Source organism: Cyrtonyx montezumae, unplaced genomic scaffold (assembly GCF_038088225.1).
Source record: "Cyrtonyx montezumae isolate F1298 unplaced genomic scaffold, pur_monq_1.0 scaffold_1, whole genome shotgun sequence".
Lineage (NCBI taxonomy): Eukaryota > Metazoa > Chordata > Aves > Galliformes > Odontophoridae > Cyrtonyx > Cyrtonyx montezumae.
Window position 1 is genome coordinate 25,956,439 of NW_027071825.1, and position 118,795 is coordinate 26,075,233.

Below are 118,795 nucleotides of genomic sequence, written 5' to 3' on the forward strand. Positions count from 1 at the left end.
ATTAACCAGAAGAAAAAACATATGCAAGATTTCTTGCCCACTTCAGACAGACTATTGCAGCTTCTTTCTCAGACCATCCTGAGGATAAGAATAATCCTATTGGTACTGAGAGCCAAACTGGATCCCACACTGTTTTAGTTCCCACACGAAGGCAGCAAACCATACTGTACAGAGCCATCAAAACATAGGTACCACAACCCACACAGAAAAGTAATTTCAGATGTGGAAGCAGATTTTTCTACCTATCCAACATATACCGAAGGAAAACAGATGTCCTAGTTTGGTATATGCTTTGAGAAACTTTTTTCTCAGGATGAATATGTTAGGACTTAGCTTTACAATAAACATTTCTGCATAGTGAGTATAGGTCAGGTTCATTCAGAGGACCTGAAACCACTGGGTTAGTGTAGCAACTGTGGTTTTAACAAAGCTTTAGAAGTGCCTTTCTTCCCATACCTGTGTCACAGCCTGAGTTGCAACTGATGATCTAGGTGTCAGTAATGAATTGCCATTTGCCATAGAAGGGCCGTATTCTGTCCTGTTTCACTGCTGAAGGACACCTCTTCAATTATCTGATGTGATTCCTCTGAAGTTGTGATTGTTTTCTGCCTTAAGAGCAGAGAACAAAGATGACTTCTTGTCCCAGCATCTTCAGCAGCGATGGTTGGCACTGAAGAGACCTCAAAGTGGATTTTTTCCTACCCTGAACCTTCTCAACAACGCTGAAGCTGATGGGCTGGAGCAGGTAGGACTGATCTGGCAGATATGATCTTTATAATGGAGGGTGTCCGAGAAGCAGTAAGTTAATTTGACTTTTCAGGCTAGCAGCTAGCAACAGCATCAAAGCTTTCACATTTAGCTGAGCGTGTTTAGCTCCATAAATGGCAGACAGGCCAGGGAATGGAGGAAGCCATACTTGTTAACCAAAGTAGGACAGCGCTTGCACAGAGAAACAGTGTTTAGCTTCACTTCTGCAGCAGTTTTTGTTCCATTAGTATTTTGTGGATTAGGGCTTTTGCAGGGAAAAAAAGATGGAGAGTTGGGCAAGCTGTTCATTGGTCTCCTGTTTCAGCATAAATACATGCTCACATTCAGCTGCTTTTGGCAAACCAAGGGAAGGGACTTCACTTGGCAAACCTAGTTGTATTTAGCCTCTAGTTAGAAATGTTTATAACTTGTTACTGAAAACAGCCCTGAGTATGCCATAGCACTGGAAGGAGTTCAGCTGTGTCAGCTGAATGTGGGAGGTGGGCAATTCTCTTGTAAGGAGTGTGTGGATCCAGGTACGTTTTGTGTCAGAACACTCATGCTGGTGCAGTCTAGTCCACGCAAAAGGCTGAGCTGCTCTGCAATTTATTTTTACAACTGCTTGGGGTCATATCATCTCTGCGAAGGAAGATCTGATGACAAGTACTGACAGAGACCCAGCCTGCTCCTCCAGCTATTTGACTGTGTAATTCTAACTGGCGTCTCCTCAGCAGACAAACTCACCAGTCAAGCCAATTAAACACAATCAATATTTCTATTAGATTTGCATTACAACCTCTTGGGATTTCAAAAGCATTGAAGGATTCGGTCTGATGAGCAAGCATTGCTCCATAATGGCATCCCTTAAAGCCACTGATGCAACCAAGTCAGCAACCAGAGTTCTTCAGCCACTGTGACAGGTGAGGAGTGCAAAGGTGGATAAAACACAGGCAGTCTGTTCACCTGGAGAAGGATTCTGGCAGAAAAGCAACCAGAAAGCCTGCTCCAAAGATCTGATCATGCTTCACGGCCAGTCTGTCTGAACTAAGACACAGTTTGAGGGCTCCTGAGCTCAAGTTGTGGCTCAGCATTTTGCAGGCATCACAGAAGAGTGAGGGGGAGAAAAAAAAAAAACTGTTAATGCAGCAAATCTGTGAACTTCTTCAGCTAATAACAAAGAAACAGATATGACTCTAGGCTCTGAGCCTCCACAGTCCCTGTCCCTCTTCTACTGGGAGGTAGATGCTCTACCAGGTTCTTATGGGAAAGAGGGCTGGGGTGGCAGCTGACAGTGGCAGCTTTCCATTTACAATAGTTAATATCAATTGATGAGATCAATCTCTGTAGCCATTTCTTCTTTGCTGTTACTGCAGATAAGTGGGACATTTAAAATGCTAGACTGCAGCTTTTCTGCAATGGCAAAACAAGTCTCCAGAACATCATTCTGAAGAGGCTGAGTGGTTGGGTGTCAAGGGCTTTTGCTGACATGCAGAATTCATATTCCTAGCCAGGATTAGGTTTATATTAGGTAGAGAAATTGCAGATCCGTTTTAAAATCTGAAGGATTTGTAGGCCTGGAAATGTCTTCTGTCTCTACCAACCTTTATGAAAGACACTGCCTCTACCCAGAGCCCTTGCTTTGCGTTGTCTAGCCAAGTAGATAATCCTGAAAAGCTATCCAGACCATGTCTGCTTTTACTGCTCACGACAGCAGATTTATGGCCCAAATGAAACACACGGGGTGACAGACCTGTATATTTCCATTTTCTTTCACACTGCTGTCATATTGTGGAATCATTTCTTCTCACCTGTTTGTTCACATACAGGCAGAATATGGCATAGGTTTAGGTCCTGAGAGCAATTACCAGCGTGCAGGATTTTTGCTCTGTGAAAATAGGAGTCCTGTGCAGACAGTTTTAATTTCTATCACCTGTCGTACACTGGAACGTTAATTAAGCACTTTTCATTTTCCATTTAAAATGGTATACTGGACATTAAAAGAGAGATTTCCAAATCAGAACATGTGAGTAGCTTCAAACTTTCCTTTGGCTGAGAGCCATCTGCAAGGTTCAGCAGAAGTTCACCATTTCCCATTGTGTAAGGCTATTTGTTTAACATTTCTTTTGTCTGAAGCGGCCTTGTCAAATGAAATCTCTGCATAACTCTCATTTGGCCCTTTGCTCACATCTGAGCTGTCATTGCCACAGAGGCAGTTCAACTTTAGGCTCAACAAGAATGTAAGCATAAGAAGTTTTTAAAAATTCGCAGAACCTTTCTGCTAAATCATGAAGTCAGCTTTCAATTAAAGAGGGAAAAAACCCACCCAGACTGGGCAGCCTCAGAATCTGATGGCATAAACACCCAAAGGCACTTCCAAGGACCGAGGCTCAACAGCTTGGCTCACTTCACGTTTGCATACAGGCTAGCCAAGGTGTCACAGCCAATCTCCACTCTCAGTAATTGCATTCTGACCAGATTGTTGTTTGGAGTGAGGAACATATCCTTCTTAGCATCCTGTCCTGTGCTGCGTGGCGAAGCCGAGCTTGGTTCAGTGTCTGCATCTTGTGGGTATGCATTGTCTGGGATGCCCTGGGGTCCCTCTGGCACAGGAAACCCTTTAAAGTTTATTTGAGCTGGTAACATCACTAAACACTGTACAGGATTACTTCTACTAGTACCGATACACATAGGAAAAACACAAAACCAAAGCATTACTGCTGGCATAGAATGAGGCAGCTGGGAAGGGAGCCCTGGAGGTCCTCTGCTCCAGCCTCTCAAGGCTGCTCTGGTTACAGCCCGTTGCTTGGGATCACATCCAGTCAAATTCTGGATATCTCCAAAGAAAGAGGTATTACAGCTTCTTTGGGAAACCTACGACAGAATTTCTCAATTTCTCCAATGGAAGAAAACTGTTTTCTTCTATTGGGTTGGAATTTTTATCTTACATAACCAAAAGGAAAAAAGTTTGGTCCTAGCTGGATCAAGAAGGTACACACATTTCTGACAGCTTTCTCAGCTCTCAAAATCTCTCCTTCTTCCTTAGCATTTTTGATCTGCAAACAAAGTTATATCCTTTTCTAAAGTACTCATTTATCTATGTATTCCATCTGTGTGTGAGGCTGTCTTAGTTTAATTCCCCGATGGCCTTTGCCCAAAGGCCTGCTGTCACTGTATGATAGCCTAGTGTATTTTAAAGTAGTAAGTTACAGGATTCTTCCAGACAGCTTCTTTGGGTTCAGTACTGAGGAGTTAAACGTCTGCAGCAGGAGCAGGGCTGTCCCTCCAAGGGTGAGCAAGAACAGTGCTGCAGAGCACTGCCCTCCCAGGGATGCATAGCTCCCTGGCCCCAACAACTCATGGCTATTTCCCTCTTGCTGATCTCCTGTGGAAAGAAGGAGGAAATGAGTTCAGCTAACACCCCTGCTACCTAGGAACAACAGTGCACACTCCTCGTGTCATGGTGTATTTCATAACCCACCTATCTTTAGTGTGGAGACTTGTACTCCTCCTGGTGCAACTGCAGAGCCACATGCAAGGGGAGCTACAGCTCAGGCTGATGCTCCTGGCATGCAGCCTTCTTCCTCTCCCAAGTCTTTGATTTTTTCAGCTGTAGTTAACCAGACAGCTCTCTGGCCCTTGCTGCTAACAAGTGGCACTGCAGCAACAGCTTTCTGACGCTCCATCTACTCCACTGCACCTTGCCATCACTGCCTGAGATAACAAGGATGCTAATATGCTGCACATTAAATGTCAGCTGAGAGATGGGCTGTCCCCAGAAGGAGAGCCATCTGAATTGATAGCAGATAAAAAGCTTGATGCGATCACAAGAATTAACAACACTAAATATGTGAGGCTTTTGACAAGCTCCTGACTGTCATATGCATCTGACTAGCTGCTCCTTGCCACGACACTGTCTTCTCTGATATCCTTGGTTGACACTACGTAAAAGCAATGCAAGTTACTTGTAAGTTTCCCTTCCAGAGGGGATGCTTCAGCTTTCCCGTGCTCTCATTGCTGAGTGATACATATCCAGCCATAGCTGGATGTATAAAATCCATATATGGATTTTATGAGACTAAAAAACATATGCTTTTGAAATTACTTGTGACATTGAGAGAGGGTTTTGACTGATCCGTCCCCCACACCAAATCCCAGTAACCACTTCCCAAATGCCGTGGTGGGATGGTAACAGGGAGGAATCCAATTTCAGAAAAGCATTGAAAATAATGGAGTTTAGTCTCCAGTTTTTGAACTGGATAAAAGAATAGACAAAAATTGGGAGAGATGCAAAACCATCTTTCTAACATAGCATGTATTTCATTTAACAAAGAAAATGAATGATTTGCAGCCCATGGAGAGGGAGTGCAACTACTTGCACCGTGCTCTCACTTGGTCTGCTCTGTGTTAACATGCACTACAAGCTGGAACTGTCTTAAAGCTTTTTAGCTACTGCCTTCTTACATGGCATTGAAAACACCCGGCTTGCATTGAAACAGATCTGTACTGTAATGAGGCACTTGTCTAGAATATTCATTCCTTTACACGCTATCAGATAGGAAGTCTGAAAAGGAAACAGTGGAATCCAGAGAAGGCAGACCGAATTGTTCCCCAAGATGAAGGTCCTGTGTTTCTTGTACAACTGTCTGCTTAGGTCCAAACTGCTAAATTCTTCCTTCTTTTTCCAGTGTTGTTATTCTCCTTTGCTTTTTGGAAGGGTTGAGCATCAAATCTGAACCTTTTGCGGGTGTTGCATCTCTGTGACTATGCCTGTTAAAGAGTTGTTAATGAATATGATTGTGCTGGCATATTCCTAACATGAGTACCATTAAGATGTTGCAAACTTATCCCTCCTAAGGCAGCTCATGCTGGTATCAGGAGAAGACTTATAAAGCCTCACACAAACTGTCCCTGTTGCGTTTTTGCTGCAAATCCTCAAAGCAGATTGTGACCCCCATTTGTACATTACCTAAACTCACCATCTCAGAGGTGCATTAGAGGTGCTCTCAATGCTATCCCGTTTGATGTCTAATGTGCTGCTTTGCTCTTCTAAATTTCTGCTTTCCATGCCACCACTCCATTATATACAGTAGAAGGTCCAGCTACCAGCTGGACTTTCTTTTATACCTTCAGATGGTCCTTTTAAGTATAATTACACAAAAAGGGCATTTTGGTTCAACCACTTCTTCCTGCAAAGCGCTGCAGGATCGGACTGAAAAGCTGCAGCTGACAGGTATGTTTGCAAGTCACCTTGCCACGTTCATAAGGACTATTCCAGGTTGTTGCGGCCCTGAGGCTTATCAAGGCTGGAGGGCTGGAGCATCTCTCCTATGAAAGAAGACTGAAAGAGTTGGGCTTGTTCAGCCTGGAGAGGGGAAGGATCTGAGAGACCTCATTATAGCCTATGGGGGACCCACAGGAAAGGTGGAGTGGGCCTCTTGCCAAGGAGTGTAGTGATGGGACAAAGAGTAACAGCTTTAAACCAAAAGAGGGGGGATTTAGATTAGCTAGGAGCAAGGAATTCTATGTTCAGAGGATGGTGAGGCCCTGGCACAAAGAAGTGTGGGTACCCCCTCCCTGGAGGTGCCCAAGGCCAGGCTGGATGGGGCTTTGGGCGACCTGGTCTGGCTGGAGGTGTCTCACTCCTTGGGACTGTCCCAAGTCTGCATTCATCTGAAGATCAGACACCTTGTCCTGCGTCCCTGCAGGTGAGGCTGGTGTCTTAGCTTTGTTCTAGATGCAAGGTACCTATCTCCCTACGGGACGTTATTCACACTGCCTGGTTTCTTGCATCCAACTTTGGTGCCTCAGGAGACATTAAAACAGGAGAAGGCAAAAGTCTTCACCAGAGAGCACGATACTGATGGGCTGAACCAGGCACGGGTTAGTCTCCACTGATTTTAAGTAGAGCCAAGGCAACTTTCTAGAGTAGCTGCTGAAATTAGGCAGTCAGATAACAAAGAGGGGTGTTCAGCTATGTGAATGCTGAGCTAGCTTGGGTATTTGCCAGCTTCAAAGGTATCATATCCACCATACGTCAGGCTGCTTGGAAGGATGCCTTTCATTTAAAATATTCCATCTTTAACACTACATTTCAGTTACATTTTATTGGACGAGCTACACGAGGAGTCTTTATTTCCAGAAGTTTATTTCACCTCCCACTGGCATCCAGAGGAAATTTGGTGGCAGAGCTGAGGGAAATTAAAACTGACTCAGAAAGGGGAGGGTTATTTTTGTTAATAAAATTAGTAAACGCCTCTGTCAGAAAGCTGTGAATACCAAGATGGGCAGCTGCTCTGCATCAAGCAGAAACAGTGCATTACACGTAGCTTTTTGGAGAGCACATTTCAGCCCCCATGCTGGGCACTGGCTGTGAGATGTGCCAGGGCACAAACTGGGCAGTAACTGGGAGTGCTCTGGAGGCAGGCTGGCTGGCACAGAACAGGCACAGCATTGTGAAGATGAGGGAGGCAAGCATTCCTTCTTTTCCCTTTTAGCAGAAGACAAAAAGCAGCAGCAAAGCGCAGCACCAGCACCTGCACTCGGAACTGAAAACACAAAAACAGGTTCCAGAAACACACGCAGCTTCTTTATGTGTAAAAATAACCTGGTTTAGATCCAATGCAGGGTTGAAACAGAGCTTCCCTGAGTCAATCAAGCGACCTTCCCTGCAAAACGCTCCCTGAAAATGAGTAAGAGACTTTTTCCAAATCCAAAATTGCTGAGTTCCCTTTTCCCAATGATTGTCATACTTCCTTAAGCCTTTGCTCTGGGATTCAGGCAAAGAGCAGAAAAAATGCTGTGTAACTATCTCTTCTCTCAATCTGTAGGTAGAAACAGGAGCTATCTGAAATATCCCAAGGGAAAACATACTGGTTCCAGTTTCACTTGGTTTTCCTCTAACCTATAGTGTCAGTGTACCTTTGGGTACTTGTCTGCACCGATGTGCTTTAGCTCAACTGCCAGCTAAGAGATGTGGGTAGCTTCCTTGGTGGACGTGGGAAATTTCCTTGGATACTGGAAGATAAACACCTGAACCTTTACCAAGTGTCTCTTTGCCAAGTGTACCATGAAAACCTGTCCCCAGTGAGATGACAACTGCTCAGAGAAGTCACTGCTGATGGGGAATTTTCTTCCTTTCACACTTTGTTCTTGGTTTTACACATAGATTTTCTGTGGGTGACACCAATGTGCGTATCACCTAAAGAATTGACTGTAAACATCAGGCGATGCAGAGACAGATGTGTGTTTGGGTGGCTGAATACAAGGTGTAAGAGATTAAATCATCACCTTGAGACTTATTTGATACTCTTGATGTGTGAAAATCTATCTTCAGTGAATTACAGACTTGATCCAGTGTAGATTAACTTCACTAAATTCATGTCTAACTCCTTCTGTAGCTTTGCACACCTAACTGTCTGCCATCGCATCACTTATGCAAAGAGCTGAGCAATGGGAACTCTTGGGATTATTCTGTCAGGACTAACTGTTTTGCCAGCACTTTCGAAGATAAAAAAGATTAAATCATGAACAGTAACACAAGCAGCAGTGGTAGTTTAAGCAGAGTAGTATATAGAAGGAGGAAAACAGCAGAGGTTACTGGACAGAAATGGAAACCTTTTGGTAGCAAAGTAACCACCTATCTCCAGTGCCCCAGCCCTGCAACCTCTGCTGCAAACAGAACTATCGATCCAGGAGAGGATGTTTTGCTCCAAGGTTTGAATTCAGATTCTCTGTAAGCAGGCAGCTCTCCTCTAAGCATGCTGCCCAGCAGAGCTCTCAAGCCAAGAAGAAATGACCTTGGAATTCACAGCATCCTTATTTTCTCACAGCTATGCCCGAGCCCAGCCCAGCCACTGGTTTTCCTTTGGCTGCGTATGTGCAGATAATGTCTTGTGAGTCATTTCAGAAAACACAGTTTCACACTCTTTCTCACATCCATCCGGAGTTCTGGGCAGTCTTCCCTTGACTTCCAATCTTTTATCTTCTGCAGCTGAGTCATCTTCCATGTTTTCTGCAGTCTGGATTAATTCCTTCTTCGGCATGTGGGATTTTCTCTCCCACTCTTCCTCCGCAGACTCCTAGAGCAAGTCATCTTGCATCCCTGCCTTAGCTTTTCCATCTCTAACAGGGCAATCCGTGCACTTCCCTTCCTCGAAGCTCTTTTAAGAAAAAAATCCACTTCTGTCGGCAAGATACTGTGATGACTGCCACAGAAAACTATGTAAGCAGCATAATTCATAGCATGCTTTTGCAGGAGGATCAGCAAATGAATAAATGCTCTTTCCAGCTAACCACATCTCTGGAATGGAAAATTATAGTCACGGCAAGCAGATGCTGCCAAACAAATATGAGCTGTTCTACAGACAGCACTGGTGTGGCAGGTAAGGGGCAAGAAATGGGGTTTCCCACAGGGAGCTGAGGATTTGAAGGTGGAGCAGAAGGAGGAAGAGAAGATGGTTAATGGGCCAAGGACAGACAAGCTGTTTCGGGAATGGTGGCAACCATGATTAAGAGTAAAGGCTGGAGGCAATTCCAGCACGTAATTCAGGGATCAGCCCGAGATTATAGCAGGCAGCCCTGCTGACTGCTGCTCCTCTGCAGCCCTGCTCACAGCACAGTGGCAGAAAGCACAGCCTCCCAAGAAAAGCTGCAGCACTATATACAGTGCTGAGGTTAATAAAAACACCATCCAACTTTCCACTCAGCGCTGGGACTGTGCCAATATTGACCATACCACTGATGTTATTAAATAGACTCCTTTTCATTTGAAATGCAAACAAGTAAATATTAGTGCTACCTCTAATGAGACTTTCAGAATGCACATACCTAAAAAAATACTCATGACCCTTACATATAGCTTACAGCATATCAAGTGTTGGGGCATGATGATGTGCTATATCTCAGCCAGATTAGACTCAATTATAATCAAGCTAAAAGCAGAACTCGGAACCAGTCTGTGCTGGGCACTGGTTTGTACACTGAAAATGGTGTCTAAATATTCTGTGTGCACACTTCATCCGTATCTTTTGAGCATTTTAAGGTCTAACAGACTCTCCATACATCACACTGCAGGCGCTCAGGACAGCCTTGTCTGCTACATCCCACAGGACCAAAAGACACCTGAGCTCTCAGCTTCCAGGGATGCTTTAATTTATTTTCAAAGTCGCACGAAACCAATGAGGATCTGACCTGCACAGTTCATGCTCACTCTCTGCAACAAGTATGGACTTGTTCCTCGGATAATAAATAAAACAGTTGCAGTCTATAAATCTTGGAAAATGGCTGTCTCTTGCAGCAGCAGATCTACTTTCCTGGCCTGCTGCAGGGCAGATTGGGTAACAGTCTACGACTCATCTCAGCCCACAAGGTTTATGTATTTATAGAGCATCTTGGAAAAGATTTGGCAATTTACATATGATTTGCTGCTGGAGAGGATACCGAGTGCCTCTCCTACAATAGAAAGAATATTCTTCATATATTGTTACGAGCCCCCTTTGTAATACTGCTTTGTAGTACACAGACTTCTTTTTATTGGCTTCACTTACATCTGGTATCTTTTATGGGCTCTGAACCACTCACATTTCTGAATCATTTACACTATTCTTAATACCATTGTGACTGAGTTGAGAGCTTGGCTTTAATACTGCAGTTTACTAGCAGGACATGCATGTTGAAACAAATCGTAATGCTAGGGCTTTGTATCTTCAAAGTGCTGCTCAAATATAGCACAATAAAACTTTGCACTGCTCAGGAGAGGAACCGAGGAGTATTTATCCCTGATTCATTGGGGACTGAGCAGCTGAGGCACAAAAGATGATGCCGTGCACAAAAATGACCAGCCCAGGCTGGGCACCAGCTCAGCCCACAGCTGATTCTCATCTAACAGTCTTGGTCATGCCAAGAGAGGAGAAGGCTCCTTCTACTTGCGAAGAGTCACAGACAAAGAAGCACTAATCCTCTTCTGAAACACAACCTTATGTGCGTGGCAAGGAAAAGATGTTCTACTCAGTCTTGGAAGTTGGCTGGATTGCTTCTCACCCAACTCCACTGAGTTTGGCTGAGGGCAAACCTCCTCCAGTACTTCTTTATTTGTGCATATAAACATATGGCAAGCTTATGTATGCGATCCAGTCTCCCTTCAGTCATGGTACAGAAAGAATAGATAACACCTAGACAATACTTAATACAATCACGTGGGATAACATTAATGGACGTAGCTGTTTTCTAAAAGGAGTACAAGTGGAGGCTATGAAACCGACGTGAGTCACTGTGACACATGCTGGGACATTTTGGGGCCTGAGTTGGCCCTCACTGAGCCACAGAATAGAAAAACATTCATTTTATATCAAGATCCATGCCCAGAGAGGTGGTGGGTGCCCCTTTCCTGGAGACAGCCAAGGTCAGGCTGAACAGGGCTCTGAGCACCTGATGGAGCTGTGGGTGTCCCTGTTCAGTGCAGAGAAGTTGGGACAGATGGCCTTTAAAAATCCCTTCCAACTCAAACAATTCTATGATTCTACAATCCTCCCCTTGATAACTAGGATCTGATCAGCTTAGTCACTGGGTTTTTTTTGTTCACTCAACCGTTCCACCACCAGACAGGGGAGGTGCTAAAGAGAGGTCAGGCTTATTCCCTCCACCATCATCACACTGAATGAGACAATAAAACATCTAGCCTATTCTCATCCAGATATCTCAAAGTCTTCTGCGGAGCAGAAGGAAGAAGGAATTGAGATTACATCCATCCAGGTCGCACAACAACACAGATGAAGATACCAAGGCCTCAGTCTTAACCAGATTTTTCAGACCTCTCAAACACATCTAAGAAAGGAGACAGATGAGCAGAGACATGGTGAAAAGTATTAAGAAAACTGATAACACCATTTCTGAAAGGTTTTCCTAAGCTTACAAGGAGCCACTGCTCTTAGAGCCAGAAGCTCCTTTAAAACTTCAGACCACTCACTTTCAAGCTTTAAGCAGCAGCCAGTTAAGAGGAAACTCCATCTACAGCTAATCCACTTGTGTTCAGCAGGGTAAAACCTTCTGTCTGATCTCATCCTGAGAACTACAGTCCACTTTCTGGTCACTGGTAAAAGTCACCCAAGCAGAGGTTTGGGTTTGCTCCATACCTTTCAGCTGCTGATAGCAACTCAAGGGAGGGAGAAGATCGCAGTCCCACTGCAGCTGAGGGAGGAAATAACACTTTCTCTTTCTTTGTGGTAGCTGTGCAAAGCTGAAGAAACCATACATGACCACTGATTGCAAAGACAATGAAGAGCAAGGTTTCTAAACTCTGGATTAAGACCTCTACTCCTGAATGCTAAAAGAAGCTTAAGTATCTTTAAAGAGTTATCTTTAAGTGTGTCTAAATCTAACTTTCCTTTAGGACTGCACCTGGACCTCTGAGTCACAGCAAGCTTCGGAGACTTCCAGGTCTTTCTTTCCACCTCTCCTCACCCTTCTCAGAAGGGCACATATACACACACAGACACGTACACAAAACAAAAGGCAAATCAAGTAACAGATGTTTGCAGCATGCTATAAAAAAAAATGGCACAGCTGCAACGCTTGGAGGTGGGTTAATATTTAGTTTGGCTTATAGTTTCTTCAGACTCACAGGGCAGCACCCATCCTAGGGCAGATTCCTCCTCCTTTTTGGAAGCCTGGAGCACCCCATCCCACAAGCAGCAGGCTCCAGATGATGTTGGAGCTGATGCAGTCAGGCAGCTTTCCTTTCACTGTATCATTGTCAGTAAGACTTTCATCCCTCAGCTCCTGCTCAGAAAAGGCAGTGTTATCTCTATATTTAACTGGATCACCTGTGTGGGTATTAATATCACGCGCTTCACACAGCCACGTGCCTGACTCCTGCATCTTTTGTGGCTTTACAATCTAAGGAAGCTGTTAGTGACTCTCAGCTGATTTTGCAAAGCCATAATAACCTCCACTCAGTCACAGGCTCAGCTGCTGGAAGAGATGTGTCTTTTTTCCCATTTGCTCAGATAGGTTAGGCTGCCTTCCAGCCCCACAGCCGTGGCCATAGGTGACAGACATCCTTGTGGCCTCTCACTGGCATGTGCAAATCTTTGAGCTGAACGCTGAATCTGGTTTCCTAGATCCAGAACAGTCCCTATTGTTTGGACATGAGCTCAAAATGATGGAGCCTAGCTTTTCGTTCTGGTTAAACACAAGTAAATAACAGCCAAACTATGTGTCATATCACAATGCAGCTCATTGGAAACACTAATTCTGATTTGGCCTCAAACCAAAGTAAACTTATTGAGAGTGAACGCCTAACCAACATTCAATCTTTAACCATCCACCACGATTTTCTGTTAAAACTTTGTTACAGATTCTTATAAAATGTAGTCCCTCTGTCTTTTAACCCCTTCATTTACTCTCCCAGTTAATTTAGGGAAGAGCCAGGTACAGAGTGTGCTGATTAAGGAGACCCCAAGAGTAAGGCAAACCTTTTATGTAACTGCTTATGACACTGCAAAACTGAAATACAACACACACAATGTATTATTTCTATGAAACTACATCATTAATTGGCTCTACACCTAATACTTCTAATACATCTCTGCCCCACAGACACTGAGTAAAGTCATATTGGGCCATTACCTCTGTTCATCTCCTTGCCTCAAAACTACAGAGATCATTAAGAAAAGACTGCTGGCAATTCCTCCCTGGCTTTCTTTGGAAAATACATCCTTCTTTCTATGAACTGTTTTCCTTCTTCCTCAAAGAGAGGAACTTTTGAATAGCCTAGGGAGCAAACAAATTTGTTTTGCTAAAGAACTGAAAGCAGTTCGTGGAGTAATTACTGAAGTGGCTGTATTTCCACACATCTCCGAGTTGAACGGCGACAGTTCTGGAGGAGGAAGAACAAATAAACTCTAACAAAGCAGACAAGCAAGAAATGCAGAACGGTTTACATGATTATGGAGGGAAAGCTGCCTAAAATGACAACGGAGTGATTGCCTTAATAAAGATTACAGAATTGCCCCCTGAGGATGGGGTTCACCTCACGTAGCTGAGACATCAGAAGGTAGATGCTGTGTTTGTGCTCGCTGTCTGAACAGAAGCCTCCAGGAGCTCATTGGTTTCGTCTTCAGATGTTCATCTACGAAATCAGCCTCTGGAGGTCCTTATTTCCATCCCTGTTTCTCTCCACTGACTGCAGCGGGAGCACGGATGACTAGCTGTGTCTTATTTTCTGGAAAGGTGCATTGTAATGATCATTCCAAAAGAGCTCGGCGCTTTGGATCAAGTTACAATTTCTAAGGGATCGTAACTTCGACTTGATTTGAATGCAATTAAATTTTCTGCCATAATAGCAGCTTAATGGCATTGAATAGTTTTTCTTTATTTGCTCAGCTTGGAAATCAAAAAGAAATAACAGGCAGTGTTGCACAATAAAATAGACCTTCTCTCCCATATGGACAGCACTAGCCCGAAGTCAGTGCATTTTCCTTTTGGTCTGAAAAGCAAACAGACAAATCCATTCCTTCGTAATACCTCCTTTCCAGTGCATGAAAAGAAGGAAGTTGTGCCAGCAGTTAAAATGCAGCCTATGAGCCATGGTGGGTAGCTTTGCTTCTCAGACTCCGTGCCTCTTACTTAGCTTGCCCCTGCCCTCCTGTCTGTAAAAGGGATGTCAGGACCTGAGATCTCAGTCTAGCAGAAGTTGTGCTCATGTGTAAGCAAGCTTTGCTGAAACGCTGGCAATTGCCTTGGGTAAAACACAAATGTTGATGACTTCCCCCACACCAGCTATTACTGTTTGGAGCAATCCTTCAATTAGTTAAGAGCTTGGAATGTTTTTTTTTTTCCTGGTGCATTAAATATATGAAAAAATGCCCTAATTCTTCATTATTATTGTAACCACCCCTTCTTGCTTTATGCTCTTGCAAAAAGTACTCTTAAGGCCCCGAAGGACTGATTTACTTACAACTTAACAGTGCATATCTCCTAACGTAGTGGTCTCCATATTCAAAATCAACAGTTCAGATCTTATCATGACATGTAAACTGCTATTATTGTATTACAACGGTCCTGCCAAGGAATCATTACACAGTGACTCTTATCTCCTGTCACACCCACCCACCCATTTCCCAAACACGCAGACAGCAAAATTCAAACTAACGTTCCCTGTGTGACGGATGGCTTCCAAGGAACCCTTCTAATTTAAGCCTAGGTCCTGGCAGTCTCCTTTGTGTTGTTTGCCACAGCAGTGTGTAGCTGAATGTAGCCAGGTATAAACAGAAGAACTGAATCTGAAGAGTAAAGAAGCAAACACCACATGTAGAACTGGGACCAGTGAAGCTTTTCTAAAAACAATCCCAGGAGCATCTATAGGTTCCTAGTGCAGCTGGGCTTGCGTTCAGTCCCAGGTTTTTAATGTAGGCCCTATTCTGTGATGATGATGATAATGTGGAAAAGATCTTTACGCCATGCAGATCCATCTTTGACTCTTTTTAAACACTTCAGTCTCCTTCCTGCCCTGTGACCAGGTGTGCTGCTCAGAGAGCTGAAGGAAAGCAATCTAAGTTTCCAAGGGCATTTCTTACTCGCAGATGAATCGGCTGAAATGCATTCTCTAACGCGCTGAGAATTTGCAAATCCATTTTTTTTTTCTTTATTGCAGACTAACACCATTTCCATTTTAATAATGACGGCGAACGAAACGCACAGGGCCAGATTGTGCAAAACAAACATCCACTAATTTGTGATCATTTAAATATGTAAAGCTTGACTTTGATGTTAATGCGCCATAAAAGAGAAGCTTGGGAAGTTCACACGCTGGTTCCTGTACTGCCTGTCAAGCACAGAACAGCTCAAAGAGCAGCTCACTGATTTCCAGCATCAAACCCACCTCAGCTAGTTTGCCATCTTGTAAAACGTTTGTACGTGACATCTTTTAATTTTACAGGGCATGGAAAATCCATAGAAGGAAACTGAATCTACACAGCTTGCACATTTGCCCTGTCCTCATTATCAAGCAGCACCAGCTATCTTGTCCAAGCAAGCCTGGCTCTGACTCTTTTCCAGTCTTTGGGGAGGGAAGAACGGCTTAATCATCCCGGCTGTCAGAATCACAGAACTGTGGGGGCTGGAATGGACCTCCAGAGATCATCGAGTCCAACTCCCTGCCAAAGCAGCTCCCCAGCCCAGGTTGCACAGGTAGGTGCCCAGGCAAGTCTTGAATATCTCCAGAGAAGGAAACTCCACCACCTCTCTGGGCACTGCCAGTGCTCTGTCACCTTGCACTGGGAAGACATTCCCACACACAGTTGTCCTTTCACAGCGACTGTATTATGTTTACAAAGATTTCTGAGTATCAGAAATAGTTCTGGAATCGGCATTCTTAAAGAGAAAAGGGATTTGCTGTTGTTGAGGATTACATCCTGAGCAGGGTCTGGATGCCACCACTTGGTTAGAGCCTTTAAGCTGTTCCCAACAACAACTTGTGTAACGTTTTTCTTTGCTTCTAAACTTCTGCTAATTGGGAAAGACGTGCAGCAATTTCACCTAGTTATCTGTAAGCTGAGCCATGACTTTGCTAATTTAACTTATTTCTGAAATGTAGAGTTGCACTAAAATACTGAGAAATACCGACATCTGAATGCAAAAGTCTTTTTTTTTTGCTTTTTAAAATTTTTTATACATAAATGGGCCAAACTGATGTCTGTAAACCACCTCTTTAAATGCCTTCTTGCCTTTTCCAGCACTCCCTTCTACATCCTGTATCTTCAAGGCTTGTTCTGCACAAATACCAGCTGTAACACTTCTATCTTTCCCCACATAGTGATAAGGCACTGAAAATGCTCTTTTGTCAATGCAAGAATGTATGAGTGGTAGAATCTTGCCATGACTGGTTCCACGCTGGAGATAAAAATATCAGCTTGAGTAAAACTATGCCATAACCAAGCAGATTAATCAGGATAGAAATAACACATCAGTTAAGCCAACCAGTAGCCTACCAGTGAACTTCCAGCTTCTGAGACACCAAGCCACCAACTGGCAACTGTAAAGACTCTGCCAGAAATGGAACTGCACATGTCCCTCTCGCAGCTCCATCCAGTGCATTGCTGTGTCAGAGCCATGGACACGAAGCTCACCCTGATGTCAGACTTAGCTCACCTGGGGAGGGCTTCCTGTTGACAAACCTAGTGGCACACAAGCTAATACCGTAGAGAAGAAAAGGTCCTAAATCCCAACCTTGGAGAATATAGCCCAGAGATGGAACATCTTGAAGAAGAAGTCAACCAATTGCAGTCTGGAGTCTGTTGATATTGAATTCAAACCCCATTCTTTCCTTTTCCAAGATTTCTGAGGGGTGGTTTTCTTCTTTCAGAAACAACCTTGGCTCTTGGTTTCGATATTAAAATCATTATTTGTTCTCAGGGTAATTAACTAATACCTGCCTTCAGACACCTCAAGGGAAGGATGGGGCACCAGGCTCAGCTGGTTATGAGTATGTTCTGGTCATCGAACGCTGTTTCACCCTCATCATTTTTCAGCTTCTAAAGATAACTGCGCAGTATGGAGTGTCAGAAATGTGAAAAACAAGCAGGAGAAAAGAGGTAAATAACTATTTTCTGCCTTAAGATGTAACTTTGACTATGCTTCAGTAGCAGACAAAGACTTGATCAACAAAAAATTTATGCACAAGAAAGTGGGTTTTATGTAAACAATTACATCATAAATGTTAACCGAATGCATACATCACAGGGAAAACAGAGAGGTTTGTTCATGAAGGCTAAACAAAATATGCTTCCTTTATGCTGCTCTTATATGGTCATTTTTATTGGAAGCAGTCACAGCAACATAGCTATCATATTTTTCACTGTGAACGCTCACTGTGTCACTGGAAACAGCATCAGGCATTCTATAGGGTGAAAAACAAAGAAGCAGGCCGACTTCAAAATCGTCAGCCTAGAGCTGAAAATACCATGTCCTCTGGAATCTCTTGATGTTGTTTACAGCCACCGTTCTGGTAGTCATTCCCAATGCAGGGAAAGCTAATTAGATTGCTGGAAAGAGGAAGGTAGCAATGACTGCAGATGGGATCTTGCCAATAATTTGGCAAACAGACAGTGATCTATTTCAACATTTTCGTAACGGTGAAGGAAAAATGCCCTCAGATGTAAACATCTCTGCCTGGATTATTGGAAGATACTGAGACTGTAAGTGATAAAACAGAGCCTTTCCAGCTCATGTGGCAGCACTGCTTGGCAGAAACAACCTGAGAAAGCTTTATAAGCCTCACCTCAGCCTCCATCTCTTTCAGATGACAGTCGTTTTCATGAGAAACTACACCTCCGTGCCTGCAGACTGCTTCTGTGAATACAGAAAGAGCTTCACGTGCGAAAATCCAGGCACAATGCTAGCAATGGTGGGGACGGGAGCAGCACACGGCCCCGCCGGGGTCCTCGCCCACCGCGGGCGGCGTAAGGAGCGGGCGGGAACACAGCGCGGCCCCTCCCGCCTTCCTCCGCCCCCCGCTCCGCCCCGGCCCCGCCTCGGCCCGCGGAGAGGCCGCGGAGCTGAGGGCTGCTCGCACGCCGGGTCTGAGCCGCCCGCTCCCCCGCGCCTCCTCCCCGTGCTCCGCAGCCCGCGCCCGCCGACGGCTCTCGGCGGTGGGGGAGCGCTGCGGGGCGGCCGCGCTGAGGTGAGCGCGCCCCGGGGGCGGCCGGGGGGGAGGGGGGGTAGGGCGGGGCGGGGGGGCTGCGCGTCCCCGCGGAGGCCGGGCCGGGTTGGTGGGGTTGGGTAGAGGGGGGTGCCGTTATTCCCCTCCGCCGTCTGCGATCCCGCTCCGCCGGCGATGTTTTTTTCTTTATTCGCGGCCCGGCTTTGTGCGGGCGGGGCCGGAGCGCTCGCAGCCCTCCGCCGGGAGCCCGAGGGGACGGCGGGCTGAGCGCCGCAGGGCCGCGGGTGGAGAAAATAAAGGCGCATCTCACGCTCCCGGGGACCGGCACTCAGCGCTCACCTGTAGGTGTCAGCCCGGGCTCAGCCCTACCGAGGTGCCCCGGTCCCCCCCCTCCCCGTTCCCCCGCTGCTGGCTGGAGCAGATGGTGAGCTGTCCGTCCCTCGCAGCTGAAGCCCGAAGGTACTGAGACGCTTCTGGGCCGGAGCTGCGTGCTGATGCCTGGCTGCTCTGCGTTTGCGTGCTGCAGAAGGCTGGCCGCGATCAATGGGCGGTTTTGTGTTGGCCCCGGTGCTGTCTTTTGATTTCTCAGGAGCTCATCGCGGACTGGTGGGAAGTGAGAGATGCTGAAGCACATTTCTGGCCCTCTGCTTTCCTGCTCGCCTGCCCTTCACCTTCCCCGTGCCCTGTGTGCTAAGATTTCAGTGGAAACACTGCTCAAAGCTCTGCGTGGATCTGGGTTTGGGTTTCCCAACCACCAGGCTCCGTGCTTCCGAGCTGCCCGGGTGCGGGGGCTGGACGCCTGTGCCCTTTACTGCTTAACCATATATTATCCCAAGCGTTGTATAATGAGGCAGCTTGATTTGTGCAAGACTCTGCGGTGCTGTAATACAGCGTAGCTATAAATCATTGCGTCCACCGAATCTCCCAACTGCCGCTCTGTTTCAGGAGGTGCTTTGTGTGTGTTTACTTCCCAAGCGGCGCGGGCAGGAGGAGCGGTGTGTGACGCTGCTCATCGGAGGGCTGCTGCTTTAAGCTGTAATGTATGGGTGTGACATCACGCGGCCGATAAGCCGTGATCGGATCTGCCATGTCAGTGATGCCCTTTGTTTATGTGCGTGCAGTTACTTGTTTTGAAAATCCATGCTTATCGCTTCCTTCCCCGCCTGCGCGGTGGCTGTGAATAAGGCAGAACAGCATGAATGTTAATTGCACAAAGTTGGTTTCGTGGCTTTAGCTCGTGCTAGCAGCTCGGGCTGGGTGTGAAGTTACGAGGTGGCATTTCACACTGCAGCCAGGCAGTGCAGCAGCGGCCAGGTGCTCGTGTCTTCTCCTTCCACTCCAGTTTTACCTTTCCTGAAGAAGCAGGGTGCTGAAGTGAGCGATTTCGGCTAATCCATCCTGGAGACAGCAGCGTGGTTATTTAAGGCTGCCATAGTTTGTTATGCAATCAGATTAACAAAGGTTGAAATGATCATTCAACTTTGGGTAAACAAGCGATATTTATAACGCGGTGGATTAGAGTGACTGCTTACATCAGAGGGATGTGCTGCAGCGAGCACACGGAGATGCTTGACAAAACGCAAGGAACGGACGTGGTGACGAAGTAAACAGATTCTGGTAAACTTGGCAGTATTATAACACCCTTCCCATTGATGGTCTGTATTCCAGGAGCTCCTGCAATGTGCTAGATGAAGCCTGTGTGCATGGGCAAAGCCCTTGCAGCTTCCCTTAGCTGGTGAGCAGAGGCCACCGTGGTGCCTGGGGTGCTCAGTGCTTGTCTGGAAGCTTTCTGAGTAAGAAAAACACCATTGCAAATGCATTTGCAGAAGCTGGTGGCCCCCTTGTTGGCTGTCCTTTCCTGTTGTCTGTGGTAGAGGCATTGCTGCAGGAGGGATCTGCGTGCTTTTCTCCCTGGTTGTGCTCGGAGAGAAGGCAGTACAGTGGCTGGGGTGGGATGGGCTGTGTGATGCAGGCAAGGCCGGTGCAGTAGAGCTGAGATGGGAACTGGTGGAGAAAGGGGAAGGTGGGAGGTTGTGCTGCGAGGAAGTGACTGTGACACGGGGAGCGGAGGGAGGTGTGCAGCCTGCTTTAGAGTCTGTGCGTGTGAAGCCTCGCTGGGCATCAGCTCCGTGGTGGAGTTCATAGTGCAGCCGTCTCGTGCGGGCTCTGGAGCTGTGGAAGCAGACCTTGCTCTAAAAATACCCTGGTGTGCCGTATGCTTGCTGTTGTTACAGTATGTGATGGCATCAAGCCACGGGGCGAGCAGGGACTGAGTGGCTCGGATGACTGACTCTTGTCAGCCAATGTTCTGGAGGCCTTTGTGGAGGTGTGGAGCTTGAGCTCTTCCAACCTGCCCCTGGCTCAGGGAACGGTAAGACACCCTCCTGGATGCTGCTTTTCCGTCCTTCGGCAGATGGTCGAGCAGCACTGTGTTTTGAGTATACATCCAAAATATTCTGGAAAGGATTTTTTTGTTTGTTTGTTTTAATTATTGATGCTTATTTCCTTGCTGCCTGTGCTTAAGCAGGCATTTAATTGCAATGGGATTCCACAGATGCTTGCAAATGTGTGTTACTATGCTACTGCCTTATCTTTGTGCTGTATAACATATTTGCAGCTAAATGTGCACAAGCACGCTTTGGGTGTGCTGCAGTCTGGAAGGTGCTTTGGGGAATAGGTAATGCTGTTCAGGCCACGTTACTCTAGGATGCTCAGAGAGGAGGCAGTGTGTAACGTGATACGAAGTTACTGATTGCATTTCTCTGCTGGTGCTAGTCTGCTTCCACTCCAATTCATGAACAGGATGGTGTCTTCTTCAGTGCTGGGCTTTAAATGACAGCAGTTGCTCCTAGCCTGGAGCTCAGGCTCAGTATCTCTTCTCTGATGGGACACCTACAGGGGCAGGGGCAAACGGCCACTACGGAGATGTAGCGGTTCCACTACCCCGCTTACAGTCAGCTTTCATGGTTGCAATTGCATGCCAAGAAAAGAAGCTCAGAACCAAGAGATAATGAGATTTCTTCAGCCATACATCCTTTGCATAACGTTTCGGTAAGTCTCAATTCAGAACCTCGTAGACTACGAAGAGTTGCTGCGTGCCAAGGGCTGCCTTTGGTGGTGGTGTTGAAGTTGCTGCCAAAATAAATCGTTGGAGGTATCTGGTTTTGGGGGACGTGGAAGGATGTGGGGAGAAGAACTGAAAAATCATGCTAAGTGGCTTGAAGTTGAGGAAGACAGGTTCTGATAAGTGCAGCGCTGTGTATAGGAAAAGCAATGATGCCTGAGTGGGACTTGTGCTTAGCTTTCAGCACGCCATCCCAGAGCACCCTGTGAATCAGTGGGTGTTAACAAATTGCCTTCTAGATTCCGTATTTACTGCATGTATCAGGAAAACAGGGGCTTTTGACCGTGAATTAATCTGTAGTAATTGCATCTGTGCTGTGGTCCAGGCATCTGTGTGGGTCATAGTGGTAATGGCTGTTACATTCGCAGGATTAAAAGAAGCCCTCCAATGGTTTGCTTGTTCATTCTTTATTGTTCTGGCAGTTTCTGACATCCTGTAGGTCAGAATGAGTGCAGCTTTCACTTTTTAAAGAAAATGGAAAGCGTTTGTCTCATCTATAGCTACCGCACCTTGAAGCCAGTAAATTTTTGGTTGGATCTGGGGGGTTGGACTTCAGCTTGCTGGTTTGAGTGGGATAATAGTAGAGTGACCAGACAGATGCTCTCTGTTTGTTTTAAAAATAGAGGCACTTACATAATGATGCTATAGAAAACAGCCAGGCATGCATATGGATAAGATCTTTGCAACAGAGTATTAATCCAACAGCATCTCTTGCCTGTGTGTCTGCTGTGCTTCAAACCAGGGGAGCCATCCTTTCTGCCTGGTGCTTGGAGCTGCTGCAGGGACGTTGCTCTGGGCGTGTGGTTTGTGCTCCGGGCAGCGGTGCTTTCAAGACTGGAGCTGAGGGACTATTGCTAATGAAAACTCAGGCCTGGTGAACGTGTCTGAAGAGCATCAGGATCACATCAGGGTCTTTCCTCTTGTGGTAAAGTGGCCTCTGTTTTTGTTTTTTTTTGTGTGTGTGTTTTTTCTAATAGAAAGCAACAGATGCTTTCTACCCATCGACCTTGGAAAAGGATTACCAGTTCACTTGACATGCATATTTAATAGGAAGAATATTGTAGGATCTATATATATGCAGGTGGGCATTTTCCCAGAAGGGTGTGTTGGGCATTGAGGGCTGTAGCTATGTTGTTTCTAACCAAAATTCTAGCCCTGAACTATAAATACCATCGCCTCACCCTCTGACTCCATGAAATGAGACGTAGCTGGAGCCCGGTCATACGTCAGGACATGAAAGGACCTTGGTGAACTTGTGCTTTCATAATAAACAAGGAGAAGTTTATCCAGGTTGCCCACTATATGAGTTTGCCCGCATAAAGACAGCTTTTCATTCAGCAGAGGGGAGGGATTTACCTGTCAGATCTTTCTCCTTCCTGCTTTTATCTCATCTCTTTCCAAGTTTCTCTTAATAAAAGCAGGACAACTTTAATGCAATTGTGGATATGACAAACAGTGACTCTGTGTTCTAGACCCCATAGCTAATTAGATTAGTGGAGCCTGTGCAGTTTGGGATGCTGGGAGGGCGGATTGCTTTTGCAGGAAGGCGCAGAGGGAGGAACAAATTATTCTTGTCTTTCTGATGGCAGCAGCAGCACTTGGTCATGAGCTGTGCAGGTTCCTGGGTGGCACGCTGGTGTAGGTGCTCTGGAGCAGGGGAAAAGGGCGTAAAGGCACTTTGCCTGCCTGTTTTGAGAGTTCCTTCTGACCTGCTGTGAACGCTCCAGTGAAGCTTTAAATATCAGGTGTTTGCACGTCTTTCCTAGGAAGCAGTTGGAGCAAAGAGCTGCTCGGTAAAGCTGTCTTCTCAAGGCTGGTAATGGGGTATAAGCCTGTTTCAGCCTTCACTTCAGGGGATGAGCAAGGACATTCCTCTCTTCTGGCCATACCCAGCTTGCACCCTACTGCTGAATTTTGCCTTCAGGTCCTCTCATCTGAGCCGTGTCTTCACATGAAGGCAGGTGATGCTCGCTGATGAAATGTGCAGGAGCTGGGTCTCTGTTGCAGAAGGATTTGTGCATCCCTGCCTCCCTGGAAGCAGCAGGATGCTCCGAGGCAGGAGTGGATGGCGTTTGAAGCTGTGGCTGGGCTTCTGCTCGTGGGCAGGCACGTGCTGCTGAAGGACAGGGTCTGCTCTCTTCTCCCAGCGCTGTTACGCTTGTTAGGTATGCGCGCAGGAGCTGTGCTCTGGTGGATGCCTGGAGGCTCAGCTTTCTCTTCTGAGCCTTTATTTTTGCAGGAATCTGAAAGAGCAGAACTGCAGCTGCTGAATAAGCCAGACCCAATCCAGGGGAGCGGATCTGGCCGCTTTTCCCTTCACCTACCTCAGAAATGCACAGAGGAAGATCTCGGATGAGTATTCTGGGGATTTGTTATGTTTGTGGGTGAAAGAAAAGGCAGCCGAGGTTTTCTAGTATTGTCCCAGTTGTTTTCTCCACTCGGAGTTCTTAAGCAGTTAGTTTTTCCTTGTGATGTATGTTTCTTAATTGCTGCCTGGTTGTCAGACGTGGAACTCAACCACATAAAGGTGGCTGGCCCGTGCTACTGAAATGAAAATCCCAACCTCCCGATGAACAAACCCGTGAGATAATTTCAGTTGCTTTTCCTCTCTTAAAAAGAAAAAGAAACCGTATCCTTTCGTGTTAGATAAGGTATGTCTTCGAGATTGAAAAGCTCTGATGCCAGTGGGAGGAGGGAGGGCTTTTCTTTTGTCTGAAACGTTGCAGCAGAGGCTACTAATTAAAAACAAGCAAATTGTGTTTGGGGGGAGCCTTCCTTTGCCCTCACAGTGAAAATGGTTTGTTTGGAGGGGCTGTGAGAACCACGCCGGCGGGCGTTTGAACAGAGAGAAATCAGCCCCTGGCTGCCCCAAATCTTCCTGCTCCAGACTGCAGAAATCTGCCAGGGAAGCTTTTGAAATGGCAAGAGCCAGTTGGCATGTTCTGGAGCAGATTGTGTACCGGGGACCACAGCCCTGAGCGAAAACGTCAGCGGCGCGGAGCGACTGTCATCCCCAACGCGAGCAGACAGGCTCCATTGGCCTGACAGGGCGGCGGGTGACGCAGCACCGATGGGCAGGTCGTGGTGATTGTCAGCTGAGGGCATAGGGTCTGCTTATGGTTCTCCCCCAGTGACAGGAGCTGACTGCGAGGCGGATTTTCCTATCAGCGGCATCCTGCGTCTTCGGCGTTTTGGCAAGAGTGTTTCCTTAACAAAAAAAAAATGGGATAAGAGGCCTCAGGCTTAGTAGCAGCACTGATGAGAATAATAAATGCTCGGCCTTGTCAAGCTATGTTTAGTTGTGCATTTATTTGGGGATTTTCACAAGCGTAATGGAAAACAATGCTCTTGATGCTTCACTGGGTTGCAATGGGATTTGGAGGACCTAATTTCCCTGAGACTTGGAAAATCACAGGCTTCCTGTGGTCGTTTTTGTTTGCCTTGATGTTTATGTGCTGGTCCTGGAGCCTTTTCTCTTCCACAGGAGATGCCCGGGTGTTAGCAGGGAAACAAACAGCTGGAAGGCCAGTGCACTGAGTGAACGTGAGCTGGAGCTTCTGACATGTGCTGGGGGGTGTGTGGGGACTGCACTGAGTGAGATTCATTTGGCATTAGGGCAGAAATCTGTGGCAGAAGCCTGGAGGGCTGCACAGCTTGTCCTGCCCTGTGGCAGTCCGTGAAGTCAGAGTCTTCTTCAGCCTGAGGCCAGGGGTCAGGCCTTGGTCGTCTTTGTGTCGTCTTTGTGACTGGCTTTTTTCCCCTGTGGTTGCTTGTTGTTCAGGGAACTGTGGCCTTAAAAGTACCTCTGGAGGTGAGCAGCTTCCCAGAAGGTCATTAGAAACTTACTACTACAATTCAGCGAGCTGTGTGAGTTACCTGGACTGCTTTTCAGTTATTCATTTTTGTACAGCCTGCTTTTGGCTATCGAAGGTTGTTGCCTGTGCGGATTGTTAGCTTGTGTGTGGGTCAGAAAGCATCGCATGCTTTGTGCAACTCTCGTAGTTAGATGGCCTTCTTTGTTAGCCAAATAATTTAAGCACGGGCTGACTCTTAGCAGTGTCAGAAGCACACAGTAATTCTTACCCTGTGTAAATAAAGCATCTGGGCTTTTGAACGATGACTGCAGGTTTTGGCTGGGAAGCTATTTTTGGGCCTCAGGCACGGCCCGAGGCAGGGGGACGGATGCTGTGCTCCTGGAATGGCGTCAGGCCGGAGGATGACTCAGTCACCCAACACTTCCTTATCACCAAGGTAGGGATTCACCGCAGGTCTGTGTCAGCAACGAGCAGCCGCCCTCCCGGTGCTGATTCAGCCACCCCACGGTATGTAGGACTGTGCACCCAGCTCGGCCAGCTGCAGCCATCCCAGCTCCCTGCCCGCCCCGAGCTGCTCGGGGTGTGGGTGCATGGTGAGCCATCCTTCCTCGCCTTTCTGCCACGCTCCCAGATCGGATCGTGTCCTCCTCACAGATGATGAGATGCGCTGAGCTCGGGGTTTGGATGCGGTTCCTGTTGAGTCAAGCCTGCGTGCTGTGCTGCCCGTGGGATTTGGTGTGGGGTGCTGAGGTTGGAGCAATAGCAAAGGTGGCCGAATCAGCACACTGTGCTATTGCCAGTGGGGAAAATGGGTCCCAACCCATGCAGCCCTGCCCTGTTCTCCTGTTGTAGGCAGAACAGGTTGGGCAGCAGTGAGGAGGCAAGAGGAGGAGGTGGGGTTTGCCGAGGATGCTCCTTAACCCCGTGGGCTGAGGACTCTTGTTTTTGTGGGGTTTCATGGTACAGGAGGAGGAATTTCTTTGCTCCTGGTGTTATCAGGTGATTAATGAGAGGAAGGCAAATAGCTATTGTATGGCTGGCTTTCCCCTCCCACCTGCCCCACAGAGATACCTTTGGGTGCAACGGTTCCCATTGTAACACCTGGTTTGAACCTACAGCACTTGGTTCTGGGTTTCTGGCTATGTAAGTGATCCTACTGCTGTCATGACTAAGGCTGATGAAGGACAGCATTCTCATGGCAGTATCTTATCCACTCTCCTGCACCCCTCTTTCCCTACAGCTCCCATGACCCTACTAGGGCACATAAAGAGCCACTTGGTGCCATCGCAGCCCTTTCCTTTTTCAGAGGAGGGCAATACTGAGTTAACTGCTATGTTCCCATGCCTGAAACCAAATACACAAGAACCAAAGCACCAGTGAGGCACTTTTTGCATTTGGTATATGCTTTAGGGCCCATAGGAGTGGTGTCAGCAGACAGTTTGTTTTTGTGGTGCTCGTGAGGGGGTAACCCTGGAAGTTGTGGACAGATTCACCACGCCAAGGAAACCACCCGAGGCCAAATCTGTGTGGATTTTCTCAAGCCTGTGAGGTGATTCTCCCTTTGATCTTCGTTGTGACTCTGAACTTCCCGAGGAGCAAAAGCCACAAATGAGAAAGGAGGTGGCCCTGCTGACTTCAGTCTCTGCTCCGAGGGCTCCTACCTGGTGAATCGCACGCCTCGTTTGCTGCTGGGCTGAGTGCAGCGGTGTCCTCCGCTTTTTCAGACATTCAGCGTCCTGTTCTTCTCTTTCCCACCTATTTGATCTTTCTCTTTTCCTTCTTACAATGCCAGTGATAGCTCATGAACTTGCTCGGAATGTGTTCTGCATGGAAATGGATCTTATTGCTTTGAAAATGCTGAGGGTACCTGGCTGTGGAAAAGTGACCCGTGTGTTTCACAGTCTGCTCCTTTGGTGCCAGGTCATCAAACTCCAGCTCTTAGCTGTGTGCTGAGCAGGCTTCATAACGAGCTGAGTTACGCTGCATGGGAGTGCTGATCTGGCCTCAGATTCAAGGGGCAAAACAGTGTTGGAGGAGACACAGGCTCCTTGCTGTAGGCTCGGACTGCCCAACTGGTTTTGTAACTCCATTTGAATGTCAAGGGAGAGAGAGAAGGCGTGTGCTCTCAGTGCCTGGGCTCGTGGGCTGGGTACCAGTGTTTATTGGGGCCTCCTGGAGATAAACCAACGCGTCTGGTGGGCCTGGTTGGGCACTGAGGATGCTCTAGGACAACATTTAATGTTGCTTTAAATAACAGTTCTGCATTTGCTGTACTTATTCAGGAATTGGAGGGTTTGCCCCCCTTGGTGCTGCGTGCATCTGCCTGTAACAGTTGCCCCACTCATGCTTCTTATGGAGCTGGAGTGTGGCACAGTGCTGATGTGCACTGGATATCAGCTGCAGTGCTGGGACCGTGGCTTCCCAAGCAGGCTTGGTGCAGCCAGAGGTGTCCCTGTGGCACACAGCTCTCTGCTTTGTGCCTCGAGGTGGTCAGAAAAATAGAAAACAGTCCCTTTGTTTATCTTTGAGGCATCTTCTTTTTGTAAACAGAGTGAAATCTGGATTATTTTTCCAAATCCTTTGATCGACTTGAATCTCGGTAGCTTAGTTCTGTTCTCCTAGCAGATGTGCTTCCCAAGGACTATTTTTAAGTTGGTAGCTCTGAAGAAGAGTGTTTCCTGTTCCTGCCTGCAGCCAGCATTGTCGCTCCCGATGCAGTCCCGGCTGTGTTTCCCTGTGCCTGCTGCAGCCCTCCCTTCACACTGCTGCTGATTGATGGAGGCTTTCTGCTGCTAATAGCTATAAACAAGCAAGTCTGACTCATTGGTCATGGAAGGCAGAAGCACAATCAAATATTGTGGGTATGTTAATTTGTTTACATATAGCAAAATTATGTAAATATCAATGCAGATTAGGTTTAGGCCCTTGGTGTGCTTTGCATTCAATGCCTTGGAGCCAAAATTTGGTATTGCTGAAGTCACAGAGCTTAGTAACTGTGGGATTTAGCTTCTGAATGTTTAGAGGTACAGTAGGTTTTAATACAGTTAAGTGCTTTAGAAGGAGGATTTCTGGTGGCCTTTGGTAGCTATTATCATGAAAGCCATAATCACGGATGTATGAAAGGGCATGGTAAGCTGAAAGCCTTTCCTTCCAGCCCTCTGACTGCTGCATAAAGGTGGATGGATCCCATGCCCACCGTGCTCCTGGGTGCTCTGCTGCCCTATCTGTGGCCTCACACAAGCCAGCACCCAGGGCTTCTGTGTTAGCATGAGCACTTGAGAAGCTCCAGATAGTGGTTGGCAGCATGATGCCCAGTGCTGGAGGTGTGGGCATCACTGGAGCTCTCCCTGTATATGCAAAGATTGGTTTCTTACCAGTTTGGGGGTAGGGGCAGATCCTGGACAAGTTGTTGCTATGTCATCACCATCAGGAGTCAGTGTCAATGAGAAGAGAAATGGTACAGAGAGTGAGCACACCTCATCTGCTCATAAATGCATGGAAGGAGATGACAAGGCAGAGGGCTGCAGGTGAGATGTGAAGGGCAGGAGGCTGGAGATGTGGGCACGAGGCAGTGAGAATGCTAACAAGGCCTCCAGGAGGCACTATCTGCTGGGAAGGATTTTGTAAGGACACCCACCCAGTTTGCATGACTCTCTCAAGGTGTGTGGCCAAGCAGGCAGAAGTGATAAAATACTTCCTTCTGTTCTTAATGTGGTGTGCAGTGTGAGCAAAAGCCTTCTGAGTGAGAGGCTCTAGACCAGAGGAGCTTGGGGTAGGTTGAGCTGGCTTAGAAAGCTGGCTGCTGGAGTGCTTTTCCTTCTTCAAGTGGAAGCACTGAGCCTGCCAACCAGTGAGGGCAGAGTCTGCAGCCAGGGATGGTGGTGGCACATCCTGAAGCTTGCTCTTGGGCTGGTCTCCTGGTGCTGGTGGCTGCGTGAGGCACTGAAATATAGGTCTGGTTCTTCGTGCACTGCTCTTTTTAAAGGCAGAGATTTAATTGGGCCGTGTTCAGCTGAGCTCTGAGTCATGCAGAGCAGCATCGTAGGCTATGGGCTGGGAAGAGGAAGGAAAGAATCTGGTGTGTGTTTCAGGCTTCTCTGCAATGCTGGAGATCAGTCAGAAAGGTGAGAACTGCAGTGAGTTTGTTTAATGTACCTTACTGACTCTTCCTGTCTTTTTTTTTCCAGGTGGAAACGTTAATGCTCCACTTAGCCAGGCAGGAGCTGTATTTCCTCTGATCTCTGCTGGTGCCCAGTGCTTGTTCCCTAAGCTCTCTCTCCCAGTAATGACCTAAAAGCTGGTGTTGTGGCCAAATAATCATCACCCGTGGTACATGTCTCCCTGGCACTCAGGAATGCTGCTCGGTACTCCAGTGTTTGAAACTGCAAGGCAGACAAGTAGGTGTGCAAAGGCAAAGCAACAGCAGCAAGAAAAAAAGGAATTACATTTGGTTGTGGTATAGCTCTAGCTGGTTCTGAAGTGTCTTGGTGGGAGAACTAAGGATGCAGCTTTGTGGATGATCCTTTGCTCGTTGAAAGAGGGCTGGGGGTTGGGTGCAGGAGGACACAGGGTCACGGTGGCACTGCCAGGCATTGGGAAGCATGGAGCAGTGCCTGGCCCTGCGAGCAAGGGTGGTGGGAATGAGCTTCCTCACGGAGCATTACCAATTAATAGCCCTACTGATGAGCTTGCTTTGTAGGGCTGAGGCTTGTTTGTACTTCCGTTTCCTGTCTAACACGCAGACTGCCCTCTGTTGTGCAGCAGACCTACAAACCCTAAGCAGCTGAATTTCCGTGGAGCTTCGTGTTGCCACTTGCGTGGGCACATGGTGTGTTTGACAGGGCATGTGCTGGCAGGATGCCACAGGGCAGGAGCTGCCTGGAGGGCCAGCAGATGTAGTGCTGGTGAGGCACTGTACCTACTGCAGAAGAGCCTTGTAGCTTAGTTGGGGAGCACTTTCGTGCTGGCTTTGGGAGGCAGTAGGTGTGTGTGGTGTGTGCAAGAGTGCTAGGCAACAAGAAGTTACAGCTTGAGTCTCTTTATTATTTAACATCTTAAGGAGTTCACCCTTCAGACAAAAAAAAAAATCCCTTCAAGAAGTTCCTTGTTTAACTTTTAAGTCAAAATCCCTTCTTCATTGTGGAGCTTGCTCTCCAGTACCATTTCCTCAGCAGATTTCCCCAGCTCTGTAGTGGGAAGGCAGCCCTCTGATGGGAGGGCATGGTGGGCAGCCCTGAGCCATATACACCTTCTCTCAGGTACTTGCTTTCAGCTGCTGTTGGGTACTGAGTACTGTGTGGAACAGACCTTGAGGCAGTCAGGATGTGGTTGGTGCTCATTTTGCACAGTCACTAATCTCCAGAGTGGGACCTGCAGGGCTGAGATGAGCTTCTCTGTTTGCTTCCATACATCCCCAGCTGAGCTGATAGGGTAATAACAGTCTGGGAAGCATAGGGATGTAATGAAACATTGCTGTGCATAACGAAGTAAAAAAAAGTCTTATTTCTGCAGCACAGATGAGAACAGAGGGCTGGAAGGGTCAAGCCTCCTTTTGCCTGTGCTGTTCTGCTTTTCTTTCATTTTGAATTATTTCACATATGGGGAAAATCCTGTTTGCTGTCTTTTGTTTCTTTTAAAGTGTCTGCTGCTCTTCCTCTCAGCTGAGTGCTGAGAGAAGTGCTTGTATGTTTGCTGTCTGCAGAGATTAGGGATTCCTGTCCCGTTAGGAGCTGACTGATTCGAACAGTGAACTTCGGGCACTGTGTGAGTGCACTCCTTGCATGCTCTTGTTCAGTGACTGTGGCATATGAAAGCATGCCAGTTTTCATGTGTATACACTAATGAATTGTTTTGGTAACAAACTTATTTTTAGACTCTCAAGCTAGCAGAAAACTGAACTTGCGGAGCTGGTCACTTAAGATTGCTCTGTTTTGCTCCCTGAAGTTTGCAAATAGCACTCTTCCTTGAGTTTTCTGCCTCCCTCCTTATGTGTTGTAAATCAGAATATCTTTTTTTTTTCCTCCAAATTTAACTTTTACAGTAATTTTGCGCCGCATTCATCAGGTCTCCATCTCTCCCAGCAGTGATGAGCCAGCAGTGCTTTAAGCATCGAGGGTCAGTGAAGTCCAGCAGCTGGAATGTCAGTGTTCTTACAGGTGAGGGGGAGCACTGCAGGCTGAGAGTGCACATCACCCCTCAGTGTGCCCTGCTGAATTTGAATTGCTGGTAGACCTAGCTAAGGCTTGCCTTCGGTTTATAGAGCAAAAAGAAGTGCAGAATGTGCGGATTTGGGGTCATGCTTTTGCACTGGGTGCTTAGCTGAACTCACACAAGCCTTGTGCCTCATTAGGGCAGTGCTGCTGCTTTGCTGTGTTTCTGATTTCAAGCAAGTTCACCCCAGCTGTTCTGCTATAAGCTAAGGAGGAATGTCTTTCTGTTAACTGAATACAACAAAAAAATCAGAACAGAAAGTAAATGCGAACATCTGAGGAGAATCTTTATGAAAGGTATTTTCTTGCACAAATAGTGTTCTGAGCCAATTGATAGCACTAGTTTTCCATATGGATGTGTCTGCATACACATTTTTTCATCTCGGAAACTATCACATGTCATTGGGAAGTGACACAAAATGGTATTTGCCTGGCTATCAGAGTCAGTGGTGGTGGGCCATCTGTTGTGCTCCTGCTTAGATGCAGGCTGGTGGCTGCAGGCTCCCATCTGCAGCTCCCACCCAGCTCTGCTGCTCACCCGGCACCACGAGACTGAGCAGAATCCTGTGGGTAAGATGACTTGCACAAAGCATTGATTGCCTCGAGACCTGCTTAGCTCTCAGGCTACTTAGTCATGGTATCTGCTGACGCAAAAGAAACTGTATACTCTGTGCAGATGTGAGAGGGTGCACTTGTGAAAAGTAAGCTAAAGAAAGGCATATGTCCCTGCATAAGCATACGTGGTAACTAATGGTGTATTTGCAATTCTGATGTTGGCTACTGGAGCTTTTCAATAACTAGCAGGAGGTATGAAGGTACAGAAAGGGAATTGCCCAGATAAGTAGCTGGTGTTCCCATGTGTCCTGAGATCAGTCGTGCTGGCAGGTGGAGCCGATGCCTGTGATTCCAGGTTTGGTGCCTTTTGTGTCTTCTGAGATAGCTGTATGCAGGTTGGATTGGATGACAGCAGCTGTGGCATCTGCTTTCAGAAGTGCGTATGAACAAGCAAACATTTTTTTGAGGAACAGGTCAGTAAAGTGCAGGTGGACCACGGCAGCAGCACAGCTTTTGTTTTTGCTGGCTCCTTTTGCTTTGCCTCCTGCACCAAACACTAATTTGCCCTTAACTTTCACTCCTACCTTCTTTTAAAACATGTTAATTGGCCTTTAGCGAAAAGGTGTTGGAGCTGAGTGCTTCAGAAATGAAAGCCAATCTAAACATTCAGGCGTTGTGGATGGTTGTGCAGCACTTCGGGTGATCTTCAGAAGTGTGAAGGAGCTGCAGCAGCACATCTGCCCGAGCAGCGTGGGCCAGCGTTCTGAAAGCCTCTTTGGGTTGTGTTCTCAGTGTCAGCAATTGCCTGACTCTCGGTGGCTATCTGCTTTCCTTTCTCCTTCTGCCAGCTTTGGGATGGAGCAAACCGGAGGCAGAATGAACAGATAAGTGGAGGTTGAAATGAATATTTAAGCGCTTCTAGATTTGTTTCACCGACAAATAAACTCACCGCTTGCCAGAGCCTTGCCAAATACTCCAAAAAAAGGAGCTGAAGAATGTTAAACACAAACCCCACAGCATTTGATGAGAGTTTATTCGGTTGTTTCACTAGTGACTCATCTCCAGAATGATCCATCCGTTTCCCTCTTTGCATGCATATGTGGGAAAAGAAATCTGGCAAAGGTCTCGGAGCCACCTACGAAATCCAATGTCCCCTTCAATTATTACTTAAAGCAGCGGAGTGCCCTAAGCCTGTTGGGAATTTCAAGAGCTACGCTGGCAAGAGATGTTTACAGATAAATCTTGGTGGCTTTTGTTCCACATACTCTATTTTTAGAGTTAGAACAGAGGAGGAAATAGTAGGTATGGCTTTCTTTTTCTGTTGTCATCCAGCTGCTAGCAATTCTGCCTACGGGCAGGATTGTTTTTGAAAGGGGGGCTGTTAGGACATCGCTTTTTCCTTTCTGTGCATCACAGCTTTGGCTGTCTGGCCTGAAAATTAAAGATCAGCAGTGCAGAGTGCTTCTGCTTCCGCACACGGCTGTTCAGAAAGCCGAGTGTTTCTGTCCCGCCTCTACTCCTCATCCTCTGAAGGCAGCAGCAAGCACAAAAGCAGGAAATGGGGACGATAAAGTATGGGGAGTGGAAGTGCTGAGCTAGGGACGCCAGAAGGAAATGGCTTTCTGGTGGCAGCAGTGTTTATTGTACAAAATGAACCAGTGATGAACAGGCTTAAGCACTTGGGAAAAGGAGATTCTCTCTTTAAATGTTTGTGATTCTTCACTACAGTTTTCTAATGCCAAAGGCTTGTGTTGGGTGGATGCTGGTGTGTTAGTGAATGCTTAGGCAGTATACATGGACTGCATTATCTAAAGGATTTGTCAGCTCGTGATCTGCATGCCAAAGAAAGCCCTGGCTGGGATGGAGGCTTCTTGGGAACTCCTTTACACTCTACTTCCGCACATGAAAGCTGCTGCTGACAGCCAGAAGTGCATTATATGGTGAAAAGTAGCACGAGCTGGGAAGCGTGGGCCCCAAAGAAAATAAGGTGCTTCAGCAGAAGGCCGAACCAGAACCATTTCCATCCATTTGTCCTTTCCATACTGGTTTGGTCCCATGCAGATTTCCTGAAAGTCTGCGTGGTGGTACAGGCAGGGTTTATTTTAGAAGCAGTGTGGAACAAATGGGGGTGAAGTGTTGTATTTGGCTGCTGCTCGACATGTATCAGGGAATATAATGTGCTCTAAGTAAGGATAATTTTCTAACAAAAAGCAGCAAACCATTGGAAATTAATTAAACGTATGGGAAGTTATGGAATTATTTATTAGGAACAGTGTCTCCTCTGGGTTTGCAAAAAGAAGCTCTGCTTTTAAGCGAGAGAAAGTTACATTTGCATGAAGATCAGCGTGATTTAATGGTAACCAACTGATTACAAGGGAGCTTTCTTTCATAAAATAGCTGCCAGTGGAAATGCAGAAGAAGATTAGGATTGCCTCACGGAAGATTTACGTTCACTTGGATTTAAACAAGTGCATGATACTTCTTGCAGAAAATGCAGGCAACAGATTGTGCTGTGTCTCTTGTCATTGGCCGTGCAGCATATTGAGGAGGTCGGGGGTGAAGTCAAGGCTTTCCTTCTCAGCCCTATGTGTTCCTGAGGGGACAGGATGCTGCTTCTGCATGGGAGCTGTGGGCAGGATGAGAGCTCCAGAGCCCAGTGGAAGCAGTGCCATGGGAAAGGATTAGCTCACTGCTAACTTTTTAATTCCTCTTTGATTCTTTTCTTTACTCCATAGAAAATGTTCAGTGTCTGTGAGCAGGTCTTTTTCTCAGTGTTTGTTCGGCTTTGTGGGATTTAGGTTCTTTTTTTCCCTATGTTATCTACAAGGGACTTATGAGAATGTAGTGTTCTCCTGCCCAGTGTTTCTGTGAAGTTTATTGTGCGAGTCAAGTAGAGATGGCATGAAACAGCCACCGGTGAGCAGACTTGGTCTGCAGAACAAGTCGCTTCGGAGAAAAGTTGAGTAATGCTCATTTTGATTTGGTTTTGCTTTGCTTTGCTTCTTTGGCTTCCAAATCAGAGTTGAAAAAGACCTGCCAACTATAATTATTTTACTGGAAGCTTAATTCAAAGCCTAATTTTACTGGGAGCCTGAGGGAAGGGAGGAGGCTGGAGCTGGGGAATGGCATCTTACGTTGACTGATGGCCGTGTCAGATGGACTGAAGGTAACTTAATAAAATACGTGGTACTGCTTTGGGTCATTCCAGTCCTTCCTCAAAGTTCTTCTCCCTGTGTTTGGAGTGAGCTTCGTGCATGCTTTGTGTCCTTTCAGTGGGAAGTCAAACCCTAAATCTTTCATCAGCAGTTCACGTGGCACGTGTGCTCCTCTGGTTTTGCTCTCCATTGTGAAAGCACGCAAGGAGTTGTAACGCAATACTGATCTCTGCAAAATATTCCTAAAAGTAAACAGCTTGTAATAGATCGTTTCGGATTTGCTTTGTGTGAAGTGATTACTGAGCAGAAGGGCTGTTGCAGGAGCAGTTAACCGTGAGCTGTAATAGTTGAGGCAAAAATGTTTTGAAGCAACACAGTGGGAAAGCACGCTTGTGTTTTTAGGATTAAAAGCCGGCTCTCCCAGCACAGGGGCAGCACGGCTTCAGTTTGGAAGGTTGCTGTGAGTATGAGGAAGGGTGAGTAGATTACGTGAGGAAGGGGGCTCTCTCCTCCCTCACCTGCTTTTCATTTAGGAAAAAAGCAGAGTGCAACAGGCTTGCTGCACAGCCCCCAGCCAAGTGGATCAGCGTTTGCACAGCCATCTTCCGAGCTGGGAGGGATTTGCTGCCTGAGGGCTGAAGCCTGATCTGTTAGCCTGGAACCTGCTGCGCTCCCAGGCCTGATGCAATTATGGGTTGTTAGTGTGCCCATATGTGAAGTGGGATCTGTGGTACTCTCCATCCTCTGAAGAACAGTCCTGACATTTATTTCTGAGCAGTGTTTTGTTAAGACCAGTGCAAGAGTAATGCTTACTGTTAATTTTTTGTTGTTAATACTATTTTTCTGGTGGGTTCAGCTGAAGTAAAATTGATTTTAATGGGAATTTCAACCCCTCTTCTGTTTGTTCTTGTGATTTTTATCTTCTGTGCTTAAACCATAGGCCTTTTGGAGGAGGCTGTTCTGCCTGTGGTGTCCAGCACAGCTGGATTTTTTTCCATGCTACTCCTACGTACTCCAGATGTTTAAGCAATAACAAAATTGCTGCAGCTCTCTGTATTTTGCCCACACTGCTTTGAACCATTCAGCTCGTTCTTTCACCTGTCTCGTTTGATACCCTTTGAGTGATGCCTAGCATTGCTTTGAGCTTGTCAGAGCTCCATGTACTTATGGACTGGTAAATCCCATGTATTAGACGGGAGCTGAACGCTTTGGGAAACCTTGAACAAGAATCAGTTTCCCCCTTTTCTAAACACTGAGATATTTACTTCTCATCTTCGTGTTGAGGAGAAGTTCCTCGCAGAATGTGCTTATAAAAAGAGGTGAGTAGCAAGTCTGTGGGCAAGGGATTAGAAAGTCACCTCCTGGTTTGGAAGGTAGATATACTTATTCTCTGTGTTCCCACTTGTTTACAGAAGAAGCAGCGTTGGGTTTTTGCCTCTCTGTTGCCACTTCTGTGAGCGCTTTGCATATTTAATTAACAGTTTCACGTTTGAATTGTTCTGCAGCAAACTCTCGCTTCCCATTGGCAGTCGCTTTTCTTCTGCTGTCATCTGAAACTCTTCCTTTCAAGTGCAAGAGTGGGGCGAGCACCAGAGATCCTGTGTCTGCGGACCTTTGCGGATGCAGCCCTGGCAGTGTTAGAGGGCTGAAGTCTGCGCCCACTTTGGGAGCTGCTTTCTTAATGTGAGTGTCTGTCCTCGTGGGACACAGCAGTGTGTGAACCTGCACGTCCCCATCGAGGCTGTGGCAGTGCTTCCTTCATGTCAGGTGTCACTGACCTGTCTGGAAGAGCTCTTCGGATGGCAGCATGTGGTGTGTCATGAAGTCTCGTGCTGCCTGTGCGTGTGGGTTACTCGAGGTGCTGGTTTCAGGCTGGCTGGCTGGAAAAGCTCAGCAGTAAGAGCTGAGTGTGTGTGTGTAAGGAAGAGCTTTCCTTTGCTTGCGAATAAAACAGCACATGTGCATGGAAGAGGAAGATTTTATTTGCTTGTTGGGTCTGGAAGTCTACCAAAGCAGTCATAAGTGGCTTTAATGAGTTGTTGTTTTTTTTTTCCAGTGATTGGAAACAACAGATTTTTTCCCCTCTACTCACACTGCTCTGTTTAATGTTGCACTGCCCTTCTCTTCCTGCCCCATTCCCCAGTTGGTGGATGCACTGCTGCTTGCCTCACGCTGCCTTTCTCCATCAGCCTCAGAAGTGCTTTTCCCAGCCCACAGCTCCTTGGCACACTCCTTGGTCTGTGCTCACCACCTCTTGTTTAAAGGAGAGGTGGGGCAAAGGGAGCTGAAATGGCAGATTGCTGCTAAGCTGGTGCTGGGATATCGTGGTGTAGACTGCTGGATGTGTCCTTGTTCCAGTGGTGCCCCTTTCCCAGTGCATCTTCATCTGGAGTCACTTGTGGTTCATGAGACTGAGCTAAACTCATGGATTAAAATAGTTGCACTTAATATTTACATCTGTTCTTCCCTCCCTTGGATACCTCGCTGAGTTACACCACCATCCTTTTTAAACATGCTCTCGTAACCTGTGATTATTTTTCTTCGTTGAATCCCACGCTGCTGGAAAACATCTAAATTCAATATTGTCCTAAATGATGTGAGCAATCTCCTATTTGTACGCTGTTCCTGCATGTCAGATACAGTTAACCTTCATTTCAGAGGTCTGATATTTCTCTAGCAACAGCATAATTGGAGTGCATGGGAACATGCTCCCTGTAAATACGGAGCGATGCTCTGTTGTAAAAGAAACTCGACTGCTTGTTAAACAACTGCAGGCAGATGTAGTTTTTTAATTTAATAGAAGAGCTCATTTGAATGCTTTCCCGAGGGAGTGCTGCTTCGGTGAGCAAGTTGGTTGTCTCGTGCAAATTAAAACAAGTCCATCAAAAGGCAGCCCTGTAGGATGTTTCCTTATAGGATGGTTATCCCTGCTCAGTGCAGGGGGGCCGGACTAGATGTCCTTTAATGGTCCCTTCTGACTGAGGATTCTGTGATGTAATGTTAGGGGAGGATGCTGGAAAGCGTGCACAAGTATTAGGAGTTTTTTTAGTTAAGCATTTGGTCATATAGGAAAGTTTGGTATGAGGCAGAAAACTGAGGTAACCCATGTTCAGGCCAGCCCACGTACTGAAAAGGGGTGTTTATGTCATCTGGAATACAGGGTTTTGCTTGGTTGGTTTTTGTTTTTCTTAGAAGCATAAAGAGCAGAAAGTGATTCCATTTTGCGTTGAATTTCCTACGTTATGTCATACTTCTGGGCTCCTGACCAGTTCATTTATAAAGCACAGCAAATCAACTGCTCCCAGGATGCCTGGTGGGTGCCATTTGCTAAGATGCTGAGTTAAAACACCACTTATTTAGTCCAAAACCTGTAATTGGTGCTCCCTGCCTGTCTGCTCAACTTTGAGAATGCTTGGGATTGTATGGGCTGAGCGGGACGTGGTGCTTTCCTCCAGGAGTTCCTGTTAGAGGCTGCTGCTTGGCAGAGAGCTAGCTCTTCCTTACTAACAGTACCTGCTCCTGTACCATGGCAAAAATGACAAGGTTTTCTTTGCTCCCCTTTCTGTGCAAGTGCTAATTAGTTGATTTGCGTGAAAGCATCAGACTTCAAATGCAGCATAGCGTCATCTGAAAGGATAAACCAAGTGAACTAAGTTTTGAAATGCCATTGGGGGGAAAAAAGAGTGATAAGCAAGGAGGTCTAACACACGTAGTTCTGTAAGAAAATCACTCCTGGGAGAGCCAAATCCCTAAAGCTTTAAGCTTCTTTTTGATCCAAGGGATTAGTGCAGATTTCCATTTTTGCAAGGCAAACTGTTGGGGCTGTTAAGGCTGTGTAGAGGAACCAGGTTTTCACGGAGGCGATGTTACGAGGGGAACGTTGCTCCCAGCTGTGCTCCATGTTGGTTTGCTCTTGGCTTAGCGTTGCTCTTCAACCCAGCAAGGACATCTTCCTGTGCAAGGGGAAAAACAGTGTGAAGCAAGGAGCGATGTGAGATCAGTGGTTTTTAGAAGGATAAAAGGTAGAGATAAAGCAAATAATGCTTACGATGATAAAGATACGGATGCCATCTGCCAGCAGGTGGGAGCCAAGGAGGCACTGTGGTGCTGCCTCGTTAATGAGTGTGCTTCAGGACTGCTGCTGATGGATGCTGGGGGCTTGGCAAAGGAGTGCTGGACTGGGAGGCATGGGTGCTCTGAGATGCATGGATTGAGATGCAGTGAGAAGTCGTACAGTGCCTCCCACCAGACAGCACTTGTGTTATCTAAGGCAAGAGAGCAAGATTCTGCTCAGTGGATAAAAGCAAAGATTTAAAGTGGTGGTAAAAATAAACAGACAAAAACCTGTAATACCTTTTCTATGACTTCAAGTGGAACAGCTCTCCTGCTGTTTTGCTGGAGGTAATTGCTTGGTGGTTTATTTTCTGCAGGGAGTAGGATAGATAACATTTACGAATGGCATGGGCATTTTCCATCCGTTATAATGTGAAGTCTAGCTGCAGAAGCCAACAGTTAGGTAGATATATTAATGGTAACTGAAAAATTCTGTAGAGTAGTTCTTTGCTATGGGTGTATACTTGGTGCTTGTCTCCTCCTTTAGTCCTTGATAATGTACGGCATGAAAAGTTTTGCTTTGCATAACGAGCATATTGTCAGGAGGTAACAAATGCTTTGCTTTTAATGAGAAACTTCCAGGCTAAAGATAGCATTCTTTGTAGTCGAGAACAAACTGATGCTCATGGACAACTGTGTTTTAATTAAAAGCCCAATTATTATTAGTTGCCACCACAAATGCTTGCTCTGTTGCAAGACGTGTCTTGTCCCTTGAATCTGATCCTCACCCACCTTGTTAAATATACTAACAGTGCTTTACTTGTTTAATCTGATGTTTGAAAACAGCATAGCACCCTAACAGGGTGCAGCTCCTTTGCTTCTCATCGTGCAGCTGGACTTGTGCTGCGATTTGCTGGCTTCCTCCTAGCCCCAGCCATCAGAACAGAACTTGGCAGAGGCTGCTGGCTGCTGCTTAGCATCGAGAAGGAATTACATAAATTCAAAGGCTTGGGGTGTTTCTATCAAAACTGAAGTGTCCCGGATTGACTGAAAGTTCATCCTGAGTCACTTTGGATTGGGCAGTCTCTGTTTTCTTTTTTCTACTTGGAAAATACAGCGCTAGGGTGAGTAGCAGAGAAATGGTTTTAGAACTTGCCTCATGGCAGCTCTGAAAACGAGCTGTGATGTTTGAGGAGCAGGGATGCTTTGTGTGCAGAAGCCATGGTGGTCTGTGTTGCTTAAAAATAGGAAATCTAGTTAACTCTTGCCATGAGCCAAGGGAAATCTGTGCGAGCAAACGTAGGACCAACAGAAGGTGATCTATGTAGGGAGAACATTTTGTTCTCTTGAGTCTAAGAACACGGGAGCAAAAGCGTGGCAATGGTGATTGTTTTTCTGTCTGCCTTGGCATGCTGCTGTCACTGAGCCTCCTCATCCAAAATGCCGTGCCTGCTTACAGGGACAGAGTGTATTGACAGGGCAGCGTTTGGAATGGGAACCTTAGCATCGGGCTGGAGCCTTAATGACGTTAACGCGATGCTGTCTGGTGGTGTGTGCTGGCTGCAGTACTGTTGAGGAATACAAATTCTACCATCTTTTAAGGTTAAAAATATAACGTGCACGTGGAGTCTCTCAGCATGAAAGGTTCATCTTGGGAAGTGAGGTAGCTGGGTTGCTCTGGTGCACTGAAGTCAGAGGGCAGGAGCTGCAGCCCTTGGGTACGCACCGTGCACGGCAGCGAGGTGCTCTTGGTTTTTAATCACTTCCATCACAGGAGTAATAGGCGAGAACGCTCCTGCACGTTGTGCTGCATGGTGACAACTCCTCCAAGTGTTAGGCACTGACTGGGACTTGCTGTGCCTCACAGAGGAACGCTGAGAGATCTGAGATGCAGTGCAGCAGGTGAGCGAAGTACGTGAGCAGTGTTTGCACAGATGATTACAAGATGATCCTGCTCACTAAGAAATAGGTCTGTTATACCCCTTCTTGCTTTCTTCTTGCAGTACGGTCATTACTAAGTCATCTTTCTGCTGTCTTGATTTGCTGCTCTATTTCTTTTCTTTCACTATCCAGAACTTCCTGTGGTAACTGATGGGGATGAAGGTAGAAAATAAGACGTTACGGTGTTGCTGTTCCTTTAATTATTATGTCCTGTCCCATTATTTGGAGAGTTTTGCTTGCTTAATCCCAACTGCATGTAGTTGTCACTGAGCTGTCAGCAGTGGAATCCAGGCCGCAGTTGTACGTGATTCCCTCTAATCTGGTTACCTTGCACATGTCAAGATAAGTTTATTCCACCATCGGGTAGCTTAACTGGCTTTTCTCTGCCCCTCTGGGATTTGACACTTTTCTCCAGATTTGATTAATTTGCATCACTTGGTGCCACTCATCATGTACGGTTCTTCCCCGGCTGCTCTTTTCTGAAGGTGTGGTTTAGCTCATCTCTGTTTAGTAAAGAGTGCTGGTGGAGGTTTTGGGTAGGTTTTTCCAGGACTGAAGTTTGGTCTCCCCCAGGCACGTGCTAGCAGTGGGCTTAAATGAAGGAAGATGAGCTCAAGGGCCACTTGCTTCTCCTATATCAGGGTCCAGAGCATCCCTGGAAGAAGCATTCCCTTCTGACATTACAGGAAACCCACGAGGGGTAAACTTGCCCTCTTTTTGCAACCACACCATGTTCGGTGCTTTTTTAGGGTGCTTCCAGTCAGCTTTCCAAGTTCCTGTAGTAAAGTCCCTCCAAGATGCTGTCGAGGACTCTTGAACAGTCAAATTACAGTGGTGTTTGCTTTGCCCAGACAAAGAAAGCAAACACGTTGGCTCCCATGACTGAAGCCCCATTAAGTTTTTTTCAATTAAACATATTTCTCCGCTTGTTTTCAAACACTCATTAATTCTGATTTCAAACAGCTTGTAAGGCTGATTGATTTGTAATTTTCAAGATTGCGCCTGAGTGTTTTTCACTCCTCCCTTCCCCTGGCTCGGATGGAGAAGGGAAGATTTCTGCCTGGGAAATTCTGAATTAACTCAGACGCTCACCATTCATGCAAACTGGGGAGTGAGAAAATGGCACAAACAGACTCTGCATCTCATGCACTGAGCCTGAATCCCACTGTGCTGCCGACGGTTATTGGGGCCATCTATTTGTTTCTATGTATTCACTTGGATCGCTAAAATAAATAGGATTTGTTCCTTTTGAAAGTTGCTGGTGTGTTTCAGAGCCCCGTGCCTGGGTTCCCAGATGTGCCATCCCGTTTCATTGGTATGCTGTGAGGGTGTGTGGCTGCTCGCAGGGCCTGACGTTCCCGGGGCTCGGCTGCTCCTCCTGCCCCCAAGGAGAGCTGAGTGCCACGGAGGAGCACAAAAGTGCTGGATTTTTATCATAAGCTGAACATAAAAATCAGATTACCTGCTCCATTCCTTCTGGAAAAAGTCTGCTGTGCTCTTAAAGTGGTGTTTCTTTTATTCTCTTTTCGATGTCCTTCTGGGAACCTGTATTTAGGCACATGTAAAATCAGATCCTTTTTCTCTAATAGGGCACTTAAGCAGCCATAAATGCACATTAATGCTCCATTACCCTCTTATCAGCTGTGTTGGAGATGGAAGTGCATCGGCCGTGTTCAGATTGATCTTCCGTGTCAAATAATAGCAAAAAGGATTTTATTTTTTAACCAGTCTATCTGCAACAAAGCTTATTTGCATTAAGAACTCTTTGTCATACTGAATCTCCCTTGGGGACCCGTGCATGTGAGTGAATTGCCCAAAACGAATGCATTAAGTCATTGGGAAGCCCAGCTTTGTGCAACGTGAGGGTCCAGCATCGTTCCTCGTGCTCGTTTCAGCCTAATGTTACCACCTGTCCTTCCAGGTCAGAGATCTGTGCAAGAATTTTTTATTGCCTAAAAGGAGGGATGAGCTTCCATCCTAGCACGTACTGCCTAGCAAACCCCTGAGGAGTTGCCATTCTTGCTGGGGCATCGTGGCAATATTTACAGATGAGTGGGGGAGTGAGGGGCCCCGGGAGCTCAGTGCTGTGCTGCTGTTGTCTGGCTGTGTTGCAGTGTTGGCACAGCTGCTCTCGGGGCCGTGGAGCCCAGCCCATGGCAGCTCCTCCTGTGCTGGGGAGAGCCTGACAAGTGGGGATGGGGAGGGTTTAGTGAGTTCCTGCAGGGAGAATCCTGGCTTGGGTGTAAGGAGGGAGATAACAGCAAAAGAAAGAGTGCCTGATGAGCAGCAGGGCCTGCTAGCAGGTGACGGAAAGCCTGGCAGCTGTTCCTGAAGCAAGGCTATCCCTGTGGTGTGGGCATGAGGCAGGGGGTGAGCTCTGTGTCCCCAGACATTACCCTCTGCCCTGGGTGTGGGTGAGGCCTGGTGTGGAGATGGGAAGCGCTGACCTGAGCGGAGCACACTCCCAGTCTCATTCCCTCTGGAGCTGCTTTCTGTGCTCCCGTCTCGCTTCACTAATTCCCTTCAAGTTGTTGTGCTCCATATTGTCTGTGGATCCACTTTCTGAGTGGAACAGTGCTGCTGACGTGTTTCTTCCAGTTGACATCTGCACCTGAGTAAGAGCATCAGCAGCACTGCCAGGGATGTTTGGGCATGGGTCACACATCGGTGGATGGTCCTGCAGCGGGGTGTGTTGTGCTGGCAGCACAGTTCTTACACAAAACCCGACTTCCTGGTGCACTTCTGTCCCCATTAATTGTACACATGGTATTGGGAACCTTTCCAGTTATTTATTACACATTTTTCCTCTGCTCCCGCAGTTCAGCAGAATGCGTTTCTTTTCTTGCTCTGTCTGGCTTTTTCTCCTTGCTTCCACGCCTGCTCTCATGTTTTCAGCTGCTTTTTTCCCTCCTATTCACATCCAAGTTTGGCAGAAAAATCGCTGCTAGAGCTCAACTGTGCGTCTGGGTGAGCGTGCGGGAGCGTGGGAGAGCACTTCATTGGCCATTTGCTTTCAGGATTATTTCCTCTAATTTGTTCGTGCTCTGTTCTACACCTTTCACAGCTTGGGAATCCCGCCAGCTATTCAGCTCCCTGACTTTGGAAACTCCACCATCCTGCAGCCAGGCTGCTGCCTCTGCTCCTTAGGTGCATTGTGCCCTGTCTGCCATGGGGAGGGAGTCAGGAGAATTCCCAGTATTGAGTAGCTCTGATTAATTCATTTAAAAACAATAAAATCATGGAGCTGCGTGCATGCAGGAGTCGCTGATGTTGCATTTGCAGTGTGAAGGGCTGCAAGGTTGCAGCACTGTTTGCAAGAGTGGTTTCAAAGCAGCTCTGGATAACTTTAGATTTTAACTTTAGATCGAGCCAACTGTGAAGTGCTAAAAACTGAGCCAAAATGTGGCATTGCAAAGAGGGGTCTGAACAGAGTGATGTGATCCTGACGTTCTGGTAAGCCAGGGTGGAAGAGGTTCTGCTCACACTACTGGGACCAGGCACCACTTAGAGAAGGGACAGCACAGGCAGCTGGACCAGTGACTTCTGCAGATGTGTGTTATGTCACCCAGCACTGAAGCAGACAACAAGCTCTGACAGTCGATCCATGCAGGTCAGGGCTGGAGGTGCTACGGTCCAGCAGGTGCACAGCAGTGAGCAGTAACTGGATGTCAGCAGAGGGACCTGCAGAACTCTGGTCCTGTGCTGCTGATCCAGCTCCAAGTGTGCTCTTGTGACCATCTGAGTTATAGCAGTGTTAATACACACTGAAAAGATTCAGTTGTTTTGGCTAGTCTGCTGCTCACTTGTGTCCTGGGCTGGAGCACAGGCTCGTGCTGTGCTGCTTCACCTGCCAGGGGCAGGTGGCAGGTTCATTGTGCAGCTGCTCCCTCTTCCTCTGGTGGACTGGATGTGGCCAAAGCTGCTGTTCTGTCACATAACGGGGAGTGAGGAAGTGTCTCTGGGGGAATCCTGGCACAGCACGGCACCCCTGCAGCATGTGCTGGAGGGGGTGTCATGGGAAGGCTGGGGGGAAGTGGTAGGTGCTGTGACTTGCGTCCCTTGCTGCTGCTGGCTGGGCTTCTCGTGCTGCTGTGACTTTAACTCCACCCTGTGTGAGTTAGGATTGGATTGTGATGCAGTTTCCCTTTGCTTTTTCGTTTGTATGTCGCTGTGCATGAAATCTCATCCTTGGGACTCGTGGTACTGTTTGTCCGTAGGAGGCTGAGCAGTATCACGTTGCTGTCAGGAGCTGTTCTGTTTGGAAATCACTTGTTGCTTTGGGATCGTGCTTTGGATGAAGAGAAGTGCTGATTGCAAAAAATAAAAAGGCTAACTTTGCAGATAAAAGTGGTGAGATAAGCCTCAATGGGACAAAGCCTGTCCTGTAATAACCTGCTGATGCTGGCTATTAGCATTAATTCAAGCTGGTCCCTCCCTGCCTGGAAAAATCAGCTAGATGAGCTGGAGCTGCTTTGGTTTCTCTCTCCGGTCTCTGTGGCTGTCAAACCACAGTATGTGCCTGCCCTCTGAAGTGGGGATGGTTAAGCTGTTCTTCCTGCTGAGCACAACCTCACGAGAGAGGATACATGCGAGGTGTGATTTCAGATGGCAGATCCTCCTCCGTCCGGCTGGGGAGCTGGGTCTGGGTAGCTCGCCGATGATATTTTTAGTGCAGCTCAAGTAGAACACTAGAAAAACGTGTGTCTTCTGCATCTCCTCGCTCCTGGTTTTGCAGCACGCTCTCATCTTTTCCCCCTTTCAGCACAGTGACTGCTGCATCCACCCTGCTGGCCAGACAGAGCATCCAGTGGGATGCTGAACCACGGGAACAGACATGGGAGTTCTGCATCATGGGGTTAACACTTAATAGGAGGGAGAAAATGTTTAATCTTGTGGCTGTTAATATCACCAGGGGGAGAGGAGCACATAATGCCTGTGTGCTCCGTGTAACAGCACATTGCTGCTTGCTGACCTTTCTCCTTCTGCCACGGCAGGACGTTGCTCCAGAGCATCCCCAGCCTCGTCCTGCTCTAACCTTTCCCTGCTCCTTTAGCTTCATTTTCACCATTACTTTGTTACCCACCAGCACTGGCACTTTAATAATGTGAAGAAAGAAGAGAGCTTCTGCAGTCTTTTTCTACTGCTTCTTCCTCCCTTAGGCCACCGGTGCACTTCAAAGGCAGAAGTTCTCTCTTTTTTTTTTGTCTCAAAAGTGCAAAATAATGAAGGCATTTGTGGCACAGGTGGGTGATGGTCGCTGGAGAAGAGGGATGTCACAGCCCCAGTGCTCACCCCAACGACCTTCACTGAATGCAAATTCAGAAGACAGCAGTGCTTTCTCCTGTTAGAACAGCCAAACAGACCTATTTCTTAGAGGAAATCAGTGTAATTACCAGCAGTAAGTCACATCCCTGGCTTCTGCCTGGACGAGGCTGCGCTGTAGGTTATTGCACGTAGCTTTGGCTTTTTTCACAGCTGGCTTTGTGGAATTCTAACCCCGTGCAGTCAGTGCAGAAGGAAACACAGAGATGTATCTGCATCCTGAAGAAGGTGAAAGATTATCTCAGTGCACTACAGAGGAAAGCAAATACACCTGTAGAGTAGAATAGAACAATTCGTTTGTTGTAGAACAGTGGATTTCTGATATCTGCTGCTCGGTTTCCAGCTCTGGAGGCGGCACATTTTTTCTTGAGGATGCAGGCTTTATGTGACCACAGGAAATAGGGGCTGAGAATTTGAAGAGTGGATTCATCAAGTGTTGGAAGAACTGGTGAAAGAATAAAGCACAGCACATGCGTACTCTAAATAAATTAATTAATTAATAGTGATTTCTTTCTATTTTCATATTTCAAGGTTTCCAATGGCAATATCGACTCTAATAATTGAGCTCCCTTTTTGAATAAGCTCAGAAGAGTCTTGGGGTACTGAGTACAGCCATCTTCTCTTGACCTGCACCAAAGATGTTAATAGCAAAGCTGCACATTCGATTTGGAAGTAGTGTAGATGCTTTTGATCTGCCAGAGAGGTTTTTCTCACTAGCATTTTGCAGATCGGAGCTTGTAAATTGCCTCTCAAATCCTGATAATTAATGATGGTGGGTGGTGAACACGAGCTGGAGGTTTTCTTGTGCTTTTTATTTTTGGCTTCTAAAATCGACGTGTCCCCAAAACAAAAGGAAAAATCATATTTGAGGAGAAGAGAGGGAGGAGGGAGCATTATTCCGTGCCATTGGAAGCACTGCATCTCCAAAGGGATGCTGCTGTGCTGGGCCAGGACGGGCTGGAGGTGTCACCTACCTCAAATTTTCTCTCTTTTCTTCTTCTAAAATGTTCTAATTCCATGTCTTGTTAGGTGTCTGTGTCCCAGTGTCACCAGTCTCCATGCTTGTGTGGGGGATGCACCTGGGTATGTGTGTTGGAGAGCTTTTCAGAGGGGCTTAGCAGGGTTTGTTGGCATCAGGAGGAGGGATTGCCTATCCGAGCTCTAGCTATGTGTATTTTTTTTTTTCAGGTGCTGTTGTCATTGCTGTTCTTTAATGCAAAAAGTAAAAACTTGCACTTGCTGCATTTCTGTTGGGTCCTTGCCTCTCAGCATGATGTATTTTGGGAAGGCCAGTGCATGCTGCTGAGATCTGCAGGAGATGCAGCTGGGGACAGGTTTTCTTCCTTCCCCAAAGAGCTTCATCCTCACGTATTCAGTATCACTTCTTCCCCTTTTGCTTCAGCAGCAACTGGTTGTGTTTGATGGGACTGTCGCTCTCCTGGGCTCCAACCAGTGATTAAGGCAAAACCTTTTCTGCTCTGCTTTTTCATTATTTTCCCTTATCTGCCCTTTTGCAGAGGCAAAGCCTGGGAGCTGAATAATCCCCGATGTGTCTCAGATGTCTGCACGGCCCTGGAGCTCTCTTTGTGCTCTGTATTTTGCTGCGTGCTGGCGGCTTGTGAGGCTTCACAAAAAAATGCCCTCCCCCAAACAGCAGAGTGTGTTAGGGTTGTATGGCTGAGTAGCTGCTTCCCTGCTGTAGGTGACTGTGCCTGTTGTGGGGTGCTTCTGGGTCCAGGACAAGCTGATGTGCTCCGTGTTGAGAGATGAAGGGAAAAAGTGGATGGATGTGGGGCCTGGGTGAGCTGAGCCTGCCCTTGTGGCCTCTGGTAGGGATGCTGGTTTATAGCAGCAGTTTCCTCCAGCCCTGTACGCTCTATTTGAGATCCCATGGGTCATCTGTCTTGGTGTTCTGGGGTTCTTAGGGCTGACAACCTTGCTGATCAACCCGTGTTCTGTCCCTGTAGCTGCCCATATCCTTTTCCCTTGGGTAAAGTAACCAGTGACATTTTAAATCAGAAAGCAGAGGTCCAGTTTGGTTGGTGGTTTTTTTTTTCTGTTCACCAAGTTTGCTGTTATCATCTGAAATCTGAAGTGGGGGCCATGGCAGTTGGTTATTTTTCCCCACTCGTTACTTCTACCTTATCTATTAGAAGATATTTCCTTTAAGTAAATTTGCATCCTGTAAGAAATTAAGTGTTCCTCATCTCTTTTACAGACAAAGCAGTGTTTGCCTGCCCCAGTCTGCTGTTCCTCCTTCCTTTCATACAGCTACATGTACCTCTCCCCCCCCCCCCAGGGCATGCACAGAGGGCCGTGCTGGAAGTCTTTGTGGGTCTACCTTGGTGCTGAGGCAAAGACCTCCTCCTGCAGGGCTGGGCATGCATGGAGGCATCTGCTCAGCAGCACTTCTGCTGCACTGCAAGAATGTGGGAGCAACTAAGAGACACTGAGCAAAATGAGTGTGTCATAGTAATTAGGGTGTGTGGGAATGTCATTCCATGTCTGCTCTATACGTTGTGTGCCTGCTTGGTGCTGCTGGGGTGAGTGATGGAGGAAGAAAGGGATGGAGTTGGGAGAAATTTGTGCTAAACTGCGTATAGCTAGGTGAAAACAAAAAGGGGGAGGAATGATGGGGATTGTACTGACCATAAAGGAGGAAAACCTGTGCAGAGAGGCGGTCAGACTTCGGAGGGGTATTTGTTCAAGTGGAGCCATTGAGTCACTGCACAGCATTTGATGTTCTGGACCGTAAGATACTGCAGCTGTAAACTGGCTTTTCCTTCCCCGTTTGTTTCGTGTGACGTCTGGATTCTCTGGGGAGTGTTACCCTGTCTTCAGATGAGGATCACTGCCATTTTGAGCAGTGGAGGTTTTACCAATTCTGTAGAGTAATGAACATGCAAGAAAAAGATCACGCAGCTGGCTCTCTTCTCTCACATCTATTAGCATAAGATCTTTAATTGATTTAGGGTGTTATTTTCTCGGAACACTTGCAATTAGCAGCTCTTAATCACCAAAACACTTTTTTTTTGATGGGTAGATTGTTAAAAGGAGCAGGAGAAGCATATATTGCCATTTTCCTATCTTTTTTCCCAAATAAAAGAAGCACTCCATGTTAATAGCTGGGCAAGTGGGAAACATGTCTGTGTGCCTTGCTTGCTTCTAGCCACGAATCAGGGCAGAAGGGGCTTTGTGGTCAACCATTGTACTCCTGTCATAAGGTGGGATTGACTTTACCTTTATTGCACTGATAGGTGTTTATTGAATGGACTTAATGTGAGACGATGGCAACAGTCTGTGCTGCTGCACTTGTAAAACCCCATAATTTTGCTTTCTTAAAGCACTGCCTGTAAGAGGTTACCTTTTGTTAAATATTCTTCTCTCCTATGCTGTCTTTTAGGTAAAAGTCTCTTGACAGCCGTGCAAGAAGGTGGATTATTTTTAAAGCAATGAGCATGCGTCCCTAGTCATGATTTGTGGTTCAGTCCAGCTGGAGCTGTCTGAATGAAGCTATGGGCTGTGCGTCAGCCAAGCATGTTTCTACTGTTCAAAATGAAGAGGAAACTCAGAAGGGGAAAAACTACCAGAACGGCGATGTGTTTGGTGGTAAGTGGTGGGATTGCAGCTTTCTCCAACGTCACGAGTGGTCTGGCAGGTGTTTTGGGGGGTTTTAACCTTTCACAAAATGGGTGTTAGAATAAATCACGGTGCTAGTGCAGTTGGCCTCTCCAGGGGATAGCTGGAATAGAGGTTGGGTGAAATCCTTAGTGGCAGATTGACCTTCTGACTGGTGTTCAGTACTGTACTGCCATCAACTCCTCTCATCCTAGGATAGGCCAAAGAAAGCCAACTGCCTCTATTTTCATACATATTTTCATGGGTATCTGTGCATATATTTGCTGCTAGGTGCCAAAATACTTGACTCATTTACTAAAAATAATAAAAAATACTAAAAATAATTTAAAAAATCTTTTAGTGAAAAAGACAGTTCTTTAGTACTGTTGTCCTATAAAACAATAGTGCACTAATCCTGAAATCGTGAAGCAATAAGGGTTTGAGGGTACAATGAGACCAGGAATACCCTTCTGGGAAGGAGTCAGTGGTACTGGGAACCTGTCAGCGTGGCAGGAGGGGCAGAGAGGTCTGTATTGAGGGCCTTGTCACAGACACAGCATTGGGAAAGGCACAGTGCTATACAGATGACATGTACAGTCAGCTGCAGGATGTTTTCTTCAGGTTACTGTAGGCTGTTTTTTTTTAGAGTTTACCTTTTCAACATTTCTGGGGCTGTCCTTCTCCCAGCAGCAGATCCCTAGGTACGTACACGTGGGATCATCATCCAAAGAGACTCAAGTTGTTCAGGAAACGTCTAGCCTAAGCTTCAGGTTATTTTCCCATGCATGCTCCTTTGTTCTAGCCTGAGAGATGCCAGTTTGGGAATTGTGGCTTCAGTATGTTATTTTTGTTTAAAACAGGCTGTAGGTGTTGGCATGAACAAAATCCTCTGTTAGTTTCTGAAAGGAATCTGAGTTGGTATTTAACCGATGCTTAGCAAGGGAGCACTTTGGGTAATATGTGTGTCTTGGCTTTATTATTAATTTTTTAAAGTGCATGCTGCAAGCCTAAGATCATAACAGTAATGACAGAAAACCTAAAGTAACTTCTGGAGGCAGAAGACCAGGAAGACTGAAGCGATTGTAAAGGATTGCCACTTTACAGGGCTGGAGTAGTTTCAGAATTGTCACTGAGCTGTTCTGGGATTCATTTGAGGCTTTTTAATCTTCCCCTGTTCTTCAGAAACCCATCAGTATCAGAAATACAGCCTGCACTTGTCTAACTTCTTGTATGTTTTAGTTTAGGTACACAATTTGCGTTGGTAAAAAATGCAGTTCAATGAGTTCCTCTTCTAGCAAACGCTTTACGTGCTGGTGGTATCTGTGACTGAAATTACTTGTTGAATGGCAACCAGAATAGGCACAGAAGCTGTGTTTCCTGCCTTGTTTCTGGATGACAGCCTCTGGGTCAGAAACTGGGTGCATGAGAGAGGTGAGCTGCAGGTGCCTGACTTTCCTGCTGCCATTTTTGGACCTCTAAATGATGTACTGCGTGCTGAGGTGCTCAGAAGCAGGAAGCCATGTTCTTCACGAGGATGGCACCCTGCATAGTTCTGTGCTGGAAACGGTAGTGGCTGTTCACACTGGTTGGTGAGGGAGACCTGGAAGCTCAGAGTATTCTGCCCGCTTCATTTTCTGTTAAACTTTTGTGTTTTAGTCCTGAATTAATTCCCTGTAGCGTATCTGCAATTATTCCTTAAGCCATCAGGGAGGAAGTTGCTCAGTGCTGTGTCAGAGGGCTCTCATAATCGATTCCCTGCGAGGTAAGAGCAGAGTTTGCCAGATCCAAACAGATAATCACAGCTAGCCTGACACATCTTAGCAGAATAAGTTCCCAGAGATACAGAAGGATCCAGAGAGTCTACCAAGGTTAGGGTGCCCTGCAACACTTCTGTCATGCATTTCTCCATGCGGTGCTGGGTGCCAAGAATTGCTGTATGTCTCCTTTCTTACTGCTGGGAAAGGACAGAAGTATCTCAAGATACTTCAGGATCCTCCTGGACGCCTACCTGTGCAACCTGGGCTAGGGAGCTGCTTTGGCAGGGGTTTGGACTCAGTAATCTCTAGAGGTCCCTTCCAACCCCTGCAGTTCTGTGATTCTGTGATCTCATCCATCTGGTGGCCCAGAGCAGAGCATCCCTGCAGCCTGGGCAGACGGAAGCTTAGCTGCAGAACGACTAGGCAAGACCAAGGGCAGCAGCAGAGAAGTTGGATGGTTCATGTGCAGAAAGAAGGTGATAAAGAGGGAATTAAGAAGATGCATTTGGTGAGAGGAGTAATTCTGTGGTAGGAGGCAGCAAAGTGAAAGAAACAGAAGTACCAAGTGTGAGCTTTGTCCTCGTGGCAGCAGGGCTTGTGTCAGATGGAGGCTATGTAACTCCAGATGTAACCGTAGCACTTGAACAGCAGCGACAGGATTTAAAGCAGATACCTCAGTGCAGATGTTGCTTGCCCTGATCTGAAAGATATGGCTTATGGTATTCTGCCCCTTGCTGCTTGACTGACATCTGAATGAAACTTGTCTTTCTTCCTTGAGTGTCGTCTGCTGAGCTTAGAGGCAGGAAGAATCAGTAGTAAGGACTGTACTTCCCATCCTGCTTTTGCATTAAATAGGTCATTTTGAATGAGGAGAGAGACAAAAATACTGTATTTGGTTTTAGGCAGTTCTGCTCTTACCTTTGTCTTAGGCTGCTGGGTTGTTAGTTTGTTTTTTTACTTAAGGATTTTTGTAATGCACAGTTGACAGCATGAGCTACAAAGCTGAAAATCCTTTACCTTTCACACACACTGTCCTTTTTCACAAATAAATGCACTGGCAAGGAAGTCATGATCACAGATACTGTGATCTTTTGTGAACTCCATTGCTTCTGCTGCTCAGGAGCTTTCCCACTTTGCTCCACTGCTGTACCTGCAACTCCCTGCTTTGCTGGTGGACCTGCTGAGAGCAGTGAGCAAGATGCTCATCACTGCCACTGCTGTTGCAATTGTTTTCCATTTGGGCAATAAGAACTGCTGGTGCCAGCCTGCAGTGATGCAGAGCACATGGCTGCTCTGAGCCATCTCTGCTGTCAAGGCTGAATAATGATGGGAGTTTCAGAGGGCAGAGAAAGAAGGGTTTGGTCATAGCCTGGGGTCATTAGATTCCAGCTTGTAACTGATGGAAGAGAGCTGTAGCTAGAATGAGGGTGATTGCTGGGGGAAGAAGAAAGGACATGACTGCTTGTAGTTACAGATGCATTCTTGCTGTGAAAGAGAACCACTGTGTAAGTGGTGATGGCTCCAAGCTTCTCTTTTTGGATAAGCTCTAACTCATTGGAATGGAGGGGTGGAAAGGACAGGTGGAAAGGGCTCCGGTGCAGCTCCTTGCCCTCTGACAGCAGTTCTCTTTTCACTCTGTAGAAGTTCCCAGAAGAGTGTCATTATCTCATTGCCACTTTTGGCTTCCTTTGCTGTGAACACACTTAGGACTTCAACTGTTCAGTGGTGTGGTGCAGTTTGCAGCTCACGCTCTTCCTCGGAGTCTCAGGATGCTCGCTCCTTTCCTTCCCTGCTGGTGGCTGGCTGGAGCCAAGTCTGATGGCAGTCAGCAAGATCATCACTTCTCTGAGGACTGATTGTGGACTTCTGAGTGTCACTGCAGGTTATGATTATGTCCCAGTGTCTTATTTCCTCCCTGACTTTCAGTGCTCTTTCTCCAGTTGAGCAGATGCATCGGGCGAGGTGTTCACCAGAAGTTTGAATCCCTCGTGTTGAAAACTAGGAAACTCACGAGGAAACCCATGAATTTTCTAACAAGTTTTGGTTTCATTAAACTTTCTGTCTTATCCCAAACTGAAGAAGGCACCCTGCAATTTGCTGTAATGTGTATTTAAATAATTGAGTTAGCAGGCCTATCAAAGGAGATGTTCTAGAGAAGATTGAATATAATATGATTATTATGCTTTGTTGGTCTCTAATGACTTTAAAATCCCTCTAATAGGGATAGTAATAATAAATCTTCATTTATTTATCATTTCACTTCAAAGCTGATTTCCAGGGCGATACATAAGATGTGTAGTAACATAGATACCAATGAAGAACAAAATGCCATGGTAGAGCCTTGAGCATTGTTGATTTCAGGATATGTTTTAATAATGTAACATCTCTTGCAGATTAATTGTATTTACTCCTTTTTAAAAAATCATGGGATGCTCATCTGGGGAGGAGGTTGTTGATGTAATTTTTGTGTAAGGAAGTAGCTGGTAATATGATTTGGTTTTGGAAAAAAAAAGCTATTTAGAGTGTGTTCTTCAGTCTGAGAGTCTAATCCAGGTGTTGACGTGGAGCTCTCAGATGCTTTGTAAAAGCAGGAGTAGACATGGCAGATAAGAATCTGTTGTCAGGTTGGTAATATCAGCGCTGCAATTGCCAGATAGGATTTCTATTATTAACAGCAGCTCCAATTGCTAAACCAGACTAAGTGAACTCAAATACTAAATGCAGTAGTGTTTGAACAAGTGTGTCTCGTAACTATGAGGACATGGCAAGAAAAGGAAATCTTCAGTCATGAGGTATGATAATGGGATTGAAAAACAATGAGCATAATATCCAATTGCCTCAGGAGCTCTTGTGTAGTTACCCTCACTCTTTTCCTGGTTTGTACTGCTGTCCCACCCGTGTTTTGGAGATGGATGGCATGGAGATCTGTAATGGACCACAAGAACTGATGCCAGATCACTCGCAGACTGACATGCCGTGTGTCTGCTCTGCTCTTCCTCACTTCCATTTTCTTCAACAGTGTTTTTCTGCTTGGATGCTCATTCCCAACCCTTTCGAACATGTCATCATGTGGAATCAAAGCAGGGAAGTCAGGGTTTAAGCTGTGGCAGATGTTGACGTATCCTTTCTGGTAGTGGTGTCAGGAGAGCACAAGCAGCCTAGCAGAGGGGACTCCCTTCTCTCAGCAAATGGAGTTCAGCTTAACCCCAAGACATACGTGCTGCTCAGCAGCTGCCCAAGCTGGACTGAACCCAAAGACTTTGGGTTCTGAGACTCATCACAAGTTGGCCTTTCCGCTTGTGTGTCTTATGGCTTTGTCTGACTCCTGCTAGCTGCTGCTTTGTCTGTCTCCATCCTCGTGCCTGCCTGGTCTCATCCATGTAGGCGTCTCTGCCCACTGCACCGTACTGCAGAGCTTGGACTTGTTTTTAATTTTGTCATGTGTGCTTAATACATTAAGTGGTGAAAGATGATAAAAAAATAAGCGAGATTTTAAAACACTGTATACAAGAAGAGAAAAGAAGGGAAACCAGAGACTAAAATGTACCTTTCCTTAGCATCATCTCCCTCAAAAATATTATGCCCAAATTGCTGTAGAGCTGAGTTTGTTTTGAAGGCTTTTTCCTTGATTGACAGGCCAAGAAACACCATCCTACTCACAACTTCAGGCTCAGAGCATTGCTCAGGGTACTTCAAAATATCTGCGAGCCCAGCAGACAGCTCAGATGTCCTCAATTAATGAGAGGTCAGCTTCCCAGGCCCACCTTCCTCCATCTAGCTCTTGTGCATACACTTCCTCACAAAGACTTCTGCATGTTTGAAGCTCTGAAGTTGGGAAGCTTATAGAATAAGATTTGAAGTGGGAAAAATGTATCAGAAGTGTTTTCAGTGAATGCTAGCTCTCATTTCATTCCCTCAGCTGTCAGGAAAAAGAAGTGCTGAAGTTGAGAATGAGAATTTCTTTATTCTGGCCGAGCTGTCTTTCCTTGTGGTCATCCTTATTGAACTGAAACTTTCTAGAAAGAAACAGCTTAAGGAGCAAAACTTCTGTAATGTGAGCTAGGAACAGTGCTGTGACCAGGAGGCCTTGCAGCTTTAGGCTTCTCCCAAACCCAGAGCTCTCTCTTCCTGACAGCTTTTCTTTTATCGACCTTCTTCATCAGCTGATTAGCGCTCAGCTATTAATTGCTCCAGTTTGTTTGTCTGTCCTGACCTGCTTCTGCGACGTCAGACTTACCCTGTTTTAGGGAACACTTAGTGATTACACATCAGAGGGCCAGCACCACGCCGTGTCCTAATCTCTCACAGTGGATATTTTGATATTCGATAACTTTTAGAGACATTTTTAAAGGCGAACAAATACATCTGGTACTGCCACAGGCACTTGCAGCACGCGGTACATAACTCTGAACTGCTTGGGGGTGAGCGGCACGTAGGCACACATCTGAAAGCCTGGTGTGTGGGGGCAGAGGTGCAGGACTTTAAATATCACTCTGACTTTCAAAGGAGGAGGTTTTCATTGCTTAAATTCAGCTGAGCTCCAAGAGGGGTTGTTTCCATGTTGCTCCTGGTTCGAGCAGCTCGTGTCATAAAGTAGATCTTGCTTGAAGGCTTGAAAGACTGGGAAAGGCAGACGGGTGTGTTGCTGTACGGAGCTGAACTGCATTCGGGCATGTGAGCATCATTCCATAATCGTGCTGGATGCTGGTTTTCTTCACTTTTTGATAAGGAACTGTGGTGGGAGAAGAGATCTCAAGTACGTGGTAAGATGCAGTGTCTTTTTAAATGAAATGGATATTTAAACAGCTTTGTTCCTTGCTGTTCTAACCTGATCCGGTGACAGTCTGCTTCCTTATCCAGGTAAACATGGGCCAGTATTAAACAGAACTGTTGCAGGAAGTGAGAGAGAAAAATAAAACAAAACAATCTTTCAGTGGGAAATACAATAACATCATATTGGTTATCTGGTTTCGCAGTGTATTTGTGTAACTAGGACAACACCCTTAGCAAGTCAATAATTCACCATTTTATTCCCATAAGGAAGCGACGAGGTGGTTTTTCTTTATAAAAAAAAATCAAAACAAAACCATACTGTGTCATCAGAGTTTTTATAGAGATGTGTTAGTGGCAAGTGTATGTGCAAAGGAAAAGTTTTCCTTGTGAATTCAAACTTGGTGTTTTCGCTGTTTGTGCATGGAGGAGGCTCATCTTCATAGCTCTTTTGTAATCACAGGCACTGCTGTTGCAACGTGAGGAAGAAGCTCTGGGCTTTGGGTGTGCTTCATGGTTAGAAGCAAAACAAGCTTTTCATCCCACTCCAGCAAGTATATACAGAGAGAAATGGTGAGAAGTGTCTGAGGAGTGACTGCAGTGGCTCTTTAAATGCGCGGCTGTTGGATGGTTACTTGGTTGTACTCTGTTGGAATGTTGCAGATTGCTTGGATGAAGTCTCCAGCAGTGGCTGAAGGCATTCCTCGGTCAGATTCCTCTGTGCAACTCAGGGTTCGTGATGGTGGAGCAGTTCCCCATTGGGAAGAGTTAAGGAGTCTGTCCCACATGCAGGGCTGCATGCACAGTGGTTAACAGCTTCTGCTTGGGTGGAAACAGGACTGGCAGTTGCCTGACAGGATGCAGCCATGGCAGACCTCATTTCTGTCTCCATATTGCACAAAGCAGTGGCACCTCTTTTGTACCACGGCAGCTATGAAAGCATTCAAGGCAAAGGAGAAAGCAAGAGAAAAACACAGAGCATTGGAAGCTGCTCTCATCCACCAGTGAGTGTGGGACAGGTCGCCAAGAGATGGAGAGGAGGATGCACAGAAGCAGAGCACGTCTCTTGCCCACCTGGGGAGCAGCTCAGTATGAGCAGGTTGTGTTTTGGCACTGCTGTGTCCTCCACGGTTTGCAGCCCTTTAGGGAGGGAGTACATTTATATCAATGGAGTGGCTTAGCTGCCAGATAAAGCCTTCCCTTTCTTAATCGTGACTTCTCCTGGGAGGAAGCAGAGTTGGAGCAGTAGAAGAAAACGGGGCTTAAGTCACGTTCGTTAGCCAGAAGGTGCAAAGTTCCTTCCTTCTGTGCAGCCCTTTAGCCTCAGGTGCATAAAATGCTGTAGAAAAGCACTGACCTTTGCTTTGTGATGGCTTGAAAATACATGTGAATAATTTTCAAGTAGGAAAACTCCTCGTCCTGGTAGTAGATGAGGGAATTGTTCTGCAGTGTCCTTCTAGTAAACACACTGCATTTACGCAGACCTCCTCTGGGACCGTTACTGTTTCTTTTCTGCTTTGCAGCCGTGCCTGGGTTTCTGAGCAGAGATCTGGGTGCCACTGCCATTGGCAAACCCCACGTAACCACACTCAGCACCTTTGGCAGGGATGTACTGTGTCAAGAAAGAAGCAGAACAAAAGGTGGAGGAGCAGTTATCACCATTGTGAGAGGAGGGGTGAATCACAGGCAGGTTGTAACTTCCCCACTTCTCGATTTAATGCAAGCTTTCCCCTCTTGCAATCTGCATGCTGGTGTCACAGCATGCCAGAGAGATCTCGTGGTGGATGAGGAGCCCCAGGAGCACCGTGAGTCTCTGCAAGCAGTTGATATGTGGATGGAGTTAATGCAGCTTTATTCTTGGAAAGGACCCATCCCACAAGCTGTTTAGCTGCATGAAAGCTGAAGTGTAATGTGCGCAAAGTGTACGGTGTATGCATTTCACAGTTGCATTAGTGTACTATAAATAGGGACATGCATCCTGCTCTGATATTCGCTAGGAAGAAGCTGGGATGTATTTTCTGGCAGCCCTGGTGCAGAGGGAACTCGTTTTATATTACAGGCATACTGGGTTTTTTTTTTTTTACTTCATCTTTGAAAGGTGAAAATCCTCGGTGTTCATTACCCTCCCATGTGAAGAAATGAGTAAATATTGTGGTAAAATGGCCCACAGCAGCCTTCCTTTTGTCATTTTCCAAGTGCTGTAATTCTTGGCCATGAAGGAACGAGAACCCAAAGACTGAACCTTGGCCAGGAAAACCCCACTCTGTGGGAAAATTCTCCAGTTCACCACGTAAGCCTCAGCCCTGGTGAAGCTGCAGGAACACGTAAGCAATTTCAGACCCTAATTTTATTGTAGGAGTATCTGCTAGCAGAAATAACTAGTGAATAGATAAAGATACTGAATAAATATTTGTGTACTCTAGCATACACGGTCCTAGAAGCATTTACGGGTTAATTGCTGTGAAACTGGTTTCTTAAACTTGAGTTGCCTGATGTGCTTGTGCTGCATCTGTGTGCTGAAGGAGGTGACAGTTTTCCACCGAATGCTTCTCCAAAGCACAGAACCCTCCTGGATATTTGAAATAAATCATGCAACCCAACCTCTTGGTCTGAGGCATCTCAGTATTGAACTCGAACCAAAAGACATGGGAAATACTCACATTGCTGCCTGTTGGCATAGAAAACCAGCCTGGCTTCTGCTGGGTGGCTGTAGGCATGCCCTGCTGGGAGCCTTTGGTTCTTGTTTGTATGAGCTCTGGCACAAGGGTTGAGTTTAAATCATCTGCAGTTTGAGTGGTGCGGTGTTTTCTTTAGGGCAGGGTCACACCATTTGCTTGGTCTTGGCAGCCTCCAAGTCCACTTATGGGGTTTACACGTAAGAGATGATTGGAGGTGGACTACTGAATGTTCAGCTCCTTGTGGGATGCACCAGGACCTTTCCTTGGTTGTTCCTGTGCTACACCAGCACTGTGGTCTGGGGATGCCCTAACAGAAAGTTGCAGCCTGTACCCAAAAACCTGCCTGATAATTTCACCTGAACAGCAGTATTTCTCTAGGCAGCAGTCCGTGGTTTTCCTGCTGTCTGTGCCTTTAATATCTTTCTGCTTCTTGTTTCCTCTCCCGTTTCATTTCTCAAATTTATCTTTTTAGTGGGCTAGATAATTGCATTTACTGAGTATCCTTCCTGCAGAGCTCCATAGTTATAATCTCTTCCACCTGAGAAATGGTTTCCTTAGGACAAGCTTGCATCATCTGGCTCCGAGTTACAAATGTATTACGTGAAAACTTCACATATATGTTCAAGATGTACATTTAAACTGTGCAAAAACGGCGTACCTGAAAGGCAGTTGTGCACGCAGAACATCTCAGCTGTGTTTTGGTTGCTTAGTTATGCACAAGTGCACAAAAGTCACATTATCTCGTGCCTGTTTTTTCAGTACTGACTTATGTGTTGTTAGCTTCCTTGGCCTAAAACACAAATGGGTCTTTAAAAGATCTGGAGATTGCGGAATGAAAGTCTGGAGATAGCTGGTTGATAACTGGGCAGGTCTTGCTGTTGGCCACTTGTGCAGTTTAAGTCCCTGGAATGAATTTATCCTACACATTGTTAGGAAGCAGCAGAAATCTGGCTGCTGGACGTTGGTTGTGTCTCTGGTGGAACTGCTCAGCAGCATCTCTGCCCTGTGTCAGACCTGGCAGGCATGACACACTGCAGCAGGCCAGTGCCCTTAGTGGGAAGTTACTTAACATGATGCTTCATGCACGATGTGGCAGAAAGTAATACATAACACTGTTGGTGCTCATAGTACTTGGACTGCATGCTAGTCCAAATACAGAGTAACAGAAAGAGCTTTTTGGTCACGGAGAAACCAAGCGATGAGTTGGGTGCCCATGGTCTGCATACAGCAGTTGCAAGCTGTGGATTGGATTTGCAAATTGGCCCAATGGAAGCAAGGGAGCTAAATTAGAACTCCATAATCATCTGTCCCTGTTAAATCGGGGGATAAAAGCAGTCAGAAAGCCCGAGGTCCATATGCTGAGGCACTCGCTCAGCACCAGCACTGCAGATGGCAGAACGCCGTATCCCACGGGCAGAAGTCAGCCTGCACTGCTATGTGTCAGAGGACAGAGATACCAAAAGGAGCAAGAGCTGTGGGCAGTTTGCATCACTGGAAACTAGTGGCTATGTTATAAGGAAGGATGAGGTTTTGTTGTCCTTTTTCAGAAGCAAAAAATCAAGGGAAAGTCTGCTCAAGTTAACCGAACTGCGCTTCTGTCAAACTCAGCAGGCCAGGAAGAATGGCATTGAAAGCTGTCGTGAGTTGGGCCTGGGAAGGAGTAGTCTGGTGAAGTAGAAGGGAATTTGCTTATATTTCCCAGTTGAGTTTCAAGCAGGCATCACTCTGAGGGAGCTGGTGTTCCTGAACTGTGGCTCTGAGGAGCTACTGCTCGACACGTTTCTTGGCTTTGGTGCTTTTGTGGTGCTTCTTTCTTTGTAAACAGAGTCAGAAATGGCATCACAGCTCATATTGCTGTGGTGATGGCACTCGTAGTGATGGAAGTGCCAGGGGAATGTTTCTCACAGGAACAGCCCAAAGGATTTTTTTTCCCTTTTTTTTCCCCTTCTTTCCCCCTCTAGTAATTGTTTCAGCATTATAAGTTGATACGCTCATTTATCACTGAAATTGATATTAATGAGTGCTGTTTTTCTCTGTCACATTTCCATGGCAACTGGGTGACGTGTTTGTGCAGAACTGTCTGCTTCCAGATGGAGATCTTCATTCATAAGATTTTCCTACTGAGAATTTTTGCAGCGTCTTCAACTTAAAAACTCTCCTTCCATCACCCTCGCGAACAGCTTTGTGGTAGGGCTGATGCTGCTTTCTGCTTTGCATTGTGTGATTGCTTTATGGTGGACGTTACCCCTGACAGTATTTCTGGTTTGAATTTGTGCTTCGTTTATGTTATTTTTCTTCTGATTCAGTGAGACTGCTTCACTTCAGTGCAGCGTTTGCTGTGGCAGCTCTGCAAGCACATTCCTCTCATTTGAGTTGCTTCAGCTCCTCTCTTTTTATATAATAAACCTCATGCTGGAAGACAGTAGCTTTATATGTATATATTTAATATATATTTATTAATACATATGAGAGAAGCATGCAGATTTATTGCTCTTTATTCATATTACACCACTCTCTGAGGGTTAGTGTCCTGAAGCTGTAACCACTTTCACTACTTGATGTTTAATTTGTCACATGCAAGAAGCATAAAGATGTTAAACTTCTGCCCATTTTGATGTAAAACTGTGTTTGGGGAAAAAGGTACAACTGATGAGCGAGCTAGAGCGAGGTAAATGTGCACAGAACTCTGTGTAATTTCCCTTATCCCAGATTTCACACTGCTTTCAGGGTCTCGTTGACTGTCAGATTTGATTGAGGTCAGGTAGGACCTAATTAACACTTGAGGATTTCTCTGGATTGGTTTCTGATCATTCGGACCAACGTGTCTCATAATGCTGTTTACTTCAATAGAAGGCAAAAGGTACAAAAATCAGAAGGACCTTTACTTCTTCAATTGCAGATGCACCCTACCTGATCAAGCAAAACCTGGTAGGCAGTTCTAGCTAATATCAGAGGTGTTACCCGTAGGGAGGGCATTGAAGGCCCATTTCTCCAACCATTTACTTTGCTTCTGTCCTGACAGTAAGTTCAGAGTGAGAACAATCTCATAAATATCACAGGATTCTTGACTTCCAAACACGCTTCTGAACATCATACATATATCTTACCTAGAGAGGATAAACATTACCATCCACTGGCCAAAAAAGCCTATACATAGCTCTGCCCTTGCAATAGTAACATGAGTATGGTGCATGATCTGTCTTCATGAAATACTTAATTGAGTTTCATTGCTATATTTAGCATGTATGAAATACGTACTCGCTATGTCCTAGCTAGCCAGGCTGCTGGGTACCACCTTCCCCTGGCTTGGCACTCCTTTGGTTGCTAAAGGCTCATTACAGTCAGCAGAAATGGCTGGGAAAGGGCTCAACATTGACTCATCCCATCGCTTTCAGGGCTTGTTCTGCATTTCCCATGTCAGATCCCTGCTCGAAGAGATTTGTGAGGAGCTCGTAAAAGCGTCACAACTTAGCTTGATCCGGAAAATTAAGGAAGTTCCACATGAACATGAAGGATGAAGCCTCTGTAAATGCCAGAGGGAGATGCAAACAGAAGTTAGTGTTTCTCATCAGGTAGCAAGAGGGCTGCGTGTATAAATGTCAGCATTTCAGTGGGGATTCAGGTAGTTGTGAGCAAGTAAGCAACTTAGTTCAGTAGCCATCGACATTAATCAGAGGTGGGGTTTTTTCTTAATACATGAGGTGGTTCTGCATGTGGTTGCTATCACCTGCATGTCCTCCTTTTTCTTTTGGGGACAGTTTAATTGGTTAGCTGTGTTTTTCCCCTTTGGACATGGAATCGTATCTGTTTATGCCTACCTCCACGTGACTGCTCAGTATGAGAAAACAACTCCAATGTGTTGTAACTGTGCTCACTGTTTTAAAGCAAACATTTTGCCTGTGGTAGGAAATTACAAGAGCTTGTGAGTAATAATACTGCTTCAGACTTCACAGTGCTGATCATTCTGTCCATCTGTGTGTGTGTGTGTGCTGCAGCAGTTGATCGTGGCCCAGTCCTCTCTTCTTGCTCCCACTCCTGAGCTCAGGTTGCTGGTCACCTCCTGCAGGCCCCTGCTGTGCTTCTCTGCTGTTGGTACGTGCACTGCTTGCTCAGAACACCTGGGTTTGATGGAGTTGCTTGCTGCCTGGTCTGTTAATCATTTATTTAGGCATTAAAGTATGCCTGCTGGTCATTCAGCCTGCTGCTTTCTTCATGTGCCTCATCCCCAAGAGCTTGCAGCTCAGCTTTTAAGGCACTTCGTCAGCTTTAGTTTCTGGCAAACTTATTTCCCTTTGGAGATGCAGGTAAGGATTTCTAATGCCCAAACCCACGCTCTGTAATTGATGAATATAAGTTTGTATGACACTCTCTATTTAAAGACTAATGTTACCAGTGCTTACAGAAGCATGTGTAAACTTTGGCCTGATTATTTGAATTCATGTTCTCCCTACAGGAAGGCAGGTTTCCCTGAAGTAAGACTTGCTCGTTGACACAGTTTATTCAACTTGTCCTAGAAATGTGATGAAAAGTGACTGTTTTATTTTTGGGAAGCTTGCTGCTGAATGTCTCAGGCACGGACTGATCCAGGCATCTGTGCTTTTCCTGCAGGTTCCTAAGGTAGAGAGAAGAGTCATGCCAGCTGGGCTGTGCTGCACAGATAATTGAGTAGTTATTGGATTGATAAGTATGAGGCAAGAGCTCATTTACTAATCCACACTGTTGCAAATTCTGCGATAAATCCTTTAAATGCCTCGTGTGCACCTCCTCACCCTTGCTTGGTCCGACTCTGTCCAGTTTCTCCAACATCTGTTCTCTTTATGAACCCTACACAACTGAGGACGTTCCCAGCTGAAGAACCTCATTAGCCCATTAGAGACGAGCTGGATGTGCAAGTAGCGAGGCTGCAACAGTTGTAAGAGCGCTGCCGTGATGGTGGGGGTGAATATGTGGGAGCCAGGTCTTGACAGGTCTCCAGCACACCTACCTGGCAGCAGTGCCTGTCAGACCATCCTTGCAGCCTTTCGTCTCCTTTCAGAAGCTGTTTTTGCCCCTGAACACCAGAACCTCCCAACCTTGCTCATTCTTCACAGGGCTGGCTTGGTGATCCCTCTCTGAATGTCTCTTTGGTTAACGCGGGCTGGCTGCGTGTTGTGCAAGCTTCTTTTGTTCTATTTTTCTCTTTCTCATCTGTTTTCCTCTTGAAATCCCTAAATGCCACTGTGGGAGTTGTGTGCTTTTTCTGCAAGTTGAGTTTCATTGCTAATCGCAACAGAGACTGCTGAAGGAGTGAGAAAAGTGTAAGTTAGATGCAGATATTACAGTCAGTCAAGCACATCTAATTCTCTGGCTTTATTGTGTTCGGGCTTTTTGGCTTTATGAATTGTCACCTTCTGATGGCCTAAATTCCGTTTAAAAAAGCAAAAGCTTCAGCAGATGTGCTCACGTTTACCAGTCCAACAGCTCTCAGTTCCTGTTCTTCCAGTGTGAATTCTCACATCCGTTTTGAGTCTGCGTTCGAAATGCTGCTGTTCGATAAATTTGCAGTTTTATTGAAGCTCTGTAGTAATAATATTTTTAATTATTTATACAGAAAGTTATTTGCTAGGCTGAATGCAAAACCTGCTTGTATCTTAAAATAATTAGTTTTTCAAAGTTAGTCTTATTTAGCATACACTCCTTGATTCATAGTTTCCTGAAAGCAAGATTCCCAGTGAGTGATTTTCTTGTTTGTTTAAATGCATTAAGCCCAGGAAAATCCATTTGTGTTTTCCCTTAGCAAGGGACAAATTGCTTGACAGCCCAAGGAATGGGTTGAAAACCCTGTTAATAAGGTTTGTGTGGTTTCCTCTTTTATTCACAGCATACTGTATGTCATTTTGTTGTGCATCACTGTGTTCACTGGGGCTGCAGTCTCTGTTTCTCCTCTGCACGGTGTGTCCTGGTGGGAGGAGTAGGGTCACGGAGCTCTGGACACCTTTCCTGTGGCTTGGCTTGCTGCACAGATAAACCAGACAAAAAGCCCTAATGGTACTGCAAGCACTGGGCTCCTGAGCTTGAGAGAAAGGAAGCGAAGAATCACGTTTCCCAAAATCCATGGGAGTTTGGGAATGTCATGTCCAAGTAGAGAAAAGCCCATTATTCAACTCTGAGTGATTCTGTTAGCATCCACAGGTACAGGGACATTGCAGGGCTGGCACTGCAGCTGGGAACTCAGTCTTTGGAAAGCAGAAGCGTGTAGCTGATAGAATAAGAAGGGCAGAGTGGGAGTTTTACTTCTCTTTTTCCTTGCTTTCGTGTAGGATCTTGCTTGGGTAACTTCCATGTGTAGGACAAATGGTTGTGGTGAGGAGTGGGGGAAGAGGGTTGTCTGGGAATCACGTAGGTCATGGGGCACCTTTTAGTTCCACTGAAACGGTGCAGGAAAAAAAATGCCATTTGGGGTTGGTTCTTTTGCCCCCTAGATTGTAACCTAATATTTGATTTGCTTTTCACAGCATTGCTTGGGTTTGGTTGCAGTGTAGCTATGTGTGTTGCTTGCTTGCTTGCTGCCAACAAAAAGCATGGGAGGCTTCAGAAGCCAAGAGCTTCTTTATATTCAGATATACAGAATAGTAGGGAGGCTAAGAAGATGGTGACATCTCGTGTACCCAATATATACTCTTTACAGGGCCGTGGCTGTACCAGGCAGGAGAGCTGCCCACCCATCTCTGGAGGCCAGATTGAAGCTTCAGCCAGAAACATCCTTGGTAGCAGTCCCATTTAAGCCTTTGAAACTATGGATGCGTGGGTTTTAGTTGCCTGGTTGGATTAGGGCCTTCTGTAGTCAGCTGTTCTGGTTTCAGGTTTTTCTTTCTTCCCGGTTGCCGAACTACACTGGTTCAAAACATTTTTTTTTCTTTTTTTTTTTTTTTTTCTCGGTGCTCAGATGAGTATAGGATCAAACCAGTGGAAGAGGTCAAATACATGAAAAATGGGGGAGAAGATGATCAGAAAATAGCAGCCAGGAACCAAGAAAACTTGGTAAGGATTGAACTTATCACTTCTCTAATGAAATAACATGGCTGTGCTTTTGTAATGAAATATGCAACATGCAGCACGTTCAGACTGCAGCTTACACACAGCAAGAGGACTTTCCTGACAATGCCATACCTGTCTGTGAAGATCATGTGAAGAATGACTTTGCTTCCTGCTTGTCTTTCTGAATTGGGCTCTGCCTGATCTTGCAAGGAGGGCTGCCATGGTTATGCTCACCTCCCTTGTGGATGTAAATATATACGGTTGGAAATTTGTGTGTCTGTCTTGCAAACGAGTTGATGTTAAAATGGCAGCACCCTGCCATGATAAAATGAATTCAAGTAGACGTTATTTGCTCTGTGCTTCATGGCTTTACATACTTTAACATTCATCATTCAAAAAGCAATACATTCACAACAGGGTGGTTGCGAGGAACATTTTGCATGTGTTGTGTTTTCCCTGACTGGAGCACCTTGCTGGCTCACTGTCCTGCCATCAGAAAGGGGACGCCAGCTGAGTACTACTAGAAATAGCTGGGATGCCACTGAGGTGGCTTAAATGATGGGTGAGTCACCTCTGGCATGTCTCAGAAGTCATTTCACCTCTCCTAAAGCTGGAGGAATATAGGCTTTGTAATGGGCTAGCTGGGGCTTCTCCCAGTTTAATTTTTTGAAGACCTTTCACAGTAACAGTTGTGTATGGAATTCCACATCTGGTTCTGCTCATTCTTTGCAGCTTTCTTCGTGTGGGGCTGTTTTTCCTGCTCTCCCCATCAGTAACCGACGGCAGATTTGGGTGGACCTGTCACCACTGTCACCAGCTCGAGATTTGCTTTTTGCCATCAGTGGAAAGCTGGACAAAAAGCCACCACGAATTTTTCTTTTGCTGAAGATGTGTGGAGGAGCATGAGCAAGCTCCGGGCAGTCTGGATGCCTTCCATCCCTCTTCTAGGTGCACGTGCTTGCAGTACAAAACAGCTACACGTGTCTTCTTGCACTATGCAGCAGTTTTATTTTGCTGGGTAATATCCTCCTGCAGGTGCTTGAGCAGCACACAACGTGATGCCTGCTTTGCTTTTTGCTACCTGCAGCACTGCATTGCTGATGCTCCGGATGGCACAGTAGGGTGCTGGGGACTTTTTTACTAAGCACTGCTGAGAACATCACCTTTCCTAGGAGCATCCGCAGTGCCCTCGGCATTACTGCAATGTAAGCACCTTTGTTTTGAGCTGGGAGAAGCATGACTGTGGGAATTTTTGCTCATTTTAGAGCATTTAGATCATTTTTTCCTTTTTTTTTTTTTTCTTCTATTGAACAACCCTCACTTTTTGGGGGGGAGGAAAAAAAAAAGTAGAAAAAATCCTATCAACTTAAGAATGCTTTAAATATTCAGCTGCGTTTAGGGTTTTGGCAGAAGGTAAAATGCCACTTGAATGGCAGCCAGGAAGGGTTCAGGAAGGCATAGGTCTGCTGAGGTGACACAGCACTTGCCAACATTTTGTGCTTTGATTGGTGTCTGCTTTCTGGCAGCACTTAAGCGTTGGTCTGATCAAATTTAGCAAGAGGCATTTCTGCAGCACGGGGCTTATTGTTTTATTATTGATGCTTGATGAGAGCAGTGGGTTTGGTGAAAAGCATAAGTTACTGTGGAGAGCTGGTAGAGTTCTTGTCTGTCACATCTACTGGGAGAAAAGAAATAATGCAGGAAAGTCTTCAGTCAGAGAGGTTACGTATACTTTAAAACAAAAACCCTCTTGAACACCAAAAAAAGCTTTGTTTTCCTCTTCCTCGTCATACTATAAGGAGATTACACCTACTGTTAATGTATGCAGCTCTTAATCCTGGGAATTGTCAAGTCCTCATCGTCGCTGGGTTTTTAAGGGTGTTTTGCTGCTGCTTGGTTAGCACACTGCCTAGAGGATGGGTTCAGCCTCCCCATCACTCAGGCTTTAGTTTTCTTAACGTGTGAAAAGCTGGCAAGCACTTACATAATCCCATCTTCTCATCAGACATTTCCAGGCGACAGAAATGTTCAGAACAAGGGAAGGCAGTGGGAGAATCAGCCAGCCCTTTTCCCTCTTCCCTCTCTCCTTAATTCCACGTTTGCTGTTGTCACAGAGCTGCTAACTCATATTGCCTTCCAAATTGGGGCCCGGACAAGATTATCCCCTGTGGAGCTGGTAGTGGGGGCTGCTGTTCCTGGGGCACCATCTTGGCTGACTCTTGAGGTGTTGAGCCTGGCTCCAGTTGCAAGCAGCTTCATGGCCTTCCCCATAATTTTGAGGGCAGCATAGGTTGCTTATGCAGTACTGCAAAGGGTTCAAAGGTTTTATGTTAGCTGTAACTCAAACTAAAGGTGTGTGCCAATTTTGGGTTCCTTACTCTGATCTGGGGTATTCTTCTGGCTTTGAATGCAGGCAAAAGCTGATTGTGGCTACTCTGTTCCCTTGAAGAGCTAAAATGCTAAAAGCCAGCAAGTATCAGTATTTTTTAAAGTTAAATCTGTTCTAAAAAATGCACACAGAAATAAATAACCTATTATTTTTTTTGTTAGAAAGGACTTTTTGTTAATATGATGCTACAGCATCATATTAAATATACAAAGCACGATATAACAAGCTAGTTAACATTCATCATAGGACTAACTTAATTATCCTATTGGATAATTAAGTTCTCCATTGTAAAAATTCATTGCAGAATAAGGTAGGATAAGATGTGCTGTATTCATGCAGCTTTGGAAACTTGATGAGTATCAGTTTTCCTTTGAGGCTCTTTGCAGTAGAACAGAGGCCTCTGAAAACGTCAGATACCTAACTTCTTTGTGCTAGATGGTTAACTCAGCGTTTAGCAGTTCAGCTATTGTACCTTTTACTAAGAGGAATTGCTTCCTCATTTGTCACGCCACAAAAGGCTGCTACCTGTAGGAGCTTCAGTGTTTTGTTATCCAGCCCTGAAACTGTTGGGCGTATAATGCTCTGTTGTCCTGAAGCTCAGCAGTGAAATTGCATGCTTGAGATGGATTCCTGTTGGAGCTAGAAGAAAATTGCCCCACTGTGTTGTGCTTGCTATCTCTCATTCCACCTTTAATAATACGAGCATAACACTTTGCCTTCCAGTAAGTATAAATTTCCACTCAGCTTACCTCCAGATGTCCTTTTTGTCAGCCTTGTATGTGCTGCTGTTTCCAACGTCTCGAGCTCCTCCAGCCAGCTGCTGTTCTCCATTTAGCATTCAGCTTGGCAGTGCTCAGTACTGCACAGCCTCAGTGTCTGCAGGTCTGTCTGCAATGCTGGTGAACCATCTTTTGCAGTGATGTGTTAGAAGTAGACCGTAGTACCTGACAGATGAAGTGTATGGTCTTAGAAGCCTGGCAGAAAAGGATAAATGAAGCAACTTGATATCCGAATTCTATTCCCAAGTTCCCCAGTCTCTTTATATAAAAGCTCCTGCTCTCCGTGGTTAAATTTATTGGGGATATTTATGGTGTTTTCCTGTCTACGTATATTAAAAAACCCACACAGATGGCTCTGCAAATATAAGTATATAATACGATTAGTTTGGTATTTTAAAGCATTTAATTCCACTGCTTATTGTTTCTAGACAGGCTTGGGATTGCCGTGTTGGGAATGTGTAAGTCTGTATATTAATCGTGCTACACTTGCCAAAGAGCCTTATAAAAATGAGAATTAGCATCCTCTTCGTGTATGCTACAGCATCAAGACTTCAGGCTGTAGGTTTCCGAGTGATTTCTTTTAAGCCACTTTGCAACAGCGGCATTGTGAGGCGATCTCCCATGGCACTCTGCTTGTCAGGGGAACGAAACCAGAAATGCCTGAGACCACAGGCCTCCATCCTTCACAGGGAGAGGCTTTTTTAGCTTTTGTCTGCCCTGAGGTTCGAGGCTGCATGAAGTCCTGGTTTACCTGGCTGGCTGAGGCCAGGAGCAGCAGCCAGCACACCCCACCATCCTGCACCTCGGCAGCAATTGCACGGCTTTGGTTTCGTGTCTGCTGTCAGGGGGTGGATGTCTGTGCATCTCTCTGCCTAGGCAGACTGTTAGCTTCTCTGCCCTGTTTTCCTTTCTCCTCCATTCTTGCCACATGTAATGCTTCTGTTCAACAAAACTCTTGAAGATGCTGATGGCTGCGGAGTTGAGATTGGAATAATTGGATAATTCTTGGGAGAAAAATGTTGAAACACCATTTGCAGGGGGGTGAGAGCTGCTCTGGGGGTGCAACAGTAATCACAGGGCAGAGTGAGCAGTATTGGATGACTTGATAGCGTGGCAGGGTTGCTCACAGGCTGCATCTCCTACAGTCCTGGGAGCTGGAAAAGAGAGCAGAGAAGCTGTGGGACACAAAGCTGGGCTGCTCCCCACCATGTTTTCCCTCAAACAGAGAAATCCTGGGTGCTGCAGCAGCCAAACCCTCCTGCCCCAAGGGAGATCTTGCAAGGAGGTCATAGAGGCTGCTTGAGGATGCTCCATTCGGACCATTCCTGCCTTGAGTTTATAGAAAACACCTCAGAACAAAAGAAGCTGCTGCAAAATAAGTAAGTAAACAAAAGCCAGGAATTAAAATGTGCAAGTAACTCAGTGAAGGAGTGCTGAGCGTAGAGCCAAGCTCCTTTCAGCTGTAGGTGGCAAGGGAGCTGCTGGGGTAGAGGGGGCATTGCCTTTCCCTGGGGCATAGCCACTGAGTGCAGCACTCGGGCAAGGCAGTCCATGGCTAGCACCAAGCAAAGAGGAATTGTTACCCCAGAACTATGTTCTAGTTATGTTGTTTCAGGCTTGACCACGTTTGTACCATTTGAATGGGGGGAATATCTGTACCTTTCAGGCATTGCCCACAGAGATAGAACTGTTTCTCATATCCTTTCATTGTCATTGTCCTCGTGCTCGAGGTCATCTGCTGCATCAAGGCTGTGCTGTGTGTGTTTTGGACGGAACAATTCAATGATAGTCTCTGGGGGGAAGTGTGGAGATGGACGCTGCTGCCCCAGTGGCCTCTCGTGTGCTCCACCCTGCTGCACTGCCAGCACCAGCTGCCTGGCCATCCACCAGCTGGCAGAGCACACATATAGGTGAAGTTGGTTGTTTAAATACATTAGACATAAAGTTCAGGAAGTTTTTGGTCTGTATTCTCAAGGACTAGAAACCTTTGTCTGCTGCTTCTTTTTAGAGCTGACATTATTTTTCTTTGAGAGCTTGAGGTTACCTTGAAGAACTTAATAATCTCTCGGTTTCAGTTTGAATACAGCACTGCACCTGGAGGAGAGCATATTGAGGGCTGACTGCTGGGATGGGCTCGTTCAGACTCAGGCCTCAAATGGAAGGGACTTGTGTCCCTCTGGGATGGGATTTGGTGCATCCCCATGGGTGACAGGCAAGGAACAGAGCATCTCCTGTGGCCATGGTGCTGCTGGGGCAGGCCTGGGCTCTGGAGGACCTCTGCACAAGGAGCTGTGGAAAGCTCAGTGAGTTTGTCTCCTTTCTTAGGCAAACAATGCCAGTATTTTCCAGTATTCCAATCCATACGAGACTGTATTCATAGCCTGAATTACTTTTAGTGTGTTCTCTTTGCACTCCTCTGGGCTCTTCGGTAAGAAAAGCAGTTTGCAGTAGAAACTCAGAACGAGAAGCACTTGCAGGAATAAAACTTGTAGCAGGAGAGCACTAATTATTCAACTCATCTTCAGGAAGGGGCTGTGTGCTGTGTACTGAATGAGAATGAATTGATGCTTTGAATGTTTTCAATACTCAACTGCTTTTGCCAGCGGGAGCTCAGCGTTTAGCACAGCACCTGGGTGGGAAACGTTGGCTCACGCTGAGCAGGAACATTTTTCACCACTTCAGCTGTGCTGCGTGTGCCTGCTTGATGCTTTGGTTGTGTTCCATCGCGGTGTGTGAGTGAAGTCAGCAAAGCTTTACGGTCCGGTTGGGGATTTGAGGTGGAGGAAATTGTGATATTGCAGATGAAAGGATTTAAAACGAGAGCGAGCACTTCTAAGTGGAATTTTTTTTCCAGGGGCTGGACGCTGGCACTGATCTGATCAGGCTTTCTGGGACCGTGCTGTAGTGCTGGGGCTACAGCACTGCTTTGCAAGCAGATGGTGACGTGTGCTGGGAGAGTTCCTGCATTTCAGGCAGTGGGAAGGCTGCCATCAAGCAGCAGAGGGGGAGAATTGGATCGGGAGAGGGGGAATCTGGACAAGATGATAACCTTCAAGGGTTCAAGTTTAGTTGACAAGAGAACCTAGGAGAGAAAAGAGTTAATGAAAAGAAATACATGCTTATAATTCAGGCTCTTGTGTGGAGGGAGGATGATGCAGTTTGGGATTACATATAGGCACATTACAAAGTGATATAGTGCATATATGAATACTCTCTAACGTCGGGTACAAATGTACACAGATAGCAAAGCAGTGCTATTATGCAACTTACTGAAGTGATCTGTATGTTCTCAGCGGGCAGAAAACCTTCTATGGCTTTCAGTTATTTGCTCCTTGCTCCTGCAGGAGAAAGTATTCGAGTTGAAATGCAGCTCCACGGTGCTGCACTTTCATCTCCCAAACTCTCCCTGCTCGCTGAGTGCTGCTTCTCACTGCCTTATCTCAGGTGGGATCTTGCCATGGGATAGCATCAAAGGTGGGCGGCTTTTGGCAAGCAAACTGCCCGATCTGCTGCGCATGGGAACGCAAGACTGATGCTTTTTCATCACAGGATAATATTGTATTTGTGCGTATCTATGTGCATTTAAATAGAAAATGCAGATTGTATTACAGCAGTGCCTGAAGGCAGTAGCTGGGAATCGGTGTTGGCTGTTCTGCTTTGTGAACACAGCATGAAGAAATCCGGCCCTTCGATCTCATGTAATCCCAAACTATTCCATCCAAACCAGCACTTTTACCCCCACACTCCTGTGCTTCCAGGAGAGCAACTTGCAGGTAAGTTTCCAATTCCTGCAGTCTAAAATAAAAGGCAAACGCTGGAGAAAATAAGGATGTAGACACGCAGCAGAGCATGGTGTGCTGCCTTCCTTTCCCCAGTACCAGGATGTACGGCTGTGATGTGGGGGACGATTGGATGAGCGTGGGAGGGAGCGTGCCATCAGGCTGCATTCCCTTGCTTTTCTTCCTTCATTTAGCTCTTCGGTAAAAGGCAGCTGCTGTGATGGAGAGGGGGCTGCCATATGGGGACGAATGGCAGCAGGGGATGGTTTCAGGATTTGAGACACGCTCTGAACATCCTGCAGCCAGTAAAATGCTGCGTGCTTGCCAGATCTCTTTGTAGACTTGGGGAGCACACAGTGAGTTGTTGCCCTAGCAAGCAAACCTGAGTTAAATATAGAAAATGCTCAGTCCTTTCAGGTGGCTGGGCTCTGAAACAGCCAGCCTCTCTGAAGCTGCTTCATAGTTTTCAGGAGTCAAAGTCAAAACATATCTTGTTTTTCCTTTTTATAAGAGCTTGGCTAGGTGCAGCAGTTTAGGAGCTTATGTGTTCCTGGGTTTGGTGCCCTGTCTGCGTAAGCCACTCCGTTCTGACCAGCTTTTCCAAAGATCAACATCCGCATGGGAGCACTGAAGTAATGCTTCCACTCATTTCCTTCCTGCTGAAAACGTTCAGCAACAAAACAGGACTTGAGCTGCAGTGAGCGCGGCGATGGCAGACGCGAGGTGGTGGCAGCTCTTCCCAAAGCACAGCGTGCTCACAGCGTGGCCTGCATTGAGCTAGTTTTCTGCATCCTCCCTTTTTAAAACACAAAGGAGCGCAGCGATGCAAGCAGGGATCCTTCACTGAGCTCTGTGCTGTGGCACAGCATCAGCTAGCATTGCTCAGCCTTGCAGCGAGCCGCGGCTGGCCGCCGGCCAAGCGTTTGCTAGCTGCAGCCTGCCCACTGCAGCTCTGCTAAGAATAGCCCCAGTGCTCTTTTCATCAAACAGAATAATATATATATATAAAAAAAAAGAGATTTTAGCAGTTGTTGTCTTCATCTGTGTTCCAGACATGGAGTTTGGAGGGGAGCTTGTGTGAGCCACCGCCGGTGCTGAGAAGTGCTCTGGGACTTGGCACAGCGCGCCAAGGCTCAGCCCGGCCGGTGCTGGGGCAGCGGGCATGCAGGGTCTGTGCGGATATCTTGTTTCAGGAATTTCAGGACATGAGCAATTCCTCAGCTAGTGCTAATTAGGCTTGTAACTCCTTCTGAAACGATCTAAGGCGAGGATTAATTATAAAAGTTTCTCGGTGTTGGAACATGTTTCTTTAGGTAAAGTTCAGCGTGCTTTCAGTTAACGATCAGTGTGAAAGATTTTTCCTCCCCTTAAAATCCCCACATACGCCTTTCTATCTCTGCATGTAAATAACTGCTTCTGTGAGTTTTATCTGAACAAACCTGAATGTTATATGGGAAAAATACATGAAAGGCCCGTGCCCTGCCTGCCCGTTCAGGGGCTGAAGCAAGTGGATTCACATATGCCTTGTGGGCTTGCTTGTCTTTTGGAAGCTGTTCTTCTGGCTGCACTTGTTTGCTCACTTAAATAAAACATGGCATGGATTGTTGTCCTACCTTCATTTAAATGGTAGAGGACCTTATGTGCTTCTCCTTTTGTCTCTAAATGCAGGGGGAGGTTGGTGGAGTCTGGTTGATCTGGTGGGTCCCATGTTTGGGCTGTTGCTCTGCGAGGCTCCTGCCTCCGAGCCTTTAGTCTGAGCTTGGAGTTGTGCACCTTCTAAATCTGAGTGTTATCATCAATACCGTGGCCGCATCTCCATAGAGAAGGAAAGATGCAGAGCTTTGTAAATGGAGTCCATAGAGTAGTCTGAGTGTGAAAATTCCTGATTTACATCAACCTCATTCGTTAAAGAGATCCTGAGCAAAAATGTTTAAACGGACGTATGAAAGGCTTGGGTTGACTTGGTGTACTGTCATAAAAGGCCAGATGAGTGAGCATGTCTCCTCTGTGTCTCCTCTGTTTTTTCTGCTCCCTCATTTCCTGGGGTAAAAATTCAGCAGACTCTGTGCCAGTTTGGAAAAACAGACCAAGTTTTCATTTTGTTCTCCTGTTTATTTTATAGAACTCTTTTTCTTTCTTTCATTTATTTATTTTTGTGATTGTCACAAAGCTGAATAGTGGTCTTTTTTTTTTGTCATAACCTACTCGAGTGCTTTAAAACAGAAATGATTCAAGTCCAGTTCCCATGGCTGCTGCATTTAAGCTTTATCCTAGAAAAGCATTGCATCGTCCTGTCCTGGAGCTCAGGCAGTGCAGTAGAAACTCACTGTTATAAATGTGGACTTCAGATTTTTGTCATATGTTAATCTGATAATCTGGCACTATAGATCTCCCTGGTTTTATGGCCTGTATTTACGATATGCATGTTGATCTTACTTTGCACAGTTATTGAACTCGGCTTTATGACAACGATGTAGACCATAAAGCTGAGTTAACTTAAGGACATCACAGATATGCAAATACAAAGCACTAAAACAATAACGAAGACCTTGCTGTCGTGTTGGCTGGTGACCTGCAGTGGGATTTGTCATTCAGCTTTTCACTGAAACCCCTCTGCAAAGTGATGCTCCAGCGTCCCACCCCATCCAGTCCTCGGTCTCCCTGAACTTCTGGCTCAGCTACTGCAGAGACAAAATGTATTGGATGTACTGCTCTGAGTTTACAAATGCTGACAGATTAATTTGGAAAGACAGATTGCAAACATGCATCACGGCCACAGTCTGAGTTCTATAAAAGTGATGTATGGCTGGTGCAGAATGATTAAAAAATTGTATCAAGGGAACAGCTTAATTAACTATTCTTGATTAAAGTAGTACAGTATGTGAATTTAATGGCTTGTCTTCAAAAGCAGAATGTGAGATCACTTATTACTGTGGTGTATCTTGCTGGCAAATTGTGAGCTGCCAGAGGTTCCTGTGATTAATTGAGTTTAGAGGAACTTAACGCTGGGGTGGGAGATACCGAATCGTTACTCTGCTCTCGCTTGAAGCTCGTTGCCTCATGCAAGAAAAAAATTGTCAGGGATGAAGTCATGGGAGAGCAGTGAGAGATGTGAGAGCTGCCAGGGAAGGGAGAGCATACTGGGGCTGCAAAGCGAGGTCCGCAGTGGACACCATGAACAAAATGCTGGGCAGGCAAACTGTTAACAGCGCCGTGGTTCAGCTTCCACATCAGTGGAACGTAAATTTCAAGTGCTGTTTACAACATCCTTGACTCGCGAAGGTTTTCTCTAAAAACGCTAATGCCATGGGATGGATGTTTGCTCTAAAATAGAAGCTTAAATTGTGAAGCATAATGGAGAGCCCAAGGGTGAATTTTGGGAGCGAGTTTTATTGCTGTGGCATGAAGGGCACTGAGTGCCTTCGTTATACAATGCTTCAGTGTTAGTTCAAGCTCAGATTCAGCCAGTCTGATCAATTAACACAGACGTGTAACTGCTGTACTTTATCATCAGACGATGTCAAAACCGAGCTTAAGTGTTTTCTTGTCTTCTTCAAGTTTAATATTAAACTCCTGCTTAATCTTTATTTCAGAATCGCGTATTTACACTTGATTCCCTTTCAAGTATTCTTCTGATTCCAGTCAGAGTCAGTTTTCAGTGCATTTTTCTCACTGCACATAGGTAAACGTGCTGTTCAGATGGATGAGCGTCACAGCTTGCAAGTCATGTGGGTGAGAATCGTGATCTCATCATGGCTTTTAGTCTGAGCATCTGTACATCTGCCAAGGTTAAAAATCAGGTTTTGTGTGTAGCTAATGTGGTATCTTACCTTGACTATGGCCAGTTAAAGTCTGAACGCTGAATAGAAAAGCAAGGAGTTACATATGGCCTCTGAGAGATGCTCATTCCTCCCTGTATCTTTCTCTGGGGAGCAGAGCTTGCTGCAACAGGTAAGCTCGCTGAGATGAGTAGGACCAGCCGTGCCTGAAGATACTCTGCCCCACAGTAAATGAATATAAAGGGCAAACTTCTTAAGGACGAGTCCTTGTCAACACGTTTTTCTTGGAGAGGGATTTATTTCAGAAGCTGCCGCTGCGGTGACACGTAATCGTGAGGCACAGTTGTTTTGTGTTTTATGAGTGCTTGGAAAAAAATTAGCAAATTCCATTAATATTGTGGTCAGTGAACTCATCTGAAATTGCCTGATGGCACAGTTCTATATACACAGTGGAAAAATCAATAAATTTAATCCAAGGTAAAAGTGTCTAGCTCTCTGAAGGAGAAGACTGCCTTGGTTGCTGAGTTCTGGAAATCATTGCCTCATACTAATTGAATAGCATCCAGCAGTTGCGTGGCCGAATCTTCCAGACTGATTTGACTCATGGGGACTGCCGACTCCAGATGAAGTATATTTGTCATGCTGCAATCCCACAGCATTAAGAGCACTTCGATTCATTTGATCTGATGTATTCCAACAATATTAGACAAGTCCATTTTTTATTGTCCTTTGCACCTTGTGTTTTCCTGGCGGTGGAAGTCCAGCATCTTACTTTTTGGAAACCGAGCTGTGATATGACAAATATTTCTGGCCAGTATTTCTAGCTCTGGCAGGGTTTGAAGAATTGTTGGCTGGCTTTTACAGTAGGCTAATAGCTCAGACCAAATATAACAAGAGGCAGAGTCCAGCATGCAGAATTTAATCATGTTATTTATTATATTATTGTATTATTTTTCTTGTCTTGAAGCTATTCACTGTTTTCTGGTTTTGTGCTTAATAAGCAGTCCTTCTCAAATGTTCTAGTCGATGCTTAGATGCTAATGAATTAAACAAAACATCTGAAAGATCCCTTTTGTCTTTTAGCAGAATAATTACGCTGCACAACTTGCTTTCATAAGTGCTCTGGATGGTGCAGCTCACTGCATGCTTGGGAGGTCGGACTCACTCGTGGGATCTCTTTGCAGCCATATCCCTGGGCACTGTTTGTAGTCGTGCACAAAGACACGAATTGTAAAGGTGCCCCACGGATGTGATTAAAGGGAAGGAAATGGTACGAATGCAAAACGGTGAACAGTTGGAAGAGAGACATCTTTGTTCTTGCTCACGGTAGCGTTCAGGTGTAAGTAAGTAATGGCTGACAAGGTGGGAACAGATGAGAGCAGCTTTCCTAGACGTGAGCTCCGAGGTGGGAACCAGGAGAGAATGTTTTTCCTGGTTGTGTCACCCCGCTGCTGTGTTTGTCTTTGGTAAAATTTCATTTCCATGAGTTGGAAGGACTCCGTGCATGGCCGGATTGGCCCTGTACCTGTGGCACTATACCAGAACTGCATGGCTGGGCCCTTCGGGGAGCAGAAAAGTGGCCATAATCCGACTGTGAAAACACACTCTCAAGGAGTGTGAGAGCAAGGAGCAAACGTAGCTCTCTTGGTGCTCTCTGAGCAGGGTGTGAGTGGATGGGCTGGAGGAGAGGAGAGAGCATGGAAGTCCTGTGGCAGAGAAGAACTGCAGATTGGCAGCTGCACGTCCCTGTGGGCTCCACAGCGGGGCCCTCTGAAGCAAAGGGGCCAGCCCTGGCAGTGCTGAGGCACTGCATATTCATGGTGACAGAATGACTTTAATGCTCCTAGACTGCTAATAGGGCAGTGCTGCGTTACTGCCTCATATTTATAGCTGCACGTTTGAGGCGATGTGTGGCTGCCAGTGTTCGTTTGGACGGTCTGCGTAGAGGAGCCTTAGGCTGAAAGGGGTGTGCTCCTTCTGCTCTTATTGCTGATGTGTCTCACTGGGGTCTAAGCATCACAAAGCAGGCCTCCCGTGCTCCCTCATCTGCTGCATGCCCTTCCTGTCTCTGCGAAGGTGACTTTGGGAATCCTGTACCTTCCTTCTTAGCCTTCCTTCCCTGCTCGCCTTCCCCAGCCATTCTGACACACAGGCATAAGATAAGCCTGCTTCTTGAAGGCCGAGCGTGCTGCTGATGCACAAAGTGCCTTTTTCCATGGCTCCCCTCCCTAGAGAGAGGCCAGGGAAGGATTACATTCTGCTGTGGGCTGTTCAGAAGTTGTGAGTTCATCACGCAGCACAGACCTGCTGTGGCCTCTGGCTGAACACCCATAAGGAATCTGCGGAGAGCTCCGCCAGCCACGTCGTGGCTGCTTTTTGTTTTGCCACAGACACGAGCAAGTGGGAAGTACTCATCAGTGTACTCGCTGTGATTTCCAAGGAGATTTTGTTTATTAATGTTCTCAGTAGCGATCAGGGAACGTTCCCGGCTTGTTGCAGCTGCTATGCTTGTGTTTGGCTCATCCTGTCACAAAATCACAGAGGGATTATGGGGCTTTGGTGACTTTAATAAAATCTATTTTTGCTGTTAGGATCATTGATGTGGTACATGGCTTGAATCAAAGTTCTCATTCTCACATTAAGATGAAACAAGGAGTTAATTAAGTGTAGGGAAGTAATTGATAAAACTGCAACGCGCAGTGAAAAGTGAGGCGGTATTTCTGCACTAAACCCTTGCCTTCTCCCACTTTAAGTACCATTCATGTAGATTCCTATGAGTGGGCATTGGAGTGTGCTTCTGACTCGGGCAGAAAGCCTTCACATTTGGCAGTACTGTACCCCTTGGTTGTAACGTGGAGCCACAGCATTTTCTGAACATTCTTGTGATGGGAAAACCCTATTAAATTATAGAGGTACCTTTCTTATCTTTGTACTTTCGTGGCTTGAGAAGAAAACTGCGTTAAAATGCGGCTTCTGGAGATGGCTGGAGGTCAAGCTGCAGACTTGAAAGCTGGTTTTGATTAGAAATAGCAAAATTGAAGGTGATGTAAGAATGTATGTTTTGGTTGCATGTGATTTTTGTTAATTTCAGGTGGAGCTGTTGGGCTGTGAGTCACGGAGCACACAGATATTTTGCATTAGGACCATTCTGTTTCTGCCAATTGCTTTGCTTTGTTTTTAGTAATCCAAGGGTTGAGGCAGGAAGGCAGATGACCCTGAACAGCTCACTGGCTTAAGGGAGATGTTGAGCAATGTACGACGCATCTTATGCACCCATTGGAAACATCAAGCTCAGTTTATTTCTTCTGGAGCATTTATTGAACCGAGTGCTCTGATATATGAATGCTCAGATGTACTCTGAATATTTGGTAGTAAAACTTGTCGTATTTCATCTGCAAACCACAGTGTACAGTTACTAAGTAAGCACATCCTGAGAAGGCTCACACAGCTCAGAGAGTTTTGAACCAGTGCTGCCTCTGTTTCTGAAAGAATTGGGCTCTTATCCCCAGGTATATGTTCTAGCTTGGTTTGCAGGACCAAGCTAGAACATATACCTGGGGATATGTTCTATGCTGCAGAAACCTCAGGAGTAAAAATAGTTGGTGGAGCCTCATGTGCTTTCTGTCCATTTGCTTCTGGGTCTCGGACAGGGCTGCTGCCTGCAGAGAAATGCCATCTCTGAATGTGGGAGGTTAACCTCACTGGTTTGAGATGCCACATCAAAAACGAGAGGCTCTCTTGCTCTCCGATGTGGCAATACACGTGATGCATCCCGACCTCAGTAAGGCTTTAAATGCTGTGGCCAAAATGAGAAGCAAACTCTGTATGAAAGATGTGGGCAGATGGGAAGGAGCCTAGAGGGGAGTGACAAGAATAGGAGGCTTAGCAAACGTAAGCTGTAATGGAGGATGGAATGAATTGATTTGCCTAGCCTAATAATGCAGAAGGAAGTGCAAGTCACTTGATACAGAAAAGGCTGCTTTAAAAAGCAGGGCAGTCAGCTCTCCTTCGTGACCACGCAGAGATGCCAGAAGACGTCAGGCAAAGATTGAAGTTGAGTATTAGGACGGATGTTGGATCTTTGAGGGCAGGTGCAGAGGGAAAGACAGGCTGTTGAGAAAACCCCCAGTACCGGGGTTAGGCAAAAATCCTTGAAGTAGTTTAGGTCTGTGCCCTCAGGTGGTGCAATTCAGCACGCTGAGCTATCTTCCTTTAGTGCTGGCTGAGGCTGTGGGAAGCTTTCAGATGACAGAGCTTGCTCAGTTTCATAATGGTGTTTTCCTGGAGAAAAGATTTACAGCTTTCTGACGAAAAAGGGCCGAGCTCAGTTTGAGTCTTTTCTGTGCCCAAGCCTACCTCTGAGGCTTGGGAAGAGGTAATGCAGGGGGGGAGCTGATGGGTACTTAAAAATCAGGTGGGACAGCAAAGGGCTGATCAGGCACACAGTCAGGTACTGGCGAGTCACAGAGCCGTTCAGGTTGGAAAAAAACACCCAAGTTCATCTAGTACAGCAGTCGGTATCTGTTAGACATCAGTATTTTCAGGCCTGTAGTTGGATTTTAATCGAGTTTTTTTTTAGTCCAGTATTGGTTTGGATATCTGTGATTTTCTAATCTGCAGTATTGTGGGTATCCCAGGCTATTTTTTCTTCATCCTGGATGGAATCTGTTTTCTCTGGCTAACACCCAGGAGACTTTATCTGCTCTTCTTCTGGGTGAACTTAGAAGAGCACAAAAGCCCCACTCCCATTTCTGATGTAAACAGCTTATAACCTGCTTTAGCCATCCGTGGTTGCCTCTCATTCTGCTGTATTTCATATCTATTCTCAGTATCACTCGAGTAAATTTGTTTGGGGAATTCAGACAAAACCCATTTCTGAGGGCGAGGAACTCAGAAAGCGAGCAGGCTGCTGTATTCTTTGTGAAATAAAGATGATTGTTTCTGCTGTTTGTAGACAAACAAAGCAGTGTTTAAAAGACTGTGCAGATCCATAACTCAGGTTCCATTCACAGCCATCATAATTCTCTTGTGTGTCATGGTATGTGTCAAACTTAACAGTATTCACACTGTTTAGTCCTTTGAAGTGTAAGTTTTACCCACACGCAGTGGAACTTGCCAGGTAGCAAGAACTGTAGCTCTTGGGGTCTTAAATCTTGTGCCCTGTACAGATTTCAAGGTGAATGCAGACAAAGCAGACACTGAGAAGAGCAAAATATTGAAGTGTGTGCCAGCGAGGACGTTTACATCATTGTAAATCGCTGTATTGATGCTGTTGCTTTGTACAGGAGAGCCAGCCCTGCAGGCTGTGAATCTCAAAACCTTCCTGTTGCAAGTTTGTCTGTATGGATGAGCAGTGCCATTACACTTGTCAGGAGTCAGGATTACTTCTTGCTGCTGTTCCTTCTGCTTGTGTTGGAGTTAACTGTATCTCTTGATTTGCACCATGTTTTCAGATCAGTTCAGTTTTCCCTGACTTGTAAGTGACAAACACAGAGGAGGTTTGTATCTGCAATTGAGCCTTAGATTTCACTCTGGTTGTACAAGGGGCAAAAATTTCCTTGGACACCCATGTATGGTGTATGTAGTGCATGGGAACAGTCAGAGCTATGTTTGTCCTTGGTCTTGGCTGGTCCTGTCTGTGCAGGAAGATCTCAGGATGCTGTGCTTGTCTGTGCCATTGGAGGCATCTTTTCAGGGTGGGTGTAAGCACATTCTGCAAGCAGGCTGGCAAAGCCTAGTCTCTTCTCAGAAGAAATTTTGCATCCAGTTATTTAAACAGCCAAGGAATTACACATCTGGCTGTCTAGGTATGTTCTTTTGCATGTCTTTGAAGGACAGAAAGCTCTTCAAACCCATCCCACTCAGAACCTCTGCAAAACTTGCAGCAGCAATAACCTGCTTGCCATTCCATCCAGGTGCCTTCTCAGAGCACAGACGGATCCGTGTCCTGCTGCAAACAGGCTGTTTAACACACCAGGTTGCTTCTAGGACTCAGTGCTGTTTATTCCTGGCCATAAATGTTTTACAGACTTCATGCCATGCCCTTGTTTCATGCTTAATGCCTGCTCTTTCCACATTACTACACTTGGAAGAGAACTATTCTTGGGAGATAGGCATGAAAAGTTAGAGGGTATGAGCAATATATACATTTACTATAAATAACTATATTTCTGTGCAAAGCTTGTTGAAAGGGGGGAATCATTAATGACACGGGCTTAATAATCAGTGAGATAATGTTGAGCCGGGGTGGCTGTACAATCCAGAGGACTGACACACCTGCAGAAGGGCGAGGATGGTTGTGCTTTCTGTTGCTGAGTGCCCTAAAATCCTCTAAATTAGTTTCCTCCAGAGTCAGTCTAGACTTGGAAGATGTCAGTAATGTGGTTGTTTTTTTTTTTTAACTTTATCCATCTATTTTTTATTTGCTAGATAAAACTTTCAACCACCCTGATGTACCAAAGCCATTAGAGATGTGATGTGTTAGGAGGGTTGGTGAGCAGGTCTTCTTCACGCCCCGAAGCAATCCCAAGTTATCATCTGTACTGAACAGCAAAGCTGTTGTACAGGGGGCATTCCTCAGCTTATTCTTGCAGACTGTTGCCCTCTGGAAGTCTTCCCCTGTATCTGCTCCCCATCCTGGAGTACCACCAGAACTGGAGGAACTGGGAAACCCTGATGCTCAGGGCAGTGTCATCCTCCCGTTGCAGAGCAGGGGCACTTCCCCAGCGATCGCGCTCCCGGGTTTCTGTAGGGGTCCCCTTGAAGTGTGAAGTTTGGCAGTGTATCTGCATGAAGGAGCTCTGAGATAGAAATAACCATTTTTATTTTCCTGGATGTGGAGATTCCAATGTGTAATCCTTGCAGGGAGTGAAACAGCTGTGAGAGAGAATGGACAGGCAAAGTTCAGCTGAGAGTTTTCGAGGGAAATGGCTGCTTGTATTTGTCCTTTCTGTTTCTTACCAGTTGTTTTGTCTGTTCAGCTGCCTTCTTTCCAGCTCTTCCTACATCAGTATTTCAGTTCATCCTTATCTTCCCTGGTACTCTAAAAAAATTCATTGGAATTCCCATGATTAAATAGCCCAGGTTTTCTGATACGCACAGTGAAGGAGGAGGAGTTGAAGAGCTCATGGGGAAGTTTAAAGACCTGTTGCTATTAGACATAGTAAATATTAATGTCCTTTAAAAACCCTTTAGTGGTTGGAATTTCTCTTCTATTTTTCCTGCTCTTTGCTGACGTTCTCCATCAAAGTTCAAAACACAGTAACTTCAGCTGAGTGTCAACTGTTTACATACTGCAGGAGTCCTTTGACTCTCTCCAGAGAGAGCTCAGACCTTGCTGAGGTCCATATTCCACATGTCTGGAGCTGCAGCCCATACAGTAATGCCACCCAGTAACACCTGGCAAGGAGAAGCGAGTTTCAGGGTGGCATCTTAGCAAGAATAAGTTCCCGGAGATACAGAAGGACCTGCAGAGTCTACCAAGGTTAGAGTGCCCTGCAGCACTTCCATCATGCATTTCTCCGTGCCAGCAATTGCTGTACGTTTCCTTTCTTACTGCTGGGAAAGGACAGAAGTACTTCAGATCCTCCTGGATGCCAACCTGGGCCGGGGAGCTGCACTTAGATGGAAGTCCCTTCCAACCCCTACAGTTCTGTGATGAGTGCTGTGAATTTGAGAAAGCAGTGAGCTGCAGGTAAAAAGCACAGGATTTCTTTCTGCCACGTCTGGGTCCATGCATGACGTTGGCTGGGTTTGTAGATTCTGACTTTTTTCCAACAATACCTGCCCACCCGTTCCTACCACGCTTGAATGACTATGATTGCAACCAGGTTTGGGGCTCTCCCTGTCTGTTATGTGAGGAGAAAACTTAAGAAACCCACTCAAAAAATTATTTCTCGTGTTAGATTTGTTAAGGAAGATCCTTTATAGTGGGAATGTACCATGAGCAGACCCTTCATTCTAGCAGGGAGGTGCTGGAGTCACCGACCCTGGAGATGCTCAGTGGACCTTTAGGCATTGTGTTGAGGAGCGTGGTTTAGAGACAACTATTGGTGATAGGCAGATGGATCATCTTGCAGGTCTTCTCCAACCTTGGTGATTCGTAGCTGAGGAAATCAGACCTGCTGCCTGTCACAAGGTGCTGCCCAGTGCATGCATCAGCAGCGGAGCAGTGCCAGCACCCACTGACTGGCTTCAGTTGGGAGACTCACGGTGGAGAAGCGAGCAGCATCATCCCTGTGTCCAGTGTGATCACTGTCTGGAGGTTTCTCTGCACTATATTTGAGAACAAATCGCAGAGGTAAATACACCTTAAAAATGGTCCTGTGTTCCCACTTTCAAACATTAGTGACTCTGATAGCTTGTGAGTTGGACACTTCTCCCTTCTCAAACACCACCTGCACTGAAACAAAGAGGCTCACTTTGCTGGCACTCAGTTCTCCTCTTCTATGGTTTTTCCCTCTGTCTGGTCAGATATATTTTCAGTGCTCATAACATTAGAGGAAGGCAACTGAAGACCAACGTGCCAGTTAATGAAAACCAGCCATTAGGTGGCAGAGTTGCTAATTGCATCTTCATTTCTTTCTGGCTGATTTCATCAATTAAGGAGCAAAACACATAGGACAGAACGTAGTCTCTTCAGTGAGTGTGTTGGTGCTTATGAGAGCATCTTGCTGTCAGCCTTGCCTTGCTAAGCCCTGTGCGTGGCCACGAGTGTGAAGGGAGTGTGAGTGTTAGCAGCTCGCATCTGTCCTTCTGTGGGCACCTGGAGAAAACACCTGAAGTACCCATGCTGCCAGAGATGGCTTTGGAGGAGGGGAGGCATCGAGGGGAATGCTGATGGCATTTTAATTGTAATGGCTGTAGTGGCTGTTGCTGTGTTAATAGCAGCTGGCAGTGCAGTCACTGCCATCTGTTAATGCCCCGAAATTCTGGTATGGCACATCCTTTATGGAGGAATTAACAGTCATTTACATATATCAAATGAAATCATCTTGATTTCCTGACAGCTTTACCTTGATAATGATTAATTGCAAAATAACAGGGAGTTAGATGTCCATAGTGAGCATTTTTACTGTAGACAAGCTAGTGCCCCTGACTAAGCACGGCATCCTGGAGGGTTTATTTTCAAAGCTGTGGTGGGAGGCATTACTTGATGCGTTTCCTTCCAATAATCCTTATAAGCAGAGCTAGATTAAAGGCTGAACTTGCCACATTAATTTCTGTTTGCAGCAGATTAGGACTCAGAAAACACTTGCAGTTCTGGCCATGCACGGTAACTTATGAAATGTTCATCACTGATGAGCGTGCTTCAAAAAGAGAGAAAATGAGGCTGTCCTGAAAGAAGTGCCACTGCAACCCAGGTCGGGTCAGCGTGGAAGAGCAGGATGCCACGTGGCTGAGCTGGCCCAGCACGTCCCGTGGCTCCCAAGCAGTCTGGCTGTGCACCAAGTTAGAACCCAAGCCATTCATTTCTGATGAATCAGTTTCCCTTCCAAGTGATGGGGGGAATATTCCATTCGAGTATACTCGGTGCAGTTATTTTTGAGTATCAGCTTCTGTCAGAGCCCGTATTTTGGTCAGTGTGATGAACTATCAGTGCTGTAAATAGCAGCAAAAAACAAAGTACCGAGCCAACTTGGGGCCCTGTTGGTTTTCAATTCCCTCCTAACTCCTTTTGTTTGTTCCTGCTGAACAGCAGATGGGGGAGGTGACATGTTCTCTGGTTAGATAGAAGAATTGTAAGTAATAAATAATGGAAGAGGGTTAATTATCAGAAACAGTAGGAGGGAAAGAGTAAACTTCGTGCTATTGAAGTCAAGTAAACTAAAAGCCTGTTTCCTTCTTCCTGGGTAAGTAAATCAGTCACCCACAGTTACAGCCACAGAACCATCCAATCACCAAGGTTGCAAAAGAGCGACACGATCAACCGGTCCGTCTGTCACCCGAAGCACTCACAATTATAAGATGCTTTTAAACGCAGATGGCTCTGTCTTTGTGTTCTGCTGCTTTGGCTGGCTGATGCAGGGTCCCAGGAAGGCTGTGGCACACGGATGTCTGGTATGGCGTGGGACAGAGCCTTGTTTCTCCCTCACTGTTACTTTCATGCAAGGCACTGTTTTCTGTTTGGGAGGACTCGAAGGCGTGCACGGAACAGCGTTCAATTTGCAGTTGATGTTTACAGCTCGTGTAGAATTAGTCATTACAGTATTAACCACAAGGCAGCCTGCCTTTTCCTGAACACAGAGATGTAGTAGCCCTCTTCAAAACCAAGCCAGGTGATTCGGACATCCAGAGACTAAATAAGGCAAAACAGAACTGTCGGTATTACCCACAGAAGTGTTAATTCTTGGGTTTATGTTTCCTGAATTGTCACCAGACCAACGTGCCAAAGCAACAGGGATGGGTTTGCTTGGCAGGCAGGCCGAGGGCCACCCAGGACCACAGCCCTGCACCTCACGTGTCGCCTTTGGGTTTGTTTCTGGTGAGCTGTTCTTGGTTGGTTGTGCAGGAGCAGTGGTGTGTGACGCTCGCGTGCCTGTGTTGCTCGGTGAGTGCTGGTGGTAACTGTTGTGTTTTTTGTGTGTTCCAGGAAAAAAGTGCCAGTTCAAATGTAAGACTTAAATCTAACAAAGAGATCCCGGGATTAGTACATCAACCCAGAGCAAAGTAAGTGCTTTTTTTTCCTTTTTCTTTCTTTTAATTTTAATACAAATAATCGCAGAATTAAAGTAGTCTCTGTGGCCCAGCAAAGGCCGGTTGGTAGTTCCAGCAGCTCTAAATCTATATCCACTTTAACTAAATCAGGTGACAGCAATATTGTCACAGCTGGGCAGCATTTGTACCAGCACCCTGCAGAGTTTTGTCCCTTGCACAGCTGAAATGCAGGACTGTGCCTCTCAGGAATACCATACTGTAGGGCAAATAACCCAAAAGAATAGTACCCACACAAAATAATGGAGGTGGATGGTATAATTTGTATGGCTTATCCAGATGGTGTAAAGACAACCAGTAACTAAAGAAAGGCTCACCTGTCACTGATGGTCGAGGCTCACCCAGGACTCCACACGGGAGGGATGTTGTCTCCATATGTTGTCTCCAACAAGAGGTCCTTCCCCAGTGCTGGTCAGCCCTTAATGGGGTCTGGGAGAGGTGCAGCCAGACTGCACCCCTTCTGCTCACACAGTGCATCGCCTTCACCTGTGCTCCTGCAGCTGACTCATTCCTGAATACCAGCAGCTAAGCTCCCAGGGAAGTTTTTGCAGCTCTCACCTTAGGTTAGCAGGCATACAGCACGGCAGACCCCTGGGAGAGCCTCTTCCATTTAAAACAGTGAGGTTGTTTCTTGGAATAAAGGCTGATTTGCAGCTGAGAGTTGATCCAGTCTGTGGCCTGGCTGAGATCAGCCCACGTGGCGTGTGCCATGGAAATGTTTAGCTCCTGTGGCAGGGCTGCTACTGATGTTCTGTAGATCAGGTTTGTGACTAAGAGGTGATAAAACTGCTCCTGAGTTGTGAACGTTAGCAGAAGTGCTGTTCTGCGTGCTCTGCCTTCTGCTTACTGACTTCAAGTTGCCACATACAAAGTGCACTGTACGCAGCTGCACTAATTTTCTAATGAACTGACAGCATAATTCAGTCTCCTTTCAAACAGAGGAAACAAAGTGCTTTGGGTGTAATTGCAAAGAAGTTCACAGCAACGAGGTGAGGGTAAAACCACCATTCAGCAAAGCAAAGCTCTGTTTCCTTCCTGCTGCCTGCTCCTTCCCAGCAGGGCCAGAGATTCACTCCAGTGCTTTGATATCGAGGCACAGTTGCCTTCCCCTGTGCCTGCTACTGTTAGCCTGGGCCAAAAGGAGCCCTTTCTTTTGAAGAGTACCCCTGGTGGGAACCTTATCAGCCTCACACCAGGGCTTGTGCTCACACTCCTTCCATCTGCTGAGAAATCATGTTTTGGTCATCTGAGCAGCAGCTTTTGCCAACAGCTGTTTCTGTCCAGTGGTAACACGTGGGGATTGGATTCTGCAGTCTGCTGGGGATTTCTGAGACCTTCTCCCATGCACTGAGCCTTTACGTCCAGCATAAGCAAATGGTTGTGCATGTTCATCCTGACAAGTGAAGTGTGAGTGCTGAGCTTTGTGGGGAAGTGCAGCGAGTTGTTGTTGGGTGTTTGGGAGAAGTACGAACTCACTGCAGCAGAAGGGATCGTACCAAAGAAGAGGAATCTGAATGGGAGTATCAGCAAGCTGAATTAGCTTTTACCATTGAAGAAAAGCTCCAAGATCTGTGTGTCCTGACTGCTTGGCATTGCTGTTATCACTGGCACCAGTCTCCCACTCCTTCCTCCTCTCCTCTCTTTCCATCCTGCCTTCAGTGCCTGGCATTTCTCTGCAGACCCCACGTGCCCAGGCTCTCTGCTGCTGTTCCAGAGGATGCTCCACCCCGCAGGGATGTTGTTATTTCAGGAAAGAGGCTCTTACCACCCCACAATAAATAGAGCAGACACACCCCAAGTGCTGTCTGCCTCACATCCTCACCTTCATCTCCTCACCCTTTCCCTTTCTGTCTGCCCTTGCTGTATTTTGGGATCACAGATCCCCCTTGGGGAAGGGCTTCTTGTCTTGTGGCACCATTAAGTGTTTGGCTGCCAAAAGTGGTCTTTTCCAGCCCTGATCACTAAACGCTGAACCCCTTGGTGCAGATTTGATTGATGTGAACGGTCTGTGGGGTCTCAGGGGTCGCCCAAGCTGAGCCTGATGCTGCCCATGAGTGCTTGTCCAGCTGTGGAGGGGCAGGGAGATCTTGCAGGGCAAGGCTGCGACTGAGGCCTTCATCTCCCTTTGCAGGCACTTTGTGCTGGTGAAGCTGGCAGTCCTCAGCACTTTGTTTCAACACAGAGGGGGCTCCTCTGGCCCGAGGAGAGGCAGTGTGCAGTCAGGTTTCCTCTGGATGCACGTGGGTGCTGGTTACCATCCCAAGCCTGGCACACACATGCAGGAGCTTCTTCTGTAGGGCAGAAGCACAAAGTGATTTGTTTTTGCAAGGGGTGGAAACGTAAAGCTGGGTCAGCATGAGCGATTCAAAAGTGCTGTTGTACTGACACTCTGCCTTTGCTTTTCAGCATGCACATCTCTGAAAGCCAACAAGAATTCTTCAGAATGCTTGATGAAAAGATTGAAAAGGTGAGGAGCTATAAAGTAAGCATCTGTTTACATCCAGGTTTCCCAGCTCCGTGGGGAGGAAGAGTGGCCACTGCTGTGTTATCTGTGTCCCACACTGCTCCAAGGGACCTGAGCAAATGCACTTATCCTGTAACTACAGAGATGCTGTAAAGCATCACCTTCCATAACGTCAGATGCAGATTCTCCAGTGAGATGAGTTTTCCAAAGATGTGTCTTTTCTGCAGAGCAGGACATCTGATGGCTGTACCTAGCTGTTAGAATTCAGGGTAGTTTTGTTGTCTAGGCTTGTCTTGGGGCAGGAATGCCACTGGGCAAAAGGTCAAAGGAGGCTGAAAAAGCCTCGATGCAAAGGCCTGGAGAATTTCCCTAGGACAGATGCTGTGTTCTGGCTGCGTGGATTGGCATTGCAGAGCTGATTTTACTTCAGCAAAAACGGCCCAAAGGTAAAAATCAGAATGCAGGGTGCTCCTGCCTACCAAAATTCAATGTCAAAACACTGTGAGGCATTTGAAGGGAGACATCTGTTAGTGCCTCTGCTTGAGCGGCTGTCCTTGCGAGAGGAGCTGGAACTGAACTGCTTACGTGGAACTGGATGCAATTATGCTAATTCAATCAGTAGGGTTTGTGGGAAGAAAGAAATCCCAAAATGAAGCTCAGTGCTGAACGCTGAGCTGTGAAGGCAGTCAGCTGCATTCATGCACTCATCCTGGGGGGAGAAACCCGGCTGTGAGTTACTGCTGGTGGTGGTTCCTGGCTCCCTTTGCGTTGGTAGAGTTTCACCTCTTGCAGCAGGGCTGAGTTGGCTCTCCTGCCTGCTTGGCTGCTGGCACTTCTCACGCAGACACTCAGGGGATGCAGCCCCGACCTGAAGGTCTGTGAGCACTGGTTGTTGCCACTTATCTTCAGCGAGTCGTTAACCGGGTGTCGCTTCTTTCCTTCCTTGCAGGGTCGTGATTATTGTTCAGAAGAGGAGGATGTCACATAGTGCCAATTCTGCCAATCAGAGCAGGAATACTACTGTGTAAATAGATTACAACCCAGTTGAGACCTTTTGGAAGTCTTCTAGAGCGAACAGCACTACATAAAAGAAGATCATTTCCACATCATATGCTCCATTCAGTTACAGTGTTTCCTAACGAACAGATGAGGAATAATTGCTAAGAACTCGTAAGGAACTGTTTTTCGTTGCTGCTAGTTCAAACTTGTTGCAACTTTTCACTTTCTCCGTGTCCAGATACGCAGCAAATCCTTAATCTGAAGGACAGTGTTGATTTTCTGACGGCCTCTGGCCCGTTTTCTATCAGGTGAGGCAGTGTCACACACAGCTTCTGTTTGTGAACATTTGAGAAACACCCTTCTGCTGTCTGTCAGTCCGCGTGCGGCCGGAGTGCTTATTCATGCTGGTGATTTCAAGCTTTGGAGATGGGATGTTTTGCCATGGCAGGCCTCGTTTCTCCGCTGCCAAGAAGCTGAGAAACTGTTGTCCATTAAAAGCATGTTATCACTGAAATGCTGGAAGTGATGCAGGAGCAGGAATTTGTATTTTAAGAGGAAAAGAGTTTCATTTAATAAGGTATCTTAATCAAGGACTAAGCTTGCAGTATTGGCTTTGCTGAGCACGAATGGGAGTGTGATCACAATCATTTTGAATCTCTTTTTTTCTAAGAAAATAAACATTTTACTGTTTTTATGTATTCTTGTCTTTTCCCATCCATGGTCCAAGAGCCTGGGGGCAGGGAAGGCAGAACCCAAAGCTTCCTCAGCGGGTCCACAGGATGTGGGGTTCACTATCACTGCCATTGCTCCCACCTGGAGGGCTGATCCTGTGGGGTGGGGCTTTTACTGCTCACAGTGTTGGCCAAGAGCTGCTGGCCCGTTCCTGAGTCCTTTCAGTTTTGCAGCCATTCTGGGGGCAGCAGAGCATCCCGTCCTCCCTGGCCATGAGTTTTTGCTGCCCTCTTTTCTCCCATCCAGTCACACCTGGGCTTCCCACGGTGCTGCAGAGCCATTTGAGTCTTCCAGGCGATGCTGGAAGTCTGTACCCTCACATGTATATATTTTTTTACATAATTCATCACAGCTCTTTGAGCAGGTGAGCACGCAGAGGAGATTGGAGAGAGCGCACATTTGAATTATTTAACTGCTTTAATTAATAAAGAGTCCTGGGCTTGCTCCCACCAGAAGTGCTTTACAAAGCCTTTGTGGGTTAGAGGCCACCACTGAGCACACGCCGCGACCTCAATTCCTGCATCCCTTCTGTTCAGCCCCACTGCACAGAGCAGCATCCCCACACCTCCATCTCTGCTTGGATGCACGGGCACACAGCCCCAGCTGAGGAACCCTCGCAGGGCTGCACTTCATTGAGCTCATCAACTGCTTCACTGCGTGGCAACTAACACCGCATCGCAGCAGAACGAGGTGGGACAGAACCCCACAGACGTAAGGACGTGGAAGCCCTGCTGCGTGTGATCACGGAGGTTGGAAGGGATGGCACAGGAGAGACCTGGGCACTTCAGGTCCGTTTTGCCTGGCACAGCTCGGTGGGTTCCTCCCCACGTGGCATTGGGATGGCACTTCCAAGGGTGGTTCCCATCAGAGGTCCCTGGGCACTGCCCCAGCCCCGTTTTCCTAACGCACATACACGTAAGAAAAAAAGCAACTCGAGAGGACAAATCCTCAAGCCACGACTGCTGCAAGAAAGGAGAAAGAGAGGTGTGGGGGCAGCGTGATATTCCTGGGTTCTGGCATTCTGATTTCGTGTCTATTAATAATCCCCCGAGTGAGTCATATGGAGATGCATTTATGCACTGAGTCGGAGAGAGCTGCTGCCCGAAATAGCAGCTCTGTAATTTTTCATGATGCTGGAATGGCAGCGTGCTGCGGATTGACATCACCGAGCAGAGCTGCCCGTGTCAGGCCCCAAAATAAACACGGCAGCCACGTGCTGCGTTGCATAAGAAACATCAGAAGGGCTGAGGGAAGTGCCTCCTCCCCACTCCCCTCCCTCCTTTTAGCCCCCGTGCTTTTGTGTTTCCTTGATGGAGTGGGAGGAGTTCCAGGGACGGCCCGGGGTGAAACAGACATCAGGAGCAGGATATTTACATCTTATTAAATCTTTACAATCAGCAGTTATAATCAAGTACACAATTATGTACACAGATTATATACATTTCAGCCCAACCTTTTACATCACAGTACGTAGTCGCCCTTAGAAATACGGTGTAATGCTTACCACCAGACAGTGAAACCCAACTGAAGCGTTGCAGCGCCCGCCAGGAGACATCTTCCTGAAGAAAACACGGCTGTAAATCGGGCTGGCTAAAAAGAAAGAAATCCTATAAAATCTGAACATTATTCCATTCACAGAATGTTTCTCTATGATCTCAGTGACGGCTCTGCCCGTTCCCAACTTCTCACCCAATGCACTTCCACGAGAGGAGGAGGAATAAAACCAGGCTCTGCTCTTAACCCCACGGAGGGCGGCCGCACACGACCAAGGGCACTCTCACGGCTCCTACGGTCAACCCCTTCCACGAAGAAACCCATGTAACACCAAAAATAGACCCCCCTCCTCCAATGCCTGAAGTTACCATCCCACTTACACACCCGGTTCTGACTGCAGTGCTCCCAGAAGGTGCCTGTGCTCCTGCAAGCCCTGAAAGCGTCGTCACGTACACGTGTATACAGCGTTTGCCCGGGATTTCCATTCATACTGTACAGGAGTATACACAAATAAATACAGTATGGCTGTACTAATAACAGTTGCATATTCAGCACACATGATTTCACCAGCTAAAAGAAAGGTGCACTTCAGACCGGGCCTCCTTTTCCTTGACCAAAGCAAACCTCCATTTCCGGTCTGGCGCGGCGTTATAGGCAGTGTTCATCTCTTTCCTACTATATAAAACAATCCTCCGAGCCACGAACATCTCTAAAAGCACTCGGTATCAATCAACTGAATCATCATTTGGCAGTTTCTTTGGACGGGGGACACCTTGGGGTTTAAACAACCTCGATTTCACCTCAGTACCGGGGACAGCAACCAGGACTCGCTCACCTGTGACCCCCGGAGCAGCACGGCAGCCATCCCCGCTGCTGCTCCCATCACTGCACTGCAATGGGGGTTTCAGTGCAACACATCAGAGCAAAACCAAACTGCTTCTACCTGTGCCTTACACAGACGGAGCAACTGGAGACATGGCTTCACCTGCCGGCAGCGAGGAAGGCTTCGAGGGCAAGGTGTGGAAAGCAGGCACAGCTCGGCTCCCAGCAGGCTGCTGAATGCTGCTGGCAGCCCTGCGTGCTCAACCTGTGCCTCCCAGAGGCCGAGGCAGCAGCAGCTGCAGGCACCCAGCAGGCAGAAGTCAGGCTCCTTCCCTGAGCTAAGCTGCCGGGACACAGCACCGCGCAGTGGGGCCACACGAGTGCTTCAATTGCACGCTCCCATGTCTAAACAGGAAAAATGAAAACAAAGAGCACGTGCTGGATTTGTATGGGAATTTCCAGGTGAGCCCTGGTTGCTCGTCACAGTACTGAACGTGTTTTCTAGTTCTCAGGGCCTCACTTCTACCCAAGGAGTTCTCCATTTGTTTACTAGCAAATAAGTTATTACTACGAGTCATAGTTCATCTTTTTCCATCATTTCAAATGCTTCTATATCTTCATTCCAGTCTGCTAATATAGATTCCATAGGCTGAACTTTATTGTCCCAGTTCACTTTGGAGTCTGACTCTGTCTGCTGTTCCTGAGGCTGGTCATCCCCTTGTGTGCACGCTGGCTCTGGAGTAGCAGCCTCGCCAGGCCCAGGGATGTAGGAATCCTGATCTGAAATGGAAATGCTCTCACTGTCTGACTGAGCAGGAGACGAGGAATCGGGGTCAGAAACGTCAGAGCTTTCTTCTTCTTTGTGCTCCTCACCGACTGTGCCAACATCCTGAGGTGCTGAAGAAGCTTCTTCTGAGTTTTGTTTGTGTGAATCGTTTTCAGATGATTTCTGGTCCATATTCTCCATTTCCAAGTCTTTGAAAGGAGAGAGAATGAAAACACTCTGAAAAATCCAGGAAGGCAGCATCCTACTGTGTAATTCAAATCAAAGTTACTTCCTCTGACCTTATTCCTCAAGGAGGTGCAAACTTTCTGTCGATAGGAAAACTATTAAGGACCACATATTACAGAGGGAAGGGATGGAAAACACTGAATCACTAAGGGGGGGGACAAGCAATCTGGTGAGGCTGGTTTCAGATCCTCCTGCTTGATTTCTGGGCCAGTGCTAGCTGTCACCCTTCACACTCCACAAACAGCCCAGCACTCCCAGACCCACCAGGACCACACATCCACGGTGGTGGGAGATGCACTTTTGCTTGGCCTCCCTCCTCACATCCCCCATTCACAGCAACTGATATCTCGAGCAGTGATTCAGTTTGCAGCTTCACAGCAGCTGCCTGAATTTCTCTGGAGTTACACGTTTGCAATTAGTATCTGGGATGCTAATGCTGCAAGCCCCCTAAGGGAGTTCAACTTTTAATACAGAATACTTACTGCTATCAATAATGTAGTTTGGAATCGTTTTACCTTTAAAGATTGATGCTGGGATTCCAAACGAGAGCACAAGGAAGGGGGAAGAAGCACATAATTACAAACTCTCAAATGCAGAGCTACCTTTTGCATTCAGCATTTTGTTACTCTAGCTTAACCATAGCTGTGAACAAGAGGGATCCACAGCAGCTATGAAAAACCAACTATTGGTTGGACTGCACTGTGTCATTACTCAAACTGACATTTAACTTATCAACAGCATTTCTGGATGTGAATGTTAACACAGAGGGGGCAAGGGCAGGGAGGAAGGCACGACGATGCATTTCTGAGCATGGCTTTCGTAATGATAAAGCTAACACTTAAGGTCACACAAAACTGAGGACACATTTACACCTTTGGGTAGCAATAACTACAGTGCATCTCACACCGTGCCATGGCACAGACAAAACCTAAATCTGTATTACAAAAGCCTTTAATCTTACCTCTATCTTTTGCTTTGTCGGAAAGGAGCACCTCCACAGCCTCATACTCCCTGATTGCATCCAGTATGATACTTCCTTCCTTGTTGAACAGGAAGAGCATGGGGATTGTGATGTCATCTGTATTCTTTCCATCCCCGGCCATTTGGAAGAGAGGAGCTGTGTCACTGCTGCTTCCCTCGTTGTCATCTAGCCAGATGTGCACCAAAGGCAAAGCAAGCAAACCCTCGTGTTAGACAGACAGGCTACAGCCTCAAAACCCAGCACACTGAGCAGCTTCCTACTGCCCAGCCACGTGGGAGAACACCAGGCAGAAAATGGGGAACCGGCTGCAAAAAGCCAATTTTGTGCTCTGTGCCCCCCACCATTCTTTCCATTTACTCTGAGCTTAAATTTTCCCCAGTAGTCACTGCTTTAACATCCAACATGTTGGGTGTAACACTGGGGTAACAACTTCTGAGCTGCAAAACCAGAGCCAAAAACTGAACAAAACCCACCGTGATTTGTTCAGCCACACTTCACACACAACCAGACATAAACAAAATGTTTCTCTGTGCTCACAGTTTCTGTGCTGACAGAACATCTCAGTCAGTTTAACAGCTCTGTCAGCTTTCCAATATCTTCGGACGTGTAAAACACAGGTGGCATTTACACAGGTAAAAAGTTTTATTTACCAATAACAATGCCTCCTATTGCTCCAGCTTTCTGGATGTTCCGTGCCTTTTCAGCAAACATACACTGGCCTCTTTGCATCAGGGCAATTTTCTCTTTCACTGCCTCAGGATTAGTGATCTCTGAGCATCCATTATAGGGCTTAATGGTTGCAACAAATCCTCTTGTCTGCATTGAAAAAGAAAATCAAAACCAGAACAAGAGAATTAGAGAAGTAGGTTCAAGCTCGCAAAAGACTCCTAAGCATTTTATTTCCTTCAGTTAATCTAATGCATTAAGTGTCCTCAGTCAGCACAAGCAATCTTCCCTGGGAGCTAAGAAACAAAGAACAGACACGTGGAAAGCTAACTCTTAAATGCAGCATGTCCTGCCTGTACCTGTGAACTGCTAACTCTGGAAAGCTGTCTGCTGTGAGCCACTAGCCTGAGACTCTCCAGCTGGGCTGCACCCTGCCAGGATTTTCCTACTGCTTCCAATAGGAACCACTGCCCCTCTGGTAATTTCCTCTCCCTACACACAGCCCTTTATGCAGGCTTGCCTAACAGCAACCTACTCCAACTCTAAAAGGGCTTCTGCAAATTCACTGCCAACACGAAAGGAAAATCAGCCCATGTAATGGAATACCTCTTGAGAAACGCAGTGCAGATCACATGAGTGTGTTCCAAAGTCATAGTGTGTGTGCATCAAATCCTGAATCATGTCTCATGGCTCCCAATAAGCCACGAATCTAAAAGACCCTGCTCTGTCACTGCTGTACCCTGTCATTTTAACCTCTCTAACGAGCTACCCCCCAGCTGGCCACCCTGAAGCACTCATAGCTTCAGTACCATAACTTCAGCTTAAGCAATAAGTAACAGGATCACATACATCCTTACGTACCCCTGATTTGTGTTTAGATAAATCCATCCCAAACTGTGCTGGTCCAGCAGTCAAGACCACCCTGCCAAAGAACGGGTGGGAAACAATCTGAACAGCACGAGGAGGCAGCTGCTGCTCCTTCTGCTGCTGACTGGACAGTTCAATCATTTCCTGCATGAACCGTAAGCCATCTTCAGCATCAAGTGAACTTGCTGCCTAAGTAATAAAAAGAAAATAATTAAGTTTCTGCATAAATGTTTTGGGAAAGAACCTGAAGTTAGTTTGGCTTGGACCACCGTTTACATTACATACATCAGTACTTCAGTGATGCAGAAAAACACTCTGTTTTGACATTATTTTCCTAACAAAACAATGCTGCTGGAAACCATTCAGTGCTACACAGACTTTAAGGCATGGAGCAGAGGCTCCTGGCACTCATTCCTCATTTGACTCCTTAGCATGTCCACCATGCTGCAGGCTGAAAATGTATTAACGAGTAGATCTCAAACAAAAAGAAATCTCTCCTGCTGAAAACTTCATACTTTCCTTTAAATTGCAATTAGCTGTGTTACTCTGACATAAGTGCCTCCACCTCATTTAATGGAAGGTTAAGTGTTACTGAGGCAGGATTTTAACAACCATAAACCTGCTAAACACAGCTGCACATCCACCCCACATGCCCTCTTTCCTGTCAGAACGTCCCTCCTGAGCCTCTCAGTCTCAAGGATCATAGCCAGTGGGATTTTACTAGCTTTCAGAAGAGGCACTCCTGGATCTTACTTGCACTGCATGCTGCACTAACTGCACTCTTCCATCTTTAAGATGAATCAGACTGACTCCCATCTTCTTCAGTATCTCCAGGTGCTCAGGATTACTGGCCATGAAGTCTCTGGCTCTCAGTGGTGGTTTTGGTCCACTTCCCAAGCTCTCTTCCCTGACAAAAAAAAATATTAAACAAAGCATTAAAACCCAGATTATTCTTGAAACATAACTCTCACAACCTTCCCAAATCACGCCTCCCACTATGCTATTAAGAGTTCTTTGGAATAAAGTGAAGCACAAATTTGAATGGACAGCAACTTGTCAGCCTTTTTGCAAAGTTGCTTACGTTCCTGGTGATTTTCTGCTGTGAAAAAACGTGCAGTGTTGACACTAAGAACCTACCATGGCAGCACTGTTTTCTTACTATGAAAAAAAGCACTCAGGAGACTACAGAGATTCATGTTGGAAATCTGGGAGATGGATTTCCTGGCTACAGTAATACCTGGGCAACAAATCCCACGTGAAGCATATGGCTCATACTGCACCTTTTGCTTCGACAGATTCACTAATTCCTGATGGAAATGAACAAAGCATTGCTGAAGAAGTCAGACAAAACAGAACTAGTTTTTCCCACCAGCCAGAAAGAATGCAGACTGGAGCACAGCAAGCTCCAATACCCCTCAATTTGAACTGCCATGCCCAAGAGATGCTGTTCTAGTCACTGCTCTGCTAACAAAAGCCAGGAGACATTCATCTTACGCCCTTGAAATACTCCTAGGACAGCTCTTATCCACCACGTTTTTCAAAGGTTCACGAATACTCTGAGCAAACATTGGGTCATTTGGGAAAAGGATCTGAGTGTTCGGACAGGTCCAGTCAAAGTTGCTGTCGTCCAGCTCTGTGTATTCTGTAGTCTGAAACAAAAGATGCAGATCACTAATTAAAAGGCAGGTCACATTTTTGTAAGAAGAAAATCAACGGACCTCCCCTTAAGACTTTTTTGTACTGGGGAGCCCAGAACTGGACACAATAGTCCAGGTGAGGCATCACCGGGGCAGAGTAGAGGGGGAGGATCACATCCCTCGACCTGCTGGCCACACTCTTTTTAATGCACCCCAGGATCCCATTGTCCTTTTTGGTCACCAGGGCACACTGCTCATGGTCAACCTGTCGTCCTCCAGGACACCCAGCTCCCTCTCTACAGAGCTCCTCTCCAGCAGCTCATCCCCCAGCCCGTAGTGGTGCATGCAGTTATTCCTCCTTAGGTGCAAGACTCTACACTTGCTTTTGTTAAACCTCACCTGGTTCCTTTCTGTCCAACTCTCCATCCCATCCAGGTCTCACTGAATGGCAGCACAGCCTTCAGGTGTGTCAGCCATTCCTCCCAGCTTTGCATCATCAGCAAACCTGCTGAGGGTGGACTCTATCCCCTCGTGAACATCACTGATGAAGATGTTGAACAGGACTGGACCCAGCAATGAGCCCCAAGGAACACTGCTAAGTACAGGCCTCCAATTGCACTCTGCATCACTGATCACAACCCTCTGAGCTCTGCCAGTCAGCCAGTTCTCAACACACCTCACCATCCACTCATCTATTCCACACTTCCTCTGCTTTGTTATAAGGATGCTGTGGGAGACAGTGTCAAATGCCTTGCTGAAATCAAGTCAGACCCCATCCACTGCTCTCCCCCCATCCACTAATGACATCACAGAAGGCCACCAGGCTGGTTGAGCACAACCTCCCCTGGTGAACCCATGCTGGCTACTCCTGATAACTCTCTTATCTTCCAACTGCCTGGAGAAGGCATCCAGAACAAGCTGTTTTCCATCACCTTTCCTGGGATGGAGCTGACTGGCCTGTAGTTTCCTGGATCCCCCTTCTTGCCCTTTTTGAAGGCCAGAGTGACACTGACTATCCTCCAGTCTTCAGGCACCTCTCCTGTTCTCCAAGACCTCTCAAAGATGATAAGAGAGTGGTTCAGCAATCACATTTTTTATTCAATTTCCTCTAAAAAAAAAAAAAAAAAAAAAAAGAAAGGAACTGCTCCAAAGCACCATTAGAACTGATGGGAATCTGAGTTGTTGCTTACTGTATTTTTTTTAGAGATGGTTTGGTTTGTAGTGGAAAGCCAGAGTGGTAATAGATGAGCTTCTGTAGTGAATATATAATCTTCTATGTCAAAAATCATGTCTTCCTTATCAGCAAACAGCAGGTAAAGGTATTTAAACATCTCAGCCAGAAAGAAGGAGTCCATTCTATGGAAAAACAAACAAACAAAACGACAAAAAAAAGGCCCTTTTAGAAGAATTTAGAGAATTGCTCTAAAATGTCAGTTAAAAACATACCCATTCTGCTCCATCTCCAAGTATTCATGAGCACTGCTATGGAACTTTAATCCAAGTTCCTTTCACTTTGAGGGAAACTATGTTGAATCAATTAATGCTCAGTAAAAGATGGCATTACAGCAAAACCAAATACATCTCTTTTACAAACTCCTATCTTTGAAGTATATTTCACTTGAAATTAAGCAATCTATTACCCTAAGCCTAATGATTAAAGTCTGCTTGGAAGGAAAGGTTATTAAACTCTACCCTCACGTACCTGAATCTATAAAACTACTGAAATAGTTTACATGTTTTGATAAGAACTGTGTCCAGTTCAGAGCTCCTCAGTTCAAAAAGTCAGGGAAAGAGTGCAGCAGAGGGACACGGAGAGGATAAAGGGCCTGGAGCAACTCCTTTGTGAGGAAAGGCTGGGTGACCTGGGCCTGTTCAGCACGGGGAAAAGAAGACTGAGAGGGGATCTGATATCTAAAGGGATCTACAAGTATCTAAAGGGAGGTGGGAGGCACATGGATGAGGCCAGGCTCTCCTGAGCAGCGTGCAGTGACAGGATGAGGAGTCACAGCCTGTAAGTTGAACACAGGAAGTTCCATACTGGCACAAACCTCTTTATGGTCAGGGTGACGGAGCTCTGGAACACAGAGCTGATGGAGTCTCCTTCTGTGGAGATATGTGAGACCTGCCTGGGCACCTACCTGTGTGACCTGCTGCAGGGAGCCTGCGTTAGCAGGGTGGTTGGACTCTGTGATCCTTCCAATCCCCGTGATTCTGTGACTCTGTAATGGCTTGGGTTGGAACTTGCCCATTTTCAGAAATCAACTAACTCAATGTCATCAGAAAGATAACTAGATTTTCAAATAAACATTTTCACCTGTCTTCATGGCTTCCTGTACGAACGTCCTTCATTGCAGCAAACCCACAAGGTACTCTTGCATACTTGTTTAGGTTTTCAATGAGTGTTTTTCCTACTTCTAGATAGTAAGGATCCCCTGTAGCCTATTAAAACAACAGAAAACAAACAGGTGCACTCAGACTTAGCCTAAAATGAGCAGTTTTCATCTTCCTAGCCATAATAATCTTATTTCCATAGCTTCCTAGACACCAGTAAGTCCTGATCTCTCAGCAGTACTGAAGAGTCACAAGGGAACCTCAGATACACTGTCACTGTTTGCAGATATGCAGACAAGCATATGAAAATGCTTACAGGAGTCCAAGACATTAGTTGCAGCTCTGTAACTTACAAAGTAGTTTTTGTTCTCAAGTCTCTAAATGATCTCTGGGAGAGCTCAAGAACACCAGATGTTTAAAATATGGCGTTTAATGCCTTTCTTTTTCATTCTAGGCATATAAAACAATTTCTTGAACAATTTTTGATACCAGTAACGCTTCAGTCTGGCAGCACTGTAACTCAAACAAGACACCAACAAAATCCTAGGTGCAAGGAAAGGCAGCCAAAAGCCAGACAAACGAAAGTGATTTTACCTTATACAGGAAGTAAGTGCTCTCAGCAAATTCAGGCCTTAAGGGATGCTGAGCCCAGTGAACTCTGAAGTCTGTTGTGAAAGCCTAAGGAAGACACCCCCACCAAAAAAAAAAAAAAAACAATCAGAAGAGAAATGGTCAGAAATAAATGCAAGAATAAAACTACACAACAGTTTCTTTTGAATTCCACGTTAACTGTGTTACAACAACTACAGTACACCAGTGAGCGACTGAAGGCCCAGTATCAACCTCTGGATGCCACAGACACCTCCATTCAGTTAGTTATTACACTTTAGATCGAAATCTAACACAGTGCTTAGCACAAATGAGATTAAACTGTGCAAGCACTGGAATCCTGACACCATCCAGCCTCTTCAGAGTGGAGTCCTGAAGGGCTCTTGGAGGCAAGAGGAAACAGCTGAGGGTTTGTGCTCCGGTCCCAGGAGGGAGCATGCATCCTCCTATCTCTTCCCCCTGCACAAGCACACTGCTGCAAACCAGGCAGAGAAGCCTGATGCAGGGCTGCTACAGAGACAAGCAGAGTGCTGACAAATACCATATCTGCAAACACACCTATCAACTGACACTTCCACTCCATTAAAGTGTCATTTCAGACTGACAGACTGTAGGCAGTTGCTTCTCAAGTAATAAATGCCAGAGACCAGAAGGCAGTTACTTGAAAGTTTCTTGTTCTATGCGTTCACTCTTAATATCCACTGGCACTTCTGTGTCAGATTACATTAATTACTAGTTCATACTAGGGTTTAAACCATGCCTCTGCTGAAGGGTATGGCATGTTGGCTTAAACACCACTGAGAGATCTTCCAAAAATCTCCTTTCTAAATACAAAACACTGAAAAAGATCTTTAGCATTAATACCATCATGTTACTAAGCAGCTACAATCACACATGCTTATATAAACTATGCATATCAAAGGGAGACAAAGTCAATTTTGAAGGGCTGTAACACTAAGTGTCAGCAATTATTAATCATGATTACTGAGCTAATTACAGCCTAGCTAAATGACAGAATTTCACCTCCAAAACAGCTTCATTAGAAATGTAAACTGCATAAGAACATCAAGGAAGCAAGCCTCTGGTTTTAATGGCACATAACCTACTACTGTTTCAAATGGATATCTGACACTGCTCAGATTAAGGTGAGGGTTAATTTACACGATCAAGACCCAACCACCTTACCTCAGGAAGAAAGTTATGCTTCTTTATAACCTGATAGAGCATCTCATGGGTTTCAATAGCAGGTCTAATATCACCCTTCAATACCTAAAATTCAGTAACAAAATTGACACAAACTCAGCACACATACAAGTAATTTTTGCATTTAGGTACACTTATGCTGCACACCAATTCCTACATCTGTAGCAGATACACACTGTAAACATTGCCCTCTTTCATTCTAAGGCATTGATATTTGGTAAGAATTTAAGCAGATCACTGAGCTCACGAAGACTTCTGCCTGTGTAGAAAGAAGATCTTTACCATTTTCAGGCAACTGCAGTGGAAACATGACTTAGTTTGTGTTAAAGATGTAACTGGCAAAGAAACTAGAATGTTTTTCTCTACGCTACTCAAAAGGCAACTTCATTCAAGTGTTCTCAGGAGTGAAAGATGAGAATCATATGGACGTGCTTTTCTTGATGGACATCAATTTGCATCGTAGCACCGAAACTGAGTACTGACACCTCAATTCAGTGTTTATGAAAACCAAATCACTCAGTCTGACTTGCTCATTAAACATCGAGTCTGTTTAATCACTCCCTTCTTACTGAAATTAGTCCATACATGGGTTTTTAAACATTACCTGCAATCCCGGGAAGAAAGCTAGCAAAGAATCCATCCAGGTCCTAGCATTTAGCATTGGTTTATGAATATGAACATCAAGAAGGAGAGGTGGTTGGCTAATGTATTTCATTATGGCATCATAGTGCTGACAAATAACAGGAAAATAACAAGCTTATATTATCAACGCACTTCAAAAGACAGGTTTATATAAACAAGCCTACTATGGCATTCTATGTCAATGGAAGGACAAGGAGGACACTCCCAATCATTACTGCATTTGGCAATGCATATTAGTTTCAAGTTTCACAAGCAAAATGGGTAGCAGGTATTGCGATGCTCCACAGTATTACACATGCGATTCAAGTCACATTTTCCAAGTAACGCACATACAGAAAGGGATACTCAGCAGCCATGCAGTAAACAGGAAGCTACCACAGTGAGGGCTGAGAATAAATTCATCCAAAAAGAGCAGCAGGGCACTGGCACAGGCTGCCCAGGGAGGTGCTGGGGTCACCATCCCTGGGGGTGTTTAAGGAAAAGGAAGACGTGGTACTTTGGGACATGGTTCAGTGGGCAGAATTGGTGGCAGGTGGATGGCTCATTAGGTTGGCCTTTGAGGTCTTTTCTAACCTTAACGATGCTGTTTTTAAGATATAGAACTGTTTTTCTTGAATACTGATGTTTTCAAAAGAAGGAATATTCTGTCTTGCTGACAGAGTTACTGAATAATCTTACAGATTTACTACTCTAAGTAAATATACTTAAATGTATGCTGGGCCTGGAAATGCCAGATTTGGGTTTTCACTTTTTGATTTTCATGGCTCCTGGACACAAAGAAGTTGTACCACGATTTGTAACAAGAAGCCTTTTCACTGTTTTAAAGAAACCTTTTCAGTATTATACTATCCACAGCAATCTTGAAACACAGGTTCTCCTGTACTGGAAATGAGGAAAACAGTCCAGAAGAGTTCTACCTTCATTGGGTGGGGTTAAAGTAGCTGCTGAGGGAATAGGATCAACCAAGGTTAGCACAAACTCATTAAAAAGAGATGGCACCACAGACATCAGAAATTACAGAAATTCTGCCAGAGATCACAGACTAACAGATGATTACATGTGACTACAACACAGTTATGTCTTAAATTAGAATATTTCCTCCAGAACAGGAGGAACAACCCTGAGCAAGGTGTTATGTCTTAAATTAGAATATTTCCTCCAGAACAGGAGGAACAACCCTGAGCAAGGTGTTAACTTACCGTGTTAAATCTTTCCAGGAAGCTGTCATCTCCCAGCAAGACGTAGGCTTTTAATAAATATTCATAATAAGAATCTATTCCCGCTCCAACTCCACTATCTAGAAACAGCAGAATACAAAAAGGTGGCTTAAAAAGCCTAAACTAAAGGCTCTGCAATATCAGTGCACATAATAACACAGACATGCATTTAAGCTGGCTGCACTCTTCTCTTAGAAAACGTTTCTATGGACTGCCACATACAATCACAGTCCTATTTGTATTTTCACTGTGTATTCACAGCAGAATCTCTGAAAGTGAACCTCAAGGCATTCCCATCTCAGCATTAAAGTGAATCAGAGAACACTCTTCGAAATAAAACTAATTTCTCAACCAGAGCACACGTTTAGAGGAAAGTCAGGCTTCAGTTCAGCAGGTTTCTCTTGCTCCCAAGTACGTATCTCCAAGCACCTACTCTATAAACACTTTAAAACAGTCTACATGAACACAGAAAGGGAAAAACAGTCACCATTCAACACCTGCTGTGGACGGCACGCACCTTTGCGGACCCAGTCTCCAGTGTGAATGTTAATTGTAACGCCCACCAAATTGCTGCTGCGCTGCCTCTTTTCCCAGATGAAGTCAAGAGCCTTCCGTGCATATTCCTGCAACGACAGCAAAGCCCTTACAGGAAGCCACAGAAGGACAGAGAGAAAAAGTGTCATCGTCTACTGAAATTAAGATGCTGTGAGATATTAAGATGTTTCACGTCGAATAGAATTACAAAACTCAGCGGGATGCTGCACACACAGTTCAGCCCATGTTTGATACAGGTAGTTACCAAAAGGTCACAGATAAATCTGAACTTGAAAGAGCTTGCTTTCTTTAGAATACAGAAACCACCACCCATAAGCTCAAAAAACATCACTTAGCTTTCTGCTGACATCAGCCCTCAGATAGGTGTTGCACAATGTCACTGTGCCTGCACTAACAGAGGCACTTCTAAAACTGCACTCTGCAATGTACAGCACAAAACCACGATACTGACAGTTTTATGATTTCCACTCTTCATTAGAAGGGGCACATTATTGTTTTACTATTTTAATCTTTCCTGCTTTGTGACAAAGAGAAGAGGAAAAAGACTTTAAGACAAAATTTACCCTAAAATTTCAAAACAAGTTTTCTTGCCATACTAAAAACCTCAGCAAAATTTGCACTGACTGCTTAGTATTCTTGGACACACTGAATCTCTACAGAGACCATAATTTAACCTGAGCAAGAGGCGTTCACTAACTACCAAACAGTAAATCTCAACCAAAAGGCAAACATTTTAAATGAGTAAGCATGTTATCTAGACAGGTACCATGAAACAGTTCAAAGAAGGGCAGTGCACAAATGCCTGCAGGATGCTGATTACTAGCAGGATACGTGGCAAAAACATCACAAGAGGGATTAATTTTCCTTTCTTAAGTTGCATTTTCAGATACAAATACCTCATGGACCTTCATGAAAAGGGTCACGTTTCCTGTTGCTTGCCCTGACTGTGAAAATAACATCCTCTAGCTAAGAGTCTTCAGGTTTAATTCTGCAACTGGTTTCAAACAAAATCACTTCCTACAAAGCTTTTAAGAAAGTGAAATGAACACTGCTAGAAAAAAGCCCCAAAACACAAACTGAATGCAAAAAAACCTTTTCCTGCAGAACACCTAAGAGATGCACCCATTCACAAATACAGAAATGTAACAAAATGAATGAATACCTAATCCCCCCCCATCCCCACAAAACCCAAGAGATCAAAACAAGCAAACCTCAAATATAGATGCTCCTGTGAATCGGCTTAAAGCTGCAAACTCAAGGATCAAGGTACCTGCACAGGCAGTGCAGGTGTCAGTCTCTGTTCCTGTCCGTGCTTCTGGATGTCTTACACCGAACTTTAAATTGACCTAGAGAAAAGCAGAGACTGTTACCTTTATTTTTACTAGCTGCAAGAATTTATACCCACAGAGAGAGAATTCACGCTCCCATCTGCAGAGCAACTAGATCCAAGACCCAACCCCCACCTTCAATTTTGCTCTGCTTCACCACATACAGCCAAATATGCTAGTAAAATCATCCAAAGCTAAGACAAAAATGCCCAAAGATCTGTGACCTGCTTTTGTGCCAGGCACATTCTAGAGAGGGCCATCTCACCAAAATATAGAGAAGCACTGAACATTTTGCATTAGACCTGTCCAGCAGAGAAATGCTGATTCACTGAACATGGATCTGTCATTCCAAGAACACATACTATGCTTTGTTTTAATACCACAGATTTTACACTAAGCGAATGTTTTTAATTACAGCTTCCCAATTACATCTGCCCTCTTAAAAAAATCAGACGTAGACTATGAAGACAAACCAGTTCTGTCTTCGTGTGCTTGCAGGTTAATCTTTCACTGGCTGAGAGATATGTGCCAAAACAAAAATTACTCTCAGCAACGTGCTGAAGAGCAAGGAATCAGCAGACAGCAACGAGACAAGATTTCAGTATCTGTTATTTGTGCACAACAGTGTATACTGGAACTGTCAGAGCTGGAAGCTTGGGGGTTCAGAGCACCTAAAGCTGTGGATTTAACCCCCCCCTGCACACTTAATACACCTGCAAGTGATGGCAGAAATTGAGATTAAAACGAAACAACAAAATTTTTGCTTACGGAAGCACTCCTGAACTGCAGAACGCATAGAACTTACTCTTGGGTAAGGGAGACCACTAGTGGTGTTAAAGGCAGGTAAAAGCTTGTAGCCCAGTTCCTTCGCCATGTGCAGAAGTTCACCGTTGTACCACTGCATATATTCACCTTTGTCTTTAAGCATAATTGCCACTGAATGCCCACCGAGGAGACCACTGAACACAAGAGAAAACAACCACAGCTCAGCAGGCACATCCACCTCAACAGCGGTGCAGCAGTTTCTATGATGCAGATGACTGCAAAAACAACTGGGTTGGGTTATGTTCCCAGGTTTTAGGAAGGCTGAGCAGTTGCAACTACAATCAAGATGAGCTGTCAGTGCTTTGGGAGCAATTCTTATTGTTTAGGACTTTCCTAAACTATAGATGAATCACCACAGTCAGTCAAGACAGCCAGCACCTCTCACTACACGTAGCTCACCTGCTTTGATCAGGAAGGTGAACTGGAGGCCTCCACAGGCCCCTTCCAAACTGAAATAACTTCCTACCCTAACTACTGAGGTAGCACTCAAATGCTCTATTAAACCAAATTCTGAGCAGCGCAATCTTTACGACTGTTCCCATTACAACAAACACTGCTCCTTTGGCACACGTAGGCTCTATTTAATCAAAGCAGCCGTGCCTGCAGCAGTCAGTTGGTCAGCCTGATTCAGTACCACTGCATTGATTCCTGCCTAGCATTTTAAAACCTTCCTCAGGGCAGGTGTTGAATTATGCTAACTGATAAAGGAACAACTGTTTCAAACGAGGTGACATAGCACAGAGGAATGCCTTGAGGACTTATAACTAAGAGTTGTAAAGGACTCTGAAATTTACTCACCCAAGGACTCTTATGTTGGTTTCAAAGACAGATACAACTATGTCGTTATCTAAATTAACATCCTTTATTACTTTTTTTACAGCCTCTTCGAACTCTTTGGTTTTATTTAACACCTGGAATACAAACATAACTAAGCGTTTAGGTTCCAACACAGCTTACAGTCACAGAGCAGGGAAGAACAAGAGCAACAGTTTCAGAAGGAAAGCATTTCAGAGGCCTTACATTGGTATTCTGGTCGTGCTCTGATACATTGTCAACAGGCAGTGCTATTATTGCTTTTCTTACGAGACAGAAGAAAGTGAACAAAAGCACAGTGCAAAGAATAAAGCTGCTAAGAATGTACCTGGACTATTACCCAGGGGTTTGTGTGTTCCTTACTCTTTCCCAAAGCACAGCTGCAGTGCAGCAGGATGCAGCAGGATGCAGCTGTGCCAACAGTGCAACCAGGACCTCCCCAATGCCTCCAGCTCACAGAAGCCCCCTATCTAAGCCACATCATGAACTGTCCTCAGTCCTTCTCCTCCCTGTAGCGTTCTCCTTTTGCCTGAAGAACAGCTCCAGCACTTCCTACAGGTTTTCTTTCACACTGACTTTTTTAATCCGTCTTTAAGAACTTTTGTGACTTATCCAGTTCACTGCTGTAAGTGACTTTAAATCCAACAAGTATTAATCCCATACTAGGACAAGAAAAGAATAAAACCCAATAATCCGAGAGTAACAGGCTCTGCATTTTCAACTTTTATGATTTAGAGAGAGCCAAAGGTCATCTCACAGCAGATCATGAGAGAAGAGCTGCTGGAGGAGGAGCACTACATGACTCACACACCACGGCAGTGCAGTCAGGATTTTCAGAGCTTCAGATCTGTTTGCTGGGAGATGCAAATGGCCAAAAATGATTCCTCATTTCCAGATCTATTTTATGACTACGAGATACGTCAAAAAGGGACTGAAGTGTAATGGAAAGTACTACGTTGGCAACTGGCATCTTTTAGTAAGAGGCTGTGGCAACTTTTCCTGGCGCACGTTCCCAGGGTACACTTCTTAAATATGCATTTAAGTCCTCATGAATTCATCCATGCAACGTGTACATGCAATTTAAGAAAACAAATAAACAAGAAAACCACCTCAGCAGGTTGCAGAGGTGTTCCCCCCTAAGCAAGCATGTTACTTTAAATCACGCCTGAAAGAAACCTTGCATGCATTTTTGATAAGACAGACCAAGAAAAGATAAAGCAGCAGTGAAACACAGAGGAAGCATTCTAGAGCTCTTGCAATGAATTCTGACCACCACCATCACAGCACTTGGAAGCTCCACAGCAGTGACCACTTCCAACAGATGGCTAAAGACCACAGGTGATCAAGGTGCATATACCTTTTCTTTTTTAAAGCAGACAAATCTAAGGTTAGGTCTGAACACCAGAAGGCACTATTTTTGTTTTACCCAAGTTCACCAGCAAATCAAACCTACCACGAGAGTGTCCAAGGTATCAATCAAGGTCAGGGAGAACCTATGGAATAAGATGTAAAATAGATTTATTATAAACCCGTGGATTTAAAAATTAATTATAAAATGAAGTCATTTAGTATTAATTTTTAAAGACAGTATCACCCAGCTGCTAAAATAATTACTGTGGGCATTTTAAATATCAAAATTAACATCCTGCTAAGACTTAAGTTTCTTCCCTTTTTATTGACCAGAAGTTCACTGAAACAAGTAAGGATTATCAAGATTCCTTTATGTACTGCAAAGCTTTCAAAGCTACTGTAAGCAGAGATGTTTTTATTTCTAGCCTCCAATAAAAATCTACTGAAAAGAGAGCCATCATCATTCAAAGTCTTTTTCAACCTCTTCCTCCTACCTTTCCTTTTTAAAATGAAGAATGTTGACTTATTCAATACTAAAAATGTTTATTTATTTAGAAAGATCAAAAAGTCATTCCAAACTCATTTTCTCCCATCAGAAGCTGTTTCATATATCAATTTCAGGAAAAAACTACCGTTTGCTGCAATCAAACTCAAGAGTTCAACTTAGTAGTGAAATAAAGTTATTTTGTTCTGTAACTCTGCATGGGATATAAGGCTTCTGAGAGACACACGGTGCCCAACTGCTGCAGGACGCACACTGTTTGCAAAAGGAGCACTGCAACAAGGCTTGTCCTAATCACTTATTCTTCTCTAGGCCTGGTTAGTGCACACTAAGTTGGGGGGATGTTTGGCTAAACACAGAGTAGTCATTCTTAAGTTAACAGATGCATAGCACTCATGGAAAAGAATTCATAGAGCATGAACCATCTCGCCCTGTGACTTTGCTTTGGAAAAACAGCATCATGACTGCAAAGAACAGTGCACGCAATGCATTAGGAGTAGTACTTAAAGCACTATGGCTTTGATTAATACCATCCTGGTGAAGGACACCAATAAAAACCATCCTCTACTGCTGCTTGTTTTTAAATATTTGCTTTAGGAACGTCAAATTGCCACAGACAACACTTGTGGGGGAAAAAAAAATCTATTAGAAACAGAGAAATTCAATTGTGGCTCTGATTGCTCAATTTAGCTTGGAGAAAAACGCTTTAAATCTACATTTTTTTGGCTGAAGGATCAGTACTTTGTATTACAATTTCTCCTAAGAGAAAAATTATGAAGAATTTCCTGAAATAATGGTTTATACTCTGGCAAGGGCCTCAGGCTGCCATGCATGTGATGAACATTTGACTAATTATGCTTTCAGAGAGCTTTCTACTAAAGAAAGCATTTTAAGTATCACTTATAAGGGCAGCATAACGGATAGGAGCTTACTGCTCAGCTGATAATTAACCCTTGTAAGTCATATTTAGTAGCTACATTCACTAGTATTATAGATGAGAGCTCACACTTGGACAGCTCTGCTACAGAAAGCACTTGGAGAATAATTTTTTTTAATTATCTTTGCATCTTGATCAGCAGCTAGTTTTCTTTGTCCTGATTAAGGTACAAACCCGCATCAGTTAACATCATGGGAGAACAGAAAAACCCTTCCTGCCTAACAGGAAGAAGTTAAACAACTACATTTTACTTCCCAATAGCTTTTTTTCCCCCTTCACAGGAGAACTTCTGAGACAAATTACTGATCTGCATGCGCCTGCAGAATCTTTTTCAACAAATAACTGTCTGGGCACATCGACTGAACGACAAGTGTTACGGGCTGCAAGCTGTACACAGATTTCCTAGAGGTTTAGATGTGGCAGTGTTTCAAACACTGACTTTCCCAGGGCATCATCCACGTCCCCACGACTTGGCTCCTGACCCCGCACTCGTCCACGACAAGTTAAAGGCATGAGTTCATCAGCTGGATAGGCATGATCCTGCAGGGAGACAACACAGGGGGAGAAAGTTTGAACTGTTAGAGCCATTCCAGTAAATCTTCAGAGCTTGCTAAAAGGAAGCCCTTCATTAAAAAACAATAAATTACAGAGCTGAACGGAGCAACGGGACCTCTCTCTCCATCTTCCCAAAGAAGCCTGGAACAACTAAGAACAGCCAAAAAATACCTCCAAGACCCACAGCTCACCACTAAACTGGATTAAGAGCTGTGTTTTCAGAAGCAAGGTGCATACAAAACTTATTACATTTCTTAGGCAGAAATTATCTTGAAGGTGAGCTGAAGACCTGGTACCCATGCAGGCTTTGTCAAGGAATTGGTATTTCATGGACAAATCAGAGGGAATGAGACCTTAAAGTCACTTTGGGAACTTTTCCAGGTGAACATAAGTGACTCAGGGTCACAATCAGTGACAGATAATAGAACTCACTTGGAAGGCAAAGCCAAAGTATGTTGGTAAGTCACCACACAAAGCAGAACAGAAGATAACATTGAGAACAAAGCTTGCTAAGACCAAGCTTGTTACAGGCTTCATCCAGCTGAACAGGAGGACACTGCTATAGGTCTGTAGGAAATGCAACAGTTACTTCCATTCCTTCAGAAAAGCACCCTACAGAGCAGGCAGTAGGGTAATGTGACTTCCTGCCACACAGGCAGAAGTAACAGCAGTGGCACCACTGCCCAAGACAAGCACACTATGTGAGCCCCTATTCCTACTCAAAGTCGAACCAATCTGTTTTGTAGCTTTAAGCTGCCTCCAAACTGGGATATCACGTAAAATATATGCAAATACATTTCAAAATTCATCTCTGTGCAACAGGAGAGGTTTGCTGAAAAACTGCAAGAGGGGCCAATAATGTTCAGAAAGCTGAATCTTAAGCAGACCTAGTAAAAAAAAGAATAGCCACGCACACAACGAATTGCTTCTGCATTAGAAGTCCTACACTGGATGGAGCTTCCCTTCACTTGATGCCATCAGGAAATTGGCACTGCAGTGTTTTAGTTTAACAGACTGGGTAACTAACAAGACAGGTTAAAACAGTTAAACTACTGCAGCTGAAACTGCAAGTAAACACATTCTGTATCATTCCAAATATACAGTAAAAAAAAAAAAAAGATAATCTACATGCAAACACGGAACAGAAAGGCAAAGGAAAAGCAGTCTTCTACAAACAGGCAGCTCTCACTGCAACATCTTTGAAGCTGACAGTTTGTTTCCCCATCGACCACGAGGGTATTTGGGTCTTTGCTCGACTCTTTATTCTCCTCAAGCACAACTACACAAGCCAGAATCTAAAGCACGTTAACACAGCTCAGGTGTTTCTGAATATCTGTGCAAAGTGTTCAGAGAAACAGATTAAAGAAGGACACAGCAAAGGTAAAGTTGAAACTTAAGACCTCTGGCTTAGTTATGGAGGAAAAAAGGTGGCAGTAAAAGGAGAAAACAGGTTTCTAGTCTATAATGTAAGGAACCAGAAGCATTTGGAGAAAGAATAGTTCATGTAGACTATCTAGAACAGGAAAAAGCTGTCACATCAAGTGATTCCCCAGCTTTCAACCTGTCCCCTTTCAAGTAACCTCCCCAAGGGAGGAGAATGACATGAAATACAAAATCTGGCACATATGTCCCAATAAGCACGGACAAACACAGCTCCACGGATACTCTGGAACTGCTGCACAGTCTGACAGAAGAGACAATCACGTATCAGGAGTGTGTGTTCAGTGCAGCACAGTACCTGGATAAAGAAAAAAAGAGGCACTGCTCCTGGTGCTGCACCTACAACACATCTGATGGACATCTTCACATATTGCCTCTGATAGTCAAGAAGAAAACAGCCCAGTTATTATAACTATTGCTGAAAGACTGAAAAAGCCAGCAGCTTCTTACTCAGAGCTCCTGCTGACTTGTGAAAAAACAAAAAGCAAACAGGCAAGGGAGTTATCCCCTTACATGTAAACAGGAATTTTCAGTCTTCTAGCAAACTCAGTTTGCAACACTTTATTAATAGAAACAGAAAAGCAAAGCTTCTCAGCTGGTCGTTTCAGAAGCAGCTGTAAAAATACACTGTTCTCTTGCTGTAAGAATCAAGCCCGATACCCTAATCTTTACTTCAGCTTTGAACAAACAAGCCACGCTTCTGTTTGTTCAGCACCCAGCCTACACAGCAAGTAAATATCCTTTTGGCTTCAGAGTTTCCAGGATGGCTGAAGTCATTCCCCTCCTTAACTGGAACTTTTCTTGCTTCAGATGTGGCAGGACACCTACCAGCTCCTCCAACAGGAGGAGCACAGAGCCTTTGTTCTAAAGAGTAAAGTCACAATACAGAAGTTGGGACACGTGGCACGATACTGACGCATCTGTCTTGCAGGAACAGGTGCAACTTAGAGAGGTTTCTGCCACAGCCACAAAGAACACAAGGATTGTTTTGCTAAACTCAGTAAGAGCACATATTTATATTAGTCATGTGTCCAGCATCTCCTCAGTAACGTATTACTTCAGAGTATGTTTAAAAATAATTCACTTGAGAAAGTCAGTGCACCAAGTAAATCTTCACTCGTGAACACATCTAACCTAACCTATTTCAAAAGCTGATTAGATTGCAGAGTGGCTCCACATACTCAGAGCGTGAAGACACCTGCTCAAAAAATCACAAGCCACATGAGAAGAAACCAAAGCAAGCATGGCTCGATGTCATATGGCAGCCACATCCTCAGAGGAGAACGCACAGATCAGACCCTCTTTTTTCCTGCTCTGTTCTACAAAGTGTACTTGTTTGTACAAGAACTACCAAAGTGTGTCCAACGTGCCTTCCTTTAGACAAAGTATTTGACTTAGTTTGTACCCACAAAATAAATAGGAGCCACCCAAACTCTCCAGGATCAGACGACTACAGAGATCCCAGCTACCATTGTGAAATCCACCGTAACTCTTCTGACATCTGTCTTCCTGAGTGAGATTTGTTCACCTCCTCCTGAAGGATATACAGATGCTCTTCTTTATCTTAGCTTTGCTTCTGTAGAATGTCACGTACTGAAGGTGGCTTTCTTTCCCATCTGCCATAATAATAAGCAAGCAGGTACTTTCCTTACCATATAATTGCTATATGCGTGATCAAACATTTCCAATACTTGATTTCTAAAAAACAAAGCAAGAAAAAAAAATAGCGTTAGTGGTCTGCCCCACAACACCCTTTAACATGCCATCTTAGTAAGATGCCCTGCATTTTGCATCTGATTTTCAGACACAGCTACTTTAGCAGTGCACTCTGTTCAAGTAAATGCAATAGGACAAAATAGTTTCCTCTTAATCTGGCTCAAGCCTTTCCTCACCAAAGCTGAAATGAAGTCTTTCACAAGGGGACTCTCTTTCAGCCTCCTCTGTGCTTCCTCTCAAACAGCTGTAGGTGTCACCACACATGAAAGCTGGAGATGGGACACATTCCTGGCTCAGCAACAGCCAGCACAGAGTTACGCTCTTCTCGTAATCACCCACACTAAAACCAACTGACACAGCAGAAATTCCTGTCTGTGATTCAGATAAGTTACGAGGTACTTCCTTGAGTTAGGAACCTTGGCAGGCATTTGGTAAAGAAGATCCTTGTAGATACATTTCTTTTACATGTTAGAAAAGCAGTCGAGGTGAAAAATGCTACTACATGAAGTGGTGCTGTTTCTCAGAGGGACAGCACTGCTTCCAGCTGGACCTGTAAGGAGCCCTGCAAGGCAAAAGGCCACGCTGATTTTTAAGCTAACACCTACATCATTCACAACCTCTGTTGATAAGACCAAACACAAAAGAGAGAGGAATTATGTTCTAAATGACTGATTTAGTTCAACGAGCTGAAGCTGAGCCATAATTCCCTCTCCTGCAGTGCATTAAGCCACTGGAAGAACAGATGGGACACCGGCTCCCAGTGCTTCAGGGGCCACATCTCACTGGGACCTGCTGCTGCAGCCTAAGCCCAGGGCTCAGCACGCAACGCTGCTCTGTGATTCAGCACCTACAAAGCTGCTCACAACTTCTGTCTCTCTACGTGCAGTTTAAATTTAGGGGATGTTTGCTGAAAGCATCGCTGCCACGACCGTGTAATTAAGCAGCTACAGAGTGCCTGCTAGGATTCATAACTGACACAAGATGCAAAGAGCAGCGGGATGTCACTTGCACACATCAGGGGCACCAGATGCACTGACTTCAAGCTGCGAACGTGAAAGTTTTAAACCAAACAGTGAAGTTTAAACTCGTTATGTAGTCACACGAGAAAAACGCACCACAACTCGCTAGAAAGACCTTGAGACCCCACGCTGCAAAAACTCACTAACTGCAAACGTGACCCGAGTTGCATACCGGCTTATATCTAATAACTGAAAGGCACCATGGTACTCCTCCAGCACATATAGCATCACTGCTCTGCAGCCGATGTGAGGGGTGAAGGTGCTCCAGCAATACAGTGAAATCGTGCTGTGCAGTTCATTCAAGGTCTGTCAGGACAACGCTACTCCACACACAGTGCAACACACTGTACTGCAGTCTTTATCCTTCAAATAACACCCACAGTAAAAGTGAAACAGCTTACAGGCAAACAAATAGGATCTATGGCTCTAACTCAGCACATCAAAGTCCAGGGGAAGAGACAATCCTCCCTAGAACGCTGTACCTTGAGAGAAAGACTTGAAATCTCACTAATGTTAAGTGTACAAACGTGCTTCCAGCTGCGATTCCCTTCGGATTTGTGTTCTGCACTGTGGCTGAGGCATATCCTGGGCCTCTTGCACAGAGCTGCATCGTGATTTCCCCCGAGCCGGGCCAACACTGCCAGCCACAGGGGCTGGGGTTGGGCCCAGTGACCCCGGGGGCACGCGACACGCTATGAAGCACAAGGGCTCGCTGTCACCCCGCTTTTAAAGACCGACACCGGGCGGGACCACGCGTCCACGCTCACCTCCTCGACCTAACCGCGCAAGGCCGCAGCCATCCCGCGGCCACACGCTCACCTTCGGCCGCCTCACACAGGAGCGCACCCACTCGGCCCCGCCGCCCCAATCCGGCCCGGCCCGCGCTCACCCCAGCCGCCGCTTCTCCTCCTTGCTCATGGCCCCAGCGCCCGGGGCGGCCGCCAGCACGGAGGAGGCGGAGAGGAGGCCGAGGGCCAGCAGCTTCCACGGTCTCCTCCAGCGGGGCCCCCGCTCCCCGCCGGCCCGGCAGCCCGCAGCTCCGCTCATGGCCGCCCGCCGCTAGGCCCGGCTCCGACTCCGGCCGCGGCCCATTCCGCCCGCTGCCCGCCCCTCGTGGCGCGGCGGCCGCGGCTCCCGGCGCAGTCGCAAGGGCCCGGCCCGGCCCAGCGCTTTCCCTTGGCGTAGCCAGGGAAACCGCCTCGAGCCGCCGCTTCCGGGTCCCCCCGGCACGCGCCGCCCCGCTCAGCCAATCGGAGCCTCCGCACGCAGAGCACGTGACCGCGACGGCGCATCGGGCGCCGAGGGGCGACGTGGACAAAAGGAGGGGCGGGAGCGGGAAGAGCGGAGCGCATGCGCAGCGGCCAGGACTACAGCTCCCAGCGTGCACCGGGCGCACTCCGCAGCCCCACAGCGGGCCGAGTGCCGCGGGGCGTGCCGGGACATGTAGTGCGCCGCCAGCAGGCGGGAAGGAGCGCGGGCGCCTTATCAGCCACACTCCTTTTACGTATTAAAAAAGCAGCGCTCCGTATCGAGAGATCCCACGCAGAACAGCACAGCGGAAGGGAAAAATGCGGTTTATTGGTTTAATACGCGGCTGATCGAGTTACAAGCACCGAGCGTCACGTCCCGCAGCCCCACAGCACACACCAGACCCAGCGCGGCCCTTCTCCCACGCGAGAGCAAAAAGCTGTAAAATCCAACGAGCAGCGCTGGTTCTCCTCGGCAGTGTCCTGGAGGGCTGTGTGCCTGCCACCTCCGCCCTCACGCTGTGCTCTCCCTTACCCCGAGGCCCCATCCCTTTGCCATCACCAGAATGTGTAGGACGTACACAGAAGACATGCTGAATGCTGCTGGATGTACCAGCCACGAGTGCCTGCAGATCTGCTACAAAAGAAAACATGAAAATGGTGGCAGTGTGATAGCTAATGATTTGTTAAAAACAAACAAACAAAGAGCTGGTAGTGGTCTATATGTGTCTGCAAGTGAGGAACTGTGCACCGAGTACAGAGAGGAAACAATACTGACAAGGACTTCTGCGAGAAAAGATGTGGCACTGATGTTGGTACACTGCAGAATGGCTCCTGGAAGGCACAGGAGCTGTATTTGCAACGGTGATGCTCCACTTGGTTTATCTACTCCACACACTCAGGCAGCAACGTCTGTGTGTTCCTCTAGTGTCCATTCCCTGTTAGTATTATAGCAGAATTTGATAGCATTACATA

The 118,795-nt window shown here is 46.0% G+C and overlaps 2 protein-coding genes across 3 annotated transcripts; one reads left to right on the forward strand and one right to left on the reverse strand.

The window, feature by feature from the left end:
* The first annotated feature begins 18,302 nt into the window (after window positions 1-18,302).
* Window positions 18,303-91,554, forward strand: CUNH1orf21 (chromosome unknown C1orf21 homolog). The gene is made up of 6 exons (XM_065745444.1): window positions 18,303-18,424; window positions 49,981-50,186; window positions 66,326-66,420; window positions 87,735-87,811; window positions 90,263-90,323; window positions 91,270-91,554. Exons 2-6 carry the CDS (start codon window positions 50,093-50,095, stop codon window positions 91,306-91,308), a joined length of 366 nt encoding a protein of 121 aa, XP_065601516.1. The 5' UTR covers window positions 18,303-18,424; window positions 49,981-50,092; the 3' UTR covers window positions 91,309-91,554.
* A 3,201-nt stretch (window positions 91,555-94,755) lies between these two features.
* EDEM3 (ER degradation enhancing alpha-mannosidase like protein 3) lies at window positions 94,756-117,735 on the reverse strand. 2 transcript variants are annotated; one of them, XM_065745467.1, is made up of 20 exons: window positions 117,463-117,735; window positions 115,491-115,536; window positions 112,283-112,383; window positions 110,508-110,547; window positions 109,040-109,152; window positions 108,222-108,375; window positions 107,300-107,434; window positions 106,051-106,156; window positions 105,516-105,613; window positions 104,279-104,404; window positions 103,657-103,740; window positions 102,457-102,540; window positions 101,846-101,970; window positions 100,722-100,887; window positions 99,389-99,543; window positions 98,648-98,801; window positions 97,889-98,083; window positions 97,012-97,177; window positions 96,341-96,526; window positions 94,756-95,342 (listed from the first exon to the last, which is right to left on the reverse strand). In XM_065745467.1, the coding sequence occupies exons 1-20, from the start codon at window positions 117,618-117,620 to the stop codon at window positions 94,942-94,944; spliced, it is 2,793 nt and encodes a 930-aa protein (XP_065601539.1). In that variant the 5' UTR covers window positions 117,621-117,735; the 3' UTR covers window positions 94,756-94,941. The 2 variants fall into 2 exon arrangements, with proteins under 2 accessions (XP_065601539.1, XP_065601545.1); XM_065745473.1 differs by lacking the exon at window positions 104,279-104,404.
* Between the last annotated feature and the right edge of the window lie 1,060 nt (window positions 117,736-118,795).

What these genes read in the sequence shown, in the direction of transcription:
- EDEM3 (XM_065745467.1), bottom strand. Translation starts at nt 117,620, where the DNA reads ATGAGCGGAGCTGCGGGCTGCCGGGCCGGCGGGGAGCGGGGGCCCCGC. An exon ending in ACGCATATAGCAATTATATG is followed by an intron (nt 112,384 to 115,490) that starts GTAAGGAAAGTA and finishes GTCTCCCTGCAG; the next exon opens with GATCATGCCTATCCAGCTGA. An exon ending in TATCTAAACACAAATCAGGG is followed by an intron (nt 97,178 to 97,888) that starts GTACGTAAGGAT and finishes TTTTCAATGCAG; the next exon opens with ACAAGAGGATTTGTTGCAAC.
- CUNH1orf21 (XM_065745444.1), top strand. Translation starts at nt 50,093, where the DNA reads ATGGGCTGTGCGTCAGCCAAGCATGTTTCTACTGTTCAAAATGAAGAG. An exon ending in GTACATCAACCCAGAGCAAA is followed by an intron (nt 87,812 to 90,262) that starts GTAAGTGCTTTT and finishes TTTGCTTTTCAG; the next exon opens with CATGCACATCTCTGAAAGCC. An exon ending in TTGATGAAAAGATTGAAAAG is followed by an intron (nt 90,324 to 91,269) that starts GTGAGGAGCTAT and finishes CCTTCCTTGCAG; the next exon opens with GGTCGTGATTATTGTTCAGA.